We start from the raw sequence: 144179 nt of genomic DNA on the forward strand, positions 1-144179 counted from the left end.
CTCTGACATGAAGAATCAATGAACCACCACAGCAGTAGTTCATTGAGAACTACAAGCTGACAGCAGGAAAGGCTGTCGGGACTTGTGGTTTCCCATTCACAGAATACAGGAATACCCCACTTGTAAGTACACAATGGGGTTTATTTACTAAAGCTGGAAAGTGCAAAATCAGGCTCTGCATAGAAACCAATGAGCTTCTAACCTCGGCTTGTTCAATTAAGCTTTGGTAATAAAACCTGGAAGCGCATTGGTTTCTATGCAGCCTGATTTTGCACTTTCCAGCTTTAGTAAATAAACCCCATTGTGTACTTAAAAGTGGGGTATGCCTGTACTGTGAATGAGTGACGCAGCCGGACAAGCGGAGCCCCGCACACATGATTTTTTTTTTTTTTTAATTCTGACAGCTAGTGGGGGAGAATATCCCTCGCTAGCTGTCAAAACGGGGGATCGGGGGGCGGTCCTTTTGTAACATGCAACATGTTATGAGAGGTGAATGTACCCTTTAAGAATTGGCTTTGATAGGCTACAAAATGTCCTCAACATTACAGAACAAGTCTAGTTGACTGTGACCAACTACTACTAAATCTAGAATACAGATGAGTTTAACTCTTCCAGATTCATTTTTGCTGTCTGTGTGCAATTAAGGAAAATTTCCCTTCTTTCAATGTTCCACAACAGAAAGTCAAAGGAAATCTCCCTTAGGCAGCTGTCCCTGGAACAGGTGCCATTATTGAAAGATTTGCCTTTTTTTCAGTTTTCTCCAAAATGCACCTTGATTTTTCTCTGTGACAATAGCCACTTGTAAAATAGAGGGGTAAATCTCCCCAACTTCAGAGGGTCTAACCCTTCCTCACTCTATGCAAACTAAAAAAAAAAAAGTTTGTGTCCAGTTGAGGGTGTAGAATGGTCCTATCGTATTGAAAACTATTAATATCGGCCTCTCCCTTTACCTATACTGCATTGATGGAAGGAAAGGAAGAAACAGATTTTTTGCATGGAACAATACCTGTTCTTCCTCCACAAATATTACCTCCTGTTTTGTATTCATATGTCAGAAATATGGTGCTGTGCTGGAGGAAAACAAAAGTGGATATATTTTTATTGCAACCAAATTAAAATGTCAGCTTTTATATATTAACCTGTATTAAAAGCCTGAAACCTGATTTGTTGATACAGGCAAAACATCCTCTTTACTCCTGCAGGCTGCAGACTGAGGCTCCAAACACATGGGCAAGCATCAGCAATTCTTGCAGTCGGAGAAGTTAGGTACATGTATGCAGTGTGTGCAGCCGGGCTTGTACCCTTGAACAAATCAATGGGCGGTGCTGCCACTCATCCAGTTACACATCATTAGGGACTCGCACAGTTTGCGTGCAGGGACAGTGCTCCTGGCCATGTACAAACTGGCAGCAGCTAATCATCCAGTTTGAATGCGGCCATAGCATGGTATGTTGCTGCACGCAGAGGTGGTGTTTTGCCTGTGCCTGCTTCTACCCGTCTGAATGAGACCTTAAACAGAACTGGACCCTATCTGGAGTACACTTAATTTGAAATAAGCTGCAAAAGAACATACTGACTGGCCGCTCTTAGTGTTCTGAACATCTACTTTGCACCTTGTGCTGCCTAACTAAATAAGTACAAATATGATGTGCACTAGCTGGACCAAAAGCCGAGCTAGGTGATACACCTCTACTCAGCCACCTTTCTCCTCCCTCCTCCCTAAGGCCAGCCATATATGGCTTGAATCTCAGCCAGTTCAGCAGGAACTGGCCAAGATTTGAATCATTAATGGGCAGGCTGAATGTACCAAGTTGATCAATCAATTTGAGTACAACAAGCCTGCTGAATTCGCTTACGATTTCCGCAAGTGGCTGCAATAGCCGCTAGCGATAATCACGGTCTTCTGCCAACAGGGACGGCTTTCCCCGCCCACCAGCAACGCCCCCCCCCCCCCCCACAGCCAATAGCTCAGAAGCTAGGATTCCCCTGTCAGCACTGTCTGTGCTAATGGGGGAATCATGCAAAATTTATTTTCTGTAACCCATGGCTGCAGGGAGGAAATTTGCCTAAAGCAGACCATAGGCGATGCGATTTTTTTTCCCTGCAACCCATAATTGCTTGATTGCACCATCAAGACAATCAGTGTTGATGGGGGAAGGAATCCCTTCTGCAGAGATATTATATTCTCCTGGCGGGCACGGGAAACTGTCTCTGCTGGGATAACACAGTAATTATTGCCAGCGTGTAAAAATTTGACACACTGGTTGTACCCAAGTCAATTGATGCACCAGCTTGGGTACAATCAGCCTGCCTATAGATGGTTTGAATCTCGGCCGGTTCAGCATCTATGGCTGGCTTACCTCTGCTCATTGTAGAGGGTGTTCACCTTTAATTTTCTTCAGAAAAGGTGAACACTTTAACTAGACAAAAAACACAGATCACCTTTAATACTTGTGTGTAAACCGTTCCATGGCTTTTCTAACCTGGCAGCCATAAACCCGCCTCCTTTTCTGCTATTATTGCTTTTGAGGAAACAAAATAAATTGTTAATATATAAAATCACCAGTGGTTCTGTGTATAAAATCTGTAACAGTTACTAACCAAGTTAGTTTCTGGTTTGTGCGAACAGCATATAACAATCATTAAAAAAATAACCTAACATAAAAAAAATAACATTCCTCTGGTGATCTCTTTAGCCTGGTGCTCCCAGAACTGTCTTGCCCGTTTCCTTGTTGGCACAGGGTTCACCCAGTAACATTCTCTGCAGCACTTATAAAACACACTATGAAGACGGGAACATAATTAAAAATGTGCTTAAGAAAGAAGCAGGAAAAAAAAAAAAAAAAGGTAAAGTGCAGCCCTACCTAATACAGATTTCTGGATGCAAACTTGTGGGCTGAGACACTTCCTGGATTCATAGGTCCATCAGGGACTTTGCAGTGGGGTCCTCCTTCTATAAATCCCAACTCTGCCACATCTGAACCATAACCATGACATATTTTTGCTGAGCAAGGCTCCTCTGTGCACCCTGCTGGTTGATCCTTCGAGATGTGTTTCAGCTGTAGCATGGTCTATCCAGGAACTTAAAAAGATTTAAACCCACAAATTGACACAAAAAAAAATCTGAAATCTGTTCTAGGTGGATTGACGCTTTAAGATGGTCACACATGCAATTATATTTTGGTCAGGATGAAAAAAAAAACAGCCGTCTATCCTGAAAACAATTGCCATAGCAGTCACAGGGCCATGGCCACTTCAGACCATTCTCCTTCTAAATCAGGGGTCTCAAACTGGCGGCTCTCCAGCAGTTGCAAAACTACAAGTCCCATCATGCCTCTGCCTGTGGGAGTCATGCTTGTAACCGTCAGCCTTGCAATGCCTCATGGGACTTGTAGCTTTGCAACAGCTGGAGGGCTGCCAGTTTGAGACCCCCTCTTCTAAATACTTCCTACTGAAGGAACTGATCTATTCCAATGCTCCCAATTTTTGTTAATCAATAGTAACAGAAGCCACATCAACTTTTTTTCGCTTCTTAAATAAGCTTGTTCCACAGAGAACAGTGCGCTGGAAGAGTAGGTTCTGGCGGGCAGCATAATTTGTAATACACAGTTCTTTGCACAATAAATCAGGATTCTTTTTCTTCATTGAGTTTTGGGCAATTTTCACACTTCACATTCATGAAATCGCAGAGCAGCTGGAATGATTCACTGCTCCAGTTGCTCTGCATTGCTGGCTGCACTAGAGGGCAGTGTGGTGCGCAATTCAGCACACTGCACAGTTGCCTTTTTTTTTTTTTTGCACAAACTTTATTTAAAGTGTACACTTCATACACTGCAATGTCAGGCAGTACAGTGCACTGCTCTGCCAGACATTGCAGTGCAATTCAGCCTGCTGTGCTGTGATTAAATGCAGCATGTCTGCATTTTAGCGCAGCGCTAGGCTACATTGCAGTGTGAATGGGACACATAGGAAACAATTGTTTCCTGTGTGTCCCTGTGGCGAGAGAAGTTTTACCATGCTGTGTGACCGCACATAGGGGTTTATTTACGAAAGGCAAATCCACTTTACACTACAAGTACAAACTACAAGTGCAAAGTGCACTTGAAATTGCACTGAAAGTGCACTTGGAAGTAAAGTGGCTGTAGATCCGAGGGGGACATGCAAGAAGAATAAAAAACAGCATTTTAGCTTGCACATGATTGGATCATAAAATCAGCAGAGCTTCCCCTCATTTCAGATTTACCCCTCAGATTTACAACGACTGCACTTCCAAGTACACTTTCAGTGCAATTTCAAGTGTAGTTTGCACTTGTAGTGCAAAATGGATTTGCCTTTCGTAAATAACCCCCATAGTGTAAACTGGCCCTTAGGCTGAACTCACACTGACTTAAACAGTAAAATGCAGGGAAAATGGGTGTCCATCCATTTTATGTGTGTTTTAACACATTGAGTTGCGTTGATCTGCATTTTAGCGCACTTGTAAAATGGCAGCTCAGTGCATAGACACATAAAAAACACAATTGCTTTTTATGTGTCCTGTTCACACTACAACGCTGCATTTGCATTAAAATGCATACACGTTTAAACGCAGCACAACTCAGGTGAACACAGCATTGTAGTGTGAACAGGACACATAAAAATTTTTTTTTTGTAGGGGTCTATATGTTGACCTGCATTTTACAAGTGCGCTAAAACGCAGATTAGCACGTTAAAATGTCCATCCATTTTCCCTGCACTTTACTGCATGTCAGTGTAAATTCAGCCTTATTCTACAGCGAACAGTGCGTTGGAGGGGAAGGGTCTGGCGGTAATTTTATTGCACTGTTTGTAGAATAAAGCTTACTGAAGCAGAGATGCAGCTTCTTTTACTATCAATTTGCACTTCAGAGACTAGGATGGGTCTACTTGCAGCCACTGAACCTGCGACTGGCTGTGGAGTCATGAACCTGACCAGATCGATACCTTTTACTACGGTCTTCCAATTTTTGCTGTTGCATAGGGACCGGTCCTCAAGCTCATAGCTTCCCAGTAATTACAATTAGTGCTACAATTTTGTTCATTGTTTGTGAAAACTGCATGTGTGGCCAACATTAGACAGGCACATATGCGCATAGACAGTAAAAGCAAAAAATACGCATTTAGAAAACAGCTGGCAGATGGGGCTGGACTATCTACTGGCTTTGTATAGAAGCCAAGCACCTGACTGCTGCAAGGGAGAAATGAGAAAAGACATTCGAAAATAAAGTGCACCAAACGGGGGATGTACAATGCCCATTCTGTTGCCTTGATCCTCTTCTGGCAGTCCATACAGAATAAAGTGAAGGATGTCCTGCTGATGACTGTACCGTTAGTGCACAGGAACCATTTGTGGATGGAGACAGCCTGTGCCACAAAATGTACATCAGTATCACGTATTCCACTTTGATAAGGGTCGTCTTGTTGTCATTCCACTATTAATGAGAGGACCGTCATCACGGCAATTCCGCAGCTTATCAGCACCACCTGGATCATAGAATTCCTGGAAACCAGCACAAAAAGGCTTATTAGACAAATGAAATATAAGAGCCAATTTAGGTGGGATTACTGAGCCATTACAGAGCAGGGCTTCTGTGACCTTTATCAAGCCTTTCTCCTTCCCATTTACAAACTATTTGGACAGCGACATACACTCACTGGCCACTTTATTATATACACCTGTTCAATTGCTTGGTAACACAAATTGCTAATTAGCCAATCACATGGTAGCAACTCAATGCATTTAGGCATCTAGATGTGGTGAAGAGGACTTGCTAAAGTTCAAACCGAGCATCAGAATAGGGAAGAAAGAGGATTTAAGGGACTTTGAACGTGGCATGGTTGTTGGTGACAGCTTTTTCACACACAACCATCCAAAAAGAGAAAATATCAAGAGGGCGGTAGTTGTGTGGACAAAAATGCTTTGTTGATGTCAGAGGAGAATGGGCAGACTGGTTTGAGATGATAGAAATACAACAGTAATGCCGCGTACACACGAGGGACTTTACGGCAGACTTTGCCCGGCGGACGGGATTTCGTCGGACAATTCGATCATGTGTGGGCTCCATCGGACTTTGTTTTCTCAAAAGTTGGACGGACTTAGATTTGAAACATGTTTTAAATCTATCCGTCGAACTCGATGGACAAAAAGCCACGCTAGGGCAGCTATTGGCTACTGGCTATGAACTTCCTTGTTTTAGTCCGGTCGTACGTCATCACGTACAAATTCGACGGACTTTGGTGGATTGTGTGTAGGCAAGTCCGTTCATTCGGAAAGTCCGTCATAAAGTCCGTCGAAAAGTCCGCCGAGCAAAGTCTGCCGTAAAGTCCGCTCGTGTGTACGCGGCATTACTCAAATAACCACTCGTTACAACCAAGGTATGCAGAATCTCTGAACACACATCGAACCTTGAAGCATATGGGCTACAGCAGCAGAAGACCACACCGGGTGCCACTCCTGTCAGCTAAGAACAGAAAACTGAGGCTACAATTCGCACAGGGTCACAAAAAAATTAGACAATAGTAGATTGGAAAAATGTTGCCTGATCTGACGAGTCTCCATTTCAACTGCGGCATTTAGATGGTAGGGTCAGAATTTGGTGAAACAACATGAAAGCATGGATCCATCCTGCCTTGTATCAAAAGTTCAGGCTGGTGGTGGTGGTGTAATGGTGAAGAGATTTGTTTTGTAAAAGCCTCCAAATGGTGGCAGTCAATCTAGGTACGACAGTCTCCAGATGGTAAAGGAGAGGACTTAAAGAGGAAGTAAACCCTGATGGATTTACTTCCTCTTTGTTTCCCTGCAAAGGTAAAGCATAATGGGCTACTGTGCATCGCATAGTAGCCCATTATGTCACACTTACCTGACACAGGAGCCTGCGATGTCACCGCTGTCCCCTCTGCTACGGAGCGTCCATCTTCTTTCCGGGTATCGTGGCTCCGGCGCTGTGATTGGCCGGAGCCACGATGACGTCACTCCCGTGCATGTGCACGGGAGCCGCCACTAACGGTATACCGCCGTTAACAGCAGCATTCTCACAGCTCCTGCGCACCACTGTCTACGGCGCATGCCTCTAAAGAAGAAGGTATCCCTTCGAAACATGTCAGCCAGCAGTGGTCCTTAAGTCCTCTTCCTTCACCATCTGGAGACTGTCATACCTAGATTAACTGCTACCACTTGGAGGCTTTTACAAAACGAATAACTTCACATGTTTGCGAGTAGTTTTTAATCTGTTTTTACAAATACATTTACTAAAAGGATAATGCACAAGGCTGATGCACCCTCTTTTCTTTAGTCCCTCTCTTGATTGCTAGGATACCTTTATCCTGGAGGGCAGCAAGGCCTGAGGAATTATCCTTTGAACATTAGATAACCCGGACATCACGCTTATGCGCAAGAGTATTTGTAGCACTCCCTGCATTCACTATATCTGGCCTCCTACAGTACACAGAACATGGAAATGTAATTATTTTAGTAAATATAAACTGTTAAATACCTTTTCTCATCAGCAGTATATAGTAGTCTGGTGACTTCTATCAGTGTCTGGCTAAAGCTTGTAGGAGGAGTTTTCACTCTCCTCTGACTGCCCTATCAGGATGCAGGACCCCTGACCCTCTGTCTGGACCAGTGCTGATCACATACACCCTCCCAAGAAAAAAAAAACTCTTTAGCAATACACACCAAACTGAGCATGTGCAGCCTGACCCCTGGCTCTGCATTATCGGGAAATATATTGGGGACAGTGGAAGTAGGAGAGTATCAGAGAAGACCGTCTCAAACATCCTTTTTACACATAATGCAGTGGATTAACCCCTTAGGGTCCACAGCGTGTATAACAAGCATGCGTTACTGTATATACAGACTGATTTTACTGTTGTGGGTTTAGTAACACTTTAAAATTCAACTAAATTAAGCCTTTCCATAACCAAGTGCTGCAGGGGGAAACACAGAGATGAGCAGGATGAAGTATCTCTGTTATGTGTTTCAATAAAACTTTGTGAAAGAAAAATGTGAGTGAACTGACATCACTTGCCCACTTAAAGAAATTAAGGGTCTATAATTTTTATCATAGATGTATTTTAAATAAGAGACAGAATATTAACCAAACTAGAAAAAACATAAAACAAATGCTATAAATTAGGTTGCAGTTCAGTGAGTAAAATAAGTATTTGATCCCCAAGCATAACATGACTTCGTACTTGGTGGAGAAACCCTTATTGGCAAGCACAGAGGTAAGATATTTTTGTAGTTTGTTACCTGGTTTGCACACATCTCAGGAGGGATTTTGGTCCTCTCTTCACAGATTTTCTCTAAATCTTTAAGGTTTCTTGGCTGTCATGTGGCAGCTCAAAGTTTTAGCTCCCTCCATAAATTTTCTATAGGATTAAGGTCTGGAGACTGACTAGGCCATGTGCTTCTTCTAGAACCACTCCTTAGTTGCCTTGGCGGCATGTTTTGGGTCATTGTCATGCTGGAAGATCCATCCACAACCCATCTTCAGTGTTCTGGCTGAGGGAAGGAGGTTATCATCCAAGATTTGATGGCCCGGAAAATAGAAAAATGCTGACTATGACCCTAAGAACACCATCCCTACAGTCAAGCATGGAGGTGGAAACATTATGCTTTGGGGCTGTTTCTCTTCTAAAGGTACAGGCCGACTTTGTCGCATTGAGGGGCCAATGGATGGGGCCATGTATTGTAAAATCTTGGATGAGAACCTCCTTCCTTCAGCCAGAACACTGAAGATGGGTCGTGGATGGGTCTTTCAGCATGACAATGACCCAAAACATACGGCCAAGGCAACAAAATGTGGCTCAAGAAAAACATTAAGATCATGGAGTGGCCTAGTTCGTCTCCAGACCTTAATTCTATAGAAAATTTATGGAGGGAGCTGAAACTTCAAGTTGCAAAAAGACAGCCAAGAAACCTTAAAGATTTAGAGAAGATCTGTAAAGAAGAGTGGACCAAAATTCCTCCGGAGATGGTCGCCAAGTAAACAGGAGATTCTCACTTTATGTAATCTGACGGTGCTCGTCCTGCCCCCGTCCCTGTCCCCTCCAAGGCAGCTAAAACTGAAGTATTGGCGTATAACACGCACGCACTATTTGCACCCGATTTTCATGGTGAAAAAGTGAGTGTTATACGCCAATAAATACAGTACTTAATTTTACTCACTGAACTGCAACTTAAATTTATAGCATTTGTTTTATGTGTTTTTTTCTGGATTTTTGGTTGATATTCTGTCTCTATCATTTAAAATACACCTATGATAAAAAATTAAAGACCCTCCAATTTCTTTGCAAGTGGGCAAACTTACAAAATATGCAGGGGGTCAAATAATTATTTTCCTCACTGTATGTCTGCACTGAATTTCATCTGCCACTTGCTGGTAAAGCTTTTCTCCTAATCTTTACTTAAATCCCAGTGTGGACAGCATTCATCCTCATCTGACCTCATTATTGGACATTGTTTTCCTGCCGTGTGACGGGAGAAAAAAAATAAAAAGGGATTAATTGTCCTCAATGCTCGCACACACATGGAGCTTACATGGGGGTCCCTGCACTGTCAGCTGTACTGCACATAGAGGGACATGCAAAATTCAAACCCAGCAGCATGAACGGTGCAGAATGTATAAAGAGCCACTAATACCTACTGTACTCTGATATTGGTGGGAGTTTATACAATTATAATATTCAACCAAGAATTTGTATTTTCTTTTATTTTTTTTAAAGGCCTATATTTAAATTTGTTCGCACATTTACAGGCAGGCCAAGCCATCCAGCCAAGCGACCGTGACGAGGACTGGGACAAACTACGAAACTGGGATGTTTGGGCAGCAGTATTCTTTTTTTTTTTTTTTTTTTATTATAAACAAAACAGAACAAAAGGAGACATTATTAGCACAGAGGGCATGTTATCCACTTGCCGACTGCAATACGTATATATACACGTTGTGGCTCTCAAGTGGTTTACCGGGGTTATGGCTGAAGCTATTAGCTATAACCCCGGTATTTTTTTTTTTAGCCAGTGACTGTCTTTCTCATTAAAGCGGTCCGAGCAGCTAATTAGCTAATTAGAAGCAACGGGAGGGAGGGGGTCGATGCAAACAAGCCCCCATTCCCACCCCTGCTTGCCGGTGTTTCTGGGGATTACCGCTTTTACCAGCGAGCCTGGAAAATGATCTTAACAGTTCACGCGGCTGGCCATAGAGGTGAACAGAGACCAGATTGTCTCTGATCCCCTCTATGATCTAGGAGAACCAGAGCGACATCATGACATCACTGCCTGTCTAGGGCGGAATTAAACAAATTTTCTTTTTTAAGCAAAAGATCAAAAACTATTTTTTTCCCCTATCTTTTGCTTTTAACCCTTTTGCCACACGGACCTGACAGCGGGGGGGGTGGGGGTGGGGGGGATTACACACACTCCAGTGGCTGCAGCCTGCCTGTCAGGTGAGAGCATTAGTGCGGCTCCGCTGCCGCCCGATCATTTGCACCCCCTCCATTACCAGCTCTGGCAGCAAAAGGGTTAAAGGTAGAGGAGAGATTTGGGGTCCTATAGAGGACCTGTCATCCCTTATTTCTTTTACAGGGGATGTTTACATTCCTTATAATAGGAAGAAAAGTGATCAAAAAAAAATTTAAACGAACAGCGTAAACATAAAAATATAAATAAAATAGGAATTTTTTTTTTTTTTTTTTTTTTAAGTGCTCCAATCCCTCCGTGGTGGCGTGCAGAAGCGAACGCATATGTTAGTCTCGGATATGTAAACGGTGTTCACACCACACATGTGAAGTAACGCCACGGATGTTAGAGCGAGAGCAACAATTCTAGCACTAGATGTCCTCTGTAACTCTAAACAGATAACCTGTAAAAAACTTTTAAGTGCCGCTTACAAAGATTTTTATGTATCGCAGTTTGTTGCCATTCCATGAGCGTGTGCAATTTTAGAGTATGACATATTATTAGGTATCTATTTATGCGGCGTAACATCATTTTATATGTTACCGAAAAATTGTGTTATATTGTGTTTTTTTGCATTAAAATTCTTTAAAAAGTGTATTTTTTCAAAAAAAAAAATTGAGTTTGAAAAACTGCTGCGCAAATACTGTGACAAACAATTTCAATGATCACCATTTTATTCTCTAGGGTTCTCTTCTTAAAAAAAAAAAAAAATATATACTATTTGGGGGTTCTAAGTAATTTTCTATAAAAAATATAGATTTTTACTTGTAAACAAAAAGTGCCAGAAAATTCTTGGTCTTCAAGTGGTATAGTTTTTCCTAAGCCCTGTCACTCCACAAAATACAATAGATTTTATCAGAGTTGTGCTTTTATTTGTCAAGTGCAGCACCAATACAGAAAGGGCTCACGATCACCATTGATCAACACACAGAAGGTAAAAAACCATCAGGCTTTTTCAACCACAAAACAAAAAAAACAAAAAAAAAGGAAAAAAAAAGAAAATTAGGAAAAAAGCAATTGTCTGTACTTTTTACCAATGTGAAATTTAATTAATGTGCACACCCCAGATATTTAACCCAAAATATAACAGTCAAAGTCAGTTGATTAAAATTATAGCACACAAGTGTGATTATTATGTAACATAGTAAAATAGTAACGCTCAAAGTGAACATATGTATCCTACTAAATGATTGCTTTATTCCCTTATTCCCCTTTGGACATTACATTGTAACACAAAGAAAAAAAAAAAAGATGTGTAAACTGGTAGCGTTAAAATAAGCTCAAGTTAAGTTACTGAGGGCACAAATTAGCATGATGGTGACTTTTTCACAGGTTTCGGTTTGCTAAAAACTCATAAAATATCATGCAGATCACCCAAAATCATTGTTGGAACCTGGGGATTATTCTAGAATGGAAATATTTTTTTCATGAGGGGTTAGGATCTGATCACCGGCATCCCAATTCAGTATCCTTCCAAGCAGCTACAGATCACAATAGCAGTGATGTGTGAGGTGTGACAATTTAATTCCCGGAATGGACTGGTAATCGCCCTAACAAACTCCTCTACATTCTTCAAAAGATCGGATAAGATTTGAAGACGGCGTTCTTTCTGATCTTCTGTCAAGATTCATCTTTGCAGAAGACATATCTTTGCAGAAATCTTTCTCATTTCCAAATCCTCCATTAGAATCTGCTGCACCATTTCCCTGTTCATGCGTACGAGAGTTTGCACTCTACATTTGCATCTGTCCTTTGCGTTTTTGGCTGCCCATTACTTGCATCATCGTGGACATCTTTAACCACTTGAAGACCTGGCCTTTTCTGGAACTTTTTGTTTATATGTAACAATCAGTATTTTTTTTCTAGAAACCCCTCCCCCAACACACATACATTATAATATATATATATATATATTTTTAAACAGAGGCCCTAGAGAATAAATTGGTGGGTTTTTAATTTTTTTATGTCACACAGTATTTGCACAGTGGTTTTTCAAACACAATTTCTTTTTTTAACTACCTCAATACCGGGCACTTTCGCCCCCTTCCTTCCCAGACCAATTTTCAGCTTTCAGCGCTCTCGCACTTTTAATGACAATTACTCAGTCATGCTACGCTGTACCCAAATGAAATTTTTATAATTTTGTTCGCACAAATAGAGCTTTCTTTTGGTGGTATTTATTCACGACTCCATTTTTTTTTTTTTTTTTTGCGATATAAGCGCAAAAAGAGCAGAAATTTGGAAAAACAACAATATTTTCTTCTTTCTGTTTTAAAAGAAATCCAATAAAATCGAATTTTGTCATAAATTTAAGCCAAAATGTATTCTGCTACATGTTTTTGATAAAAAAAATCCCATTAAGTGTATAATAATTGGTTCGTGTGATCATGGACATATGTACGCAAATGATCATGTACAGATGTGCGCAGGTGATCACGGACATATGTGTGCAGATAATCATTGGGATATGTGATTTTAGTGGGACGTATGTGGGGGACAGCTTTTTTTATTATTTGGGGACATGTGTGTTTTACATTGTATGGGGACATGTGTGTTGACACTAAGTTTATGATCAGTGAGTAAAAAGTTGTAAAAAACAGCTCATACTCACTGATCATCAGCCGGCTGCAGCGATCCCCTCTCCTCTCCTCAGGGACAACTTCCGTGTGAGGAGAGGAGAGCTGATCGCCTAGCAACCGGCTGTGTTTACATCACATGACGGCTGTCATTGGACACGGCCGTCATGTGATCAGGAGGGCCAATCACAGAGCCCTCCTGCCGATCGGAGATGCACTGTGTCTGGGTGACACGAGCGCATCGGGATCGCGCCACTGCGCGGGCACGTGCGCGATCCCGCTCCTTCTGAGGGACGTTCCTGAATGTCCACTCAGAAGGAGAGAGCACCCACCCGGCCGTTTATGTACAGTGGCCGGATGGGAAGTAGTTAAAATACACTTTTTTTGAATTGTAATACAAAAAAAACACAAAATACATAACCAATTTTTGGTAAAATATAAAAAAAATTATGTTACACCGAGTAAATAGATACCAAACATGTCACGCATTAAAATTGTGCATGCCCGTGCAACGGCAACAAATGACGTAAATTTTACTATCCATAGTATCTGACTCTTTAAATACTTCAATACAGGGCACTTACACCCCCTTCCTGCCCAAGCAATTTTTCAGATTTCAGCGCTGTCACACTTTGAATGACAATTGCGCAGTCATGCTACACTGTAATCATGTGAAATTTTTATCATTTTCTTCACACAAATAGTGCTTTCTTTTGGTGGTATTTAATCACTTCTAGTTTTTTATTTTTCCCCAAAAAAAAAAAAAAAAAAAAAAAAAAAAAAATGAAAATTTTGAAACAAAAAAGTTTTTCTTAGTTTCTGTCAGTAAATTTTGTAAATAAGTAATTTTTCTCCTTCACTGATGGGCGCTGATGAGGTGGCACTTATGGGCACTGATGAGGTGGCACTTATGGGCACTGATTAGGTGGCACGAATATGCTGCACTTATGGGCACTGATAGGTGGCACTGGTGGGGACAGATAGGCGGCACTGATGGGTGGCATTGATGGGCAGCAGTGATAGGTGTTGATGGGCAGCAGTGGTGGGCAGCAGTGGTGGGCAGCAGCGATAGCCAGCACTGACTGGCATCACTAATGGCTACTGATTGATTATACTTGTGGGCACTCACTGATGGCACACACTGGTGGGAGCTTTATTGTAATCAGTGCCCTGATTACATGCCTAGATGTCCAATTTACCTATATCTCCGTGTTTACATGTGACTGGCTGTGATTGGACACAGCCAATCACATGGTTAAAGAGCCGCAGCTCTTTGCAGAGTTCGGGGTTGCGCCATGTCCTAGCAACACGGTGCGGCCGCGATCGCTGCGCGCCCCAGGGGGGCGCACAAGAGTGGCCGTTCTGGACGCTGTCATAAGACGTCCACGCTATTTTTAGCCCAAAAGCACCTGAAAAACACCTCAGTGTGAAAGGGGTCTTAAAGTAGAAGTCCACCCTAACACTGAATCTCTACATCTACAGGCATCCACAATCTAACACTAACCTACGTAGCCCTGTAAAGAAGAAATCGCTATACAGTACATACCTTTTTTGAAGCCGCTCCGGTATCGGAGCATTATATTGGATACACCGAATCCTGACGCTAAGAATATATCTAACATATCTAAGCAGGGAATCTTGACCATTTTTCTTTTTTTGGTTAAGAACAGGTCAAGAGACCTCCAAGGGGGGGGGGGGGGTGTGACATAAATCGCACACTGCTCCAGAGAGAAGTTTGGTGGATTTTCACCCTTAACACCAGAATTCCGGCAGGAATGAATAGTAGGATGGATGTGAATTTATTTTTGAAATAAATGCATTCTCTCTTGGGATTTCAATTGTTAATATCTCCGTTTTGTGCTCTCTCTTTTTCCTGTGTGTTTTCCTCTCTTTTCCTCCTACTGATCATCTCACCTCATTTGGTCTGTTTCGACTAATCAACTTTATGACTGTCAATTAAGCATTGTACCGCCTCTCTTCCTTTTTCCAAGGGACCTGTTTTATTATAAAAGTTTGATTTTATGCTGTTAGCTTTGGAGCTATGGAGGACGGCTTTGGCCAAAACGCGTTAGCATTCTGTGACTTGTACAATGCGGTTGTGCTTAATAAATTTTGCAAAACAAAGCTCTTGGGTTGCCGGGTATTTCTTTTATTACTAACCCATCTAGCCCTGTCAAGAAGAAATCGCTATACATACCTTTTTTGAAGCCGCTCCGGTCTCCAGCGGCGGAAGCTCTGCAGAGGAGACAGCCGGTAACAGCTGTGAAATTAATGGTAAGTGACATCACTCATAGAGTTACTATGGGGCTTCCATCGTCGGTTCCCTCCTCTGCACACTCCCACAAAGAGAAACCGCTGATGACAGCTCAGCGTGAGACCGGACCGGCTCTAGAAAAGGTATCTATATCGATTTCTTCTTTACAGGGCTAGATAGGTTAGTCTTAGATCGTGGATGCCTGTAGATGTAGAGATTTTAGTGTTAGGGTGAACTTCTACTTTAAATCTAAAGACTGCTGACAGTCAAAACTAGCCCCGCATCCAGTGTAATGTGATGCACAAAAAACAAAGAAAAAAAAAAAAACTTCCATAAGCAAAGAGGATAGCAGGGGCAGTGCTGTCCAGACCAGGAGCTGACTGCCAAGCTACAGGCTAGTGAGTCAGCAGTGATGACGCTGATAGCACATTCTGTTCCCTCCAATGTCTTCTCTGCTACTCGTAGTGCAAGCTGCCATGGCCTGCTGCTCTAAATTCAGGGCAGTGCAGCATCGTTGTCACACCATCACAGGGAAGCTGCAATGAGGTGGATTTCACTGGAAGGCTCAATAAGTATTTGCGTGACTTTGCAGACACATGTATGATTAAAGTGACACTAATCTAATTTTTTTTACATCAATCAATCTAAAATATCAGGTAAGGGTGCAACGGATCAAAAAAAATCACGGATCGGATCGTTCTTCGGATCAGAGTCACGGATCGGATCATTTTTCAGATCAGCAAAAAAAAAAAAAAAAAAAAGACAAGACAAATGTTGTTACACCCACCAGAGTTTTAGATTTCAGTTATTTTCAACACAAAACGGAACTTATATGCTTAAATACAGTATTTGTAAATCTGACGGATTGTTTTAAAATTTTAAAAGCAGCAGCAAACCTGCTGACCTTACATGGTTTCTAATGTGACAGAACACCTCTGATTTTCACATTTAACATTTAACACGGTCAGATTGGAGATCTGCTTTCAGCTGCAGGAGCCAGAAGGACGTGCTTATAGTTACATTTTTATCTATTTATTTTTTTTGGTCCTCATTTACAATACAACACAATATTTTGGTACTTGCAGTTGAAAGATAAATATATTCCTGTTTACATATGGATTTTTTTTTTTTTTTTTAGTACACTGTATGTTATTTTAATATTTCCAAATCCTGTACACTCCTGCACATTTAACATGTGCAGGAGTGTGGGGTGTAGCAAGATGGCGGTGACGAAACGTCACTTTCTGACGAGACAGCGGCCGCCGACGGGTGTACCGAGATGGCCGCCACTCTGGAGCTAGGCTGAAGCCGCGGCCTTTCTTATGGCCGAGGCAGTGGAGTGCTCCGCTGATCGCGTGGTGTGCCGATCCGTACAGGTTGACCCGTTCAGATCACGGATCGGTGATGATCTGTTGCACCCCTAATATCAAGTATGCCACAGATCTGTTTTTTTTTTTTTTTTTTTTTTAAAGTCCCCTACTGTTGTTTTCCAGCTTCTTTTTTGTCCTGCGCATACTCCCTATCCTCCACTGATGCACCTCTTCTACTAGTGTAGAGCGAGCGGTCATTTCTGGTCACATGCTCCACTCTATGGTTACTACAATTTCTATAGATCTGAATGTGTCTGCACCTTGATATGTAGTCCATCTCAGGGGTGAGCAGGAAAGGGTGACTATGTTCCCATGCACAAAGGGGGCATGGAGAACAAAAGGTAGCCACCCTAGAACAGGAGGCCTCAGAACAGCAGAAATAAGCTTGCATCTGAGAGATGTAACAAAGGAAGAGCATTCTACTAATATTCTGACATATTGCATTTATTATTTTAAAAAAGGTGAGTTTCATGTCACTTTAAGTGCTGTAGCTTTTATTTAAATAGTTCTTTAAACATACTGTTCTACTGTTTGCACTTCGGTCATATGTAAACATTCTGTGTGTCTGAGATAAATATCACCAAATATACATTCCAGTAAATTCCTTTTTAACTGCTGTGAGCTGGCACATCCTAAATATACAAATTCCCCTAGAAAACCGGACAACCACAATAATCTGTGATCAGTGCACCACTCCCATTAACCTGCCTTAGAGCAGGAAGGAAACTTTTTGAGAATAACGTTTGTGATGCCCAATTCTACTATGCTAGTTGCATGTGTGTCATGAAAAACATGGAGGAGCCATTGCTGCTCTCTTTACCTGAAAATAGTGGTCACAGTTAGGCTAGGTTCACATTTGTGCAGGTACAGAAATCATTTGAATGAGCTGCTATACCTGTGGAAAACGCAGGAAAAAGTCCCTCACCTCTAAAGATGTGGTTTAATTGATGACACCTAACCCCCCCTCCGCATCTGCAGAAGAGCGGTGCGATTTACCTGTGGGCCGGGGAACGCAGGTGATTAGCACACATCCCCTGAGCCGCATAGGTGTGCACCTAGCCTTGCGCTGATCCTCGTGTCAGCATTTCCAGTTTGCTGACCAGGATGCATTATTGCATTGACCTCACTTGTTTTCCTGCCTTCACTTTGTTTTGGGTAAGTGACTCAATGGGGTTGATTTACTAAAGTAGGAGCACTCAGAATTTGGTGCAGCTGTGCATGGTAGCCAATCAGCTTCTAACTTCAGCTTGTTTAACCACTTCAGCCCCGGAAGATTTGGCTGCTAAATGACCGGGCGTTTTTTTGTGATTCGGGAATGCGCTGCTTTAACTGACAATTGCGCGGTCGTGCGACGCTGCATCCAAACAAAATTGACGTCTTTTTTTTCCCCACAAATAGAGCTTTCTTTTGGTGGTATTTGATCGCCTCGGCAGTTTTAATTTTTTGCGCTATAAACAAAAAAAAGCGCAACAATTTTGAAAAAAAACCCCACAATATTTATTATTATTAAACGTATTATTATTTTGCTATAATAAATATCCCCATTTTTGTTTTTTAAAAAAGCTAATTTTTCTCAGTTTAGGTCGATATGTATTCTTCTACATATTTTTGGTAAAAAAAAAAAAAAAAAAAAAATTGCAATAAGCGTAAATTGATTGGTTTGCGCAAAAGTTAGAGTGTCTACAAAATAGGGGATAGATTTATAGCATTTTTATTATTATTTTTTTTTTTACTAGTAATGGCAGCAATCTGCGATTTTTATCGGGACTGTGACACATGGGACACTTTTGACACATTTTTGGGACCATTGGCATTTATACACCGATCAGTGCTATAAAAATGCACTGATTACTGTAAAAATGTCACTGGCAGGGAAGGGGTTAACACTAGGGGGCGATCAAGGGGTTAACTGTGTTCTCTGCTACATGTTTCTAACTGAAGAGGGAGGGGACTGACTAGAGGAAATGACAGATCGTGGTTCCTAGCGAATAGGAACACACGATCTGTCACTCCTCTCAGAACAGAACAGGGAACTTGTGTGTTTACACACACACACACACCTCCCTGTTCTGCCTCTAGTGCTGGCGATTGCTTGCGGCCGACGGTCGCAAGCATCGGCACCCCCGCAGTGTGCGCGCCCTGCTATCCTGATCCCGCGAACCAACGTATAGCTACGACTGTTCGCAGGATCGTGCCGACCTGCCGCAGTAAAATGACGGCGGCTGGTCGGCGAGTGGTTAATTAAGCTTTGGCAATAAAACCTGTAAGCAGATTGGTTTCTGTGCACAGCTGCACCAGATTTTCCACTCTTCAGTTTTAGTAAATGATCCCCAATGTACTAAAGCCAGAGAGTCAAAGTAAAGGCCCTAACATGTTGCTGCAGATCATATAGTACAGTATACTGGCATATCCATTCATCTAGTGACTGAAGGGGAGAAACACAGTCCATTCAGATGGCATAGGAAGCAGGGGAAGCAAGGTTTTAAATATTTTCATATGACTCAGATGCAAGCAATGACCAGAGGAGGAAAAACAAAAGACTCAAAGAATTGCTGAATTTTTAAATAGGTCAGTGACTGGGGCCATGTAGACTGCCAAAACTGTGCTTTTTTATTCAAAGGAAAATCCTGCTGGTGAAGTTGAATAATTAATTTTGAGATATTGGCAGACAGATTGTTCTTTGGTCATTGAAGCTCAGATGCTCAGAACAAATTTAGCACCCTTGGTTAACTTGTCTGAAAATCTATAATTTATGCATCTGTTTAACAGCGAGGTCCAATTAGAATCGTGCACAGGTGTGTCATCCTAGTGATCTGCTGCCACCTTAATTAACATTCTCATGGAATGGGGCATTGTGCCCGAGGCCCTAAAGCTGCACTCCAGCCTCATCTTCAGTCTTGCACAGTTGTACAGGCTCCTCTCCTGTACTGAAATTGCTTACACTGCACACTGTGAGCTTCTCATAGTGTGCATTAGAAGACCCAGAAAGTCAGATAAAGCCTGCCTAATTTCCTGGTTGGAGAAGATCCAGCATCATCTAGCTTTTTTTTCCTCCTCAGTCTGAGTGTCCCTGGTCCACCCCTTTCACTTATTGGATTTCAGTTCTTTCAATCGTGGAGGCTCAGCATAACAAGAGGGTACTACCTGGAGCAGAGTGAATGCAAATGTAGACTGCCTAGGAATGAACACTCCTCCAGACTGACATCCATCCATTGAGGCATTTTGATATTCGCATAACTCTCCTTAAAGCGGAGTTCCACACAAAATGGAACTTTCGCTTTTCCGGTTCCTCAACCCCTCCAATGTCATATTTGGCACCTTTCAGGGGGGAGGGGGGAGCAGATACCTGTCTAATACAGGCATTTTGCTTCCACTTCCGGGCATAGATACCCGAGCCACCCGCGGGTATCTAAGCCACTCCCCCCCTCGTTGTATTCTGGCTGGGAGACACACGGGTCCCAGAAAACAGCAGGAACCAGTGGGATAGCGCAGCGCGAGTCGCGCATGTGCAGTAAGGAACCAGGAAGTGAAGCCGCAAGGCTTCACGGCCTGATTCCATTACTGAGGATGGCAGCGGCAGCACCCGACAGCCGAAGGATAGATCGGCTTCAAGCGCCGACATTGCGGGCGCCCTGGACAGGTAAGTGGCTATATTTTAAAAGTCAGCAGCTGCATTATTTGTAGCTGCTGACTTAAAAAAAAAAAAAAAAAGGCGGTACTCCACTTTAAGAACCAGGCAAATGTGGCCACCCACCAGCTGTGTTCTGTCTGCATTGCACAGAGAAGCATTTGCTCCCAGTAATGATGTCACAAAGTCTAAGATAAGGTATTAAGTGAAAGAAAAAGTTTAATTGAAAAATGTTAATAGCATGTTGGTGTGGTAGGAAAGTTGTAACCAGGGAAGGCAAAATAAAAGCGGAATAAAACTTTAACTCCAGGTATAGTTTGTATTGCACAGTTATATTGGTCCGGTTTGGTCCATTGCAAGTATACATACTCCATACTTGTGGGACCGCTGAATCACTGTAGAAGCTGCTTAAACAGTAATCAGTCTTCCGAGTCCCGTGCGGCCATTCAGAGAATGACTTGTATTTTTCTCAATCAATGCACAGCATTCCCTGATTGGACAAGGTGGAGAGGCAGGGCAGTGGCGCCATGATCTCCACCTTGTCCATCAGAGAACGCTTTGCATTGAGAAAAATGCAAGGTGATCCCTAAAAGGCGGTCATGCCAAGCAAGTGACCCCCTGTGGTTACTTTGCAGCAGGGCAGCCACTTAAAGAGGTTGTAAACCTCTGGAAAAAAAATTAAAAAGAAAAAAAACCTGCAAGATAAAAAGGCATAATGAGCTAGAATTCATTGCATATTAGCTCATTACGGAATACTTACCTTAGAACAATGCCCTGCAGTGCAACCCGCAATTCGCTCCCACGGCCGACATCCTTCCCGGAGCTACTTCTGGGTTCGCGGGCTCCAGAGCTGTGATTAGCCGGAGCCGCAATGACGTCACTCATTGAGGCACGGGTCCTGAAGAAACGGCACAAGCTAGCTGTTCGAGCTAGCTGTTGCTTCAGTGCACGTGCCCTGATGACATCGGCGGCAGCGTATATGGTAAATATATCTCCTAAACGGTGCAAGCTTAGGAGATATTTACATTACCTACAGGTAAGCCTTACTATATACTTATCTGTAGGTACAATTAAAGAGGAAGACTTTACTTCCTCTTTAACACAGAACCTGGAAGATTACAGTGATCACTGTAGCACTAGCGACTACTACTGCGATTCTCTGCTTCCACAGCACATTACCTTACTCCAAGCTGTACCAATGTAACTATGCAATACAAACCATACTGGAGTTCATCTTTAAACAGATATACAGGAGTCACTAATTTGTCATTGGGTAAAATTCAGACAATTTAATTATAATAACAAACATATAAACACATTACATACCTCATACTTTTTTCTGCTAGAAGATCAGGTAATACATTAACCAATGCAATGTAGAGAAATCCCCCAGACGTAAATGGTAAAATCCAAGCTACTGTTTCCCCTACAGGTAAAACATTAATGAAAATTAAATGTGTGGGATGGTTCAACCTTACAGTCATCAACCACCAATGCATCTTCAATGCATCCACTTACCTGCCCCTTTGGGTGACTGAGCGCAGACAGCAAAGGCCGCCCCCAGGATGCCCCCCATTGCTGTCATCAGCTGCATCCTGGCAGCACTCCAACGATCAAAACCAGCCCGGAGGAGGATGGCAAAATCCCCGACCTGTAAGAGAGAAGGGAAGCTGCAGCAAAATAGGCCAATATGACAAATGGCGAGTATTCAGGATCATTTAACCCTCAGAACTTTAGCAAATAGCTAGCTAAATCCGTAATAAAAATAGGAGTTCCAGATTGTAATATGTACCAATCTAGTCCAGCCAGAAAACCAGATGTACTAAAGTGACCTACATGTCTAAAGTATATCTCTAGCTAAAACATATTTTTATGTTTTTTCAAAAGAGCAGAGAAGAGTTAAAACCCGCATCAATTTTTTGTCTGTCAGTTACTTTTTGGAGGGGATTTCTCCTTGATTTTCTCCAGACACAACAGGACCTGAGATGAGTGAAGGAAATCCCCTCTAAGACAACTGTCACAGGTGTCACCATTAAAAGCCCCCCCCCCCCCAACTGTTGTTCCAGTGACAACTGTAAACATTAGGATTTTCCATCACTTTCTGTCCTCTGATCTTCAGGACAAGAGGGAGCGTGAATCTTCCCAGTGGGGACACAAACAGCAATACCATTGTGACCCGGGTTCCAACACTTCATCATTCCATTTCAAAATTACATATTTTAGCAACAGATTATATTTATTTTATCTCCTTTTGTTCTGGAACAAAACAAATATAATTTTTAATACAGGTTTTTTTTTCCTGATTAAATACTGCATAGGACTATTTCAGATTTACCACTTGCATCCGGCAGTTGGAGAGTCAACAGCACAAAAAAGACCATAATAGCAGAAGATCAGTTTACCTGCATAAACAACTGAATGACCTATTGGAAGGACAAACGTTTCTCCCCTTCTTCTGGAGGAGACCAGAACTTTCTGGATTAGTCAGTTAGACAAAGGCAGCCAACAACCATGTTGGGCAGTGCTGGATTTTGTTACTGGAAAGTAATGCAAGCTCATGGGTGTGTCCAAATGAAATGTTTATTTAGGACATTTGGACATTTTTTAATTAAAAATAATCCCAAAAAAAAATGTATATATTATATATACATACACATACATACACACACTCATATAGATATATATATCTATATCTATCTATCTATCTATCTATCTATCTATCTATCTATTTTTTTTTTTTTTTATTTACAAACTGCAAGGTGCGCAGGGGGTTAACAAGTGTGTATTTCTATGGTCACAGCCTTAGTGCTTTGTATTCTTAAGTACATGGATAGAAGTATTTTTTAATACTAATGCCGATCACAAACACATATTGGAACTATTAAAAAAAAAAACATTTCCTTTAAACTGATCCTTTGCAAATGGAAGGAAATAAAAATAATTGTACCCGGTGAAAGAAGAACTGTTATACTTACCCGTCCAATGGGTGGCAAGTTACATCCTCGCTCTCTTGCAGAGCTCCAGGGGCCAATACTATCCAACACTTGATGTTTCAAACAGTTGGACCCCCATCAGGTGCTGTGGTTACGCTCACTGACTCTTACGTCAATGATGTGTCCTCTGGTGTTGTTGGAGGGGGTGGAGGTATCTCGTTATCCAATACACCCAAAAGTGTTGAATAGCAGTGGTGCCCGGATCTCTGCAAGAGAGCAAAGATTTAACTTTCTGCTTGCAACACATGAAAATATAAAACATCTTCGTCTACATTATTATTATTCCACATTATTTCAAACCAGTATATCCCCTCCTATGTTCACCCCAGCGCCATATCCTAATGATGGATATGAAAACAGGGCTCATACGAAAAGCTATTAAAGAAAAAAGTGTGTGTAGGTCTCAGACATGCGATGAATTCATAATTGTTTTCCAACAGGGTGGACGGGAGGCGATATCCATCACTACTGGAAACACTTCAAGTTCACCCCACTGGAAAAAAAAATGTGAATTATTTCCATGTCTGTTGAGACACACACATATACATATGTTTGTGTGCATTTTGACAGCTTATCTTCTTCCACAGGACAATTTCACTTTTATTTTCTCCCAGTGGCCACAGGGTTGCTTTAAGCATCTAAAACAAATCATCAGAAGTGGGACTGACCTCATGGGGGATCTCATGCAACAAAATGGCTGTTGTTGTGAGTATTCCAACCTGAAAAGCAATAGTAAAAATAACAACATGACAGGCAGTTACAAACCCTGATCTCATCAATGGTCAGAAACTTCAACTTACAAATAAGGATATTTAGCAAAAGGTGTGTAAAACTAGTCGGTCATGCGGAAACAATCCTGCTGTCATAACATTTTTTGTATAAACAGGTATGCTTGTGTAACAAGCCAATTTCATTAAAAGAAGTATGGGGAAAGCTTTTTTTTGCCATATTTTTCTTGTGGGTCACAGGAGTGCACTTACTTTTCCTCTCCTGTAACTCCGAAACAGTCAACAGTGGGCTAAGGTCAGCTGATGTCACAGAGCTGCTCCAGGTTCTTAAAGGATCCTGACCAAACTGGTGGGCAGGGCCAGGACAAGGGGTGGGCGAGAGGGATGCCTGCCCTGGGTGCAATGGTTTATTGTAGGGTTGTGGGTGCCTTCCTTCTGTTACAAGGCTGACAGAAGTAGCGACAGTGATTCTGACAGGTGAGTAACTGCTGGGCGTAGCGTTCCCTAAGCTTGCAGACAATGAATGGGGGGGTGGGGGGACATGCAATTTTGCATCTTTGCCCTGAGCGCTGAATGACCTTGTCCTGGCAATGCTGGTGGGATCCACCCATCTGCTTGACTGACAACAAGCATGGTGTCATCAGGAAGTCCCTGATTGGAGGAATATACAGATATTGCAGGAGAAAGATTGATTACCATATCTGGTCTTAGTGGTGTAATATCAATCTTTCTCCTGCAATATCCATATAAACCTCCAATCATGGACTTCCTGATGGCCATTCCGGTGAAATGCATATAGGCCGGGTCGTTGCCTGCTGTCATGGTTAACAGGAGACTTCACATCTGGGTGATGTGGAATGCATGCCGGGTCATAGAAGACAACGGCGCTGTGGTTATACTTTGTAGCGGATATTGGAGTGAATGGACTGTGGATACATACAGGCTGAATCAAGATGATGCCGGTCTGGGCACTTTTTAATGTATTCGCATTTTATTGGAGATGCTTTTAGGAAATTGTTTTTAATAAACAGTATTGCACGATCATTCTGTTATTTGTTTTTTGGCACTTGATGATAACCATTTGATGGGAGAATATACGCATTGCAGGAATTTACAGATATTTCAGGAGAAAGATGACCATATCTGGTCCTACTGGTGTAATAAAAAGGCTACATTGGGCCTTGTTGCCATAGGGCTCTGGTGAGTGCATTTGGATTAGCACACATGGTGAAGCACTGGTTGTTGGGGAGTAGAAAAACATTTTTCAGGATTCTTTACCCACAGCACAGTGGATGGGATTAAGTGATTGATTGAACTTCGGAGTTTTGGCACATTTATATATGGAGGTTTAATACAATTATAGGATATACCTTTCAGATTTCACCAAATATTTATTTTGGATAAAGGGGAACAGCGCCTTATTTTTTCTTATTTATCATTATTTATTCATTGAATTTTTTTTCTAATCCAAACTCTTTTTTATTAATATCAATGAGCAAAGGAAAGGGTAGAGCAGTACAAAACAATTAGGATTTACAGAAGAATCCAATAATGGAATACCATTTTTAGACATAAGATAATGCATAGTAATTCAAACAGCAGCCTGAGAGGTTTCTTACACACGTCAAAAGCAACAAAAACAAAAACAGAACATCCTAAACAAAAAGGTGGGTACCGAAATCCCATCAACTGGGAATTAGGCATGCTTATAGCTGTAAAAGCCTATCCATCACCAGCTGTGGGGAGCCAGACCAGGGGTATCTAACCAACTCTGCCATATAAGATGGAATTTGCGCATTGCATTTCTATGGTGATAAGCAAGCTGCTCTCTCATTAGGGGGGGGAATGGACATACTCAATCCATTGCTTTTTTGTAGGCAACATCCAGTACCTGGCAATCAACTTTCTGGCTGAGTACAACAGACGGGTTATCAAAATGTAAATACCTGGTTGATACGTTTCAGGATCAAGTGCTCAAAGCAAGCACACTAATGAGCTGTCAGAAATAGGAACTTGAGCAAGTGTAGAAATGACACTTAAGATCACAGTCCAGTAGCATGAAAGCTTCGGGCAGCGCCAAATCATGTGTATAAAGTAGGGATCGACCGATTATCGGTAAGGCCGATTATTGCAGGCCAATATCAGCATTTTCTGAAAAATCAGTATCGTTCGCAAACTAGACTGATATTACCGATATTGCTTCAAGGGGTTTTACTGGGGTGATGCCTGCAGCTGCAGGCATCACCCCAGTACTGTTCTTTAGAGCGGACGGTCGGCTTTATTGTAATAACAACCGTTGCGGCTCGGCTGTTATTACAAACAGCGGAAGGGGACCCCCTCTCCCGTCCCACTGGGAGGCACAAGCAACCAATCGGCACATCCGCCGGCTGGCCGAAGACCCTAACAAAGCCGATGCTTCGTTCAGGTCTTGGATCTAGTATACCAGGAGCAATGTCACGACATCACTTCCCAGATTACTGGCATCTTAAAGGCGCCAGTTTTAAAAAATAGAAGGTATTCAAAAACGCCGATCTTGACGTTTTGAATCCTTTCAAGTGCAGTGGAGGGGTTTGGGGTCCTATAGAGCCCAGATCCCTCCATAAAGAGTACCTGTCACTGCCTATTACTGTCACAAGGGATGTTTACATTCCTTGTGACAGCAATAACAGTGATAAAAATAAAATAATAATAAAAGTGTAAATTTTTTTTTTTTTTTTAAACGTACAGAATATCGTCAGACAATATGGGCTATCGGCCTGAGAGGTTGCCAAAATATCGGTATCATATCGGCAATGAAAAAAACGATATTGGTCGATCCCTAGTATAAAGTCGCCTCTATACATGTTACATTTGGGACAGATGGGTGTATCTCTCCTACTCCAGTCAAATAATGTGGCAGGTGTGCGATAAGCCCTGTGAAGAATGAACAGTTGAAAGAGCTTATGTGAGGCTGACAATGCAGAGATGGGAATCAATTCTAATGCCGCGTACACACGAGTGGACTTTTCGACCAGACTGGTCCGACGGACCGAATCCGGCAGACAATCCGACCGTGTGTGGGCTCCATTGGACCAGCAGCAGACTTTTCCGGTCAAATATCTGATGGACTTTAGATTTGAAACCTGTTTTAAATCTTTCAGACGGACTCAAGTCCGGTTGAAAAATCCGCTCGTCTGTATGCTAATCTGACGGACGAAAACCCACGCTAGGGCAGCTATTGGCTACTGGCTATCAACTTCCTTATTTTAGTCCGGTCGTACGTCATCATGTACAAATCTGTCGGACTTTGGTGTGATCATGTGTAGGCAAGTCCGTTCGTTCAAAAGTCCATCGGAAGTTCGTCAAAAGTCCGTCGGACCAGTCCGGTCGACAAGTCCGCCCGTGTGTACACGGCATTAGGCCATATCCCATTGATCACCGTCTATTTATCCAATATCAGCAACCCAGTGTGTCCTACATTTCAATAAGCCATGATCCTGAATAGAAGATAAAAATACCCCATAGATACTAGATATTAAACCTTTACGGAGCTCAGCATAGATGGCTTCAGTTACCAGTGAAGAGCTAAATGCGGTAAGATGAAGTGTCTGTTTTTGGGCTTCTATTGCCTGTCTAAGTTAGAGATATTGATAGAATTGTCTAGGGGATAGTAGAAACTCAATGCAAATAATTGGGGAACATACCAAATGATATTCTGTTTCCATGCAGAAAATCCCTGCAATTTACAGATTTCCGGGTAGGTAGGGTTGTTCCACAGGGGAGTACATTTTAAGGGACTATTGGTAGACAGTGTCTCAATTGAGGCTCTCCATACTTTAGGAAGAGTAGCTGTAGGGGAGACTCTGTAGATCCATCTCTAAATTACAAATTGCTACCAAATCAGGGTTAGAGATGGTGACCAGTTTAGCAATAGTATCTGTGCTATTTTGATTACCCCAGGTGGCAAACTGTTGTAACTGGGAAGCCAGGAAGTACATTTTGGGATGTGGGGCCACCAGTCCTCCCCTATCCTTTATTCCTCAATCTATAAAGTAATGTGCTGTTACCCAATGACTGAACCATCAATCAAATAAAAACTGGTTTGCCCTCTCGTTGTCCAATGAGGGCTCACCAACTAGCAATAGAAACACTCTGATTGAACTGTGGGTGGCAGGTAGGCAGGATTTAGCCCCCAAGTCAAGCACTGCACAACATATATATTTCAGATGAGGTATGGTTTGCAAGGGAGACGCCTTTCTATTTATGGTGGTGCCATTTAAAAAAAGTTTTAAAGGCTCAAGGTTTTTTACCGTCATGCATTGTATGCATGAAGGTAAAAAAAAAAAAAACCTTCTGTGTCCCTAATACCCACCTTCTCCCTCTCGATCCAGCAATGTGCACGAGAGCTAAGCTTCTCCCAGGTTTCTCATATCTCATTGGCTGAGACAGCAGTGGAAGCCATACTGTCAACCACAGCCAGTGAGCCAATGAGGAGAGAGCGGGGAGCGGGGGCAAGCTGCGGCTCTATATGTCTTAAATGTTTCAGAAGAAATGTAGCCAGCAACTCCAGTAATCCAAATAGAAAGTCTTTATTGCTAATTACAGGTAGGGTACAAAGACAATAAAACCGCTAACGCGTTTTGGCACGAGGGCCTTGATCACATCATGTGTCTTAAAAATGCATACAGTAGGGCTCGGGAGTGAGCACGCACCAGTGCACCCAGAGCAAGAGGCTTGTATTGGGGGCACTGGCTGAAGAGGAGCCAGGAGTGTCCACAGGGGAACCCGAAAAGAAGAGGATCGGGGCTGCTCTGTGCAAAATCACTGCACTGACCATCTAAGTATGACAGGTTTGTTATTTTTAGTTAAATGAGACTTTAATATCACTTTAAAGAGGAACCGCAGTCTGCTCAAATAATTTGTAATAAAAACATCTTTGCCATTCTGAAGCTTCCCTCCAGCCACTTATGCATATTTATTTTATATATTCTGTACTTGCTAAATATGCTGCAGAAATCTCTCTCCAACTAAGTCTGGCTGCAACCTTTTTAACTGTAAGCAGCTGAAGCTGCTGCCTGTTCACTTCCTGGATTTACACAGACACACACCTCCAGCCTTGCAGCTTTCATTGGCCCTCTTAAGACTCAGCCCCCCCTCCCTTCCTGGCAAACTCTCACGAGAGTGAGGGAGAGAGAGCTGTGCATGATGTCCTAAGCCTAGTCTTTTTACCAGACAAGAAACAGGAAGTGGGCTGTATAAGGTATTTACTGGCAGAAAAAAAATGTTTTACTATCCAAAGTTAAAACAACAGAAGATTTAATAGATGGAAAGTTGAAAAAAAAAAAAAAAAAATCACCAAAGGTCCGTTTTTGGACACTGCAATCATCCTCTTCTCAGCCTAAAGTGGCCATGAGTATGACACAAATGGGTGAAAGTTTCAAGGTAACAAATGCCAACACAATATCAGTTATCTATGACAACTGCAAGCTAAAGTCTTTACATACACACATTTCTTTTGTCAGCTTGTTTATACATTGTAACTCATATTTAATCCCTAAAAAACAGAAGAATTGACAGACATCATCACTTACCTTTTTACTGACCAGAAAACTGCCTGCCACCGCCATACCGTGTGTGAAATTATCAATAGTGTTGGCCAGGAGATTGAGATAACCGCAGACCTGTAATAAACAAGTTATCAGACACGTGGAGTGTATAAAGATCCCGCAAACATTACACAATAGATTATATAATCACAGCATCCATGCTAACACTGTAAAAGAATTTAATGGAAGTGGCAGAGGGGGCAGCAGAGATATTTTCATACAGAGTTAACAAGTTGAGGCCTCGTGCACACTGGACGTTTTTACAGCAGCTGTTTTTGGCTTCAGACGTTTTCTCTACAGTCAATAAACTCCCCATCACGTTATTCTATGTGTCCATGCACACATAGGTTGTTATCAGCAGTTTTGGCTGGGACGTTTTTTGTCTTTTAATAAAAAAAAAATAAAAAAAAACTAGTGGGTTCTGAGAGGAGTTTTTTTTCAGCTGTAAAAACGCTCCAACCTCAAAAAACGAGACTCACCGACGTTTGACGTTTTTGATCAATTAAAAAAAAATTTTTTTAAATAAAAAAACGCGAATGTGGAAAAACGATAATATACGCTAAAAAACGATATTGCAAAAACGTTGAAAAAAAATCACTGCAAAGCTACTGTCGTTTTTATAACGTTATTTTAACGTCCAGTGTGCATGAGGCCTAACAGTTATTTTGTTACATCCTTTAGTCTAACATGACAGCTGACAGAGTAAGTGCCTGTGTCAACAGGCTTTTGTTTGCTTCAAAAAGGCCTTTCATTCCCATACTAGTCCATGGCAACGCAAAACCCTCTTGAAACAGGTCAAATGCAGATCAAGGAAGTCAACCACAGGTCAAATATACCTGCCAATTATCTCAGAAGCATCTGAACTGAAATTATTGTTACAAGCCTTATGCCCTGTACACACGGTCGGACTGTTTCCGATGGATGTTGGCTCAAACTTGTCTTGCATACACACGGTCACACAAAGTTGTCAGAAAATCCGATCGTTCTGAACGCAGTGATGTAAAACACGTATGTCGAGACTATAAACAGGGCAGTGGCCAATAGCTTTCATCTATTTATTCTGAGCATGCGTGGCACTTTGTCCGTCGGATTTGTGAACACACGATCGGAATTTCCGACAATAAAATTTTATATCCTGCTCTCAAACTTTGTGTGTCAGAAAATCTGATGAAAAATGTGTGATGGAGCCCACACACAGTCGGAATTTCCGACAACAAGGTCCTATCACACATCTTCCGTCGGAAAATCCGACCGTGTGTACGGGGCATAAGTCTGTCAAGGCCTGCTCAATGTTATAAATAAATTGCAGAACTCAGTGTGTTATTATTAAATTAATATTAGCTGGTAGTAGTTGTTAGTGTCTCCAAAATCTGGTACCCCTTTAAACACAGGTAACTGTATGAGACCTATATGTACCTTGCATGTGACATTGATGCCAATTGATTATTCAGGTTGTAACCATCTGATTTTTTCCCCATGCCTATTATTAAGAATTTTATTAAAAAAAAAAAAAAAAAAAAGAAGAAAAAGGGAAGGACAAAGTAAGGTTCATTTCACATTGAGTGGACCTGGATGGACCCAGAGGTAGGTGGGTGCAAACAGACACCTACCTGTCCATAGAGTCGCATTGAGCTTCCGATCAGGTCAGCTTGAACAATGGACAGGCAGACCTAATGGAAATGCCCATGTGAAAGGGGCCTAAAGAATATGGTTAGGAGACTCTTGCACTTAGGAAATAAACAAAAATGTGTCAAATAGTAAATAGCAATCATCTAAAAGCAAAAAAAGCATCTAGCACATGTAGATTGGCAGTGTAGGGAGGACAGTGGATGTTCAAATGAAGAGCAAAGATCGTACCTGCTAGGTAAAATCCTCTACATGGCTGAGGTTTCCAAGTTTTATTTGTTTAGCTTTAGCTTAGCATATGTCCACCATCATATGTAAAATCCAATCCTGTAGTATTTTTTTTTTTTTTTCAAAAGATCTAAAACGTCAGCACCTGCACTGCTTATGGCCAGCGAGTTGTCGGGTCTGGAAAAGAAAGCTGCACATGTGGAATGATCTTTTGTTTAGAATAGACTGCTTTCTTTTCCAGACCCGACAACTCACTGGCCATAAGCAGTGCAGGTGCTGACATTTTGGATCTTTGAAAAAAACAAAAACAAAACAAAACCCTACTAGATTGGATATTATACATGCAGTGAAAGCTAAACAATTAAAATAGGATCAGCCGCACGAATGACTAATGCTTCGTACACACGGCCAGACTTGCCAACGGGCTAAATTCCGTCGGCATTTCTGACGGAAAGATTTAGAACATGTTCTATATCTGAGTCCATCGGAAATGCTGACAGAAAAAGTCAGATGGGGCATACACACAGTCGGAATGTCTGACCAAAAGCTCCCATCTGACTTTTTCTGTCGGGAAGTCCGGCTGTGTGTATGCGGCATAAGAAACATCAGCCACACAGAGGATTTAAAAGAGATGTATGGGTTTTTTGATTCATACTTACCTAGGTGGATGCTGCATCTGTCCCACGGCACCTCTAACACTGAGAACCGAGCGATTGAACACCGCTGATCGCTCCGTTCTCACAGCTTCCCGAGCAGAGAGCTGCTGCCTCTCAATCAGCAGCTCTTTGCTCTTCTCCCTCCTTGCTCACTGGAGTGCTGGGCTGTAGAGGGAGAGGGGGTGGCTGGCTCAGGATCTCAGCAGCTCGCTGAAAGGCTGAGCCAGATGCCAGTCCAGGAATCTGGCGGATCCCGACTCCATGGCTGTGATGACGCAGAGCCTAGACCGGCTTCTGTGACGTCAGTAGAGAGCAGACTTCAGCCTGCTCTTTGCTGAAAACGGGTCACAGGAGTGCAAAACGAACTGCACTCCTATGAAACTAGCAGGTATCATCTTTGCTTTTCATTTAAACAGTAGCTGTCCTCCATGCAAAGCCAATCTACGTGTGCTGGATACTTTGTTTCACTTTTTAAATACATTTTTAATCACTTCCTATGAAATTTCAGTGAGTGCCAGAGTCTCTTTACATCTCTGTGCCCACAGCCCACTGGCTGTGTAAAGTTACATAAAGTATCTATACCTAAAAACAAAAATGTAATAAATTACAGATTACGAGTCCCTAGATGTGGTGGCTGCACTACAACACTCACCCACTGCACTATATCTATGAAGGAGCAGAACACCTCCCTCTCTCCATATCCAGAACTGAATATCAGAGGCTATCACAGCGATCAGGTGACCCAATATCAGTTTCTGTGTCCCGACCGTTAGAGTTCTGGGTCCCGACCATTAGAACAGGGCCCGGGGCTCTCTGAGACCCTGTTCTCTGTGCTGGGAGTGCACCATGCGGTTCACTCCCAGCACAAAGGGAGATACGCAAGTATGTAGCCCCACGTAAAAAAAAAAAAAAACTAGTCTGGTGGGGCCGCATATTTCTGGCAGTTTTAACATTCCTATAATACAATAAATCTGAAGATCCGGGCAGTCAGTGTGTCCTGAATATGCAAATTGTAACCAAAAATCCAACATTTTACCTGCCTGATCAACCACTTTGAGGGGAATTTTTTTTTTTTACAATGTGTGATTTCTTTATCGTACATCACGGGACACAGAGCACCATAATAATGACTATGTGGGGTTATACGCTTACCTTCAGGTGATTGGATACTGGCAACCAATAGTAAGACGGTTCCTCCCATATAACCCCTCCTATACAGGAAGTGCCTCAGTTTTTTCGCCAGTGTCTTGAAGGTGATGGTCATGGCTGTTGAAGCTCTTCAGTTTCTTCAAAGAATGTCCCATTGAGGACGTTATAATCGGATCCATTCGGATGGCTTACTAAGCTAAAGTGGATGGTACCCGAACCTCGGCTCAAGAACGAGGTATTGCTTGTAATGTGTCCTTTTTAGGCGCTGGACCCTTGTAAAATTGGTATTCCTGGTCAAACTCTGCCCAAGGAAACCACAAAGAGTGCTTTACAGGTCCAGGGGTGTGGACCCCAATATATGGGGGACCCGGTCCCTGAAGGTCCTTAAGAGGCGCTACCCGCCGTGATGGGGGAAGATTGGGCCTGGCAAGACAGGTCCTGCTGCTTGGGATGATGAGTACTCCGCATTGGGGTTCAGTATATATACACATATGTATTTCCCCTGTTTGTTTCAAAGCTACCAGTGAATCTTGATCCGGTGTCCGGGGTTACAGAGGCCGATTGGCGCGCATTTTTAAATTTACAGGCGAGTGCGCGCCGCCGGCGTTTGAGTGCGCCACGGCTGTCCACGTCACAGCACCGCGTGCGTCAGGACGGCGCATGCGCCATGCGGTAGGTCGCCAGCCACTGATGCGCGCACTCGATCCCATGCTAGGATTTATAAGCATGGAGCTCCTGGCGTGCGCGAAACGAATGGTGGGCACGTGAATCTGATGGTCTTGGACAGCGGTGACAGGTTAAGGACTGGTTGTGGTGAGTACTCCTTGGTGTTTCTCGTTTATAAGCAATGTCTTCCAAAAGACGAGCAACAGGGAACAAGGCAAGCCCAGGGGTAAGAGTCCCTCCACAAATAGCAGGAGACCAACCCCATACTCATGCAGCCTCAGTCTCTACTGAAGGACCTGAGGCTTCTGACCTGGCTGAGCCATTGCACTTGTCAGGCATAGTGGCCACTACCAATATACCTGCCTCGGCGTATGTTACTAAGGATGATTTGGCATCTGCCTTAGCAGGCCTTGAGGGCAGGATAGCTGGCATGATTGCCTCTGTAACACAGTGGGGAAAGAAGCGTAATAGGTCTCCTTCCCCTGAACCTGGGCCAAGTGGTGAGTCACTAGAGCCCAAGGACTCTTATAGCCAGATGGGTCCAGGTGACTTGGAACAAGAATGGGCAGATCTGGTCTTAAGGCGGAGGAGTTGGTCTTAAAGGACCAGGACATAGGAGAGGCTGAAGATTCCTCGGCTGAGGACTCTGGCTCTGAAGAACCAATATCAGTCTCCCATTGCCAGAAATTGTTTATCCAATCTCTAATGGAGATGGTACGAATTGGGTTTAAATTACCCCCGGTTCAGGAGTCTGCACTCTCCTGTTCTACTTTGGGATCTTTGCGACCAAAACAAATTTCCCAAGCTTTTCCCTTGTATCCGTTACTGGAGCAGATAATTTATGTGGACTGGGAGCATCCTGACAGGATATACTTACCTCCCAAGAAGTTTTCTGTGTTATACCCTATGGAGGAAAAGTTTAGGAAGAAATGGAGCACACCGTTGGTAGACGCTGCCATATCTTCCGTGAATAAAAACTTAACCTGTCCAGTGGATAATGCCCAGGTTTTCAAGGATCCGGCTGATAAAAAGCTAGAGGCCTTATTTAAGGCCTCCTTCTCGGGTGCCAGTGCAGCGGTTCAGCCTGCTATTGCAGCCATTGGGATTTGTCAATCCCTAAAGGATCACTTTAAGAGGATAGTAAAGAGCATACCTTGCCAGGGGGAATCGGCTGAAGAACTATCATAGATCCCTCATGCCTTGTGTTTTGCGGTAGACGCTTTAAAAGACTCAATTCATGTCTCGTTTTGCATTGTTATCAGTTCATATGCGCCGAGTATTGCGGCTAAAGAACTGGTCTGCTGAGACGCCATGTAAAAGGCTGCTTGCTGCCTTTCTTTTTCATGGAGAGTGCCTGTTTGATGATCTGGATAAGTATATCCAAAAGATCTCAGGAGGGAAGAGCGCTCTGCTTCCTATTAAGAAGAAGGGGAAGCAGCCCTCTTATAAAATTCCTAATCCCCCAGGGCCTGGTGCCTCGTCCCCTAAGCGGTATCGACGGCCTCAGCCGTCTGGGTTTAAAAGACCACAGGGTCAGAAAAAGCCCTGGACCCAAAAGCCACCCAAGCCCAACTCCTTGTCTTCCTTGTGAAGGGGTGCCCCCGCTCTTACAGGTGGGGGGCAGGCTTCGGCGGTTTGGGGAGGCCTGGGAGGAATTGGTTCAAAACAGATGGGTCATTTCCACTGTAAAGAACGGTTACAGAATAGAGTTCCGGGAGGTTCCCCCAAACCGTTTTCTACATTCAAGGGTCCAGGTGGACCCAGAGAAAAGGGGATGCCTATTCCCAGCCTTACACCATCTGCTGATGCAAGGAGTAATTGTACAGGTCCCGCACGAGGAAAGATTCAAGGGGTTTTACTCAAACCTATTCACCGTGCTGAAACCAAATGGGGAAGTAAGGCCCATTTTGGACCTCAAGGCTCTCAACTTCTTTGTGGACGTCCGACCCTTCCACATGGAATCGGTTCGTTCGGTCATAAGGTCCCTGAGAAAGGGAGACTATTTAGCATCCATAGATAAAGGATGCATACCTTCATGTGCCGATCTTCGGCCCACATCAAAGATTCCTACACTTCGCTGTAGAGGGCAGTCATTTCCAGTTTGTGGTATTGCCTTTCGGTCTTGCCACAGCCCCCAGGGTCTTCACGAAAGTTCTGGCCCCAGTGTTGGCTTCCCTAAGATCTCAAGGGGTCTCCATAATAGGATATCTGGACGATCTACTTCTAAGGGAAGGCTCTCGCCCTACACTAGTTCAAAACGTGTCGAGTACAGTGCGGGTCTTACAACGCCTAGGTTGGGTGCTAAATTTGGACAAGTCGGCTCTTTGTCCAACCCAAGCCTTGGTGTATCTGGGACACCATCCAAGAAAGGGTGTTCCTTCCGCCCTTAAAGGTCGCCTCCATAGTGGAACTTGTACAGAAGGTGAAGAAAGAAAGAACACCTTCTGTTCGACTGTGCATGAGGTTATTGGGCAAGATGGTGTCATCTTTCAGCGCAGTGCCATATGCACAGTTCCACTTCAGAGTGTTCCAGAACAGTATCCTGAAAGCCTGGGACAAGTCTGTTCAAACTTTGGATCAACCTATGGTTCTATCTCCACAGGTTCTATGGTACCTCTCTTGGTGGTTAAAAACCAGCAACTTAAAAAGGGGGAAGTCTTTCCCATCAGTAGCCTGGAGAGTGGTAACCATGGACGCCAGTCTTCTCGGCTGGGGAGCAGTCCTAGTGGAAGCATCTGTGCAGGGAGTATGGTCCCAGACAGAAAATACTCTGCCCATCAATCTACTAGAGATTCAGGCAGCTCGTCTAGCCCTGTGATTCTGGACTTCCAGGTTGCGGGGGCTTCCTGTCAGAGTCCAGTCCGACAACTCCACTGTAGTGGCATATATCAACCACGAGGGAGGTACCAGGAGTCGGGCAGCCCAAAGAGAGGTAGATCATATACTGACCTGGGCAGAAAAACATGTGCCTTTTCTGTCAGCAGTGTTTATTCTGGGGGTGGACAACTGGCAGGCGGACTTCCTAAGTCGCCAAAAGTTGTTACCAGGGGAATGGTCTCTGCACACCTTAGTGTTTATACAGATCTGCCAATACTGGGGGACCCCAAATGTGGATCTGCTGGCATCCAGATTCAATGCCAAACTGGACAGGTTTGTATCCAGGACCAAGGATCCGCTTGCTGTCGGGATAGACACATTAGTAGTTCCATGGGATCAGTTTGCTCTGATATATGCCTTCCCTCCAATCCAAATTCTGCCGCACTTACTACGCAGAATACGGAAGGAACGGAAGCCAGTGATCTTAGTGGCCCCAGCGTGGCCCAGGAGATCATGGTAATCAGAAATTGTGAAATTGGCAGTAGGGGACCAGTTGGTCCTTCCCTGCCATCCAGACCTGTTGTCTCCAGGGCCCGTATTCCATCCTTCTTTACGGTCGCTGAATTTGATGGCCTGGCTATTGAGGCCAGACTATTGAAAGACCGTGGTGTTATGGGTTCAGTCTTGTCCACTTTGATAAAATGCCAGAAAGTCAGTTTCTAGAGCTATTTATTATAGAGTATGGAAGTCTTACATTTCTTGGTGTGAGAAAAGGAAGTGGAACCCTCTTAGGTATACGATTGGAAGGGTGCTCGCCTTTCTCCAAACAGGAGTAGACTTGCAGCTCGCTTTAGGGACAATTAAGGGACAGATTTCGGCCTTATCGTTTTTTTTCCAAAGACCAATTGCGTCCCATTCCTTGGTGCGAACCTTTGTTAAGGGAGTAACACACTTGAGGCCACTGCTTAAGCCGCCTTTATGTCCTTGGGACCTACATTTGGTACTGTCAGCCTTACAGAGTCAGCCCTTTGAACCTATTAGGTATATTCCTTTTGTCCTATTGACCAGGAAATTAGCTTTCCTAGTGGCTATTATATCGGCTAGAAGGGTGTCAGAATTAGCCGCCCTTTCTAGCAAGGAACCATTTATGATTCTTCATCAGGACAGAGTGGTCATGCGACCTCGTCCGGATTTCTTACCGAAGGTAGTTTCCAAATTTCATTTGAATCAGGATATCGTTTTACCTTCCTTTTTTCCAAACCCTAAAACTAGGGAGGAAAAGTCGCTTCACTCACTGGATCTGGTGAGAGCGATAAAGGTTTACTTGAAGATGTCAGCTCCCTTTTGAAAAACTGACTACTTTTTTGTCTTGCCTGAGGGTCCTAAAAGAGGACAGCCGGCAACAAGTTCATCTATATCCAGGTGGATTCGCCAGACTATTGTCCAGGCGTATGGATTAAAGCGCAGGGTTCCACCCCGGGATTTAAGAGCACACTCCACTAGAGGGATTAGTGCATCATGGGAAGTACGCCAGCAGGTGTCTATGGCTCAGGTTTGCAAAGCAGCCGTTTGGTCTTCAGTTCATACGTTCACCAGGTTTTACCAGGTGGGTGTGAGATCTCAAAATGAGACTGATTTTGGCAGCAGCGTGTTGCAGGCTGCTTTATAATCTCAGGCCCGTTGGGCTTAGGGATAATGTGTCTCCCCCCCCCCCCCTCAGATGCATTGCTTTAGGACATCCCACATAGTCATTATTATGGTGCTCTGTGTCCCGTGATGTACGATAAAGAAAAATGTATTTTTATAAGACAGCTTACTTGTAAAATCCTTTTCTTGGAGTACATCACAGGACACATAGGTCCCTCCCCTCTTTTTGGGATCGTCATTGCTTGCTACAAAACTGAGGCACTTCCTGTATAGGAGGGGTTATATGGGAGGAACCGTCTTACTATTGGTTGCCAGTATCCAATCACCTGAAGGTAAGCGTATAACCCATATAGTCATTATTATGGTGCTCTGTGTCCAGTGATGTACTCCAAGAAAAGGATTTTTACAGGTAAGCTGTCTTAAAAATCCACTCAACATATACATTCATACGTGAAAAGGGTAAGCCAAGGACAGCAAGTCTATGGAGTAAAGAACGAGATGATGCTGAATGTCCTCCAGCCAAGAAATGAGGCGGCTCTGTCTGACTTACACCAGCATCTAATGCCCATTGGGAGAAGCTTGTCGTTTAACAAAAAAAAAAAAAAGAAACACAAACACTACATTAATAGGATATATTGCAAGCCAAACCTTTATGCAATTTAAGTTTATTAAAATGGCATGTTTTAATGTGTAGAACCCCATTTTGAAATTTCAAGTGTCAGATGTAGGCATAGAACCTAAGGTAAATTTACAGGCTCCAATTGTAATTGATCATATGTTTATAGTAGGCAAACCTCACTTTTTCAGTGTGCTGGCATGATTTTGTAGAATGTTTGTAGCGTATCTGATTGGAGGGGATTGTCTGTTTTCAGAAAAAGATGGAGTTTCATGGAAAAGAACAAAGTATATTTAAACTAATATTACCTTAATATTGCTGCCTACAGAGCTTTGTTCTTTGGCTAAATCCTTCTTGCGCATGTCATGCTTTCCATTCATTAGACTTCCGGAAGCCAGTTTCTGAAACAAGATATTGATAAGTAAGTCTGCTACAAAACAAGAAACGTTTTACATGTAGAGTTCCCTAATACATCTAATCCTCGCACACCCCTGCTATTGTGGTCAAGATTCCTCCGTGTCAAAAAGGGCTGTCAAGGATCAAAACATTGTAATGAAAGATTATAGGTGGATTTAACACGTGTTAGACATGTTATTTACCTGTTAAAGCCTCCCTTGTGCAGCCATCCAAAAGCACTAAGACTGCTGCTGGGTGCTCTCATGTTGTATGTCAGCAGACTCAGAGCAGTCACTCAAGTGACACACTACAGTAATCTCTTTTGTAGGAAAGTTATAGAGTCCACAAAAACACCAGGACAGCACAAATATATCCTGCAAATGACCCCTTTTTGGAAAGTAGACAGTCCAAGGTAATTAGTAAGAGGCATGGCGGGTTTTTTGAAGTTGTAATATTTGTCACAATTTTTTGGAAAATAAAGAAATGAAAAAAAAAAATTACATACTGTCACCAGTGCAGTACAGTCAGCGTCATCATATAATGGGTTTGGCAGTGATCAGGGACATTGACTGGTGACAGTACAAAGAAAAAAAAAAAAATACATACATACATACATACATACATACATACACATATATATATATATATATATATATATATATATTTTCAATTTTTTATTTTTAGATTTTTTTTTAACACGCCTTGACCAGAACAACATAATGTTACCATTATTAAATTATCAGTATTTAAATTTTTTTTTTCAATGAATTTCATTGCTATATGCAAGTACCGTATTGATCGGCGTATAACACGCACCCTAAGTTTAGGAGGAAATTTTAAGGAAAAAAAAAAAAAAACTTACATTTAAATGCCTATCAATGCAGCCTTATCAGTGTCATCTGCAGCCTTGCTCAGTGTCATCTGCAGCCTTGCCCAGTGTCATCTGCAGTTTTTAAATATGGCACCACCGAGAGATACAGAGCCGGTCCTGTGTCTCTCGGCTGCTTTCGGCTCCTCTCACAGTCCTGTGGGCGGAGCCGAGCGCCGCCGATATACATACATAGCCGAGTGTACTCGGCTAGGTTCGGCTAGCTCCGCTCACAGTCACACCCAGTTCCGCCCTATGATGGACATAACACAGGGACTGGGCGTGACTGTAAGCGGAGCTAGCCGAACCTGGCCGAGTACACTCGGCTATGTAGTATGTCGGCGGCGCTCGCTCCTCCGCTCACAGTCAGCGGGGATCAGCGTATAACACGCACCCGCGATTTTCCTCTGATTTTAAGGGGAAAAAAGTGCATGTTATACGCCGACAAATACGGTATTTTACTAAATGAAATCGATTCCTTCAGTTTGTTTTGTTGCAATTAGCTGTGATTGTACCATGTGATCACTGTGACCAATCACAGCTAGCAACACAATTGTATACAATGGATGGCTTGAATGAAAATCATTTATTGTTTACAACTGTCACATGACCTGCTATAATTGGTTACAGCGGTCACATGGTACCAACAGCAGGCTGGTACAGTGATCAGTCATTAGCTGATGACTGATCACGGTCATATGACATCCACCCGGATCGAAGAGAGGTTTGTGAAGGGGTCATGCGCCCATAGGCCGAGCGGGAACAGGTTAAAGTGTAAATCTGTCTTATCCCATCCCCAGTGAGAAATCTGTCAGACAACTTTGCAAAATGTTGCAATTGACAGCACAGGATTCCATACAAAGATTTTACTGAAGGACAGGCAGCCCGATTTTAAACTGAAGCTGGCCATACATGGTTCAGGTTTTTTTTTCGCTCAACCAGCAGGTTGGGAAAAAAAAAAAAAAAACTGACCCAATTTCCTTATCCACTGACTTAATGTGGACGTGGAATCCTCCCCACGGTGTCATTGTATTCTGACAGCGTAGACTCCCCCGCTGTCAGGATACACTGATCAGTGCTGCAGTCTATAGCCTGTAGTGCTGTTCAAGCCAGAAAATACATACAGGGTAGTTGAACAGTAGTTGTATTGGTGGATTTACTTCTGCTCAACCACAGGGAGTCCTTTCTTTACTAATGATGGGCTGTTGGTTCTGGGCACTGCATCATGGGAGGAGGTCACATGCTCCTCAAAATCAGAGGGTATTTTGTGCCAGGAGGGGAGCACAGGAGAGATACAGTGAGGGAAAAAAGTATTTGATCCCCTGCTGATTTTGTACGTTTGTCCACTGACAAAGAAATGGTAGGTCTGTAATTTTAATGGTAGGTTTCTTTTACAATTGAGAGGCAGAATGACAACAAAAAAAAAAAAATCCAGAAAAACGCATTTCAAAAAAGTTACAAATTGATTTGCATTTTAACACATGAAATACGTTTTTGATCCCCTATCAATCAGCAAGATTTCTGGTTCCCAGGTGTCTTCTATACAGGTAACGAGCTCAGATTAAGAGCACTCTCTTAAAGGGAGTGCTACTAATCTCAGCTTGTTACCTGTATAAAAGACACTTGTCCACAGAAGCAAATCAATCAGATTCCAATCTCTCCACCATGGCCAAGACCAAAGAGCTGCCCAAAGATGTCAGGGACAACATTGTAGACATACACAAAGGCTGGAATGGGCTACAAGACCATCGCCAAGCAGCTTGGTGAGAGGGCGACAATAGTTTCTGCGATTATTCACAAATGGAAGGAACACAAAATAATTGTCAATCTCCCCCTTGGTCTGGGGCTCCATGAAAGATCTCACCTCGTGGAGTTTCAATGATCATGAGAACGGTTAGGAATCAGCCCAGAACTACACGGGAGAATCTTGTCAATGATCTCAAGGCAGCTGGGACTATAGTCACCAAGAAAACAATTGATAACACACTACGCCGTGAAGGACTGAAATCCTGCAGTGCCCGAAAGGTCCCTCTGCTCAAGAAAGCACATGTACAGACCCGTCTGAAGTTTGAGAATGAATATCTGAATGATTCAGAGGAGAACTGGGTGAAAGTGTTGTGGTCAGATGAGACCAAAATCGAGCTCTTTGGCATCAACCCAACTCGCCGTGTTTGGAAGAGAAGGAGTTGGTGGTGGAGGAGGAATGCTGCCTATGACCCCAAGAACACCATCTCCACCGTCAAACATGGTGGTGGAAACATTATGCTTTGGGGGTGGTTTTCTGCTAAGAGGACAGGACAATTTCACTGCATCAAAGGGACGATGGACGGGGCCATGTACCCTCAAAGCTTGGGTGAGAACCTCCTTCCCTCAGCCAGGGCATTAAAAATAGGTCGTGAATGGGTATTCCAGCATGACAATGACCCAAAACACATGGCCAAGGCAACAAAGGAGTGGCTCAAGAAGAAGCACATTAAGGCCCTGGAGTGGCCTAGCCAGTCTCCAGACCTTAATCCCATAGAAAATATGTAGAGGGAGCTGAAGGTTTGAGTTACCAAACATCAGCCTAGAAACCGTATTGACTCGGAGAGGATCTGCAAAGAGGAGTGGGACAAAATCGCTCCTGAGATGTGTGCAAACCTGGTGGCCAACTACAACAAATGTCTGACCTCTGATCGCCAAGAAGGGTTTTGCCACCAAGTACTAAGTCATGTTTTGCGAAGGGGTCAAATACTTATTTCACTCATTAAAATGCAAATCAAAATTTATAACTTTTTTGAAATGCTTTTTTTTGGATATTTTTGTTGCTATTCTGTCTCTCACTGTTAAAATAAACCTACCACTAAAATTAAATTGATGACTGATCATTTCTTTGTCCGTGGACAAACGTACAAAATCAGCAGGGGGATAAAATACTTTTTTCCCCTCACTGTATCAGTGGGTTAAAGATTCTTTAATACAAATCACTTACTGGAGTGGTGCTCTTCTCTTGTTCTTCATTTTTCTCATCAGAAAAGGTTTTCTCCAGTAAAAGGAAGGTGAGAAACCCAACGATAACCCAAAGACCGAGGAGCCTTTGCTGCTGGAGAGACTGGGAGTTTCCTGCAGAACACAAAAACAATTACAAATTATAATAAAATATGAAACAATAGAAAATTCCTTGTTCACTCATACTGAGACGATTCTATACAAGCCTGCATCATTTGAGTAATTATAAAAATTCCAGATCCTCAACAAATGTAAATTATAGGAAGTCGCTAAGGAAATCATCCACACAATTACTAGATGGACTGTATATAAACTGAGCTCCTACAGAACAATATTGCAGCTAGAGTCAACCTAAGCTGATAATAACCTCCAGTGCTGTTCATATCAGCCTCAGGAAAGTAGCGGCGCATGCAAAGAAGTTTTATGTTACAGCAAATCTTTTCACCGACCTTTTATATGAGCCCCCTGGTGGTCTGTATGCAGAATGCCCTACCCTGCGTATAGCAATGGCTGGTTGAGGTTGTCCTAGACTTGATCTACTCACCCTATCATCTGTTCTAACATGAATCTCATCAGAACAACATGAATGTCAATAAAATAATTCCTTCCGCTAACTTGCTTTTTCAGGTACAAGTTCTACAGCTATCATGTATAGTCAGTTTTTTCTACCTTGTGAGTCACTAATCTGGAACAAGTGCACCGCCAGTGAAATCTGAAATACAATCCTGCATACCTGTCCCAAGTCAGTGACTCACTAGGTACTAAAGGCAAAGGGATAGGAACTCTGAAACCTTTATCTTTAAAATATAAGGCAGGCCATACATGCATTGGTTGAAGGAAAGAAAATTGCTCGATTCCCCAATCAACAGTCAGTGCTGATGGGGAAATCTCTCCCGCAGTGCTATTGTATTCTGCTGGCAGGAAGACTTCCCCATCGGCAGAATACAATGATCACTGCTGTCAGCTATAGCCACCTGCAGTGATCAGGCAAAAAAAAAAAAGAAAAAAAAAAGCCCAACAGGCTGGTTGTACTGAAGTCAATTGATGTATCTACTTCAGTAAAACCAGCCTGCAAATAGATGGATCGAAATCCAACCTGTTCCTGCTGAACTCGCCAAAATTCAATCTGTCTATGGCTGGCTTTAGTCAGAAATAGCTCCAAGTATTTCTGTATTCAAGGTTCCCTTTAATGTCAACATCATTCACCTGATAAGGAGAGAAGCAAACACTAATAAAAAAAGGAGATAAGAATACCAGTAAACCATGTGGCCAGGTCAATGGAATGGCCCAGAATTGACCTCTCAAAAGGCAAACAGAATAAAGTGGAGTTCTGTTAAAAAAATAAATAATAAGTCAGCAGCTACAAATACTGCAGCAGCTGACTTTTAATAATCGGACACTTACCTGTCCAGGGTCTAGCGATGCAGGGGAGCGAAGCCCCACTCATCTCCCCCTCCACTCTGCGGCGCCAGCATTGTAAGTGTGGGCGCCGAGCTGTGGCTTCACAGCCAGGCACCCACTGCACATGCACGAGCCGGGCGGCGCGCCGTGACTGTACGGGGAATCATCTGGGACCTGTGACGTGTCTCAGATGATTGCCGAGAGGGAGGGGGGGAGAGGTGATCTCCCTTCCGGTGCTGCGGTGCGCCAGGGTGAAGTGGGAGCCGAGACCCTCTAAAAAGAGGGTACCGGCTCCCCCCCCAAAAAAATGACATGCCAAATGTGGCATGTCAGGGAGCCACCTCCCTTAAAGCGGAAGTTCCATTTTTGGGTGGAACTCCGCTTAAGATCTCTACCCCTCTCCCTTCCAAAAAGCCAATATGAACATCCCTGAAATAATCAGCTAAAGCAGTCTGCCTGCTGGGTATTGTGTTCAGCAGCTGGCATGAGCCGCTGTTGTTGAATACCCGAACAGTGACTGCATCTAATTGGGAAGGAAAACGGACTGTTGAGTTAGGATGTGCCGACAGGGCCACGCACTGCTTGAATTTGGGCTGATTTAACAAGAATGATCTGATATCCAAGACGCGTATGACAAGTCTAAGTCTAGCCAAATATGCACAGATTTCACTTGTTCAGCCCATGGGCTCCCCAGCTAGCTATGGTATTCAGACAGCTGCAACACTCGCCGTTACCCAAATATCCAAACAGCGACTGCATCTAAAAATATGCAATCACTTCAGAGGATAATTTCCCACAGGGTTTAGTCAATTGTAAAATCAACTTGTCAAGCTATGTGATGCCAACAGGATCACCCACAGCTCAGATTTTAGCCAATTCAGCAAAAATCTGCTAAAATTCTAGCCCTACATGGCCAGCTTATGCAGCAGCACTTATTAGCTTCATCTACCTGAGCAGCCAATCAGTGCCTTTGGCTCATATAGAACCTGCCCCCACTGGAGGCATCAGAGAAGTAAAAGCGCTTTTTACCCCAACACTTCATATTCCTGATATGCGCTTGCTGTACCATGTACTTGTGTGATAAAGTATCCTGTTCTCTTTGTATTGCTTCCTTTATGTGAACTCCCTGGTGCTCCTGCCAGTCCTCCTGCTTTCCCAGTAAAAACGGACCACACTAAGCAGGAGAACACAGCGTGGTCAGTTCTCTAGCTATGCTGGGAACCTTAGCCTGCTCTCCTTCAATGATCAGACTTGCCCTGATACACTGCACAGCCATTCACTGGGAAGCTCAGTGTGCTGCTGCTTCTCCTCCCCCCCAGCTCTAATCGCAGCTGAGAACAGAGGGAATGCGATCACTTATTAAAAAGGGAAAAAAGGTAATTTATGTTTTTTCCAGCCTTTCTCTTTTTTTTTTTTTTCAAAGTCAGCGAGCCCGCAATGTCATCGGGTGCCGGCGCCGCCATCCTAAGGGAAACAGGCAGTGGAGCCTTACGGTTTCACTGCCCGTTTCCTACTGCGCATGCTCGAGCCACGCGGCGCTTTGTGAATGGCCCTGTTGTTTTCTGGGACACACACATGTCCCAGAATACAATGGGGCAGCTCGCCGAAGAGGAGGAAGTGACAGAACAGCGCCGCGGAATAGGAAGAGGCAGATTAGGAAGACTGCCTAGCAACAGGGGTTTCTGGTAAGTAAAAAAATTTTTTTTTTCAAATTTTTTTTATATATTTTTTGTAGAATTTTAATGTCAATTTTTATTTTAGGGTGGACCTCCGCTTTAATGCAAATGGGGAGGTCTTAATGGGCAGCTGTACCTATTGAATCCTTATCAATGTCAATTGAAAGGATGAGGGAGCCAACACTGATACAAGGGTTCTTCATAAAGTTTCTGAACTTTTTTTTATAATTTTGCAGCCATCTTCATCACAGCGTGACAACTTTTATGCTAAACTGCAAGGTCAGCCGGCTTGCCAGACAGTCTAGTCACATGACACTCTCAGACACGACCAATTTACTACTCCTTCCACCCTCACCGTTTTCAATGAAAATATAAAAGTGCGGAAACTTTTTGAAGACTGCCTTGTACCATGCATGCGGCACCAGCCAGCTTTAACCTGCATCTGCCAGTGAAAGCTGATTTCTGCTAACAGGCAAGCAGATAAGGAGCTCTTAGTTTTTTGGGGGGAAGAAGCAGCAAGGTAGGAAGTGAGGGAGATGGTCTTGTTTTGAGAGTTTATAACATTCAAGTGATTGTAAAGCTTTAATTAAAAAAAAAAAAAAATAAGAAAAAAAACAAAAAAAACAAAGAACACACAGGTCATATTTACCACCTCTATGCAATGGTTTTGCACAGAGCAGCCCAGATCCTCCTCTTCTGGGGTCCCCCAGCTGGTGCTCCTGGCCTCCCCCCCGCCGAGTGCCCCCATAGCAAGTCGCTTGCTATGGGGGCACTCATGTGGGTTTCACTCCCAAACCAGCTCTGTATGTCCACATAACAGGGCTTGCCCCCACTCACCATTCCCTCTGGCTGTGAGTGTCTGAGCCAATCAGGAAGCAGAGACTGGAGAGAGCTGCTGTTCATGTGCACATCATTGGATCGAGATCGGGCTCAGGTTAGTGTAACGGGGAGCTGCGGCTGGGGGCTGGTACATATAGAACTTTTTTTTTACCTTAATGTATAGAATGCATTAAAAGGTAAAAAAAAAAAAAACTTTCTGCATTTAGAACCACTTTAACTTTAAAGTCTACATTGGGTGTTATTATGTCTGCTAGGTCACAAAACATTACAATGGAAACAGACATTCTATGGCCTGAAGTAATTCTACTGCAACCCAACATCTCGCTAGGAACTAGTCAGAGGGTAAAGTGCTTAAAGTAACTGGTTTGTAAGGGCATCGTCTGGTACAGTCATGTCCACAATCTGCTAACAGTCATGTACTGCACGTGCACACATTTCACCTGTCCAACATACCTGCCTCTTCCAGCTGGAACATGTCAAGCACAGACTTGTACATACAAGCCTGTCCGGTATTCATGAAATAGTGTTAAACCGCATGTATGAGATCTAAAAGGAAAACTATAGTCTAGTAAAAGTTTTTTTATTCATTCAAATGTGATTGGCCTAAAGGGTCAGCACTTCCTAAAAATATATTTCAGATTTGGGAGGATGATGGAGAGATAAACCACCTGAAAAGTGTCTCAGCGACTCTCCACACTTTCTGTGTCCATTATGTCCTACTCTTCCTGTTGGACTTTTTTAAAGCCCAACTCTGGGCAAAAAAACATTTTTCCCTGCAGTGGGGGCTGTGCCCGCACTGCACGAGTCAACTGCTCGTTTTTGTCTAGGGCAGGGGTCTCCAAACTTTCTAAAAACAAAAGGGCCAGTTTACTGTCCTTCAGGCTTTAGGGGGGCCAGACTGTGGCCAGTTGGAGTAGAAAATGCTCCTGTGTAAGCGCCACATCATTGGTTTTAATAGGAGGAATTGTGCTCCATTGGTGCTGTCAGTAAGGGGAATGGTGCTCCATCATTGGTGTCAGTTGGTGGAGTAATGCCCAAAGGGCCAGATAAAGGCAAGCAAAGGGCCATATACAGCCCCCAGGGCAACAGTTTGGAGACTACTGGTCTAGGGGATTAGAGAACAAAGATTTATTTACCTAATCCTCTTATCCACCCCACACAAGGCTGGTTCCTGTGGCTCCTGAGCCCCCACCCCCTGCAGTATAGCAGTCTTGCGCCTTGGACTGCTCCTGACACCATCATGCCTATAGTCCTGCTCTGGATGTGAGGACGTCAGGAACAGTCCACTTCTGTATCATGGGGGAGTGCAATCTGCAGGTGGAGCAGAGGATTGGGTGAGTATAAGTTTTCTCCAATCCCCTAGACAAAAATGAGCAGCTGACCCGTGCAGTGCAGGAATAGCCCCACTGCACAGGAAAACTTTTTTTTTGCCTGGAGTTGGGCTTTAACTTTACATTGGGGCTTGTTCACACCATATCTGCTGAGCTGCGGTAATCTGCATAGACCGTCATAGACTTAACTAAGGTACACATAGAAAGCAATTGTTTTCTATGTGCCCTGTTCACAACATAATGCTGCGTTGAGATGTTTGGGGTCCAACATAAAAAGGCAGCGCAATGCTTGGCATTGCATATCACCAAGTTGCAACACAATGCGGTACTAGACTTGAAGAAGTGTCAATTTGGATATGTAAAGTGGTTGTAAACCCTTACAGACCACTTTTACCTACAGGTAAGCCTAGATTAAGGCTTACCTTTAGGTGCAAAAAATATCTCCTAAACCTACTAGGTTTAGGAGATACTTGCAAAAGACAAGCACCAGTGTCTACGGCGCATGCGCCGTAGACAATGGCACGCAGGCGCACTGAGCGTACCGTTTCTAACGGCGATCGTGCCGTTAGTGGCAGCTACCGCGGGCCTGCGTGGGAGTGACGTCATCGCAGCTCCGGCCAATCACAGCACCGGGGCCGCGATACATGGAAAGAAGGACGCTTGCAGGAACAAAGTGGGAATAATGGCAGGGAGGCCTAACTCTTCAATAATGCAAAAAACTAGGGGCTGACCCAGCTCACCAGGCCCCACTAATGACTAAAATAATACATTTTTGTGAACAGATACCCAGTAATGCTCAAATGCAACATTTTTTTTGTTTATTTATTAAAATGCATATGAATTGGAATTGCCATATTTGAGCAGCCTTACAGTAGCATACTGTACTCCCTTGCTTAGTACTACTGCAACATTATGAGTACAAATTTTGTGCAGCCAATCTTCTTATTCAGGCAAACCTACCACCCAGCACTCGTAGGACTGTGACCTCCCTCCAAACAATGGCAGTCAGGTCCAGGGCTAATCTCAGTCTATCATTGGACATTGAAAGAGCAGTAATACAATGCTGGGGTCACCCATGGGCTCTCCTTCATGGAAGCAAGGTCACAGTATTGAGGTGTGTGTCGGCTTTCCTTCACTTCAAACAAGTTTTCCATTCCCATACAAGTCTATGTAAAACCTGCTTGAAGCAGGTCAATGCAGGTCAGAAGAATGAACTTCAGGCCAAATACACCTGTCAGTGAATTCTGAATGATTTCAGAAACATCTCAAACTAATGTCAAAATAATTTCGTAGCCATACGCCCTCAGAGAGATGCATTGCAGGGAGGTGTAGGAGGCCGATTAAAGGACAGGATGAACATAGCCTGCTTTTTTTTCCTTTCTTCTTGACAGTTCAAATTTAAATGCAAACACCATTCAGAAAACAAAATGCTCTTATGTAATATATACTATATTACCAAAGTATTGAGATGCCTGCCTTTACACACACATGAATTTTAATGGCATCCTAGTCACACAGAAAACGAAAGTTGTAGAAGAAATGTAACTCTCCCTGAACAGTACAGAAGGTTTTTTTGTCTCAAACATTTGAATTTAAAAGAAAAGGCAGACACATGTAAATATCTGATAACATTACAGAAGAGAATTTTGTATGAACACTATATTACCAAAGGTATTGGGATGCCTGCCTTTACAAGCATCCCAGCCTTAGTCCGTAGGGTTCAATATTGAGTCGGCCCACCCTTTGCAGCTATAACAGCTTCAACTCTGGGAAGGCTGTCCACAAGGTTTAGGAGTGTGTCTATGGAAATGTTTAAAAAGGGGAAAATAAACTGCGCTAAGAATAACCACAAAAAACAGTAATAGAATCGGATGGACCAGTCCAAAAGCAGCAATTAAATGTGAGATATAGCACAAACGTACTGGAAAGGAGAAAAATTGTGCAAATTATAGTCCTTGAATCAAATTGCAGGGCATGACAGTTCCAATAATTGTATGTGGCTGAAAAACTTCAAAGAAGGACACCCCAGTAGTATAATCACAAAAAAAAAAAAAGTGTACCACCACCTCATAGAAAACACGCTTACCAGATAGTAAGCAAACTTGGGCAGATGGCTTTAACCCAGCCCAGGCCTTTGCTTTCCATGATTTATCAGGATTCTGCATACAAGTTGATACTCAAATAGATACCATAAGATCCGTAGCTCCGTAGAAGATGATTTATCAATCAACCCAAAAAAGAAAAAATAATATAGACCATAGTGTGATACTGCATTGTATACGGAACACCCCAGTGATTTTTAACACAAACAAGTGCACCGCCACCTTACAGAGAGCACGCTTTACCAGATGACAAGCAGAAATAGACATACGGCTTTAACCCAGACCAGGTCTTTGCTCAACAGGGGATCCCAAAGATGATATGATAAATAAGGTTCTCAGGCAAGTACCGTATGCTCCATGGCTCCGTGAACAGTACATCAACAATCAGCCCAAAAAGAGATAAAAGTGGACCATAGCGTGATATTGTCTCTATCCCGATTTATTTAGGTCAATTAAAAAGTTACATTTACATCTATAACGTCTTTAAAAACACATAGGAAAACGAAGCCGGCCGGCTACAATCCAAACTTCCATCCTTCTTAACGAGATGGCATGGTGATGTCAGCACGTTACCTCCTCATACGCTTTTCATCACACATGACATTCTCAATGTTTGACCATTCTTCCAGAAGAGCATTTGTGAGGTCAGGCACTGATGTTGGACAAGAAGGCCTGTTTGCAGTCTTCACTCTAATTCATCCCAAAGGTGTTCTATCAGGTTGAGGTCAGGACTCTGTGCAGGCCAGTCAAGTTCCTCCACCCCAAACTCCCTCATCCATGTCTTTATGGACCTTGCTTTGTGCACTGGTGTGCAGTCATGTTGGAACAGGAAGGGGCCGTCCCCAAACTGTTCCCACAAAGTTGAGAGCATGAAATTGTCCAAAATGTCTTGGTATACTGACGCCTTAAGAGTTCCCTTCACTGGAACTAAGGGGCCGAGCGCAACCCCTGAAAAACAACCTCTCACCATAATCGCTCCTCCACCAAATAATTTGGACCAGTGCACAAAGCAAGGTTCATTAAGACAAAGATGAGTGAGTTTGAGGTGGAGGAACATGTCTGGCTTACACAAAGTCCTGACCTCAACCCAATTGAGAAGACCTTTGAGATGAATTAGCGTGGAGACTGCTAGCCAGGCCTTCTCGTCCAACATCAGTGCCTGACCTCACAAATGTGCTTCTGGAAGAATGGTGAAACATCCCCATAGACACACTCCTAAACCTTGTGGACAGCCTTCCCAGAAGGGATGAAGCTGTTATAGCTGCAAAGGGTGGGCCAACTCAGTATTGAACCCTACGGACTAAGACTGGGATGCTTGTAAAGGCAGGCGTCCCAATACCTTTGGTAATATAGTGTATATACAAAATTCTCTTCTGTAATGTTATCAGATATTTACATGTGTCTGCCTTTTCTTTTAGAATCAAATGTTTGTGGAGACAAAAAAACCTTCTGTACTGTTCAGGGAGAGTTACATTTCTTCTACAACTTCCGTTTTCTGTGTGCTGATCAACAAACAGCAGTCGAACAATATAGGACCACTGTGGCCCACCACCCATGCTCTAATGGAGGGGTCTCCAAACTGCGGCCTCTGGGGCACCATTTCATCGCCTGATACCAACAATGGTGCATAATTTCCTCTACTGACACCAATGGAGGGGCACAAATCCTCACAATGACACCAACAATGGGGCACAATTCCTCCCACTGACACCAACGATGGGGTGCCATTCCTCCCACTAACACCAACGAAGGGGCATGGTTTATTCCCACTGACATCTGGATCTTTTCTACTCCGCTGGCACCCCTAAAGTCTGAAGGACAGTAAACAGGCCCCCTGATGTAATGCTCCAATTATGAACCTATGATATTTCTAGGGACTGATCAGAAACTTTCAGCACCGCAAATAAACAGCTCAGAATAAAAAAAGGAAAAGAAAACTAAATTTTATAAACATTACATTTATTGGCAAATCCTGATTTTTTTTATACCTTGCATGGTCATTCTTTCCTTATATTTGGCTAGAGAAATAATGGTTAGATTCACTGTACTTTTTGTTTTTTTAAGTTCCCATTAGGGAGCTTTTCCTCACTTTCCATCTTTGTAGCAGGTGTAAGAAGGACAGTAAATGAGGATCTGTATCCATGATAAACGGTACCTGTTGTGGCGCTGCAGGTGTATGCCCAAGCCTCCGGCAGAAGATGCACAAACACGTCGCCCAATAATCCACCAATAGCAAAACTCAACAGTTGCTTTAGCCTTTTCGAACTCTCTGTAAAAAGAGCAAACAATGTAAATACACCCATTCCTGGACCTAGAACTATCTGCATTTGACAGCTTATGATTATTCCAGAATTATATTAACAGAATGATAACTATTATTTTTAGCGTATTTGAAGCCCAAACCAAATTGTAATGAATTCAATGCAGATTAGAAGTCCTTAGATAAGGATACTGCTTTAGTTTCCTTTTTCCACCTGATAAATCTGCAAATAGCACTTCCTGTCTGTGTGGCTACACTCACTCCTCCACTGTATCTATGAAGGGAGCCACGGTTGTCACTTTGCCTTTGTTCATCTCCATTACATGAGTACTAGGAAGATAAGCATTTTACAAAAGAAAGAGAATATTGTTTTTGCCTTTTGTATAGCTCACAAGAAGTGACACTGCATTTACGGCATGATCAATGGGTATTTTCTGTACTTGCTGAAATTTGTATTAGCCTGAAAATAAAACTAAAGCAGCCACTGCATCTAAGAAACGGTAAGCTGTAAAATGACATTTTAAATTTTTTGGTTAAATTATCTTTTAACAAGGAAAAGCACAAATACTTTATGTAGCTCCGCTCAAACTGCTGATGCCGCTGCTCTGATGAATCCACCACTAGACAAGGTTGCAGGCGTGAATGTGCTCAAAGACAGAGACACACTGCACACCAACAGCTCTAAGTGTAAAATAATGTGAGAAGCGGCTTCAGCCCATACTCCTCCCAGTAGCCACACCCATTGGCGCATTTCGCCCCACTCATAAGGGCTTAGTCATGACTATGCTGGTGTGCGGTGTTTCTCTATCGAAGGAAAAGCACAAACTTATTAAAGAGGAAGTAAACGCTGCCTCTCTTTTTTTTTTTTTTGCTGACCTGCAAAGTAAAGGCATAACGTGCTAGTATGCATCGCATAATAGCAAATTATGTGAAACTTACATGCAACTGAAGCCCTCGTTGTCACCACTGGAGGCTGCATCCATCTTCTCACGTCTTCCTTCCGAGTCCGCGGACTCCGGCTGTGTGAGTGGCCGGAGCAGCCCAAAGTCACTCCCACACATGCGCGGGGAGCCGCCGGTCACTGCACAGGGCTCCGAAGGAACGGCACGGTGGCTGTTTCTTCAAAGAGCATGCGCCAATGACATCATTGGCGGTGTATACAGTAAATATCTCCCAAACTGTGCATGTTTAGGAGATATTTACAGTACATATATTATAGGCTTGCCTATAGGTACAAACAATACAGGGAAGTTTACTTCCTCTTTAAAGTGGAAGTAAAGTGCCAAGCAAAATTTACAGTTAGGGCCTCCAGAAGCTGTTTGCCATAATGTGCAAGTAAATCACAATATATGCACAATATATGCACACATTATGACAGACTTACTGAAGAAAAACCCCTCCAGCACTGCAATGTCTACGTTCCTCTTCGACACTTTCATCTTTTTCTGGGTTCCGAGTCTATCGCCATTTTGATTGGCCAGGATGATGTAGATCATGTGCGCACGCACAGCAGTGTGCGAACAGAGAACATTGGGCTGCATATGCAAGGCTCAGTGCGCACAAACAAAAAGTGCTGACAGGCATCCATGGCAGATAAGACACACACAGTCTCTTCTGTCATGTCCATCAGCACTTTTTATTAATCTAAATTGACTTCCACTTTAAAGTGAAGGGATGCCATGTGCCCCCTCATACACAGAAATCCTGGATATTCTCAGGCAGCCTGGTGACTTGGATAGCTCAGGAATGCAGAGATAAACATAAAAGTCCATTCTAGAACTATTTGTGGCTTTAGCGCCAAATATCGGGCAGCATCAGCCGTTCCAATAGAAAACGGGCGACATTTGGCCTGTACAGCAGCCGGGTCGGCTTATGTCGAAGGGGCATGACCGGAAAAGGTTTGCCGATTGGCACCCGATCAGCACTCTCAGCCATTGGCTCATAGCACTGACTGGAGTGTTCTGGCCGGTGGAGGGGGGGGGGGGGGTTGGGTGCTGTACTAACATTGGATTGTTAGTACAGCAACTCTTCCTAAACTCTTCTGTTTTTGTTTAGCCTGCTGAGTTGAACGACAGAAAACTACTAGTGGTGTACCAGGCTTTTACCTACACTGGGCAAGGCAGAGGTTTGCTTTCAATTGCGGGAAAATGCATGACTAAATGGCAAGGGTCCACGTAGAAAATTCTGTCCAATTTAAACAGAACCTCCAATATCTAAAGACAGCCAGTCACTCTCAAGTGGTTGATGAAGATTTGCAACTCCAACACCCAAAAAGCTTCATCAATTTTAGGAACCATATACCAATGTACTGTCTTGTGAAAGCGGGGCCTACAATAAAGATACAACTTTTGGTGTATCCCTATTTAAAATATAAATGAGAAAAGTGGCAAAATTCGGATTTTAGTTACTTGCAACAACACAAGGTACATGGACAGCTCCCGGGGCAGAAAGGTGATTGTAACGAACGTTTAGGAACTCCGGTCTGTTGGCTAGGGGTTTCTATACGTGAAAATCAATATAACACCAACAGTGAAGCGCAACATACATATCATACAACATAAATTATTAGCATAAGTCAATATATGAAGAAATTATAAAGATATATAGACGAGTCCGACACCCCAAATGTGTCCACCAATGCCATGGAAAGAAGGTGCACACTTGCCGTTTAGATCTTCATAGCCCACAACTTAGGCTGGCCATACACAGAGCCAATTTCTTTCCTGCAACCATGGGTTGCAGGAAAGAAATTCACTCGATTCCCCCATAAGACAGACAGTGTTGATGCTGGAATACCTCCTGCCGGGCCATTGTTTTCTCCTGGAGGGGAGGGGCAGGGAAAGCAGTCCCCGCTGGGAGAAGACAGTGATTATTGCTATGGCTATAGCAGCTGCTGGCAATAATTGCAGGTAAGACCCGGCATGCTGGTTGCACTCAAGTTGATCGATAGAATCTCGGCCGGTGCAACAGGGAACGGACAAAATTTGAATCATGTATGGGCAAGCCGATTGTACCAAGTTGATTGATCGATCAGCTTGGATACAACCAGCCTGCCAGATTTACTTATGATTATCGCCAGCGACTGCTATAGCCGCTAGCCATAATCACTGTCTTCTCCCGGTGGGGACAGCTTACCCCGCCATGGTTGCAGGAAAGAAATTTGCACTGTCTATGTCCTGCCTTACAAAACTTGTGCTCGCCACCATGTGATAAATGCTATATGCTCACCTCACCAATTTGACCCCTACATCATTCTGAGGTTAAATTAAAGAATGAATCTCTTTAAGCCAAAATTGGATGCGTGTCCCCTTTAAATCATACTTCCAAGCACCGCTCCTTATATGGCTCCAGACTGTGTCATCCAAAAGGAGAATGGCGCCATACAAGACAGAAAGTGACTGATAGTGCTCACTTACAAAAAAGAGCAGCACAACACCATACTTCAATGGTGCTTAATGCATAGCCCACACACAGGTCCAGGTCTCTCAACTCAGCAGCCCCAGTCTGATGACAACATCAGTGTTAGGCTCCGCCCCCCTGCACGCGGTACACCTGGAGGGCCGGGCTTCATCAGCAGGAATCAGCTAACTGCGGGAGTAACCCGGGCAGGAGGCGGAGCCTAATGCAGATGGGATTATATTGATTTGGATGTGTGGAGTGTTGTGGATCCGATCTGACAGTGTTATAGCTGCAACTAAAAAGGGGGGTTGTTTTTATTTAATTTAGCTGTGCAGATTGACCAATTTGTAATGGTCACTATACATGGTTGTGGGCAATCCCTGTAACTACTGCAGTCCCAGCATGGAATGCTAACCAAAATCTAACAGAGTGTGTCGGGATGTAATTCTACAGCTGGAAAGCTGAATTATGCTGTTAACCATCCTTGACAGCTGGAGGAACGCAGATGGCCTGCAGTCTCAATAGGCATGCTGGAGAGGGGGCTATCAAATCTTGGAGCCAGGTCTGAAAATGTCAACCTTCTGGCATCCCTCCCACAATACTTTTATCCATATTCCGACCCTCCCGCAGCTCGATCTTACACTATGGTCTCACAAAAGGTTCAATGCGTTGGCCTTGGCCTGTTCCAAACTAAAGTAGATTTGTTCCTGCCATTGAACTGAAACAAGATGGAATCGTCCAAAAAAATCCATGTAAGTAGGATAATACGGCAACGGAAAATGCTGCACCAGGCCTCTGATGTATTCTGCCACCCAAAGCCCTAGAACTTGCTAGACTCACCGGCCTAGCATCATTACAAGATATTTACAGAAATCGCTTACCTTCAGACCTCAAAGCTGCACCAGCCTCAATGGGAATCACTAAAAGGGGGAAGACTCCGCTCAGTCCCACCAGCAGAGAGGCAAGCAGAGAGTAGATCCAGGCATCCACCGAGGAGACGTTGGTATTGTCACAAGCACGACTTCCTGGGACACAAGCAGAGCTGAGCTGGAAGCCCAGACACACAAAGCACAGCCATGCCGAGATCCTGACCCACATCATCCTGTATGGAGATAGCAAATATAAAAAAGAAGTCAGAAAAAAAAAAGAAAAAAAAAAAAAAAAAAAGGAGTTTTTCCTCCTGGGGGTAAATATGTAAACATACAGTCAGTTCTTGTAAAACGATCTCATTTATAATATTCATCTGTTTTGTTGTTGAAGTGCACCTGTCAAAAGAACTTTTGAGCTACAAATCTAGAACAAGCAGGCTGTATGAGTGTCAGAAAAGGGTCATATTTCTATATGTTCCAGGTCAGAGACTATACATGACAGCCAGGGATATAGCATTCTTAAAAAGAGAGATCAGCAATGTCAGCTTACAGAATTCTATCCCAATGTGTACTTTATTATGATAAGAATTCAAAGTGCATGTTAGCTGCTGGAGAAAGAAAGAATATCACTTGATCCCCCCCCCCCCCATCAATACATTCAGTGTTGATAAAGGAATCCCTCCTGCTGCACTTCTGTGGCCCCCGGACTGCAGTTTGGACACTACTAGTCTATAGTATATGTTTTTAAATACAAAAATCTTTAAAAAATAAATAAAAAATAAGAATGAATATGTACACAAAGCATAGACAAGCAAGAGGGGATAACAATGTCCCCAAGTGATGTTCTGCTTCAATATCTTATACTATAGACTCAAATACATACATAAATATCTTCTATAATAACATATTTATGGTTTGTACAAAGGCTAAGGTGACTGAACCATCTTTGGAGAAAAACACACAGCATATCAGACCTTCAAACCTCATTGGCTCTATGCAGACGAGTGGACACCACTCCAGGTTGGTCTGATGTATGATCTCTCACACTATCCTGAGTCCACCGGGCGCAATGCCCAGCTCGTCAGGTGAAACACAAAGAAACTTTGGATGGCTGTACTCCATAGTACTATTTTATTGATATCCTATCCATATAAAAACACATACGCAGGCAAAGAAGAGCACAGGGGGTAGAAGAGTCAATGAATTTCATAATTCATAAACTAGCATGAAACACGTCGACCCTTCTATGCACCCCCTGTGCTTTTCTTTGTCTATCTATCTATCTATCTATCTATCTATCTATCTATCTATCTATCTATATATACACTACCGTTCAAAAGTTTGGGGTCACCCAAACAATTTTGTGTTTTCCATGAAAAGTCACACTTATTCACCACCATACGTTGTGAAATGAATAGAAAATAGAGTCAAGACATTGACAAGGTTAGAAATAATGATTTGTATTTGAAATAACATTGTTTTTACATCAAACTTTGCTTTCATCAAAGAATCCTCCTTTTGCAGCAATTACAGCATTGCACACCTTTGGCATTCTAGCTGTTAATTTATTGAGGTAAGCTGGAGAAATTGCACCCCACGCTTCTAGAAGCAGCTCCCACAAGTTGGATTGGTTGGATGGGCACTTCTGGCGTACCATACGGTCAAGCTGCTCCCACAACAGCTCAATGGGGTTCAGATCTGGTGACTGTGCTGGCCACTCCATTACCGATAGAATACCAGCTGCCTGCTTCTGCTGTAAATAGTTCTTGCACAATTTGGAGGTGTGTTTAGGGTCATTGTCCTGTTGTAGGATGAAATTGGCTCCAATCAAGCGCTGTCCACTGGGTATGGCATGGCGTTGCAAAATGGAGTGATAGCCTTCCTTATTCAGAATCCCTTTTACCCTGTACAAAGCTCCCACCTTACCAGCACCAAAGCAACCCCAGACCATCACATTACCTCCACCATGCTTAACAGATGGCGTCAGGCATTCTTCCAGCATCTTTTCATTTGTTCTGCGTCTCACAAACGTTCTTCTTTGTGATCCAAACACCTCAAACTTGGATTCATCCGTCCACAACACTTTTTTCCAGTCTTCCTCTGTCCAATGTCTGTGTTCTTTTGCCCATCTTAATCTTTTTCTTTTATTGGCCAGTCTCAGATATGGCTTTTTCTTTGCCACTCTGCCCTGAAGCCCAAAATCCCGCAGCCGCCTCTTCACTGTAGATGTTGACACTGGTGTTTTGCGGGTACTATTTAATGAAGATGCCAGTTGGGGACCTGTGAGGCGTCTGTTTCTCAAACTAGAGACTCTAATGTGCTTATCTTCTTGCTTAGTTGTGCAACGCGGCCTCCCACTTCTTTTTCTACTCTGGTTAGAGCCTGTTTGTGCTGTCCTCTGAAGGGAGTAGTACACACCGTTGTAGGAAATCTTCAATTTCTTTGCAATTTCTCGCATGGAATAGCCTTCATTTCTAAGAACAAGAATAGACTGTCGAGTTTCAGATGAAAGTTCTCTTTTTCTGGCCATTTTGAGCGTTTAATTGACCCCACAAATGTGATGCTCCAGAAACTCAATCTGCTCACAGGAAGGTCAGTTTTGTAGCTTCTGGAAGGAGCTAGACTGTTTTTAGATGTGTGAACATGATTGCACAAGGGTTTGCTAATCATCAATTAGCCTTCTGAGCCAATGAGCAAACACATTGTACCATTAGAACACTGGAGTGATAGTTGCTGGAAATGGGCCTCTATACACCTATGTAGATATTGCACCAAAAACTAGACATTTGCAGTTAGAATAGTCATTTACCACATTAGCAATGTATAGAGTATATTTGTTTAAAGTTAGGACTAGTTTAAAGTTAGCTTCATTTAAAAGTACAGTGCTTTTCCTTCAAAAATAAGGACATTTCAATGTGACCCCAAACTTTTGAACGGTAGTATATATATATATATATATATATATATATACACACTATATTATCAAAAGTATTGGGACGCCTGCCTTTACACGCACATGAACTTTAATGGCATCCCAGTCTTAGCCTGTAGGGTTCAATATTGAGTTGGCCCACCCTTTCAACTCTTCTGGGAAGGCTGTCCACAAGGTTTAGGAGTGTGTCTAGGGCAGTGATCATGAACCTTGGCACCGAAGATGTTTTGGAACTACATTTCCCATGATACTCAGCTACACTGCAGAATGTATGAGCATCATGGAAAATGTAGTTCCAAAACATCTGGGGTGCCAAGGTTCACCATCCTTGGTGGAGGGGGGATAATGGTGTGGGGCTGCTTTTCAGGGGTTGGGCTTGGCCCTTAGTTCCAGTGAGGCTCCTATCACACTTGTGCGACTGGAAAGCCATGCGATTTTTGCGGCGATTATGATCAAACTTGAAGCAATGCCTGTGTAATCTTGAGGTCTATGGACCTCAAGTTGCATCAAAGTCGGACCAAAGTAGTGCAGGGAGTAATTTGAAGTTGCAGATATGAATGGCACTCATTGGAAATCATGTTGTATGACTTGTCATTAGGGATGTCCCGATACCACTTTTTTAAGACCGAGTGCAAGTACCGATACTTTTTTTCAAGTGCTCGCCAATACCGATTACCGATACTTTTATTTTCAATGTCACGTGGCAGTGTTTTTTTTTTTTGGTGTACAATTTTTTATTTTATTCTTTACAATGCTTTCTGTTTTTTTTTTCTTTTTTTGGGAGGGGGGGGGGGGTGTCTGGGTTTTTTTTTATTTAAATTTTTATTATTTTTTTTTATTATTATTTATTGCAATACTTTGTGTGTTTTTTTTTAACCAGCCCTGTTGGGGGGCTTTGGTGAGATATCAGGGGTCTTAACAAACCCCTGATATCTCCCCCTTGAGACAGAGAAAGAGACCGAGGATAGAGATTCCCCAGTTCCTTTCTCTACAGCCTCAGCTGAACTGAAAATGAATGGAGAGAAGACAGCGGCTCCACTCCATTCATAAACTGAGACATCGTAATCACAGGAGATTACAATGTTTCAGTTATGTGAATGGACAGAGTCAGCTGACTCTGTCCATACACAAAGGAAGGAGGAGGGCATGGAGAGGGACAGCGGAATGGAGGGGGCATGGAAGATGCGGTGACAGTCAGCGGTGATCGCGTGTGGGGGAGTTAAAAGCACCGATCACCGCTGTATAGATTTCACTAAAGCAGCTGAAAGCCGCTGGGGGAGAAGCTTGTAACTGCCCCACGCGCCGATCACTGCTGACTCTCAAGGTATCGGGTGAAGCACTGGGAGCATTTGCCCAAGTACTTGGGCAAATGCTCGGTATCTGTGCCGATACCAATACTAGTATCGGGACAACCCTACTTGTTGTCATGCGACTTTGCAGTCCCAAGTTGCAAGCCAAGTCGCACAAGTGTTAAAGGGGCTTGAAGGAAACTCTTAAGGTGCCAGTGTACCAAGACATTTTGGACAATTTCACGCTCCCATCTATGTGGGAACAGTTTGGGGACGGCCCCTTCCTGTTTCAACATGACTGCGCTCCAGTGCACAAAGCAAGGTCCATAAAGACATGGATGATGGAGTTTGGGGTGGAGGAACTTGACTGGCCTGCACAGAGTCCTGACCTCAACATGATAAAACACCTTTGGGATGAATTAGAACGGAGACTGTGAGCCAGGCCTTCTCGTCCAACACCAGTGCCTGACCTCACAAATGCGCTTCTGGAAGAATGGTCAAACATTCCCATAGACACACTCCTAAACCTTGTGGACAGCCTTCCCAGAAGAGTTGAAGACTGGGATGCCATTAAAGTGCATGTAAAGGCAGGTGTCCCAATACTTTTGACAATATGGTGTATGTAATAAATATCAATAAAGTGGTATTCCTACGGAGTGCAGCCGTCCGAAGTTTTTCATGTATACCTCATCGGCTCTACGTTTGTTCCAGATCAGTAGCTCATTGGGGAATAAGAAGACAATGCCGCAGCCTGCAACACAAACAGCAGCTCCCACATCCCTATGATCTGGACCAACCCAAAAAAAAAGAAAAAATCAACTTTTGAAAGATTATCCACTTGCCGACCGCTGCACGACGATATACGTTGGCACAACGGCAGCGGTGGGCAAATGGGTGTACCTGTACATCCCCTTTAATTGGCGGGGTCAGCGGGCTCCCATCGCGTACAGTGTGACCGTGCCCGCAGGACCCGCTGTCCACTGGTGTCCCGGCGATTGTGTCACGGAGCCGCAGAGCGGGGAGATACCTATGTAAACAAGGCATTTCCCCATTCTGCCTAGTGACATGACAGAGATCACTGCTCCCTGTCATGTGAGTGGAAGCCCATCCCCCCCCCCCCCCCCAGTTAGAATCACTCCCTTGGACACACTTAACCCCTTGATCTCCCCCTACTGTTTAACCCCTTCCCTACCAGTGTCATTTACACAGTAATCAGTGCATTTTTATAGCACTGATTGATGTATAAATGACAATGGTCCCAAAATAGTGTCAAAAGTGTCCGATGTGTCCGCCATAATGTCGCAGTCATGATAAAAATCGCAGATCGCCATTACTAATACAAAAAAATAAAAAAAACAAACTATAAAAATGCCATAAAACTATCCCCTATTTTGCAGACGCTATAACTTTTGCGCAAACCAATCAATATACGCTTATTGTGATTTTTTTTACCAAAAATATGTAGAAGAATACATATCGGCCTAAACTGAGGAAAAAATTAGTTTTTTTTATATATATTTTTGGGGACTATTTATTATAGCAAAAAGTAAAAAATATTGTTTTTTTTTTCAAAATTGTCGCTTTTTTTTTTGTTTATAGCGCAAAACATAAAAACCGCAGAGGTGATCAAATACCACCAAAAGAAAGCTCTATTTGTGGGGAAAAAAAAGGACGTCAATTTTGTTTGGGTGCAACGTCATACAACTGCGCAATTGTCAGTGAAAGCGACGCAGTGCCAAATCGCAAAAAGTGCTCTGGTCAGGAAGGGGGTAAAATCTTCCGGGGCTGAAGCGGTTATAAAAACCACTTCTAATTCTAGGGGGATCCAGTAGAGAAATCTCCATGATGTAGCTTGCAGTTCTGCCGTTGGATTCCTCATAACATAAACATGGATTGCATAAAAGCGAATACGTTACTCAGTTAGTCGCACTTGGTGCAAAGTGACAGGACAATAAACTAAAATTCAATAAAAAAAAAATTAAATTGAAAAAAAAAAAAGTAGATTTTCAGGTGCCTGGCAGCTCTGCAGGTTTTTGCGATCCCAGATGTGATATGAATGAAAACTCAAGGGAGGGCACCCCCCCTCCTCCATATAGTGGCTGCAGTGCATATGAGGACCTGGGAATGTGGAGAACTCACCGCAGGAATCCCGAGCAATGAAATGAAGCCAGCAGGTCCAATAACCTGCCGGTATTTACCAAAGACAGAAATGTCAGCCTTGAGGGTGAACTAACTCAATACATAAAAAGTTTGCATTCCTCATAAATGAAAAGTGATTTTTTTTTCCTCTATAGACCACATATTGCTGGACTGACAACCCTGAGCGACAATCACACGCTTACCCAGCGAAGCTCTACGGACTGATTGAGCTGGACTGATGAGCGGTGCCTGCTGTACAGATTAGGAGCTGAGCACACAGATGACAAGGAGAATATTCACAATCCGGCAAAAAAAAAAAAAACCACGAAGGAAAAGGAGCGAAAGGCAAAATGGTGAAAAGGTTCACAAGGATGAATGTGAGCACTTAGCCTCGGGGAAGGGAGATCCCGCAGCCTCTGACTAATACAACCAGAATAATTAATACACCTTTACTAATCCCGCTCAGATCTCATATTAACAAGCCTCCAGGGGATGTTTTTTTCCCCTGAATTATCCTTATGTAACATGTAATCAGTATTTAAATGGCCAACGTTACTGAAGAGCATTCTCTCTATACAGCTGGCTCTAACACACCCAACACCTTTACAGCTTCATGTACACGGAACGTTTTTACAGCCTCTCCTGAACGATTTAACTTCACAGATAGTAACCGACATTTAAAACGTCTGTTTTACCGCAATTACCGTATATACTCAAGTATAAGTTGACCCGTATATAAGCCGAGGCACCTAATTTTACCACAAAAAACTGGTAAAACTTATTGACTCGAGTATAAGCCTAGGGTGAGAAATGCGCAACTACTGTAAGTGGAAAAGAGGGTCAACAATGCCCATTTGCAGCCATAGGTCCCCTGAACTTCAAACTCGGTAGTTAAGGGTTCCTAGATGCCCCCTAGCTGCAGCCAAAATTTGGGGACTCTGGACCCAAGGGGTCCCGAAATGACATTGCTGCAGGTGGACACAGTTGACCGAATTTGGGGCCCCGTCTCTTGGGGCCACTTGGTGCTAGGAACCCCAAATTTGGTGTGAAAACCCAGTGGAGCTAGCACTACAACATATCCAAAGCTGGGGTTCCTAGCACCAAGTGGCCCCGAGATACGGGGCCCCAAAATCTGTTCGGAAAATGTCAAGCACTTTTCTGCAGCAGAGAATAACATTTTCCGAACCGATTTTGGGGCCCCATATCTTGGGGCCACTTGGTGTTAGGAACCCCAGCTTTCTTGGATATGTTGTAGTGCTAGTTCCACTGGGTTTGCACACCAAATATGGGGTCCCTAGCACCAAGTGGCTCTGAGTGATTGACTCGAGTATAAGCCGAGGGAGGCACTTTCAGCACAAAAATATGTGCTGAAAAAACCCGGCTTATACTTAAGTAAATACGGTACATGCAGCGTTTAAATTTTTTTTCTTTAAATAGCCAAAAATGAAAAATGCGAGCTGACGCGTTTGGAGGTTGAAATGCCTCTAAACTCAGCTTCTCAACGCATTTTTGGGGTTCCGAAAAATGCCTCTAAACTCAACTGCCTGTAAACGAACCTGTGTAAGTGGACAGATAAGATAACATAAAGGAGAGTTCAGGGGTAGTTGAAAAAAAAAAAAAAAAAAACGCCCAACTGCTCCTAAACGTCCGTTTACCAGCAGCCGTGTACATGAGGCCTTACACTGGCAGGGATGATGAATTCTGCGGGCACGCTGGGTCAGGCTTCTAAAGGTGAACATCAGGCCAATGCCCAAATGCACAGCTGAAATAAATGTGAACTGCTTTTCCTGACGAAATATTTGTAATTCTGCTCAGTCGGTCTTGTGTTTTACACACTGAACAGCTAAGAAGGTACAAGCTTGTACACATCATACGGATGCGATGGTGTGCAGAAAAATGAAGCTCAATGGACATGGTGTAAATAAGCCCTAGAACCACCATTTCTGTCCGTCTGTCACTTCTTTGCTCACTGGATTACAGAAAAGCTGTGTCCTCTGTCTATAACCCCCCCCCCCCCCATACCCAAACCCGATTGGAGGGAAAGGGCACACCCCTCTTCACACAGGAACAGAGCTGAGGCTGTCAATCACAGGCTGTGTGCTGTACGTCCCTCCCCTGTCACCTTTTTATCGACTGATGTCAGGAAATTTTGTCAGAAGTAATTCATGCGATAGGATGATGGCTATGTCTAAGGCCCACGTCGAAACGCATCAGCTGTTTGCTTTTTAATGCTCATATGTAGCCAATAAATTTTTGTAACAAGGACTTTGGCATTGCCGGCTCTTCTCTATTATATATTGATTCATGCTGATAGCAGAGGAATGAGGCAGCAGACAGAAATGACACTTAGTGCTCTGGATTGAGACAAGCACACACTACAGAGCAGGCATCACTAAATGGTGGACCGAATGACAGTCCCACCTGGACCACTGAAGTCACGCCACTTAGGAGCCTGGACTCTTTTTCTTGCCTGGCCACCCAGTAGGTCCCGCTCCTGTTTCTTTACCCCAGCTGCCGCATGGCGGAGGACAGGAGAGGCAGCAGGCTGGAAGGTCCTAGGGCAGGAGCTGTAAGGGGGTATTTGGTTGCTAGGACACTGGGTGGTCCTAGCAACTAATCACCAGCTTATTAATAAGAAAAGTTTGGCAGCTCCCGCCCTCCATTCAGACCTACCCTGTGTATGGTAGGACTGCGCTCGTGGCTGAAAACGCCGCTGTGAAAGAAAAGGAGTGAGGAAATGGTTATGAATGGGGGTGACGGGACTAGAGGACACTGCTATCAAGGGGGCTGAAGGGGGCCAAGGGCACTGCTACGGAAGGGGGCCAAGGGCACTGCTACGGAAGGGGGCCAAGGGCACTGCTACGGAAGGGGGCCAAGGGCACTGCTACGGAAGGGGGCCAAGGGCACTGCTACGGAAGGGGGCCAAGGGCACTGCTACGGAAGGGGGCCAAGGACACTGCTACGGAAGGGGGCCAAGGACACTGCTACGGAAGGGGGCCAAGGACACTACTACGGAAGGGGGCCAAGGACACTGCTACGGAAGGGGGCCAAGGACACTGCTACGGAAGGGGGCCAAGGACACTGCTACGGAAGGGGGCCAAGGACACTGCTACGGAAGGGGGCCAAGGACACTGCTATGAAGAATCTTTGAGGAATGTTTCCAACACCTTGCTGAATCTATGCCAAGAAGAATTAAGGCAATTCTGAAGGCAAAAGGGGGTCCAACCCAGTACTAGCAAGGTGTACCTAATAAAATGGCCAGTGAGTGTATGGGTGTAACATGCGACCTGATCCAGAAGGTGAACTTATCTATTAAGGTACAGTTGTCCTGTCATAAAAATGGGGTACAACAAGTAAAATCCCCAGTGCGTTTCACGACAGATAGCACCCAATCATAGAGATTGAGCGCCATGTAACACGTTTGAGATCTTACCTACATGTTGTACCCCATTTTTATGAAATAAAACAAAATGCATCTAAAATTGGAGTATCCTTGTTGGTAGTACGATATCAGTGCTGTCAATTTCTTTCTGCGACTACCTGAATCACTTACTACATCCCCCTCTCAAATCTCTAGAACACCCACAACATCCTTTCCTCACCACATCCTGCCCAGAGCTCTACCTGAACCCCCTCTCACAGCTTTCCCCAACCTCACCACTAATTCTGGTTTTATCACTACACCAGGGATGGTTAACCTCTACTTTACCTATTGTGGGGCTCTGAAACCAATAACCACTTGTGTGTGTGTGTAGAAGTTTATAAAAAGTTTGGTACTCACAGTACATATCTGGCCAAATGCAAAATCGTCATAGTGTCCCAGTCCCGCTGATGATAGCAAATTAGGGCCGCTGGAGGTGCTCACAGGGATAGAGGCGATGTAGAGGAGGTCTACCTCCCTAGTTGACATCAATTCCGCCCTATACCCACGGGGTTCTGGAACTTCTCCTCCAGCCTTGTGAGCACCTCCAGCGGCTGTGATTTGCCATCATCAGCGGGACCGGGACAGCTAGGCAGACTTTGCATTTGGCCAGATATGTACTATGAGTTTTTAAACATTTTTAATAAACTGCCTGCTAGATGGCACTTTTCCCTTTCTATACACACACACACACGGGAGCAGTGGGGGAAATTGCATGCGATTCGGACAGGAATTGCACCGCATTCCTGTTCAAATCTCATGCGATTCTTTGCAGTGCGATTTGTGCCAGCTTTTTTGTATTGACGCAAATTGCAAAGTATCAGTACTCTGTATTTAATTGACCGAAAATAATTGGTACTCGTACTCACTGATAAAAAAAAATAAAAAAGGGTCCAATCATCTACTAGAATGTGTAGAGGATCAACCCAACGCCGGGTGTACTGCGTGAAATCTACCTACCGTCACAGTAGCTGCGGTCGGCTTCACATTGCACTGAGCAGAGCATCCAGGGAAACATTCAAACTAAAAAATGGCATCCGCTCAAATCTATTTCAGATGGGAAAGGCGCACATAATAAAATACAAAATCTCCCAGCACTGGGTCCAACCAGTTATTTATAAAAAAAAAATGTTCTCTGCAAATATTCTATCAAGAATTCTTCCCTGTCCAGCATGCCATCTGGATGACATTTACCTTGCTAAAGCTCTATGTATCATAATTAAATATTTTTTTTCTCCGTACAATATTGTTTTCACCTTTTTTCCCCATCTCATAGCTGCTGATCTCCTGCAGCCTCTTTCAGTCGCTTCCCATCTACAAGCACTCATGGTGCCATTGTTGCTCTGGAACGGCTTCCTAATGGAAAACCTTGGTGCAACATGTATCGGCACAGCTGTTTGTAGTCTCCACTAGCGCATATAACAGGATGACAACACAGGAGCACACCTGGGAGACAGTTGACAACCCATAACAGGAAGGACCTTATAAAGGACCTTCATGGCAGGATCACCAGGCATTATTTTAAAGTGTATGTATAGCTAACACTTTTTTTTTTTTAAGTTTTGGATAGAGTAGGGAAGTATTGCTGTCTGTGTCCACACTGAGGAGATGTAACCAATCTTTTGGTCCTGGTGAGCATTGTTACCAGTAGGGTTACACCGATACAACTTATTTAAGACTGAGTAAAAGTACCGATACTTTTTTTCTGGTACTCGCTGATAACGATTGTTTTGTTTTTTTTTCATGTGACTGTGGCACTAATATGCAGCATTGATGGGCACAGACAGGTGGCACTGATGATGCGTGGACTGTGTCAGTAGTTTTTAAATTTTTATTTACATTTTTACAAAGCCTTCTTTTTAGGCGTGGGGTGGGGGGGTGGACAGTGTCAGTGTTTAAAAAAAATATTGTACAACTCTTTATTTATTTATTATCAGCCCTGTTGGGGGGCTTTGGTAAGAGATCAGGGGTCTAAACAGACCCCCGACCGCTCCCCTTCTAGACAGGGAAAGGGACTGAGGACACAGATTCCCCAGTCCCTTTCTTTCGGAGGGGGACCGGAGGGGGAGCACACAGAGGGGGACCGGAGGGGGAGCACACAGAGGGGGACCGGAGGCGGAGCACACAGAGGGGGACCGGAGGCGGAGCACACAGAGGGGGACCGGAGGCGGAGCACACAGAGGGGGACCGGAGGCGGAGCACACAGAGGGGGACCGGAGGCGGAGCACACAGAGGGGGACCGGAGGCGGAGCACACAGAGGGGGACCGGAGGCGGAGCACACAGAGGGGGACCGGAGGCGGAGCACACAGAGGGGGACCGGAGGCGGAGCACACAGAGGGGGACCGGAGGGGAAGCACACGGAGGGGGAGCACACGAAGGGGGAGCAGAGCAGACTCGAGGAGCCCGCAGAGGACGTCGGGATGATTAGTGCTTGTAACTACCCGCACCAATCTCCCTGTATACCTTTTAATAAAGCAGCTGAAAGCCACGGGGGGGGGGGGGGGGGTAGGTGAAGCGGCTGTCAGCTGCTTTATTAAAAGGTATACAGGGAGAAGATTTCATGGCTGACTGCAAGTTTTTTTTTTTTTTGTTTTAACAATGTTAGAGTGAGCCTGTCCCAAGTCTGTCCTCCTTAACATACAACACAAGAAGCCCAGCCCTACACATTTAACCCTTTGTTTGGATAATGTTCTAATGTAATCATATTGATAATGAAGATCTGCCTGCAAAGTACAGATGGGGCTAATTTTGGCAAACATAGCTACCCAACCCCGTGATAAACAAAGAAAACTACCTAGGATTTGTTCTTGCTGGAGGGTCCAGAAGAGAAACTCTAAAAACTGTAAACTGCAATTTTTAATACTTTTTAAGTTATGTTCTGTGAATGGGAAATATCAAACAGCTTTCTCCATGCTGACTACATTGTTGGACATTGTCATGAGGAAGGGGGGTGCCCTGTCCAACCTCATAGCCAGGCTCACAAAGCACGCAGGAACATGGCACAGAGTGCTACATATACCTTGTCCCCTGGGCAACAGAACACAAAGTGATGTCTGCTGCACCAGCAGTGGGATACCCATGTCATGGATCCCAAGAGGCAACGGGGTACTCTGTGGCACATGTACCACTCCACCAAGGGGCTGGCTGTCTACTCGTGGTTTTTACAGCAATCCCCCTAATGATAGGGTGTGCTCCACATGAGCGCCATCATGAGGTCACTCAACAGCCCAGAAGAGACAGCCGGCCCCTCTACTGACATCAGTCACCCCCAGGACAGTCCCCGGTCCCATCTAGTGGTCACCCCCCAGGACAGTCCCCGGTCCCATCTATTTACCACCCAGGACAGTTCCCGGTCCCATCTAGTGGTCACCCCCCAGGACAGTCCCCGGTCCCATCTATTTACCACCCAGGACAGTCCCCGGTCCTCTCTGGTGGCCACCCCTCAGGACAGTCCCCGGTCCTCTCTGGTGGTCACCCCCCAAAACAGTCTCCTCTCCCTTCTAGTGGTCACCCCCCAGGACAGTCCCCCGTCCCTTCTAGTGTTCACCCCCCAGGACAGTCCCTTCTAGTGGTCACCCCAGGGACAGTCCCCAGTCCCTTCTATTGGTCACCCCTCAGGACAGTCCCCCATCCCTTCTAGTGTTCACCCCCCCAGGACAGTCCCTTCTAGTGGTCACCCCCCGGGACAGTCCCCGGTCCTCTCTGGTGGTCACCCCAGGGACATTCCCCGGTCCCTTCTATTGGTCACCCCTCAGGACAGTCTCCGGTCCCATCTAGTCACCCCCCAGGACAGTCCCCCGTCCCTTCTAGTGTTCACCCCCCAGGACAGTCCCTTCTAGTGGTCACCCCAGGGACAGTCCCCGGTCCTCTCTGGTGGTCACCCCAGGGACAGTCCCCGGTCCCTTCTATTGGTCACCCCTCAGGACAGTCCCCGGTCCCTTCTATTGGTCACCCCTCAGGACAGTCCCCGGTCCCATCTAGTCACCCCCCAGGACAGTCCCCGGTCCCTTCTAGTGGTCACCCCCCGGGACAGTCCCCGGTCCTCTCTGGTGGTCACCCCAGGGACAGTCCCCGGTCCCTTCTATTGGTCACCCCTCAGGACAGTTCCCGGTCCTCTCTGGTGGTCACCCCCGGGACAGTCCCCGGTCCCATCTAGTCACCACCCAGGACAGTCCCCGGTCCTCTCTGGTGGTCACCACCCAAAACAGTCTCCTCTCCCTTCTAGTGGTCACCCCAGGGACAGTCCCCCGTCCTCTCTGGTGGTCACCCCAGGGACAGTCCCCGGTCCCTTCTATTGGTCACCCCCCAGGACAGTCCCCGGTCCCATCTAGTCACCCCCCAGGACAGTCCCCCGTCCCTTCTAGTGTTCACCCCCCAGGACAGTCCCTTCTAGTGGTCACCCCCCGGGACAGTCCCCGGTCCTCTCTGGTGGTCACCCCAGGGACAGTCCCCGGTCCCTTCTATTGGTCACCCCTCAGGACAGCTGGGATCTACAATGCACCTCCATGGATGTCAGGGATCCTCCTCTGGATAGGAATGTCAGAAACTATTGTAAACACTCACAGGCTGCCTCCACATTTTCCCTGGAGTCACAGACAGTCCTTATTTCATGTACTGGAGGAGTGAGTGTCCTGGTCCACAGTTGCTGCACAAGTGACAACAGGACACGCTGCGACTATTAGTCCCACAACAACAGGCCTGTACGTACAGCTCCCCCCGGGGCCCATCTCCCCAAATACACAGCGGGGTCCACCCTGTACGCCACAGACACCCCCTTACCGTTCTCGGTGGTCCTCTCAGTCCCAGCCATCCCAGTCCTCCTACGCCCAACTCCCCGCCCCTCTGTCGGAGCCACGTGTCACCTCCCCCCGGAACCTTTACCAGAGGTCCCCGCACCCGGGGGAAGAGTCACCACAGCGTTTCCGCCGGGAGACCAAGGGGGAATGTAAATAAAGGGAGGCACTTCCGGGGCCGCAGTTAAAGTGACACGGGAGTGATTGTTGTGGAATATGAAAGAGAGAGCAGGGCATGTACCGAGAGGGAAGCGCCTAAGTCACTTTGATTTATTAAGGAAGGTGTGAGGGATGTGGGTGACAGTTCAGTATCAGCATTGCAAAGTTATGTGTAGATGGCAGAGACATTGGTGGGTACATTGTGGGGAGATGAGTGACAGAGGGGTGCAATGTCAGAGGTGCAGGGTGAGATGAAAGGGGTGCATTGCAGGGTTACATGGGGATGCTCAGTGAGGGGAGATGAATGATGGGGTATTGCATACCTCCCAACTTTTTGAGATGGGAATGAGGGACACCTATCAGCAAAAGTATGCAGGCATAGGACACACCCCCTGCTACACCCTCTTAAAGGAGAATTGTACAAAAAAAAAAAAAAAATTGGTGAAACCCACAAGTGCTTTTTTACCACTTCAATTCCTTTATACTGGCTTTTGGAATTTAAAAATGCAGCAATTGAGAAATTGGATGAAAGGTTTAGCGCTGGGAAACTCTTTGAAAGATAAAAAGTGCATTTTATATACAACTATATAGATCAGACCAAAATGAGGGACAGAGGGACAATGCTCCAAATCAGGGACAGTCCCTCGAAATCAGGGACAGTTGGGAGCTATGCGTATTGTGTCATTGCTACAGGGTGACCTGTGATGAGGGGGGGGGGGCATGCACTGTCAGCATTACAGAGTGACATGGAAGTGATGGGTGCAGTGGTAGTGCTGCTGGGTGGGGAGTAGGGTTGCCACCTGTATGGGATTCACCCGGACAGTTCGGGTTTGGAATTATGTGTCCGGGTTTCAGACTGAAACCCGGACACATTATTCACACTGGACTATGACTTCTCAGCAGCGTTGCTGGCTGCAGTTGTCTAGCCGGAAGTGTCTGTTACACTCTCTCTCACACTTCCCAGCACTAACACTCCCCCCCCCCCCCACATACAGATGGGAGAGGAGAGAGAGATCGCTCTGCACCTCTTCCTCCTGCCCCTACCCCTCTGTGTCTTCCCACACTCCAATCCCTAGCGCTGTGCCTTAGAAAAGGCGAGTGGAGGCCGAAAATTTGAAGCCCAACAGCCTCAGATACATCTGGATGAGAGGTGCTGACTGCCACGGGGTGCGTGAGCTCACCATCCATCCCTGTCTGTGACTGAAGTCCCCCCCCCCCTTCCCCGTTCTCTCTCCTGCCTCTGAGTGAGTACACTAAGGTAAATCAGGGTTCTCAGAGCATCCCTTACTTCAGAGTTCCTCTTTAAACCAGAGGCTGCATCATTCCCCCTTACATCAGAGTCCTCTCCATACATCAGAGTTCTCAGTGTTCCCCCTTAAATCAGGGTTTCCAGAGCATCCCTTATGTCAGAGTCCCCAGAGTTCTCCCATACATCAGAATCTACAGTGTAAGGGAAATCTACGAGTTCAGATGTAAAAGAGGGACTCTGTGGATTCAGATTAAATGGGGACTTTGTGGACTCTGATGTAAAGGGGGACTCTTGCGATTAACTTCATATGATTAGAAATGTTATTTAATTGAAAAGTATATCTATAGTTTATACTATAAAAAAAATTGCTGTGCTCCGCTAAAGTGTTCGGGTTTGACTTGAAGAAAAGGTGGCAACCCTAGTGGGGAGTTGAAATGCAGGAGGTGCAGGGACCGTCCCACTACAAGGGAAACATTTTCACTGCCCTGGAGTTCAGCTTCAAATCCGAACTCTTGGCATATACATAAAAATAAAAGAATGGTGCTGCGCTAATCCTGGCAAAAACCCAAAATAAACGTAAACAGATCTCCTAGTGAGCTGAATATCATATAAATATTAGGCAATCATAAATAATATCTGATCCCTCCTCTATGGGAGCAAATCACAAAAAATAAGTAAAAGTGCAATGTGCCATCGTGGTCTAAAATAATAACTTTCAGTGAATATTCATAACCATATTGTAACTATAAATTTTGTGCAACAACCAATTATAGGGGTCAATCCTCCCATAAATAGTGCAAATAAATCAATGCAATAATATATTCAATTATGCGATATACATGCAGCAAACATAAGGTGACTTGTGCAATAAAAGTCCACGTGACTTCAAAAGGCTTGAATTCAAACAAGGTGCTTAGGCAAAGAAAACAGCCCTCCTCCAGAAAAAAAAATAAAAAATTTTTTGAATAAAATAAACGGACTCCTCAGCATGCATAGATGACAGTGGAGTGCTCCAATACATCAAAATCGTGCTCCTTTTCGTGTTCACACTCAGATTTTTAAGCAGTGGCCCCTTACCTTAAGTTAATGGGGTAACAGCATATGACCAGTAAGGGGGATACCATCCTTGGAATTTTCTCCTCTATCAACATGGTCCTAGTCCTGGAGGCTGATTCCCTCAGAGGGTACAGGGGCACGTGGATAGAAAAAAATGGAAGGACCCAATAGTGTAGTATTTACAGGCTAGAACTGGCTTTTATTAGAAAAACACATCCCCTGATGAAGTCACGTGATGTGACGTCACGCGTAGGGACGGGACAGGCACCTTACTGACTGAGGCATACGAGCTCGCCGCTCGTCGGATATCAGCCCCGTTTTTTACTGCTATATTGTGAGTACTTATGTGTTTTTCTAATAAAATCCAGTTCTAGCCTGTAAATACTACACTATTGGGTCCTTCCATTTTTTTTCTATCCACGTGCCCCTGTACCCTCTGAGGGAATCAGCCTCCAGGACAAGGACCGTGTTGATAGAGGAGAAAATTCCAAGGATGGTATCCCCCTTACTGGTCATATGCTGTTACCCCATTAACTTAAGGTAAGGGGCCACTGCTTACAAATCTGAGTGTGAACACGATAAGGAGCATGATTTTGATGTATTGGAGCACTTCACTGTCATCTATGCATGCTGAGGAGTCAGTTTATTTTATTCAAATTTTTTTATTTTTTATTTTTTTCTGGAGGAGGACTGTTTTCTTTGCCTTAGCACCTTGTTTGAATTCAAGCCTTTGAAGTCACGTGGACTTTTATTGCACAAGTCACCTTAGGTTTGCTGCATGTATATCACATAATTGAATATATTATTGCATTGATTTATTTGCACTATTTATGGAAGGATTGACCCCTATAATTGGTTGTTGCACAAACTTTATAGTTACAATATGGTTATGAATATTCACTGAAAGTTATTATTTTAGACCACGATGGCACATTGCACTTTTACTTATTTTTTGTGATTTGCTCCCATAGAGGAGGGATCAGATATTATTTATGATTGCCTAATATTTATATGATATTCAGTTCACTAGGAGATCTGTTTACGTTTATTTTGGGTTTTTGCCAGGATTAACGCAGCACCATTCTTTTATTTTTATGTATATGCCAGCAGGGTCCGGTTGTATCCTATTCGGTGCAGGCAGCTTTTCCCAATAGTTTCACATTTACACACATGATAGCGCAGGAATAATTATACACATAAAATCTAAACTCTTGTTGAAAAAAAATATTTAAAGCAGTAGTAAACTGCGACTAAAATAAAAATAAAACCCCTGCAGGGTTAGGTCATAATATACTAGTATGCACTGCATATTATCACAGACTTTACCTCCCGTGCAGCGATGTTACGGATCACTGGCACTGCCATCTTCACCCAGCCTTCCAGGTTCAAAGGCTCCGGCTGTATGAATGGCTGGGGCTGCCATGACGTCACTCCTGCAGCTATTGCACAGAGCTCTGAAGGTACAGCACAGGTAGGCCGCCCCTTCAGAGCGCATGAGGGGGTGAAGTCACTGGCAGCATCGCTTGTGAATATCTCCTAAACAGTGTAAGTTTAGGAGATATTCACTGTACCTACAGGTAAGCCTTATTATAGACTTACCTTTAGGTACACGTTCAAAAGTAGAGTTTACCTCCATGCAAAAAAGATGAAAGGCTGGTGCTATGAAAGTCAGCTAAAACATTGTTTTATTATTGAACAGCAGTCAAAAAGAAAGCCAACGCATTTTTGCCATCAGAAAAAAAAAAATGAAAAAAAAAAAAAAAAAAACAACCCTGTAAGGCAAAGGCATAATGACATAATGAGCTAGTATGCACCGCATACTAGCTCATTATGAAATACTTACCTTAGAACGAGGTCCCCGTATCGCAGGCTGGTCCACGCCAGGGGAGCTGACATTTTGCCCTCGGCGTGTCTTCCGGGTTTGCAGCTCCAGCGCTGTGAGTGGCTGGAGCCGCAAAGTCCAGCAGCGTCTGCCGGACCATCAGCCAGGCATTCACAGCGCATGCGCCACTGACATCAGTGGTTGCATGCAAAGTGAATATCTCCTAAAGCGTACAGGTTTAGGAGATATTAATTTTACCTACAGGTAAGCCTTATTATAGGCTTACCTGTAGGTACAAATTAAAAAAGTGGGTATACAACCACTTTAATCATGGCTTAATCATCAGCCATGATTAAGGCCTGACAGCCGAAACACGTTGGCTTTCTTTTTGACTGCTGTTCACATGCAATAATAAAACCATGTTTTAGCTGACTTTCATAGCACCAGCCTTTCTCCCTTTTTGCATGGACTATATGGAGGTTTACAGAGACTTCATAGGCTGAGTGCTTTGTTCTTGAGGCTCACCAGGTATTGATCAGGAGGTTGTAGCTCTGATACACATGTTCCACAGTTTACCTCCACTTTAAAAGCATTTCACAAAAAGATTGAAATCCTCTTTGTGTAGACCAAAAGTTTTTACAAACCCAGTTATTACCCTGTAAAAAGTAGCAGTGACATCATCACTGTGCTGTACATAGCCTGTGCAGAGAACAGAGCTGGGGGAGAGACATAGCAAACCACAAACACTACATGCTGCCTGCAGAAAACTACAGGGGGGGGGGGGGGGGACAAGACCAGTCACCCTGAACAAGGAGAGAGAGTAGCAGTGAGCGATCTTTATTACAGGAAGTTCCTGCAAAGAGGGAACGTTTTACACTAAATTATTGCACAGATGTGGGATAATATAAAGCACACCAAAATTTAAGGAGGAATACACATGACTCTTGTATTTAGACAGCTGACGGAACGCAGTGCTAAATAGCAAAAAATGGCCTAGTCATGAAGGGGTAAAATCTTCCAGAGATCAACTGGTTAACTTTAAAGTGGACATTGACCCTTACATAGATATGATATTCGTCTACCTCTTGCCCCTCCCTCTATCACAATTGGATATCATTTTTTATTTCTTACAATTATTTTTGCGCTTTCTAGATTCCCGTCTAGGCAGGAAAAGTATGTGCTTGCTCATGCACAGATGTGCTGCAGGGTTTTGGGTGCTGAGTGAGCCTTGCAGCACATCTACACACACAGGTTCCTTTGAATATCTGCGCATGTGTAGGTTTCTCCTGCACATGCGTAAAGACAGCAATTTTGGAAGTCTTAAATGTAACCGTCTTTTGTGCATGCATGGGAAATATCCTGCGCATAAGCAGATGTGTCATGGGGCTCTGCTAGGACCTGAAGGCCAGGCAGAGCCCTTTTGCACATCTGCACATGTGCCATAAGGGCCGCACTGGAGGGGGAGGTGGAGCAAATGCACAGGGGAAATAGTTGTATACAGGATAATGTAAATAGCTAGTCACAATTTTTAGCCTGTAAAATGAAGTGCAGCAACCCAACAGCTCTTGCAGAGAAAATAATGATAAAAAAACGATTACACTGTAGATGCATTTGGCATAAAATATTTGGGAAACATATTTTGACACTGACCACCATGCTGAGTATTGCAGTTATGGCTGCTGATGTGTTGAATGTTTTTGTAGATGGTGGAGGTTAATACGCTAAGGGGCTTTCATCAAGAAAGCTCAACTAGACCCGCTATTTCCTGGCAGATCCGCCATTTATAAAGCCGTACTACAACTTACATGAATGACACAGGATCTATGAGTGAATGGGGCAGAACTGTCAATCATCTACCCGTTCCCCATTCAGGGATCTTGTGTCGTTCATAGAAGCTGTAGTATGGCTTTATGAATGGCAGATGTGCCAGGAAACGGCAAGCATAGTCGAACTCTCTTGACAAGAGCTCCTGTCAGCCCCTTAGTTGTATTAAACTCAACCAGGCTACAGCGATGGGGTAGAGCAGGGATATGCAATTAGCGGACCTCCAGCTGTTCCAGAACTACAAGTCCCATGAGGCATAGCAAGACTCTGACAGCCACAAGCATGACACCCAGAGGCATAGGCATGATGGGACTTGTAGTTTTGCAACAGCTGGAGGTCCGCTAATTGCATATCCCTGGGGTAGAGGGTTGGACAGATGAAAATTTCCTCTAAAACACAAAGCATCAGCACAAGGGATAAACCATAAGTCCAAGTTATGTGCCTTGTGCCAATTTTTCTGTTTTTAATTTGGTCAAAATTTATGCCGCGTACACACGATCGGATTTTCCGACAACAAATGTTGAATGTGAGCTTGTTGGCGGAAAGTCCGACTGTGTGTATGTTCCATCGAACATGTGATTGTTTGACTTTTCGCCAACAAATGTTGGCTAGCAGGTTCTCAAATTTTCCGCCAACATATTTTTGTTGTCGGACTTTCCGATCGTGTGTACACAAGTCCGTCGCACAAAAGTCCACGCATGCTCGGAATCAAGTACGAGCCGGAAGCGCTCGGTCTTGTAAAACTAGCGTTGGTAATGGAGATATCACATTCACAGTCTATTGAACTTTCTTTTTATTGGCTCGCCGTACGTCTTGTACGTCACTACGTTCGTAATTGTTGGCCAACATTTGTTGTGACCGTGTGTATGCAAGACAAGTTGGAGCCAACACCCTTCGAACAAAATTCCACGGTTTTGTTGTCGAAAAGTCAGATTGTGTGTACGGGGCATTAGGCTTTAAGTTTATGGATTGTATGTTCCCATATAAGTAAATGATATTTTTTCCTCTATTACAGCTATCGTTGAACTCATAGCATCAAGTACCGATGAGAACAGAAGCAACAGAAAGGTAGAGTTCAAAAGACAATATCTGTATTTTTTTTTTATATAGAACAAAGAACTATTGAAGCTGGTCAGCATTTTGTAGTTTATGTACATTTATATAATATACACATGTAGCGAAAGAAACACATAGGCTGCCATTGCTGACCTGGTAAAAAGTGTTTTAAGCCTCTGACCCTGCAATGAATCCAAGCATTCAGTAATGAAACACAGGACAAGACAGTACAGTTACATTGTAACTCACCCACTCTTATGAATACATAGTATTTTTATTTTCTGTACACACCAGTTTGTTTTAATAAACGTTTTAAAAGTACTCATGCATCAGACCACGCGCCTTCTCTCTCTTCTTCTTGTTTAGCATTCTGGACTTTCCCCGGTCGGCCAAGGCAGCGGGGCATGCATACACGATTGATTATATATCAATATCTATATGAAAATACTACCAGTTTTACCAAGACCTATCCGCACAAGTGCAGGAGAAACATAATTTTCTCTGTTTACACTTTTACCTGATCCTATTGAACGCCTAACACTTAGGAGGAAGAGAGAGGAGACGCATGGCAGCTTGCCCGGAAGAAGCTGGAGGCTGGAGGAGAGGACACTGAAGCCACTGCTCGCCACCTAGATTGGGTCCGCCTTGCTCGAGGACATCGGAGCAGCTGCCTGCAGCTCGCCATCCGCCACCTATATGGGGTAAGTACGGGACCGACCAGCAGACAGCGGGTGGAGGGTAGTGCCGCCCGGGGGGGGTGGTGGTTGTTTGCTGCCCCCCCTCAAATAAAAAAAAAGAAACACCAGCTGCCACTGGACCAAAGGATGTTAACTCCCACAGTGCCAAATTTCAGTGGCAGGAAGAGGACAGAGCAGCCTTGCAATGAAGATTTCTACAAAATCCAGCAGCCTGCACATCATGGGACATAATTCATTACAGGTAAGTGTAACTAGAGAAAACGTATTTTAATTAAACTGCAGCTTTCAATTTTACACCAATAGCTGGAAGGAAGTACCTGTCTTGCCACTCAGGTGATGCCATGTTATCAAAATGATAAGCTCCTCCATTCCATGCATACTATCCCACTACAATACAACAGTTGTAAGATTTCCCTCAAAGCCATGTTTTTCAACATGAGCAAATAAAAACCTTTATCGAAGCAAATAAAAGTCCCAGGGTATCTCTAGAGATCCCTAGTTCTCTAACCTGTCTGTTTTTTACTATTCTCCCTTATCCAATTTCCTATCCTGGCATCCTGGCTATATCAAAACCTAAGGGATGTGTTTGAGCTTGGATAGAAAGGTTATATGGAAAAGGGGGGGGGGGGGGTTGGAGTGTATTTTTTATTTTTATTTTAATTCTTTTTTTTCTTTCACTAGTGTGTAGGAATTCACTAGGAAGCAGTGCAACTGAGGAAATATATGGAAAAGGGTTATGTGAACTGGGTTGATAGCCCACCTTAGTATTCACTCTTAATTTAATCACAATTACAATTATTTCACTTTTGAGGGAAGGGAAATGGAAGAAGAGGGGAAGAAAAGGGAAGGGGAAATTTTTAATTAAAAATCTTATTTCAATTTTTTTTTTTTTATTATTATTATTTATTTATTTATTTATTTATTTTTTTATTTTCCTTGGAGAGAGAGAGAGAAGATGAAGAATAACTATATATTAAAGGATATTTTAAAGATTTTTGTAGTAAGTCTACTCTAGTAATGTTATATGTTATATGTAGTCGGGGATTTAGAAATGTTATTGTAGATGTGTTGTAATGTTAAATATTTCAATGAAAATTAATAAAAAGGATTTAAAATAAAACCTAAGGGATGTGAAAAAAGGGGATTTCATGCAACCCTTCAAAGGTTGTCAAAAAATGGTAAATATAGCCCTGCCAATCTCCAATAGAAGCTTTGAGGAGTATGCAAACTGGTTGGGCCCACCTCAGTAAGGTGGCGGTGGGGAAGATTGGGCATTTCCTATACCTCTCAAATCCCCCCCTACAGGCTGGATACACTCTTGTCCCAATTTTACCACTCAACAACCCAATCTCACACGTTTATTATGGCATTGCCCTATTTTTAAAACTTTTGGAAGACATGAACAAGCTCTTAGGTTATATGAGAATCTTCAACATCCTAAATTGCTTATTCCACAATGCAGAAAATAAGGAGGGACATAAGCCTAAAAGCCTCTCTGAATGAAAACACCTTTGCCTCTTGGAAATCAAAAGATCTATTCTTAAATAATTACAACCTCAACTCCCAAATACAACCAATCCAAAACACTTCTTCAAATGATTGCTTATGGACAAAATAAATGCAGCAAGACACAAAACTAGTTTTTTTTTTAGGCATGGTCTAGTTCTTTAGTGATGGAACTCCCATCCAACCAACTAAAAGAAGTCTTGACTATATCTTGATACACCACCTGGAACCACAAAGAAAACTGAAGGGTACTCTAGGTGGTTTAGATATACTATAATATAGCGACACTTAAAAAAGTGCTACCCCTCACTCTTCACAATAGATCTTTCAAAATACCAATTAGAAACATGAAACTGCCTAACAAAAAGTTAAAAAGTTAAAGTGTAAAAACTTCTGTCTGTTTTTCTTATTACTGTTTGTGACTCTACTGGGGAAATTTCCCCCCACATTTTGTCCCTGTGACACGCTGTGTTCCCCCACATTTTGTCCCTGTGACACGCTGTGTTCCCCCATATTTTGTCCCTGTGACAACAAATGGCAAAAAAACCTTCCTAGAGTTTTTACCTGTTTCCACTGTGGTAGTGAAAGTATTTTGAATGGGGATATTGTGGATATATCCCATTGCTTCGTGTCCCCTGTAACACTCTTTCACAAAACTGGAAGTGAGTGAACTGAACTCATGTTGACTCACAACATAGTTAGTCAGGTTGAAAAAAGACACAAGTCCATCTAGTTTAACCAATAAAAAAAAAAAATCATACAATCCCATATACACAATCCTATACCCACAGTTGATCCAGAGGAAGGCAAAAAACCTCAGCAAAGCATAATCCAATTTGCTACAGCAGGGGGAAAAGTGATACCCCGAGAGGCAATCGAATATTCCCTGGATCAACTTTACCTATAAACGTTAGTATCCAGTTATATTATGTACATTTAGGAAAGAATCCAGGTCTTTTTAATCCAATGCACCAAGCTGGCCAGAACCAGCTCTTGAGGGAGTCTATTCCACATTTTCACAGCTCTTACTGCGAAGAAACCTTTCCGTATTTGGAGATGAAATCTCTTTTCCTCTAGACAAAAAAAGTTCCCCCTTGTCTTCTGGGATGACCTTAAAGTGAATATCCCTACACCAAGTTCACTATATGGACCACTTATGTATTTATACATGTTGATCATATCCCCCTTAAATCTCCTCTTCTCAAGAGAGAATAAATTCAGTTCCTTTAGTCTTTCCTCATAGCTGAGCTCCTCCATTCCGCTTATCAGTTTGATTGCCCTTCTCTGCACTTTTTCCAGTTCCCCGATATCCTTAATGAGAACTGGTGCCCAAAACTGAATTGCATATTCCAGATGAGGTCTGACTAATATACTGTCTCCCCCCACTGTGGTCCGTGGTTCCTTCAGCTGACCTCTGTATCCTTACAGGGCCTAGCACTGTGCAATCTTGCACATGCACAGTGGGGAGCTGGTTTCGATTCATCAGGAAGACACAGCTGGCTCCCAAATTCAAGATGGCGGCACTGGGGATCTGCAGCGGTGAGAAGAAGAGAAGAATCAACTTAGATAGACAGCCCTGGAAATGTATGGACTGGTAAGTACCTGATTTATAAACTTTAGCTGTTAGGCCTCGTTCACACAGGCATACAATAGTGTACGCCAGGGTGAGGGCTATGTTTGCCTGCACAAGAATGCACAGGTATTCCATCCATCTCCATGCATGCAGTCCCATTGATTTTGTTTGGGATGTAGTGGCTGTGCGGGGCAGGTGCACGGCCCCGTACACACATTGCTTCCATGCAGCCAGTTGAAATAAATGAGATTGCTGCATGAGAATGCACAAAGCATCTGTGCGTCCCTGTGCAGGCACACATGGCCCTCACACAGGTATACGCTATAGTACGCCTGTGTGAACAAGGCCTTTGACATCCATGCACGTGCGGGTGCACGACCATGAACACAGACAGTGTGGTACATACCGCGGCATGGCTGGATACCCGCTAACAACATACGACCGAGGAACCGTGGTTGACTGCAACATGCTGGGAGCAGCTAAGTATCACACCTCCCCCGAACAGGACTACCTCCTGTCCCATGTTGACTCACGGTACTACTCACTATCCATCCCTAGATCTTTCCTCTCTGCTCTAATCCACTATTACCCCAATGGGTTGTTCAATGTCCTTTGTTGCAAAGCCTACCGGCCATAGGTGTACGCAGCCTATTGCACTAGGGTGTGCACCCCAAAGCTCAAAAACACACTACCAATCCCTCACGATGTTCATTCAGAAAGGGAAGGGTCCGGTAAAGTACATATTCACCAGCCCCTTCTCCCACTCATCTTGAAACATCCCCTCAGCAACAGCCAGTGGGAGGGGAAAGGAGGGAAGCCTGCGGTGCTGCAGGGGGAAGGGGGAAGGGAACCAGGGCAGTAGGGGGGATCTGTGCTGCACCGGGTGATTAGGGTGTGCCTGGGCACACGTCTATGCTACCGCCCACTCCTCCTGTCTGAGGAGCTCCAGCGGCAATCACCGATTTTGTTTTTCCCTCTTTTTATTGACTGTGCTACCGTCTGGAACCTGCTTCTCCTACCTAAGAGCTTCCACAAGTGTTGAAATACAACACTGAATTGTTGCTAATTAAAGTTTAAGGGTTTACTGTTTTTGAGTTTTACGTATAGGCCCGATCTGATCACTCCCCATTTTTTAGGGATGTCATAAGATGAGGGCAGGTTTGACACCTCGGCGTCATCATGGGTATTGTTTATTAGTTATGTATACATTCATGTTCGTTCTATTTTGTCTTTCATGGGTCATAATTCCACCTGGTGCAGGTTCCCTGGGTCCTTGCTGCTCCTGAGATGTGCACGCGCACCTGCTTCACTCCTCCTTTCTTTCCCCATCAGACCTCCGCACAATGACAGGACGTGATGCCCCCTCCTTCAGTGCACTGTCCTGGAATGTCCGGGGGCTCAATTATAAATTTAAGAGAGCGGTGCTCTTTAAATACCTCAAATTGCATTCCCTGCATATGGTAATATTACAGGAAACGCACCTTATGGGCAGCAAACTACTGGCGCTGAAAAAGCCATGGATCCAGAGAGCCTTCCACGCCTCCTATTCCACTTATGCCAGAGGGGTCACAATCTTGATCAGTAAATCCTTCCCATGTGTGATGGAACATGTTCACACTGACCCCCAGGGTAAATATGTACTAATAATGTTCACTGTCTGGGGTGTCCGATATATTGTGGTAGGTGTATACATCCCCCCTCCCTTCTCCTCCTCCATCTTATACACCATTCTAGAGAAAATCACTCCATGCTGCCCTGCCAGACTATTACTCATGGGCGATTTCAACGCCATTCTGGCCCCGGACATGGACAGGCCTACCCCCCCCAAACAGTTCTCTACTGACTTGCGTTCATGGGCAGAGGCGCTAGGTGTCTCTGAAGTGTGGAGATGGAAACATCCCACGACCAGAGCATACTCCTGTTTCTCCAATACACATAAAACTTCATCCCACTTCGATCTCGCCTTTGCCAACCCGACTATGCTGACAGATGTGTTAGACGCCTCATACTTGCCTAGCGGACTCTCAGATCACTGCCCCCTGCTCCTTACCGTTCGCTCCCCGTCCTCCTGTTCCTTGTCCCTTTGGCGCCTGGGGACCCATTGGATCTCCCATGCTGACCTGGCAGATACCATTCCACCACGCCTAGCGGAATATTGGAATCTTAATACGGGGTCCTCCTCCACAGCGGTGACCTGGGATGCCTTTAAGGCTTTTAACAGAGGGCAATACATCTCTTCTATTGCTGGGATCCGGAGAGAGCAGGCAGCTACCACTACTGCCTTACAGACCGCTGCACAATCCCAATCAGACATCTATGCAGCCAACCCCACTGACACACACTTTGACTCCCTCAATGCGGCGAAACGTGATTTACACCTCCACCTCACCGAGGTTACTAGACTTGACCTGTACTGAAACAAACAACGGTTCTTTGAACAAGGAGACCGCAACGTTTGCCTTCTAGCAATGCTGGCACAACATGACAAACCCCTGACGGTGATCCCTAGTGTGGTGTCCCCTTCGGGAGAATCGGCCTCTTCCCTGCCAGACATACTGGAGGCCTTCCGCCAGTACTACAGCTCTCTCTATACCTCAGTGCTACACTCGGACTTCCGGTCACGGGACCTCGCACCCTGGCTGGACCCCTTGGCACTTGGCTGGTTGTCTGATGGGGAGAGAGAATCCCTAGTGAGGCCGATTACCCCGGAGGAGGTACTGAAGGCGATTAGGTCCTTCCCCGTGGGAAAGTCTCCGGGCCCAGATTGATTACCCATTGAGTTTTACAAGACTCATGGAGGCCTACTGGCCCCCAAATTGGCCCAGCTTTATTCCCAATGTTTGGCTGATGGTGCCCTCCCGGCTTCCATGAGTCATGCCCATGTCATTCTCATCCATAAAGCGTCTAAAGACCCCACATCCTGCGCCTCCTACAGGCCAATCGCTCTACTTAATACAGACTTCAAGATCCTCACCAAATTACTAACTACGAGACTACAGCTCCTACTACCATCTATCATTGAGACTGACCAGACTGGTTTCATGGCCATTAAGCAGGGAGGGGGCCTGTCATGATCCTTCCATCTGTCCAGGGGCACATGGCAGGGCTGCCTTCTCTCTCCAGCCTTATTTGCCATCGTGATGGAGCCACTTGCGGAGGCCCTTCGCACCTCTCCTCACGTTAGGGGGCTGCGGGTTGGTTGGCTGGAGGAGAGGGTCGCCCTGTACACGGATGACCTCCTACTCTTCCTCAATGACGTGGGTCCATCACTCAAGGGAGCCCTACAGGTCCTCAACTTCTTTTCCTCTGTCACGGGCCTCAGAATTAACTGGACAAAATCTCTCATGTTCCCCATCGACCCTGTGGCCCGTGACACAGCTCCCACTGACACCACTCTACAATGGGTTGAGAATTTTAAATACCTTGGGGTGGTGGTCTCCAGACGGGCCTCTGACTACTTACCCCTAAATTTGTCCCCGGTACTTTAGGAGACTCAGCAACGGCTGAACGCATGGGAATCGTTGCCTCTTTCACTGTTGGGACGCATTCATTTGTTTAAAATGAAAATACTCCCCAAATTCACATACTTATTTCGGCACTCGCCTCAGTGGATTCCCAAATCTTTTTTCATACGTCTACATCGCCTCCTCACCTCTTTCATATGGGGATCCCAATCCCCCAGATACAGCTGGACCACACTGATACGCCCGACCTCCCAAGGTGGCTTGGCGTGTTCAGATCTATACAAATACTATCTAGCCGCCCAGCTAGTAACGGCTGCTTGGTGGCTTAATCCAGACATCTCCAACCCAGCTCCCCAGGTCGAGACGGCAGTGCTGGGATCCCTAGAGGCGCTCAAATATTTGCTCTTTTGAGGCCCTTGAGCCCCCTATTCACTGACACCCTCCATGCGCACCACATTGCGTGCATGGGGGGCAGGTCTCAAAATTGAAAAATACCCTCAACAGGCAATCTCACCCAATGCTCCCCTTTGGCTAAACCCAACCCTGGAGCACATCTATAAACTGCTCGAGCCCCATACCTGGACCAAATTTAACTTAAAAAACGGTGACACAGATTGTCTCTGGTCAATCCCTAGTCCCGCTCTCCAAACTGAGCTCTGATTTTAACATACCGCAGTCCTATTTTTTCCGATTCTTTCAACTTTCCCATGCCTTCGGCTGCCAATTCTCCAACGCCCCTCCTCCACTAGTCCAATCTTTACTAGAGGACCTTCTTAGGTCAGATTGTGCGAAAAAACCCACTTCTCAATTATATTCACACCTGATTATCACCTCCCTCCCGACTCTGGAAAAGGTAAGATCTAAATGGTCCCATGACATCCCCGATCTTGACAACGATGACTGGGATGACATATGGGATTTCCCGTTTATCTCCCTTGTCTCTCTGAGAGATCGCCTGATCCAATTTAAGATAGTCCATCGGGCATATTTCACCCCTCATCGACTACACAAAATGAACCCCGACTCCCCTCCCGGATGTTGGAGATGTGGTGGGACTCCTGGGGACTTCACCCACATCTTCTGGACCTGTCCGGCAATTGTCAGATACTGGAGAGAGATTTTAGATTTTATCACACAAATCACCTCTGTGCCACTACAACCATCAATGTCAATCTGTATACTAGAACTGCTAGAACAACTAATTCCTACAGTGGTGGGACGCACACTGGTGGGATTGCTCCTGTTTTAGGCCATAGCCCTTAGTTGGCGCAAACCAACCCCCCCCTCCTCTCTCCCTCTGGAAACAATTAATTAACAATAGCTTACCTCTGTATAAAGACACATATGACAACAGAGGCTGCCCCAACAAATACGGTAAAGTCTGGTCTAAATGTCTAGCAGATCCCTCCACTGCTTCAGAGACCTCTTAGTAGATCCCGTTCACGAAATAGCTCCCAAGCAGGTGCCAAGGGTACACAATGAACCTATAATATATTACTATACCATGTACAACTATGCATAGCACCACCTCGTGACCCAGTGAACTGTGCCGCTATAACCACTATCATAATATGTTTTCCATACCTGATGTTTCTGTATGATAAGATGATAGCGTGATTTCTGCAAGGATCACATTGACACCATGTAAGATCAATGTATCTTTAAGTGTTTGTCCTCTTTTTGGTTTGTCTTTTTGAAAATCAGTAAAAAGACTATTAAAAAAAACAGCTAATTTGCATGTTTGTTGTCAAAAAGTCTGATTGTGTGTATGGGCCTTCACAATGTTTGTAGCCGCTGACTTATTTTTAAAAATCTTAGTGAAGTTCCTCTTTGAGCAATATAAGTCACTTTGAACTACTAAATTACTGAATTGGTTATTTTCCAATCCCAGGATAAAGGAAAAGTAGTAGGGGGAAAATAAAACAGTGGATTAGTCTTTTTGTGCATTAGCTCATCATGGTCTTCATGTGGGAGAGTTTGGCAGGAGCTCTGAATTTGTTTGTATGGGAAGGTATCTCTCTTTCTCATTGTAGAAGGTTGGCAGGAATATAAGTGTACTGGAAAAAAATGTGCCTTTATGTGATTTATTTCACTGCTGGAAGAAGTCATGTACAGCAGATGTTAAAATGAACTGAGTTACATAAATATTATTATATAATAACCACTGCAAAATTGCCAGCTCAGTCCTTGGGTTCCAGAAATGATTCCACCTATGTTCCTGTTCAGGAGATTTTAAATGCTTCCTGTGTCCTCATATAGTAAGTTCCTCTTCTCTCCCTGTTTTGTCTGACATGTCTCCCAGACAGGAAGTGAGGCGAAATCTCCCCCCCATGGGGGCACAGCATTCAAATTTAGACAATTGGACATTGAAGGACACTGCTGCAACTACGAGCCAAGCCTTTGACTTTGACTGTGCCCCATGGATCTCAATAGGTAAATTTGACAGTTAATGCCACCTGTCAAACTCTGCAGCCTGCGTTCAAATTTCCGTGACCGTGAAGCAAACTATTGTGGCCTTGGCACGTGTACAGCCTTGTCAGGCTGTAATATTAGTATTCACATGGGCAGCTGTGGGACAGTAAAACCACAGCACAGTCAATTCCAGAGACTGGTGAACAGTTATGTAAAAAAAAAGCCATTTCTACTAAGCGGGCATTACCAACTTTTCAGGTCAAGGGTACACTTACTTTTTCCACAGTACACAATTACATCTATTGATATTTGTGTTGTATAAATGATTGAAAAGGCAAATTTTCCTTGCGTTTTTCTTTTGAGTTAAAATTATGTTGAAAAAGTCACAATTTCAATGGGGCTTACTTTTGTCTTTCTCACAAGACTGTGTGTATGTATAAATATAGTGTATATATATTTATATATCTCTCTATCTATCTATCTATCTATCTATCTATCTATCTATCTATATACAGTATCTCACAAAAGTGAGTACACCCCTCACATTTCTGTAAATATTTTATTATATCTTTTCATGTGACAACACTGAAGAAATGACACTTTGCTACAATGTAAAGTAGTGAGTGTACAGCTTGTATAACAGTATAAATTTGTTGTCCCCTCAAAAAACTCAAAACACAGCCATTAAAATCTAAACTGCTGGCAACAAAAGTGAGTACACCCCTAAGTAAAAATGTTCAAATTGGGCCCAAAGTGTCAATATTTTGTGTGGCCACCATTATTTTCCAGCACTGTCTTAACTGTCTTGGGCATGGAGTTCACCAGAGCTTCACAGCTTGCCACTGGAGTCCTCTTCCACTCCTCCATGACGACATCACGGAGCTGGTAGATGTTAGAGACCTTGCGCTCCTCCACCTTCCATTTGAGGATGCCCCACAGATGCTCAATAGGGTTTAGGTCTGGAGACATGCTTGGCCAGTCCATCACCTTTACCCTCAGCTTCTTTAGCAAGGCAGTGGTCGTCTTGGAGGTGTGTTTGTGGTTGTTATCATGTTGGAATACACATAGTGTAATACCACCAAACAATTTATTTAAAACAATAGACAAGTACTTACAGAGGTATAAGAAAATACAGCATGTACTGATGCCTCACCGCTGGCCACACCGTGAGCGCGCTGATGCAAGTTATGCCTCAGCCAACATGTTTCGCTATCAAACAGCATCATCAGGGGAACAGGAGCAAACAAAAAAAAATACATACACTTTATTTACACATACAATTAGTGCGCATCCATACAAAAAAAAGTCCAGAGACATCAAGTGAAAACATCAGTGATGTGCGAAGCTTCTAAAAAACAGTAATGCCCCCGTACACACGGTCAGATTTTCCGACGGAAAATGTGCAATCGGAGCGTGTTGTCGGAAATTCCAACCGTGTGTGGGCTCCATTGGACATTTTCCATCGGATTTTCTGACACACAAAGTTTGAGAGCAGGCTATAAAATTTTCCGACAACAAAATCCGATCGTGTCAATTCCGACCGTGTGTGGACAATTCCGACGCACAAAGTGCCACGCATGCTCAGAAGAAATTCCGAGACGGAACAGCTCGGTCTGGTAAAATTAGCGTTCGGAATGGATACAGCACTTTCGTCACGCTGCAATGTTTTAAATTGTTTAATACAGCGCACTCTCTTCTTCTTTATAATGTGAGAAGAATGAAGTAGTTTTGCTGCTCATATTCACACAGACTTCTCACAAACTTCTTTCTTTATTATTTATCGGGATTCCCTCAATATATTTTGATTTGTCACATCTGACCAAATTTCTTTTTTGTTGTTTTATTTTTGTTTTTTTCAAGGCTGTTTTTTTTTTTTTTGGGGTTTGTATTTTTTTTTAAGGCTGATCTTTGTTTTATTTTATTTTTAGTTTTACTCCATAATATTTTTGTGTGTGTTTTGTGTGTCAAGTTACCACAACACCATTGGTATCTTGTATTATTTAATCTCAAGGAGATTGCTTGGTGTTGGTGTCCCTTCACATTGTATTTTTGAAATGTACCTGAATCCTCACAAACTGTCCTTTTTGAAGGAAAACACACATAGGTGAGTATAATTGAACCACAAATTCCTTTATTAAGGGCTCAGAACCAAACAAAGAGGGAGGTAACGCTGGAGAAACATCATAAATTGGCGAAGCCTTGGACCCCCAGGGCACATATCAATTCTTTTACTGCAAAATTGGTGGCCTGAGGAGTCCATATCTAAGGGAGTGCAATCTGGTCCCAGAGATCATGAAAGCAGCAGATGACAGCTATGTCCCCAGGCTGTGGTACTGCAAGAGCCAGTATCTTTTGCCAGACCCGACTGGACCCAGGGTCATCACTCTCTGGTCTTCTTTCCACGCTTCCTTCCCGGCTGTGGCTCTGGTGTTGGAAATGTGGCAGCAGGAGGAGTAGGACCTGGAGGAGGAGTAGTAGGACCTGGAGGAGGAGGACTATGTGTGAGGTTACAAATGTGGGTAGCACATGTTATTTGGCCCCTCAACCCCTTATTGAGAGCTTCCAAAATTAAGGACTCACACAGGAGTCGTTGGTCCTCCTCCATCTGCATCATTTTGCAGGCAGTTATGCCAGCAAAGTCCTCCTCCACACTGTGGGGGCTTCTCAGGGCCTCTGTAGCCTTCCAAAAGAGGCCTATGGCAGCCTCCTCCAGGTTACTCCTCTTCCTGCCACTTTGTCTTTGAAGGTGGAGGGGAGGGACCTGGATATCAGGCAGCCTGCTTGGCCCGGCCACCTCCTGGCTGAGACTTCCCTGTGTATGAAAAAGGGACATGGTTTTAGTTTTTGCATCATCAATCACAATCATAAATTAGTACTCCAAACTAACATCTAGTTAACATAATTGATTGGACAACCATGAAGATTTAGAGGAATGCTATACCTGGCTCAAGCTGGGCTCCTCCATATGTTGCTGCCTGGAAGGCCCAGGTTGGGCTTCAGAAGCCTCAGCTAGGGGGGAAGGAAGCCTGGAAGGAAGATTGGAGAGTGCTGGCCTCGGTTCAGTCTGACCTGCCAGAAAATGCAGTCTGTCATAGTACCACAGCCTGGGGACATAAATGTCATCTGCAGCTCCTGATCTCTGGGAATCCTGGACCTTCTTGTGCTCCTTTAGATAAGTGACACTCTTTTTTTCGCTCTCCTCTGGCCCTTCCCGGGGTGTGTCTGACCTTAGCTGTTGCCCGGCACGGAAAGCCGCCCAGGTATCCCATCTGGGCAGCATTATAGGAGGTAACCAGGGTGACGCAACATCCACGCCCATTGCCTCCATATTGCCACTCCGGCGGACATGCATGGTCCGCCGGCGAGGCATTCCGTGTCGGTGGGGCGGGTATGCGCGACGTCGCTCCAATGTAACTGCGCTCGCGCATGCACGGTAGGGGCGGCGCCGCGCACCCTCGGCTCAGGGGGCGTATGTTGAGGTTTCCCATCTGACGAACTCCAATACTCAGCTGAGCGCAATTATTGCACCAGCTGATTGGAGTTCACCCCATATATATGCCAGATCCACTCATTCCCAGCCCAAGCGTTGTACTTGCTGGATGCTGGGATGCGTGGCTGGCTTACTGAAAATATATGCTAACAAAGGTATTTCTTTATCTTTATGCCCATTCAGATTATTTATCTGGTTACCAAATTGTTCATTTGAAAATATCCTCCTGGTCCTCTGTTCCTGATGTCGGAGCGCTATCTTTGCTTGGAACCAGGATTCACATGTACTGTTAGTTAAGTATCAGGACAATCCCTGGAGGATGTTTAACCCTTTTACTTACTTTTTAACTCTAATTTACCCAATGTCCTTTTCACAGCAACAAAGCTATGGCATTGTTACTATACTTATATTGTCAGTATTAATAGCTATTAATGGATGTTGTAATGCTGCATAAGTTTTTACATATAACTTCCATACACTTTACATACATTTATACGGACTATATTCCCTCTTTTAATAAAATAGTAACGATGTCCATAAAAACAGATGTGTTTATTTTATAATAGAATACGTCGTATAATCACAATTGGCAGCTATACGCCCTAAATGAATTATTTTTCCCCCAACATCAATACCCAATAAGGATTTATTACCTATGTAAACTTATCTGAGCTCCTTTTTTACTTGTAGGGTTTCCTCTTTTTGCCCCAGTATACCGCTCTGGCCTGCATGCATCCGGGAAGGACGAGGGTAGGTGAAACTACATACATCCCTAATGGGAATCACTGCTAAACAATACTACCCAGTGAGAACCATGGTATCTAAGGAACAGCATTTGCACCAGTATTAAACACCCAATGCTATTCTATTTTTGAGCTTTTTCTGCTTCTCTGTGTGTTTTTAAAAAAAAAAAACAACGAAACATACCAGGTAGGTGATCAGTTGATCATTTAACCTAAAATGGATATTTGCTTACATATCTATATGGCAACTTATCTATCACCTTACATTTCAATTACTCTAGATGAATCTCTCTTTTCTGTTACACCCCTGAAGAAGGACTGAAACACTATTTATCCCGAAACACGTTGGGTTTGAAAAGAGTTCCACTACGTAACGTTACCATTTAGTAACCAACTACAAATATGTTGAATATGTAATATGTTTCGTTGATTGTAATGTCCATAATGTTTTTAACATATGATATCTTTAAATAAATAAAAAAAAAACTTTTTTTACTATTCATATGCTGTTGTACTCCTCTACTGTTTACAACCCCTTTTTAAGTGCCAGTAAAATCCATTTAGGGGAACCTTTCTCTTTATATATATGTCCCTTAGATAAGTGCTCCTCAGGCCACCAATTAGGATCTTCAAATAGGTGATGTCTGCCGTGGGGATCACCGTCTTCACAAATTCCAACAAGTTATCCAGCGCTGCCTTCCTCTTTGTTTGGTTCTTATATTCAGGGTGGTTTATCTCCCATAGACAGGGCAGCTCCCTGAACATATCAATGAAGATTGGCATAAAGTCCTTATCTTTCAAGATATCCATTTTTACTGCAAGACACAACACAAGACAAACCCTAATGTCAGCCTAAAGTCTTCTAAACGTGTGCAGATACAGGCCTCAATCTAGAAGCAGTATAGGCCCAATGTTAAATCTTACCTTCGCAATCATGATCAGCGCCTCCGTTACGCCTTACTCCGCTCACAGATTGTACGTATAGACACTGCGCATGCGTGAAACTCCGTCCGCCCCTGGCGTTCTTTCTAGTCTATTCCCCGCCCCTTCTCATTCGTCGCAGTGGGGAAGAGCACATGTCGGAGTCAGAGCAGGTGTCTGATAATTACACCAACGAGGAGGAGGAGGAGGAAAGCCCGGAGGCAGAAACGTCCTGATCCAGAAGGAGACAATTTAAGGCATCGAATACGTCCTTTGGGGAGATGTTGGAGATGGTCAAGATCCTGAAGAAGGCCGACTATGACGGGAAGTATGGACCTTACCCCAACCCCAACGTCCAAAAGGCCAAGATCATGGCGAAAGTGGTCAAAAGTCTGCACCGGAATTTCGGGGTACGACGATCGAAAGATCAGCTCAGGAAACGGTGGTCGGACCTGAAATTAAGAGAGCACGAGCAGTACAGAAAGACCCGGAGAGTGCTGCAAAAAAGTAAGTAGTTGTGCTGTGTTCCTATTCTTTTTATGTTTATTACATTCGTTCTGCTCCATGTGCTTTTCTCAACTGTTATCCAGTTTAAAATGTCAACTTTCATGTTCATGGGCACATTATTCATTCGTATCAAACATTTGTCTTTCGGCCTATAAAACACCATTGTTTTGGCCATATGCATTTGCCCACATTTTTTAGGGCCTACTTGTGTGAAACTAATTTGGTTGTGTAGATGGGTTTGTTACTAGAATGAAATGCAAACTAGATTCTGTGTAAGAAGAGGACACTCAGCAGCTGTTTACACATCTGGACGCTGGAGCACTAGTGTGGGACACAAGAACACCCTTTTTATTGGGGGGCCCAGACAGGTGCTCCAGTGTATACTATAGGGGTGTCTCCATCTGTGAAGCTTGTACAAAACAGGTAAGTATTGAAGCTTTACAAAGGACAAGAAAAATGCAACATCTTGGAACTCTGCCAAAACAGACAATTGTACCCCACTTCCAAGCAATATTTCATATTTATAGTTCTGCCATCAAATATCTGTGTGCTAAGTAGACCTATTTTACATAGGGGAGAAAAGACTCGGAGGACACCCCTCATCCGAGGAGACCAGAGACCCCCCACCTCTGGAAGAAGGGGAAATCCACCCAGAACAAGCAGAGCAGGAGGAGGAAGACGTGGTGGAAATTGGCACCACAACAGGTGAGTGTCTGCGACCACAGGTTTAGGTAAGAGATGGATGCCGGCATATTTATAATACATGGTGTTTTTTGGTTTCTATCTTTTTAGGTGATCGTGATGTTGTGGATCCAGATCCTTTCACCTCGGAAAGTGCACAGATCCTGATCGGGGAGATCATGGGGTGTAATAGGGACTTGGAAAACATCAAGAAAAACATCAATGATGTTCTTCAAAAAATGAAGAACATCATTGATGTTTTAGGGAGAGTTCAAAACCCCTCCAAATCCCTTTGTTTTTTTGTGTGCTAAAAAATTTTGACATTTTTTGACAAATTTGAGAAAAGCCAAATTTTGAAGATGCACACAGTGTGTCAACATGTGCTATCTGCCATCACGGGAGATCAATGGACGCGTTTTAGGGGTGCAACCCCTTCCTCAATAATAAAGTAGCTGTGAGGAAGGGGTTGCACCCCCAAAACACGTCCCTTGATCCCCTGAGATGGCAGGTAGCACATGTTGACATTCGTAAATTTGTGTGCATCTTCAAAATTTGGCTTTTCCTGGGGTGACTTCACCCCATCTGAACGCAATATCAAACACAGTTTGTAAATACTCATGTCTGATATTGCCTTCAAGTTCTACCAAATGTGAACTTTGTAAGTTCAAGATTTGTGTCTTTCTTGTTGGTTTTAAACATGCCTGTTTTATCTTAAATGGACATTTCTACTTTTTCTAATGTGACCCCAAAAATTGTTATACAACAAACATGTTGGTTTGTTTTAAAAACCTTTTCTAAATGCACATGTGATTGTGCTGGTATTAAAAAGATTGATAATCAAGAATGTGTGGATTATTGTTTCAACGCTACTACACTTTTGTGGTGCTCTAATTGGTGTTTTCTGTGACAATGGGTGTTATTTCCTCAGGGCAAATTCACTTTGCACTACAAGTGCAGTCTCAAGTGCACTTGTAGTGCAAAGTGTCTTTTCCTTTAGTAAATAATACCCACCAGTGCTTTGTAAGGTTACACAATCACGCCATTTTCAGGACTCATCACATTTCTATCAGGGTCAGCTAAAACAAACACAAGCAGTAAATGTCACCAAAGATTTGAGTAGTTATTTGTTTTTTTTTTATTTAAAAAAGGTTTCAGACATTGTCTGTCATATTGATAGTCCCCCTACCCGCAAAGAATTCAAGGTATCTTAGCCAGACATCACGGCCACTCAGGGGGGGCAAGCCAGGACGGCCACATTCAAGCACCGTCAGGGTTGTTTCATTTTGAAGTCCAGCCTCAGGCCCAACTGAGCCAGCATAGTTGGCAGAATGTTGCCGTAAAAAGTTGTGTAGAACACAGCACGCCAGGATAATATGATTCAGTTTGTACTCCGCCATGTGTATGGGTGTAAGAAATAGGCGGAACCGGCTGGCCATGATTCAAAACGTGTTCTCCACCACTCTTCTGGCTCTGGCCAGCCGGTAATTAAAAACCCTCTGGTCCGGGGTGAGGGTCCTCATCGGGAATGGCCGCATAAGATGGTCCCCCAGTGCAAATGCTTCATCCGCAACGAAGACAAATGGGAGTACTTCCACATTGTCTTCTGGAGGTGGCAAGTCCAAGCTGCCATTCTGGAGACGCCTGTAGAACTCTGCCTGGGCGATGACTCCACCATCGGACATCCGGCCATTCTTCCCCACGTCCACATACAGGAACTCATAAGTAGCCAACACCATCGCCAACATCACAATACTATTGAACCCCTTATAATTATAATAGTACAACCCCGAGTTGGGGGGTGGGACGATGTGGACGTGTTTCCCATCAATTGCCCCTCCGCAGTTAGGAAAATCCCACTGCTGGGCAAAGTGGGAGGCCATAGTCTGCCATTCCTGTGGCGTGGAAGGAAACTGTGGAGTCAAACAAAAAAAAAATGTTGTCATTTTTTGCACATAAACAGGGAAAGCTGATTAGACACAAACATTCTTGGCCAACATCAAGATAACATTTATTTGAGGGAGTTTTTAAAGACCAAAGTATAAGGTACACCTATCATATCCCCCCCCCCCATTGGGCGATTTCTAACATTATAGGGGGGGGGAGCTCTTGGACAGGTGACCCTCTCCACTTCATTGAGAGATGAATGCCTAAATAATGGGTATTATTTTGAACAGCCCCTCCTTAGTTACACTATTGGCAGCCCACTGGACGGGTAAGAAGTGTCATAATACAAAGATATACAGTAAATACACATTGTACACATTTGGACATTCTGCTAATACCTGTCAAGATAATAATAGTATACAGAAACTTGAAACAGTACCATTTGAAAGTATACAGGCAGGCCCTTGCACTACATGCTTTGGGGAATTCATCCATACATCTGACCACAAAAGAGATGGGTATAGTGTGTATGGGTTTGGCAAAGTCAGCAGATAGATGATTGAGGATAGATAGAGAATTGGTATCAGCTGACTTAGCAGTTGGGGAGAGGGAGGGTTAAAAATGATTTGGGGACCCCCCAAAAAAAGCCTCTGGTACTCTGCATGAATTTAAACCACAAATCACATTTATAAACATTTTAGGGGGTGTTTGGGGTAAAGCACTACTATGGAGCTGATAAAATACATTGTTAAGTGACTACATGAGGAAAATATAGGACCAGGAGAGCATGCTGGGGAGTTAAGTGAAGGCAAACATGTATGAAGGACAAAAAAAAAAATTACCTAAAAATCCAGCATGCATGAGAACAAAAGGGACATTCACAGCATATTACAATCATGGTAATTAGGGAATGAGGAAAGAAATACAATATATTATCAAACATTAAATACAATAAAATGTGATGTTAAAGGATAAAAATCTTACCTTCATATACTCCTTCTGCAGGACCTGGATGATGGCAGAACAGGTCTCTGGGATAATGATACCCAGAGCCTGGGAGGAGATGCCTGTTGAGAACTTCAAGTCCTGCAGACTTCTCCCCATCGCCAAGTACCGCAGGGTGGCGACGAGCCTCTGCTCCGGAGTGATGGCTTGCCTCATGCAGGTATCCTGCCTGCTAATATAAGGGGTCAGCAAAGCCAACAAACGGTGAAATACGGGGTCCGTCATCCGGAGAAAGTTCCTGAAATCATCAGGATTATTCTCACGGATCTCACGGAGCAAAGGCATATGAGAGAACTGGTCACGCTGAAGCAACCAATTCTTAGTCCATGAACTCCTCCCCACCCTGTTCATGGACTGGACTTGTGTCAAGGTAAGGACCCCAACACCAAGCCCCCACACAGCACGAACTCTACAAGGAGTACGTATATACTCAACATGGCCAGAAAACGGTCGGCTGCTCAGAACGAAGTAACAGAACGCACTGAAGAACAGCAAGGCCTGTGAAGAGCGACCTGAAAAACAGTAACGAACAAACAAGAACAGATTGACAAGAGTCACGCGTCACTTGCTGCACGCACTGAAGAGCAGATACAAACCCACAAGCACAAACTGAACAGCAGAAAACGATCTGAAAACCACGAGTCTTAAAAAGTGCGAATCGTCTCTTACCAAACTTTTACTAACAAGAGATTAGCAAAAAGGAGCCCAAAGGGTGCCGCGCTTGGTTCTGAAATGGCCTTTTCTAGTCTCGTCGTACATGGTGTACGTCACTGCATTCTTGGCGATCGGAAATTCCGACAACTTTGTGCGACCGTGTATACGCAAAACAAGTTTGAGCCAACATCCGTCGGAAAAAAATCCATGGATTTTGTTGTCGGAATGTCCGATCAATGTCCGATTGTGTGTACGGGGCATAAAGTCCAGGAACAGATGAAAACATTCAACTATCCACGACCCCGAAAATGTATCTTGAAGAGATGACCAAGACACTCGCGCCCTTCACCACTAATAAGGCTGGCCACTTACCAAATGTAAAAGAACCACACCACAGAGATCAGCCAGGCATGTAATTAACAGACCTCCAGACATTTTCAGTGATTTCAAAGATCAGCATGTCAGATCAGGCTGCATCCGCACTCATGAAGGAGAACAGAGGCCAAACTATTTATTTAAAACAATAGACAAGTACTTACAGAGGTAAGAGAAAATACAGCATGTACTCATGCCTCACAGCTGGCCACATGGTGAGCGCACTGACATCATAAGTTAAGCCCCGGCCTACATGTTTCTCCATCAAACAGCATCATCGGGGGAACAGGAGCAAAAAAAAAAAATACATACACTTTATATACACATAGAATGAGTGCGCATCCATACAAATAAAAGTCCACAGACATAAAGTGAAAACATCAGTGATGTGCAATTCTTCTAAAAAACAGTAAAGTCCAGGAACAAATTAAAACATTCAACTATCCACCGACCCTGAAAATGTATGTTGAAGAGACAGCCAAGACACTCGCACCCTTCACCGCAAATAAGGCTGGCCTCTTACCAAATGTTAAAGATCCCCGCCACAGTGATCAGCCACACATAATTACCAGAACTCCAGACATACAGCAATGGCAATAGCAGAACACCAACCTCCGGTTTCAGTGATTCCAAGGATCAACGTTTCAGATCAGGCTGCATCCACACTTATGGGAGTACAGAGGCCACGCATAGAGTAATAACGCCAAACAATTTTTTTAAAACAATAGACAAGTACTTAGAGAGGTAAAAGAAAATACAGCATGTCCCAGCATGTACTAATGCCTCGTTGCTGGCCACACAGTGAGCACACTGACGTCACAAGTTAAGCCCCGGCCAAAACGTTTCACTGTCAAACAGCGTCATCAGGGTAACAGGAGCAAAAAAAAAAATACATACACTTTGGGCAAAGGAAAATCCATGACATACCACAGGTTTCACACACTACTATTCTGTGAATGGGCTGTAAATGCAGGCTGTGGCATTGAGTAACCTTGCAGTGTATTGCGAAGAGTGGATAGTGATATCCGCTCCCCCCTAAAATTGGGCCCCTATGTTTTTATTTTATCCACTTGCTGACCACCCCATAGCAAATCTACTGCTACAGGCCGCGCTGTAGCATATATATATATATATATACACGTGATTCTGCACTTCTGGGTAGGGGGTGCGCCACTTCTGCTGTGATTTGTCAAAGCAGAAGCCAATCGGCGGGTGCCGGCCAATGGATGTCTGTTGGAATCTGTCAATTGTGTGGAAGGGACACAGGATAGAGCTCTGCCCAGTTAGAGTGTGGGACTTTAAAGGCAACTTACAACTAGTTCACAAAATTACATAAAAGGATGAATTTTATTACATCATTTAAAAAATATAACTAGTACAGATTTAAAATTCTGATAAAAGAGTGAATATTAGGTATGCAAATGTGTACAATATTGGACAATATCTCCTCTTCGTCCCGATGCATTTCAGGAAGAGTTCAATCTTTTCACCAGGGGTAATGCAGAAGAGGGAGGATACTATTGTTTCTATAATATAATATAAAATGTATCAAAGTTGGCAACATTATGATGACACAAGTTGAGCTGCCACATATATCAGAGATTGCATACCATCTGCAATGCAAACGATTTGATACAGCTATTTGCAAAATAATAATAAGCCAAGTTCGCCTATAGTAAAAAAAGAATACCAGGGTTATGGTAGCTAGCTACTGCCATAACCCCGGTATTTAACATCAAACAAATTACGTGATTTTACTATAGGCCAGTCCCACACCCTGTTTGGGTGTTTCCTTTTCTTTACTTAGTACAGTGACAGTGTATAGTTTTTAGCACTGATCACTGTATTAGTGTCACTGCTTCCCACAAAGTGTCAAAAGTGTCAGTTGGTGTCACAATGTCTGCTGCAATATTGAAGTCCTGCTATAAGTCGCTGATCGCTGCCATTACTAGTATAAAAAAAAAAATTAAAAACAAAATTCCGGTACAGTAATACCTTGGTTTATGAGTAATTCGGTATGTGAGCGTTAAGAAAGACAAGAAACATTAAAAAAAAAAATTGTCTTGATATACGAGCACTGTTTATATATATATATATATACACAGTAGTTTTACTGTAAAAACAAAAGAATTGCACTCACAATGTTAAGGAGTCTGGTGTTCATCCATGTAAAGCCGCTGTGTATATGTACAGTAAAGCTGTCAGACACCCAGAGACACTACCTGCTGGGTGGGGCGGGTGTAACGTGCGTTCGGAGCACCCGGAAGTGATGTCAGCAGTTCCCGAGTGTCTCCAGGAAGCGATGGGAGCCACCATCGCCCCCGAACCTCTGGCCACATATAGCGCTGTATACTGCACACTGTACACCAGCGGCTTTACTGTAATATACACAGCAACTTTACATGGATGAGCTCCAGACTCCTTAAAGCGGTAGTAAACCCGTAGATTTTTTTTTTGTTTAAACCTGTAAGGAAAAAGGCATGATGAGCTAGTATGCACCGCATACTAGCTCATTATGAAATACTTACCTTAGAACGAGGCATCGGCAGGTGATCTCGGTCCACACCGAGGGAGCAAACATTTCCCCTCGGCGTGTCTTCCGGGTATCGCAGCCCTGGCGCTGTGAGTGGCCGGAGCCATGATGTCGTCACTCATGAGCATGCGCGCGGGAGACTTCTTTCCGGCAAGGTCCGGCGTCTGCCGGACCTTTCAGCCGGGAAACTCAGAGCGCATGCGCCACTGAAGTCAGCGGCTGCATGCAAGGGGAATATCTCCTAAACCGTACAGGTTTAGGAGATATTCTTTTTACCTACAGGTAAGTCTTATTATAGGCTTACCTGTAGGTCAAAGTGAAAAAAAGGATATACAACCGCTTTAACATTATGAGTGTAATTCTTTTTTTTTTTACATTAAAACTGTGATTCTTCTTGCTCATATTTTGATCATTTTTATATGAATAAATGGTTGTGGAACAAATTATTTGAGTTTCCATTATTTCTTATGGGAAAATTTGCTTTGATATAAGAGTGCTTTGGATTACAAGCATGTTTCTGGAACGAATTATGCTCGCAAACCAAAGTTTTACTGTATATATATCCCATAGTTTGTAGACACTATAACTTTTGCGCAAACCAATCAATATACGCTTATTGGGATTTTTTTTTTTTTACCAAAAATATGTAGCATAATACTATACATATTGGCCTAAATTTATGAAGAAATTATTTTTTTAATTGGATATGTTTTATAACAGAGTAAAAAGTATTGGGTTTTTTTTTTTTTTTTAGGGCTGGGAGAATTAAAGATTAATTCCTTGATTAATCGTTCATTTTTTTGATCGATCAAAATTCTTTTGATCGATAATCACCTCTCCGCTGGCTCCGGGTCTTCAGGGAGTTCCATCGGAGATCCGGTGACGTCACGGACATCGATGTCACCGGACTCCTACCCCCTTCCCCAAGTCCGGTGACGTCGATGGCCGTGGAATCATAAATTGAGGAAGACAGATCCTAACGATTTGATTGATCTCACTGGTCAAAGTATTCAGATAAACATCTATGTAAATCCTGGACTTGGCTATGAAAATCAACATACCTGAGGGCTTTCCTGGCTGTAAGTCAGTTTGACAATGAACTGACATTGATTGGTTATCCAGCAATCAAGAAACATTTATGATGAGGGCACTTTTTTTCCAAAGAGCTGACACTTTGCTCTCAGCAGGTGATGGATGTCTCTGGCTCTCCATCGGTCCCCCTGATGCACAACCATTTTCTGTACTCCAGTTTACCATACTACATTCCCACCACAGGGCGACATTAACAACTCTAGTCATACAATACATATATTTATGCATCTCATTATGGTATTTCATGTCATTTAGGACTCATGGGTTACTTGGGAGATTGTGTCATTCACCATCCCAATATATTTATACACATTTATATATGCTTTGACATGGAGTATGCCCTGCTAGGTTCATGGGTAATACTTGGGTTCACCAATTTCCCACCACTTCTCTGTCTTCGCTCGTTTTTCTGTTTCCTCTTGCTCTGCTGAACACCCTGTATTCTTCATATTCCAGTATACTATTGTCAGTTTCCTTAGATATGGTTACCGCCATTACCTTAGATACATATACATTTTGCCATTTATTTCATTATAGTGAATACACTTTGCAACCATCTTGGGTGACAGTCGGGTTCATCCCTCTCTTCCTTTCAACTGCCGTGCCGGCCCTTTGCCTGATCCTGGACGTCCATTTGGTGGTCTCCTCCCCCTCAGCTCCCGGGGGAGATGTATCCCCGCTGCCCCCCACTTGGGGTCCGCCCCCTCGGGGTTCCACGCCTGACAAGTGGGTATTGGATTACTTACTCTGGCTTCATGTTGTTGTCCTACCATAACCTATACTCCAATATACTCTTTATCTGTTCATTACAGACATCAGATATACACATCAGCCCCTGATGATGCGAGGAGAGCTCGCGAAACGCGTCGGGTTAGAGATGTAGCATGTATATCTGTACTATTCATACTTTTATATTTTGATGTTATGTCATGATGGCTATGTTTTTAGGACCAATTTATCATGCTGCTGCTTTTTATGTATGTGTCACCGATGTTCATGACTTGTACTGGATGTTATATTATTATAATAAATTTTGTCATCTTTATACTCTTGTTATTTTTCTGTGATCACCATGGACACTTCATTTAAAGTCCCACGGGCCAATTTTTGTATGTTTGCGCAATATAGGGATGGAGGTGTCTCATGTTAGGGAGCAGCTCTCAGACTTTTCTGTTTCTGTCCCTGATGCACAACGGTGCTATTTAAATAGACTGTAGGGTGACGCCGTAGCCCCGCCCCGCTGAGGAAGTTCTGAGGAAGTTCTGATTGAACGTAACGCGTATGGGGGAGGAGCTACGCATGACGTCAGTTAAAAGTAGTTGGATCTGTATGTGCGTTATAATTAATCGAAATTCATCGATTAATCAATTAAAAAAAAAAAATCGATTAATCGAACATGAAAATTTGAATCAGTAACAGCCCTAGTTTTTTTTCAAAATTGTCGTTTTTTTTTTTTTTTTTTTATAGCGCAAAAAATAAAAACATAGCGGTGATCAAATACCACCAAAAGAAAGCCCCATTTGGGGGACATAAATTTTATTTGGGTAAGTTAAAGTTAAAGTAACGCAGTGCTGTATTGCAAAAAATGGCCTGGTCATGAAGGGGTGGTAAATTTTCTGGAGGTTAAGTGGTTATTTTTGTCAAAGGAAAACATTCTCCTCTTGTATATTAGGCAGTATTTATATACACTAGAAGAACTGAAACAATATATTTCATCTCTACTTGTGTCAGAAAGCAATATATTATTGCAAAAACAAATGCTAGTTAAAAATGCTAGTTGATGAGCATGTTTATATAAAAATCTGCACGTACCAAGCGCAATGAGGTTCCAAGGGGAAATGTAGATAACCACAGTAAGGGCAGCTGCAACTACTCATCTGACCAGCAATCAGACATGAGCACAAAACAACAATTAATGGTGCGCGATCCGAAATTCCACCAGCAAAACTCAGATGAGAGCTTTTTGATGGAAAATGCGACCGTGTGTATGCTCCATCGGTCTTTTGTTGGCGGAATTCTAGCTAGCAAAAGATTTAGAGCATGTTCTCTATTTTTCAGTTGGGAAAAGTTCCTATCCGAAAATGCGATCGTCTGTACAAATTCCTACGCATGCTCGGAAGCATTGAACTTAATTTTCTCGGCTCGTCGTAGTGTTGTATGCCACCGCGTTCTTGACGGTCGAAAGTTCACAGAACTTTTGTGTGACCGTGTGTATACAAGGCAAGCTTGAGCGGAATTCAGTCGGAAAAACCATCCAAGTTTTTTCCGACGGAAAATCTGCTCCTGTGTACGGGGCACAAGCTCATTCCTGGGCTTGTGGCTCTATTAACTTCCACAGGGCTGAGCGCGCTCTTTTATTTGTTATTTTGTTATATAAAAATTTGTTGTTATAATATGTCTAAACTGACATAAGGACTCAAAAGTACCTAAAGTAGCAACTCTCTCCTTACTATTCTACAGTCAGGTCCATAAATATTGGGTCATCGACACAATTCTAATCTTTTTGGCTCTATACACCACCACAATGGATTTGAAATGAAACAAACAAGATGTGCTTTAACTGCAGACTTTCAGCTTTAATTTGAGGGTATTTACATCCAAATCAGGTGAACGGTGTAGGAATTACAACAGTTTGTATATGTGCCTCCCACTTTTTAAAGGGACCAAAAGTAATGGGACAATTGGCTGCTCAGCTGTTCAATGGCCAGGTGTGTGTTATGCCCTCATTATCCCATTTACAAGGAGCAGATAAAAGGTCCAGAGTTAATTTCAAGTGTGCTATTTGCGTTTGGAATCTGTTGCTGTCAACTCTCAATATGAGATCCAAAGAGCTGTCACTATCAGTGAAGCAAGCCATCATTAGGCTTAAAAAACAAAACAAACCCATCAGAGAGATAGTAAAAACAATAGGTGTGGCCAAATCCACTGTTTGGAACATCCTTAAAAAGAGAGAACGCATCGGTGAGCTCAGTAACACCAAAAGACCCGGAAGACCATGGAAAACAACTGTGGTGGATGACCTAAGAATTCTTTCCCTGGTGAAGAAAACACCCTTCACAACAGTTGGCCAGATCAAGAACACTCTCCAGGAGGTAGGTGTATGTGTGTCAAAGTCAACAATCAAAAGAAGACTTCACCAGAGTGAATACAGAGGGTTCACCATAAGATGTAAACCATTGGTGAGCCTCAAAAACAGGAAGGCCATATTAGAGTTTGCCAAACAACATCTAAAAAAGCCTTCACAGTTCTGGAACAACATCCTATGGACAGATGAGACCAAGATCAACTTGTACCAGAGTGATGGGAAGAGAAGAGTATGGAGAAGGAAAGGAGCTGCTCATGATCCAAAGCATACCACCTCATCAGTAAAGCATGGTGGTGGTAGTGTCATGGCGTGGGCATGTATGGCTGCCAATGGAACGGGTTCTCTTGTATTTATTGATGATGTGACTGCTGACAAAAGCAGCAGGATGAATTCTGAAGTGTTTCGGGCAATATTATCTGCTCATATTCAGCAAAATGCTTCAGAACTCATTGGACGGCGTTTCACAGTGCAGATGGACAATGACCCGGAGCATACTGCGAAAGCAACCAAAGAGTTTTTTTAGGGAAAGAAGTGGAATGTTATGCAATGGCCAAGTCAATCACCTGACCTGAATCCGATTGAGCATGCATTTCACTTGCTGAAGACAAAACTGAAGGGAAAATGCCCCAAGAACAAGCAGGAACTGAAGGCAGTTGCAGTAGAGGACTGGCAGAGCATCACCAGGGATGAAACCCAGCGTCTGGTGATGTCTATGCGTTCCATACTTCAGGCTGTAATTGACTGCAAAGGATTTGCAACCAAGTATTAAAAAGTGAAAGTTTGATGGGTGATTGTTAATCTGTCCCATTACTTTTGGTCCCTTAAAAAGTGGGAGGCACATATACAAACTGTTGTAATTCCTACACCGTTCACCTGATTTGGATGTAAATCCCTTCAAATTAAAGCTGAAAAATCTCCAGTTAAAGCACATCTTGTTCGTTTCATTTCAAATCCATTGTGGTGGTGTATAGAGCCAAAAAGATTAGAATTGCATTGATGTCCCAATATTTATGGACCTGACTGTATGTGTAAGCACTGACCACACCAGGGTCCCTGATATCAGGACATTTAAATAGTCACTTTATCTACAAAGCCAGAGCTTTGGACCACCTTTTCCTACCCCGCCCCCCTTCTTCCAAATCTAAAGCCTCATACACACGATCGGATTTTCCGCAGACAAAACTGCTGACTTGTCTTGCATACAAACGGCACACAACTGTCAGCCAACAAACACAAACATAGTGACGTACTATGTGATTTTTCAGCTCTTTAGCGCCATCCTTTGGGCTCCTTCTGCTAATTTCGTGTTAGTAGAAGTTTGGTGAGTGTTGATTCGCGCTTTTCATTTTGCGCTTTTCAGTTAGTTTCTCAATGACCGTTCGTCATCCAGACATGTTGCTGAATCGGAGGAGATAACGTGTTATTTATTATTGGCCTTGGAGTTATTGCTTTGACCCAAGTCCAGTCCAGGAACAGGAGGAGGAGGATTTCTTGGACCAAAAATTGGTTGCTTTATTAATTGTGACCAATTATGTCATATGCCTTTGCTGCGGGAGCTCCAGGAGAATAATCCGATGATTTTCAGAATTATCTCCGGATGACGGACGCCTACTTTCACCAACTCTTGGCATTGTTGACCCCCTATATTAAGAAGCAGGACACATGCATGGGGCTTTTATTTTTTGGTTGAATAATGATTTGATTTGGTATATTTCCTAGAATGCACTTTTTGGTTAAGTTCTATTGGCAGATAGCATGTCTAATTTTATTTGTTTTCTTTTTTTAATGCAATAAATTGTACAATTGTGTAGAATAATTCTTGGCTATGTGTTTTACTTCAAATGACAGTTTGGGAGTCGGCAGTTATATTTTAAAAAATACAATGTAAAATTGACAAGGGACACCAACATAGTTGTATCTTTGATCTTAAAAACTACGTGATAACGGTGTTGTGGTAACTTGCCCCCCCAAAAAAATAACAAGCATAATAACATTATTCTTGATATCACTAGAAAAAAAAAAGCCTTTGAAAATTCGATTTGCAATAACTCCATCAGTATCACCAGCAAAGCAGCTTCATTATTATCCAAATAAATAAAGAAGAGAATTGTGCGCTGCATTTCGAGATTTTATAATTTACCGCGTCACAAATTCTCCATTACGAACGCTAGTTTACAAGACCGACCGCTTCTGGCTTGTCCTTGCTTCCGAGCATGCGTGTTTGTACTTTGGACTTTTGTCCGACGGACTTGTGTACACACGCTCAGAAAATCCGACAACAGACCATTGTCCGCGGAAAATTTTAAAGCCTGCCATCCAACATTTGTCTGTGGAAAATCCGACAATTGTCCGATGGAGCGTACAAACGGTCAGATTTTCCACCAACAGCCTGTAACACATCTCACAATTGTTTGCACTGCAGCCCCATTCAATTGATGTGAGTCATGTTCAGCAGGCGGCAGTGCCCCTAAAATGGGACAAGGGATCATTTTTGCTGCACCTAAATGCAAAGCATCACAGCAACCGTATCTATACACCCCCATCCGCTGCCTTTGCAGCTTAGACCAGAACCCCAAACATTTTTTTTTTCTTTAGGATGCAGAGGAGCTGTGCCCACACTGTATGGGTTAACTAATCCTGCGATCCTTCCAGCGCAACACCAGTCCCTTCAGCTTTGGTCCCTGTGGTCTTGTGCAGTAGACTGTTCCTGGAGTCATCACGCACATAGACCGGTTCTGGACCTGAAAATATGAGGAGAAGTCCACCGCTGGACACGGGGGAGCACCGTTTTCTGGAGGATCAAAGGATCAAGTGAGTATAGGCACTTCGTTCACCCCTAGAGAAAACAAGCAGTTAACCCATGCAGTGCGGGCATGGCCCCCCTCGCATGGGGAAAAAAAAAAAAAAGATAATTTTGCCCAGAGTTGGGCTTAAAGGGGAGTGGTAGTGGGTAATAAAAACACAACTGAACTGCATGTTTTTACAGTCCCTCAACCACAAGTGTAAACTAATCCTACGGGATACCTGGGTGGAGAAAGGCTGTAGCCATGTAGCCTTGAGTTGCGCTTAAAGCACGTTTCCAGTTTGTCTAGAGCTAATTGTAAAATACACTAAAATGAAGGCAACAGAACAATATTAACATGCTTAAAAGAGATGTATGATTTTTTAAGATTTATACTTACTTAGGTGGATGCAGGATCGGTCCGATGCTGCATCTGTCCCCCGGCGTCTCTAACACTGAGCACCGGGCGATCAATCTGTTCTCACAGCTCCATTAGCAGAGAGTTTGTGACTGTCAGTCACGGCTGTCTGCTCTGCCCCCCCCCTCCACTCATTGGTGCGCTGGGCTGTAGAGGGGGCAGGAGTGGTTGGCTCAGGCTCGCAGTGGCTTGCTGAGAAGCTGAGCTAGGTGCCGTTCCAGGCATATGGGCAGATCCCAACTTCATTGTCGTTATCTTGCCCGAGCATGGACCAGCTCTGTGACATCAGCCGACAGCGGGTTTCAGCCCGCTCTCTGCTGAAAACGGGTCACAGGAGTGCAGAACGAACTGCACTCCTGTGATCCATAGGAGAAGTACAGCCAAACGAGCTTTGGCTGTACTTCTCCTTTAAGGCTTGATTTAGGGCACTTTCACACCGAGGCACTAAAGTGCCGATATTTTTAGTGGCATTATGCCGCTGTTTTAATGCCGCTTTTTGGCCGCTAGCGGGGCGCTTTTAACCCTTGCGAGCGGCCGAAAAAAGGATTAAAGCGCAGGGCAGAGCGCCGCTACGGTGGCACTTTGCCAGCACTGCCAATTCATTTCAATGGGCAGGGGCGCTTTACGAGCAGTGCACACACCGCTCCTAAAGCACCTCAAAGATGCTGCTTGCAAGACTTTTTTTAGCGTCCTGCCAGCGCACCGCTCCAGTGTGAAAGCTCTCGGGCTTTCAGACTGGAGTGACAGGAGAGGCGCTTTGCAGGCGCTACTTTTAGCGGTATAGCACCTGTAAAGTGTCTCAGTGTGAAAGTAGCCATAGACCTACCGCTCTTTTCTGTGCGTGTCGGGAAAGCATGCAAATTTGCACACATTCCTGACATTTATTGATGTGAACCTAGCCTCAGAGTTTTATTGCAGACCAAGATGATTTTGTACTATAAGATCCATAAAATTTTCTAAACATAAAATTATGGTTTTGGTATTTTTTGTTTTATAAGTAAGTATAGAAACACTAATCTATTAGTCCTTCATCTGTGAGATCTCATTAGCACAATGGGAAAATGATATCAGTATATTGATCAAGGCATCATCAGTAGTTTTTGGATCAGTTCTAACGTCAGCAGTTAGGCCTTGTTCAGACAGGCAACAGCTCTTACCACCCCTCTGAAAAGCGATTTGCAGTGGATCACTAAGAGAGCAGGTGGCAGGCAGCTGGGAGGCGATATGTCACCTCCTCACCACCTAGATTTGTATCTAGTGAACTTAGAACCTGGTAGAGAAGATGGCAGTAGACATCACCAAGAGGGACAGCACCGAATGGCTAGCACTGAAAGAGGGCAATCACAGAAGCAAATCTTCCATAGTGTGTCTGCATGCCATGCATACTTACACATTATGGCAAGAAAGCCCTCGCTAGATGGTAGTTTAGTTCCACTGTAATACTCATTTGTCTCTTTCGATCTTCGTTTTTATGAAGGCTGTTCAGCATCTGACACTTCTGAGTGTGTCAGGTACCTGGTCCCCTGCTGTGTGCTTTTGTACCCATGGTTGGTTCCTACGTCACTACAGGACACTCTGAAGTGTCAGATGCTGAAGAATTGGGAGCTCTGTAGATATACAATTATAACATTTAAACAAGGTTATTCTAATACCCTGTACACACGGTCGGATTTTCCGACGGAAAATGTGTGATAGGACCTTGTTGTCGGAAATTCCGACCGTGTATGGGCTCCATCACACATTTTCCATCGGAATTTCCGACACACAAAGTTTGAGAGCAGGCTATAAAATTTTCCGACAACAAAATCTGTTGTCGGAATTTCCGATCGTGTGTACACAAATCCGACGGACAAAGTGCCACGCATGCTTAGAATAAATTAAGAGATGAAAGCTATTGGCCACTGCCCCGTTTATAGTCCCGACGTACGTGTTGTACGTCACCGCGTTTAGAACGATCGGATTTTCCAACAACTTTGTGTGACCGTGTGTATGCAAGACAAGTTTGAGCCAACATCCGTCGGAAAAAATCCCAGGATTTTGTTGTCAGAATGTCCGATCAATGTCCGACCGTGTGTACGGGGCATAACAGTGAAGGTTATTCACATCAATCAGACATATTCTACAAAAGCTTATACTTTAAGTGATACATTAAAGCGGAGCTCCACCCAAAAGGGGAAGTTCTGCTTGTCTGCCGGCTCTCCCCCTCCGCTGTTACATTTGGCACTTTTTTGGGGGGGGGGGGGGGGGGAGCGGGTACCTGGTTTTGATAGGTACCCGCTCACACTTCCAGCTTAGTTCGTCAAAGTTTGGCTCCCCTCCTTCCCCTGCAGCCTTCTGGGATACTTCACAGGTCCCAGAAGACTGTGGCCCATTCACAAAGTGCAGCGTGCTTCGTGTATGCACAGTAGGTAACCGGCTGTGAAGCTGCAATTGATGGATTTAGGGTTAAATGCGGGACAGTCCTGCACAATCCTGGACTGTTGGTACGTATTGCTAAAACTTGTACATCGCATCCTTTCCTTAAAGGGTAAGTTCACCTTTACAGAAAAGGTCCCCATCCTCCCCCCCCCCCCCCCCAGTCCTGCTGACCTGTACTGCCGCAATCTCCGGTCTAAGCCCTGGCATATCTGCATCAGGAGCCCGGGGGTTAGGAATCCTCTGAGCTGAATGTCCAAAACGTCCCTCCTCAGGGGGACGTTTTGGGGCATTCTGACTGGTCAGCGACCAATCAGCAACCGCATAACCCGTACTGTCAGCTATGCAGGAGACGCGAGGATGGAGAGAGGATTTCTATGCCCCGGGCTCCTGACTCAGATATACTGGGGCTTAGAACCGGAGATTGTGCTGGTCCAGGTCAGCGGGACCGGGGGGGGGGCGTGGAAGGTGGACCTGTGTAAGTTCACCTTACAGATTTTTATGTAAGGGTGAACTTTCACATTAAAGGAGAAAAATGGCCAAAACTTTTGGCCATACTTTTACTATGGATCACAGGAGTGCAGTTCGTTTTGCACTCCTGTGACCTGTTTTCAGCCGGCTGTCAGCTGACGTCACTCAGATGGTTCAGGCTTGGGAAAGATCATGACCATATGGTCGGTATCTGCCTATAAGCCTTGACCAGTACCTGGCTTACCCTCTCAGCAATCAACCAGCCCCTCCCGCACCCTCCACAGCTTAGCGCTCCAGTGAGCACTGGAGGGGAGAGCAGAGAGCTGGTGACTGACTGTCACTGCTCTCTGCCTAGAGCGGAGGGGGAGAACTGAGCGATCAGTGGTGTTTGATCGCTCAGTTCTCAATGCAGAGCCGGCGGAGGACAGATACAGCATTGGCTCGCTGCTGCATCCACCTAGGTGAGTACAAAATGTTTCTTTTTTTAAAATCGTGAACTTCTCTTTTAATGCATGTCAACACAAGTCATTTTTTTAAAAAGGTACTAGTTCAGATCTGTGTGATGCATTGACGTTGGTTGTTTATTTTTTGATATTACCACTACTAATTTCAATTTTAAAACCAACTCCACCAATAAACATATAGGGGTCTATGTATAAAATGTTTATTCTACAGATGTGATAAACATTAGCAAATCAGCTTAAAAATTGCTGTACTTTCTCTATGATGTGTGATTCCTTTAGTGTCAGCGCCACCTCATGGCCACATTTTTTTTCCTGATGGTAGTATTATTGTTATTATTATTATACACGATTTATATAGCGGCAAAAGTTTACGCAGCGCTTTACAATGTAGAGGGGGGACAGCACAATTACAGTACAGATCAATACAGAAGGGACAGGAGGGCCCTGTTCATAGAGCTTACATTCTAAAGGGAGGGGGTGGTGATACAAAAGATAATAGATGCAGGGAATGATTTTATGGGGGGGTGGCTCGGGGACGGTTGTTAGGTGGGTGTGGGATAGGCTTCCCTGAAAAAGTGAGTTTTCAGGGATCTCCTAAAGGTGGACAGGTTGGGGGCTGATCGGATATACCGGGGCAGGGAGTTCCAGAGGTTGGGAGAGGCTCTGGAGAAGTCCTGAAGGCGAATTGCTGTATATTATTGCTGTAAAAAAGGAGAATTATGGCCACTAGGTGGTGCTGACAGTATAGGAATAACACGTAATAGAGGAAATATAGCAATTTTTGCCTTGATTGTGCAAATGTTTGTCACATTTAAACAATGAACATATTATACATAGACCTCGTAATGTGTGTCTTAACCCAAAAACTTCAACATCAAACAGCAAAATAAAGTGTATTACAAAATTACTCAAATCTAGAGTGGAAATTGTATGTTTGTTATTCTGGCCTCATTCTCACGGATGCTGATGCTGTTTGTTTATACTGCTGGATCTGCCAGGTGCTGCATGTAGGCTTATGTAGGCAACCTATATGGATGCAGTGGCTGCATGGACACAGCTGAATTTGATGGCCTGTCCAAGCCTGCCCCTGCAGCTGATTTACATGGGCTGCCTGCACACAGCACTTGGAGGCTCCAGCCACATAAAAATTTGGCCAGTTCATGGTGCATAACCCTCAGCACCTATGTGAATGGGGCCTATATCCTATAAAACACACCTAAATCTACATAAAACCTACACCCCCAGGAACCATTGCAGGACACAACAGCTGAACAAATTAATTTTACATATGTCAAACTACCTCACAATTTGGTATTTCTGTATGATGTACTCATGAGACTTGACAATACTGCATAGTGTACAAAATCCATACACCATTGTAATCAATATAATATCATAAAATATAACCCCAAATAATTGTGCGCAAACACCTTGGTGTGAAGGATGACAGGTGACTGCATATGTATGAACACCCGCCGCATGAACAGAGTGTTCAATCATAAACTGAGCAACAGAACACGGTTGTATACAAATGCATAATGACCAGCTTTGATGTCCATTGTAATAGATAAACTTTCCAGATCCACGTTAGATCCACTTCTTATGCCGTGTACACGCGGTCGGACTTTTCGACAACAAAGGTCCGACGGTCTTTCCGACGGACTTTCTACGGACTTTCTACAACAGACTTTCTAATGACCAGACTTGCCTACACACTATCACACCAAAGTCCGACGGATTCGTATGTGATGACGTACACCGGACTAAAATAAGTAAGTTGATAGCCAGTAGCCAATAGCTGCCCTAGCGTCGGTTTTTGTCCATCGGACTAGCATACAGACGAGCGGATTTTTTGACCGAACTCGAGTCCGTCGGAAAGATTTGAAGCATGTTCCAAATCTAAAGTCTGTCAAATTTTCAACCGAAAAAGTCCGCTGCAGGTCCGATGAAGCCCACACGTGGTCGAATTGTCCGCCGGACTCGGTCCATCGGACCAGTCTGGTCGAAAAGTCCGCTCGTGTGTACATGGCATTAGGATTCTGCGATCTGCCAAGATAGAAAAAAAAATGCCCTTAATTTATCCACTGCTATATACTGTCTGCTCCAACTTGGAGACTCTCAAAAATATAGTTAGGACCACAGTATACAGAGAAGCCTTGACATAGGCACTGCGGCTTTCACATACTGTATATTTGCAAATATGTCCTCTGTTTTTAATGGGAAGTGTTAGACCGGGTTGATTGGGTTTGTTTGCAGGCTAGGTGGTAGATGTGCTGGGAAATTTTTGTTTGTTTGTGATAGAAAAGTAATGTCTTTTATTTTGTAAATGTGCTGTGATCAAGGCTATATGCCGAAAAAGCGTTAGCCCATTTTAACTGACTATAATGTAGCAACAGGGTTGGTGCCACCATAAGGCAACCCAGGCAGCTGCTTGAGGGCGCCAGGATGTGGGGGGGGGTGGTAAATCCCATACCTCTGAGACTAGGCAGGACCATGATTGACAGTGAATCCTGCTGGAGCAGTGAATTGCCGGCAGGGGCGCTAGTGTGGGCACCCCCGCCCCGCAGCTTATGCTGGGTATTTGGTGTCTCATGCTCTGCAATCTTAGCTCTGTATGGCAGCCGGCAATTCTCCCCGCTGGCTGTCTTTCACACTGACACATGGCAGAGCGGACTGAAGCCACAGCCTCTTCCTCCGATGTCTTCCTGTACACAGATAGGAGGAGGAGCCAGGAATGAGGAGAGACACCGCTGTGCATGTGCTGCTCTGATCTGAGGTCTGTGATTATTATGCACTGGTGGTGGGGGGGGGGTGGGGAAGTGGGGTGGTGTAAGCTGACAAAAAGGTATACTTGCCGTGATGGGGGGATAAGTTGACAAAAAGGAGTACTTGCAGTGATTTGGGGTGGGGGGGCAGCAAGTTGACAAAAAGGAGTACTTGCAGTGATTTGGGGTGGGGGGGCAAGTTGACAAAGAGGAGTACCTGCAGTGATTTGGGGGAGGGTGGGTAAGAGGATACTGTATGTGCTAGGGGGGTGTTTTGGGAGGAGAGAGGACTTGTGCTAAGAAGGGGGTTGGATATGAAATTTTACCACTCCTCCTCAGCACAAGTCCTCTCTCCTCCCAAAGCGCCCTATATCACATACAGTTTCCTCTTACCCTTCCTCCCCCACCCCCAAATCAAAGAGAAGCTGGCTGGCCAGGCAAGTTACGGGAGACAGGTGGCAGAACTTTTTGCAGCACTGGGCCCCTGTGCGATTCACATGCGTTCCAGGTGCAGTGCAACTTTAGCCCATTTATCTGAATGAGCTGAAATTGTGTCGGGGCGCACCAAGAGTTGTAATACACACAGGAATTGGATCACATGGTATTACTGTACCATACGATCCAATGCAGGTAAACGCATTACATTTGCGACCTGCATTCGTGGTGTCATTAAGTTAACATTGACACCCACTGCAGAACGCAACTGCAGTGCATTTTGAATGCAGTGTGAGAAATGCACACAGAACGCGGGTTTTCCGCACTCGGGCAGTTGTGAACTGGCCCTTAGTTCGGATTAGCGGGATTTTGTTCTCCTCTCAGGAAGGTCTCACAGTTGGGAAGTATTGTTGATTGATTTGTATAAGCAGCACAGATGATTTGTGTTTTTTGGGGGGGGGAGAATTTGGGTGGCAGAAGAGGATTTATTCTGAGAAGGGTATTGGGGGGGAGGATTTGTGCTGGGAGGGGAAGAGAATTTGTGTTAGGAGGGGGAACTGAGGGGGTGTGGGGTTACGTGGAGTGGATTGTGACGGGACTGGGGATTTGGGGAGGGTGGAGGAGGACTTTTGCTGAGGAAGGTGGAAGAAGATTTGTGTTAGGAGGGGGAATTTGTTCTGGGAGGGAGAGAGAGGATTTGTACTGGGAGGGAGGAAGCGTACAAATCAGTGCTGGATTTCTTTTATTCTGGAGGGTTACTGTTAGGGAGGGGGGATTTTGCAGTCGCCTTACCTTCTACACTGTGAGTTACACACTCCTGTCCCCTGCATTCTGTGTGTCATGTATTCATAAACCTGGCACTCACTACAGCCCTAGATGGCCCTGTGTGGCCTATTGTGTGAAATGATAGTAGTCTCAGCTGATGCTGTGTAGCTAACAGTATTCTGGCAACCAGTGACTGCAGCCAGTTGCCAGGATGCTGTTGGTTACACAACGTCACTAGTTGCTAGGATGTTGTCAGCGACACAGCCGTCAGCATCCTAGCAACCAGTGATGCTGTTTAGCCGACAATGTCTTAGCAACCAGTGACAGGTGGGGGGTAGGGGGTGGTGCATGTAAAGATGTATTAACACTGCAACCCCACTCTAAGCACTGTGGCCTGTCTCTGTATGTCAACATTGAGTTGGTCTTATTTACAAACGGGAGGTAAATCTGTTTGGATTTGTCGTAGCAATAGCAACCCACTGTGAAAGTGACACAAATAGGAATTTCCTGAAACTGTTGCAAGTTTTCATCTTTCGCAAGGTTTTCATTAACTTGGTGCAGGACTTTTTAAACAGACCATACCCCCCAAAAAGTGTCACCAAAGTTTTCTTGAATTGCCCCCTTCATTTTAGTAGCTTGATTGAGCCTGTATAGCTTGAGCCTAGATTAGGGCTTTATTTTCTTACTGTCCTTTTAAAATGTAGGATTTAGCGATCTTCTTTATTGAATTTCACACGATAACATTGATATAAAAGAGACAGATAAATCCCAGCCGCTGTAAACTGCATTTTAAACCCACAAAATTTGACACCCTTTATGTTGAGGGTCAAATGCAGCCAACCTAAATTTAAAGGTCAGAATTGGTTCTACACATTCCAGTTCTAAATACGGTAATGTCCTCTGCTCATCTGAACCGACCGTAGTGGCAGATGGTCACCACTTGGGGGCCCTGATGTCTAAGAATTCTATTTATGACATTTAATGCCTTGTGTTTTTCCAGTTTGGGTCTGTCGTACTTAAAGCGAGCATTCATTTCTCCATAGAAGGTCTATAATCTGGAATATACGCAAGTTTGTATTTAAAGTAATGAAAATTACCTCTCTTTTTTCTTATGTGTTTTTTTAATTTAACATTCTTAACTTACACTTCCTTTTTTGTTGGATTGGATAAGAATATAGTGTTTGGTTTCAGTTCCTATATGTGAAAGAAATCTTGAGCCCTTGATTTGACCTGGCCTGCACTAATTCTAGGGTACTTTTCAAGCAGCGACCTCAGAAAGTCAACAAGCCTTTAATTTTTCAGCTTTGTAATTTGACATGGTGGAGGTTTTCTTGTGGTCTCAATGGGTGGGTAGAGGAAGAACAGACAGACAGATGCAAGTGAGTTTCCAAATCTGTCCGGTTTGGAGGTCTTTGAGATGTACACAGATGCACAGAGCTCTGACGTGGAGGGATAATAAAAGACTTGTGTTTGCTGGCTTGTGTGTCATAAATAAATTCACTCTGTTGCCACTTTTATTCTATGTAGCTTCAGCTCACTAAGGCCAGGTTCACATTTGTGTATTGCCATAGGGAGAGCAATATCGCATGCGTTCCTGCAATGCACAAAGAAAGTGCATCCTTTTTACAGGCCTACGCGATGCTATTAATTCTTAATGGCACCCCAATGCACCTTGCTGACCTGCTCACTGAAACACAAGGTAACACAGTACCAAGCATTTTGGTTTGGCGGGATTTACAAAAGAGGATCATGCACTTCTGTAGCACTTCCGTCCTAGGGATTGCGGTGTCTGAACTTCCCTGGGCCTCCCCCTGATTTTCTTACTACCAGTTGCTAGGTGTTTTCACACGATCAACTGTACTCTCGTTATCCAATAATCAATCCAAGGATGTTTGGTTTTTTTGTTTTATTTGGAGAACTTGAATAGGAGAAGAGAATAGTGGGAACCTCCAACTGGAACTACTTACAGATGAGGACAACTCTCACTTGGCCTTACTAGGTTGAATGTGGTAGCAGACTCTCTGCCATATCATACAACACTTGTATGGGAGAAATAAGTCCTTTGCTTGCTCTGGCAGCAGACTTGATGAAACTGTTTTATCTTCAGGGCACTGAAGGGATGGCCCTCACAGGACAGGTTCCAGAACACAGATCAGTGGTGGCTTGTGTCCCCCCCCCATCTGCCAGGTGAGCCGGCACTTACCCCATCTAGGCATCGGGCAGCAGGCATGGAGCAGCGGGCAGCAGGCAGCGGGCAACGGACAGAAGGCATTGAGTGCAGGCATCAAAGGCATCGGGCAGAAGGCATGGAGCAGCGGGCAGGGAGCATCCGGCAGCGGCTCCTGTGTCCCTTTCCTCCATCAGGGGCTGTGGGTCTCCTCCCCTCACCCTAGGCGTCCAATAGGATCACCTATCCTTTCAGCCAATCGGGTGACGGGTCTCAGACCTGCTTCCTGATTGGTCAGGAGGAGGATCAGTGTTATGCCGTGTACACAGATGGGACTTTCTGCCAACAAAACCGTGGATTTTTGTTCGAAGGTTGTTGGCTCAAACTTGTCTTGCATACACACGGTCACACAAATAGTTACATAGTTAGTCAGGTTGAAAAAAGACACAAGTCCATCCAGTTCAACCTTAAAAACAATAAATAAAATAAAAAATATCGCACAATCCAATATACCCAATTTTATACCCTCAGTTGATCCAGAGGAAGGCAAAAAAACCCAGCAGAGCATGCTCCAATTTGCTACAGCAGGGGAAAAAATTCCTTCCTGATCCCCCAAGAGGCAATCGGATTTTCCCTGGATCAACTTTACCTATAAATGTATAGTTACATAGTTAAACAAATGTTGGCCAACAATTACGAACGTGGGAACGCGGTGACGTACAAGACGTACGACATGCCGAGAAAAAGGAAGTTCAATAGCCAGTGTGGCTCCTTCTGCCTGATTCCGAGCATGTGTGAACTTTTGTGCGACGGACTTGTGTACACACGATCGGAAATTCCGACAACAAAGTTTTGTTGGTGGAAAATTTGAGAACCTGCTAGCAAACATTTGTTGGCCGAAATTCCGACAGCAAATGTTCGATGGAGCATACACACGGTCGGACTTTCCGACAACAAGCTCACATCCAACATTTCCTGTCGGAAAATCCGACCGTGTGTACGCGGCATTAGTATAGCAAATATTCATTTGCTATTCTATAACATCTGGGTGGCTGTGAGCGCATTCTCTGCGCCCTGAGTCCATCCTATTTTTAAGCGTATTAGAGCCTTTGGCTCTAATCAGCGTCCTGCAAGGGGCCGGAAACATGGATGGGGGGGCAGAATGGACGGGGGGGCGGCACCCGTGCGCCCTTAATGGACGAGCTGCCCCTGACACAGATCTGTACTCGCAGTGTGCAGAAACAGATCCCTCTAGTAGCGTCTCCCTTCCATCAGCTCTTCAGGATGTCTGAGTTGCAGCTTTACTTGGATTTAGGCCCTCAGGTCAACCACCTGAGGCCACATGGCAGCCTGTGCCGAGGAGTGGCAGCAGCCCCCTCCCTCCGGGACCCCGCTCTCCAGCCAAAGACCCCGAGCACATGTGTCCTTGACATATATAGTCACCCAGCATGCACTGAGGCACTGTCCTCTGCCAATGGCCAGTGCTGTAACTATGCCTGTGCTCTCATTTGTCAGGTTTCCTCCCACTGTCCAATATGCCCTGTCCTATTGGACCAGTGTGAAACATTCAGACAACATGAGCAGCACCTGAGCACCATGAGCAGACCCTATCAATGGATCCCTGCTCCCTGGTAGGCAGAGAATATTCAAATTTACCTGGAAGCCTTCCTGGTAAGCAGAAAGACCCAAAAACTATATTCTCTTCTATCACCTACCTAGGAGGGTGCTACACTTCTTTTGTGTGAATTTCATTTTAATTTTGATGTATGGGCCTGCCCTAAAAAAAAAAATGCACAAAATCGCACAAAAATGCGTTTGCATCATTACACCTGCAAAGGTGTCACCATAGCCTAAACAACAATGCATATGGTAATCTTGCCACTGTGTGGGATCTGGCAAATTTATTTAAGTGGTAGTAAACTCAGTTTTTTAACTTGTACCTACAGGTAAGCCTATAATAAGGCTTACCTGTAGGTACAGTGCAAGTTTAGGAGATATTCACGCTGCATGCATCACCAGGGCATGCGCTCTGAAGGTCCGGCATACGGTGCCAGACCTTCAGAGCTCTGTGCCATAGCCGAGGGCTCCCACGTGTATGTGCGAGAGTGACCTATGTAGCTGGAGGCCACGAACCTGGAAGGAAGACCGGGTGAAGATGGAAGCTCTATCAGTGGAGGACTTCGTTTCAAGGTAAGTCTCACATTATGTGCTAATATGTGATGCATGCTAGCACATTATGACATTGCCTAACAGGGTTTTTTTTTTTTAACCTGCGGTTTATACTTTGGGTATTGCATGTATCCATCCCGCTCATTCGATCATATTTTTGTGGCATTTGTATGTAAAACTGGCCGCACATGTTACAGCTTGTACAATCTCTGTTACATAGCTCCCAACTGCCCCCATTTTGAAGCTAAGTCCCTCTTTTCTCCTTGGATGTCCCTTATTATAGATTGATGTATGGATTTATATTTAAAGGGTAACTCCACTTTCATTGGAAAAAAAATAGCAAATAAAAGAAAAATGTATATAGCATTTACCATTGTGACACACGTCATATTGAAATTGAATGTTATTAGGAAATATCTTTCCTTTTCAATGTGCAGCTCTGTAATTTTCTGTAAAGTGCAATGCAATATGGCTACCTGGAGGGGATCTGTAGACTGTGTACAGAACGCCCCCCAGAAACATAATTTCCTGCTTGTGAGATTGGCTCACCCAGAAGTCTGCACTAAGATACAAGTGAGATTTTTGGCATCCCCTGCAACAAGAATGTCATTTATGGTAAGATACTCCCAATTAGAAATAACGTCTAAAGGGATGCAGACCCTGCAATTTTCCTCATTAGAGCCCTGCAGCTGCAACAGCTGGTTCATAATTGTGAAACCACTCCCATTAGACTCACTCAGTACAGGGGCACAGTGGAGCAAACAGTGTTTTCTTCAGAATAACAAATTGTAGCAATCTGCAACAAAGTTTGTTAAAATTCTTGCAATGTAGATCACCGGGAGGGGAATGGGTTTTTTTTGTAACAAAAGTGGAGTTACGCTTTAAAAATGTATTGCTTAAAAGTGGTTGTAAAGGTATGAACTTTTTTACCTTGAAGGTCAAAAACCTTCTGTGTGCAGTCCCCCCACCCCGCAGAGCTCTCCTCTCTCCCTCCTCACAGGGCGGATTGATAGCAGTGGGAGGCATTGGCTTCTGCTGCTGTCAATCAAATCCTGTGACAAAGGCGTGTGGGCAGGGCCGAGCTGTCTATAAACGTAGACAGCACTGCTTGGGGTTGAGCCTTCAGGTGTGTCATAATAGGTATTGGCATGCCAAGAAGATGAGAAGCCAAGAGCGTCAGGGGGGGCCCCAGAAGGGGAGGACCAGGGCCGCTCTGTGCAATACCATTGCACAGAGCAGGTAAGTATAACATGTTTGTTATTTTAAAAGAAAAAACATTTTGACTTTACAATCACTTGAAAGCTGAATTCCAGGCATGGTATATTTTTACATAGTTACATTGGTCCATCCTGGACACCTGGTATACCAGGGGCCTCCAAACTTTCTAAACAAAGGGCCAGTTTATTTTCCTTCTGATTTTAGGGGGGCCGGACAGTGGCCAGCAGGAGTAGAAAGTAGTAGGAGTAGTGGTGTCCACTTTAGTCATTTTCAGCTTCTGGGGACATCGGCCAGGTATGGTATATACAAAGTTACACTGATCCAAGCTGGACAAATGTAACTGTATAAAATATCCATACCTGCAATTCATCTTTAAAAAAATTGCCAGTGTGGATTTGGCACTCCTCTGGTAATACCATTGCCCTCTTTCTATTGGCTGCTGAGTTGACCCATTGGATGGTAGGATGGCAAAGGTCATGTCAACAGGGAAGTTGCGACCTGCTTGTTCGTTATTATGGTCAGGCTCAGGCGGGCCAGAGCTCCACAAAGATTTCTACACAATGTAAGGTAAAGGGTAACAGAAAGCCTAATTATAACCTTGTGCTGTCTGCAATCTCTGTTAGAAAAATGTTTTTGTTTTGTTCCTTGTAGTGCCATTCTGCAATATTTGTTAAGGCTGTCGAGGATTCTGATTGTGCGACATCTTTTATTAAGGAGGCCTAAACGAGGGGCGCCCGACCTTTTGAAGAGCAAGGGCCATTTTAGCGACTTGGTAACCGGTCGCAGGCCACAATGAGCAGAGCGGGCAGATGACAGGTCTGTGTCCACTCTGCATATGCAGGTGAAATCCTTTCTTACTGTGTTTTTCTGCCTTTTTGTAATGAGAGCTCCTTAACATCTCATTTTCCCCTCTCACTCCTGTTTGTTTGCACAGCTCTATGCACACTAGCATGCCTATAGTCCAGGGGTCTCTAAACCTTCAAAACAAAGGGCTACTTTACTGTCCTTCAGACATTAGGGGGTCGGACTGTAGCCAGTGGAAGTAGAAAATTTCCTGGCATAGTTGGGAGTAAATGGCATTGGCATTGGTGGTCAGTGGAAGTAAAAAAATTACATCATTGGTGTCAGTGGGTGAATTAATGCTTCATCATTGGTGTCAGTGGGAGAATTACTGCTTCATCATTGGTGTCAGTGGGAGAATTAGTGCCTCATCCTTGGTGTCAGTGGGAGAATTAGTACCTCATCATTGGTGTCAGTGGGAGAATTAATGCTTCATCATTGGTGTCAGTGGGAGAATTAGTGCCTCATCATTGGTGTTAGTGGGAGAATTAGTGCCTCATCATTGGTGTCAGTGGGAGAATTAGTGCCTCATCATTGGTGTCAGTGGGAGAATTAGTACCTCATCATTGGTGTCAGTGGGAGAATTAGTGCCTCATCATTGGTGTCAGTGGGAGAATTAGTGCCTCATCATTGGTGTCAGTGGGAGAATTAATGCTTCATCATTGGTGTCAGTGGGAGAATTAGTGCCTCATCATTGGTGTCAGTGGGAGAATTAGTGCCTCATCATTGGTGTCAGTGGGAGAATTAGTACCTCATCATTGGTGTCAGTGGGAGAATTAGTGCCTCATCATTGGTGTCAGTGAGCTAATTAATGCCTCATCATTGGTGTCAGTGGGAGAATTAGTGCCTCATCATTAGTGTCAGTGGGAGAATTAGTGCCTCATCAATGGTGTCGGTGGGAGAATTAGTTTTCCACCTCTCTAGTGTCAGTGAGAGGAATGGTTCCTCATTGTTGGTGTCAGTGGGAGGAATAATACCCCGTCTTTGGTGTCAGTGGAAGGAATAATGCCTTGTATCAGTGGAAAAAATAGTGCCCAAGGGCCAGATGAAGGCATGCAATGAGCCACGTCCAGCCTGTGGGATGCAGTTTGGATACTACTGCTATAGTGCTTAGTCCCTAGTCCACTTCGATTGAAAGCAAGTGAGGGAGGCTAAGTTCCTACATAGAGTGACCACATGGAAAATGAACATATCCATCCTCTTACAGGAAGTTGAATCACAGCAGCAAAAAAAAAAAAAAAAAGAAATTGAAGAGCTGGAGGAGGCTGAAAGCAACAGAAGGGACTTTTTGAGACAAGAATACATATGTATGTCAATTGAATTCATTATTTTTTTAAGCCAAGGATTAGTGTCCCTTTAAGCAATGTAAAGATGTACATATATGGAAGGAGCCCCAGAGCAAATAAATAAAGAGTTCAAATGTTGTGTTAAAAGACAGCCAATGCGTTTCGGGGGGTCAAAGTAACTCCCTTCCACAACATCAATAAATTAATTTGGACTCTTATTTTTTTGGCCTGGGGCTCCTTCCATATATGCACGTCTTTACATTGCTTAAAGGGACACTAATCTTTGCCTTAAAAAAAAAAAAAAATTCAATTGACATACATATGTATTCTTGGTTTCCTGGTAACCTGCGGGCCCGACACACGTGTTCGCCTTTGCACACAAGCATGCGGGGACATGCTTTTTTTTTTTTTTTTTTTTTTTACACTTTTTGCTTTAATTTTTTTTGGATCACTTTTATTGCTGTCACAAGGAATGTAAACACCAATAGGCATGTGACAGGTACTTTTTATGGATAGACCTGGGGATCTGGGGACCCCAAATCCCTCCTCTACCCATAAAAGCATTAAAAACACCAAGATCAGTGTTTTCAATGCTTTTAACTTTTTTAAAATGGCACCGGAAGTGAGGTCAGGTCATCACTTTCTGGTGATCCGGGCTTTGCTCGACTCTCCGACGAGCCGGTTGACATGCTGGCTGGTCACTCGTGTGGGAGAGGAGAGCCCGAGAAAGCTGTGGAAGGCGGAGGGTCCCCTCCAGCTGCTTGTTAAAACAATCCAGCGACTAGTTAGCTGCTGGGATTGCTTTTACAAGAGAGCCAATCGCTGGCAAAAACTGTACCAGGATGATGCCTGCAGCAGGCATCATCCCAGTATAACCACCCGAAGTCCAGTGACCGGAAGCGGTTAAAAAGGGTCAGGGATTTATTTTGCCTGTTTTTCGCGCACAGGGCACTTATAGTTTGTGACGATGCTTGGTGCTGGAAAGAGGCCAATGGAAAGCAGACAAATGTAATAAAATGTATGTCTAGCCATTAAAAAATAAATATTTGGATAGAATGGGAAATTATTAGAACCTCTGTTAGTTTTTACTTCTATTATCCTGGTCTGAGTGACATCAGATCCACCAGACTGGAAGTGAGGGAAAATCTGCAACAGGGACACCAACAGCAGTAAAAATCATCAGGGGTTTTATCCTCCTCTTACTAAAACATTGTTATTTCTGTCTGTGTGGCTGTTGTAAGGGGTTACAGGGGTTCTACTCCATTCTCACTCTATTCAAAACACTTAAAAAAGTTCTGGCTTAAAGCATATGTAAACCCTCACCTTGTAAAATAACCCATTCAGTTTAAAATAAAAAGACAAAACATTTGTGTATACATATAAAAAACATTGTAAATATTTTTTCCTTCTTTTTTTAATAAGTGATCACATACCCTTTGTTCTCAGCTGCATAAGGAGCTCCGAGATCTAATGGAGGAGAAACAGCAGCACACTGTTCTGTTCTTCCCAGTGAATGACTGTGCGGGAAAAGGGGCGGGGGCATGTCAGGACAAGTGTCAAAACTGATCATTGTAGGAAAGCAGACTTCCAAGGAGAGGAGTTCCAAGCACAGCTAGAAAACTGATCATGGTGTGCTCTCATGTCTAGTGTGGTCAGTTTTTAATAGGAAAGCAGAGGGACTGGACAAAGAGAACTGGATACTTTTTCATACGAGTATGTGGTACAGCAGGCACATATCAGGAATATGAAATGTTGGGTTTACATGTATGTGGGTGCCAGACTGTGTGTAAATCACATGCTTACCCGGACCCTCATCAAAAATACGCTGCTGTTAGCAGATGCACAGGGGGGCCATTAATTCTTAAAGGCATCCTCATGCATTGGAAACCGCAGTGCATGCTTCCCATGCTGGGAAACGGATAGCACTATTAGCGGCTGTATTTTATAAAAGGTGCAGTGACCTTTTCTGTGCATTTCCTGCAAGTACAGCAGCCTATTCAAATGAATGGGATGGTGTGCCTGTGCAAACGTGGATGCATAGAAACCGCATGTGAACTAGCCTAAGCCCAAATAAACTTTTAGTTTAAAGCTTTTCTTACTCCAGCATTTCAAATTCCTGATATGTGGCTGCTGTATGATGTACTTTTATGAGAAAGCGTCCTGTTCTCTTTGTATTGCTTCCTTTGCGTGAAATCCCTGGAGTTCCTGACAGTCCCCTTGCTTTCCTGTTAAAAACTGACCACACTAAGCAGGAGAGCTCACCGTGGTCAGTTCCCTAGCTGTGCTGGGAACTCAGGCTGCTCTCCTTCAATGAGTGTCCTGACACCCCCTCGCACAGCCTTTCACTGGGAAGATTAGTGTACTGTTGCTTCTCCTCCCCCAGCTCTTATACAGTTGAGAACGGAGGGTATGTGATCATATTTCTAAAAAAGGAAAAGGAAGTCATTTATAATGTTTTTTTTAATATCTATATACAAATCTTTTGCCTTTCATTTCAGTTTTAAACTGAATGGGTTGTTTTACAAGGTGGTTGTTTACAATCACTTTAAATGATGTAGACCCTTGCTCTCTACGTGGAAGCAGTGGTCTCTCTGCAGAAGTTTGCCACATCCCCTGCTATGTCAGATCTAGAGCTTTCCTATAAGTAGGGAGCACAAATTTAGCTGATTGCTAAGCTCTAGATCTGACTAAGCAGGGGACATGTTACACCTCTGTAGAGAGACCACCACTTCACACAGGAAGGGTCCCACTCTGCAGCACGCTGATAGGGGAAAAAATGTTCTACTTCGGCTGTGGCTGATTTCTAAAGAAAACTTAGACTGCTTTCACACTGATCCACTGCAAAAACGCAATTTTGCTGCGATTTTCCCACGTTTGCAGTGCAATTTTTAAAGGACTCAAAAACCGCACCAAAAACAAATCCATTTTTGCTGCGTTTTTACTGAGTTTTGCCCCTGTTTCCGATTGCTTTTAGTGGGAAGGTGTGTTTTTGGTGCAGTTTTTTTTTAACTCTCCAAACTTGCCCCAAAAATTCTGCAAGCTTTTCAGGTGCTTTTTGTAAAGCAAAAGCACTCGATAAACTCCTCAGTGTGAAAGCAGCCTTACTGAAGGACTTTGCACAGCTTTTGTTTTGCTATAACTGGAAAGTAATTTTGCTGATTTAAACTTAATTTGATTAATTGTAGTGATTTTCAACAATTTATTCTGTTTTATTGAGTTTGTCCCGTGGAACTACTCTTTGAAAGACAGCATGCCTAGAACATACTGTGGTGGGGGGGGGGGGGGGTTATGAAACCACAAGCCTATCGCATGATGTTTGCAAACAGAAGGGGCCTGCGACACTCGCACCCCCATTATTCCCCTCGGAATGCGTGATGTTTGGTCAGTGCTGAAATATGCAGGCTATGCAATCTAACCTAGTCTTTGAGTAAAGTCAGCTTGTGAAACATGGACTCACTCAAAAGCTGCTTCCTGTTTAGCAATGGCTTAACGGCCTGCTCTCAAGACAAGAGAAGACCAAGCTACATCGTTTTTTTATCCTCTATTCACATAATGAGAGCCAAAAAGATGATTTGCCTTCATTGTATTACATGATTATTGCATTGCTTTAATCTATGTATAGGTATCTGTTTAATGTGTCCTTTTTTTTTTGCAAATTATTATTTTTAGTAAATTTTACATAGGAATTAACACATCATTCACATAATCTTATAAGAGCAAGTCCCTCAATTTTCCTTTTACAGTTAGTTCAATTAGGCATTAAAATCATGCAGGGACTGTCTTAATACTTATAATCCTCATATATTTTCAGAGTTTTAAAACACTTACCCAAAAAATAAACACAGAAATGAGAAAGGAAAAAAGAAAAAAAAAAAAAAAAAAAGGAAAAAAAAAAAGCATATAAGATATAATTCTTTACTCTCCCCCCCACCCCCTACCACCTGCCCCAACCCCTCATCCCCCACCAAGGAGCACAGACCCCTCCATGTCCCCTAATCCGCTTTGCTTTTTTTTGCAAAATATCCCACCTCAGTCAATTCTCTCATCTTCAAGGATGCGCAGAAAGATATCCACAGGGACCACACTGCAAAAATTTTCTCATATTTACCGCTTAACATTGCAGTCAATTGCTCCATTCTCCACCGATATTACATTTTCTCTATCCATTTTACTATTTTTGGCGAGTCAGAAGATTTACCAAAATTTTGGTATGATAGCCTTTGCGGCCCATAAGAAAAACGTAAGAGACCCTCCTTGATCTCCCTAACAGAACCTGGAATAATGGACAGCAATACCATCTGCAGATTGGAAGCAATTTCTGTATTCGATATAGCTTTGTATGCTTCAAGTACAGCTGACCAAAAGGTGCAATCCTGGGACATGACCAACCACCAAAGGTGGAGTAATTTGCCCAGGTGTGTTTTACATCACCAACATTTATTTGACTTTTGGGGGAGTATTCTGTGCAGCTTTACCGGGTATTGGTACCATCTTACTAATAATTAAAAATGATTTTCTTGTACTCTGCTAGCCGTAGACATTTTATAAGTCCACATAAACGCTTTGGTAACATCTTCTTGTGATATTATACTTTCCAATTCATTTTCCCACTCTGCTATATAATATGGGACTGTAGGGGTAATAGAAGACAACAACATAGCATAAATGGTTGAATTTGGACGGATCAGGGCATGTGTCCCTAAGCATAGTTTTTCAAAAGCTGTAAAGGGTCGATGTATGGGACCCTTCTTTAAAAGGTTTGTATATAAATTCCTAAGCTGAAAGTACAACAGCCTGATCAGTTCCCTTAAGGGTTTTATGTTAATGTGTCCCTTTTACAAAGAAACTGAAATAGTTTTTGGTCACTTTTATTTCAGTTAATCTTATTTTCCATTTATACACTTTTAAATTCTTGTTTCGTATCTGCTTTTTGCTATATATTCAATACTTATTTTGCAAATTACCATTTAACAATTGACAAAGGATCCCCAGAGTACCACAAGTTAGCTAAAGATGAAACATCACAAAAGTTCTGTCAGGGTTGTTTTAATTTTTTAAAATATATATTTGTCAAGTCTTTGAAATTAATTGTCTACTGTCGCTTAAACTTTTTTTTTTCCATTGTTTGTTTTTACTTATGAGGGGCCATTTATTTGGTCGAAGAACAGGTTCTGTATAGTTACAAAGAATTTCTGTAACCCTCAGGAGCCAAAAAAACACCAATTCCCCATCAAAGCCTTTTGCCAAAATGTCCAGATTTCAATTATATCTACAAATTTTCAGGGAAAATACAATTTTCAGCATCCACACATATGGGATATAGGTGATAAGTCACTGGGATGAGTCATTAAAGAGGTTGTAAACCTCTATTTGTAGGTTGTTACCTATAGGTAAGCCTAGAATAAGGCTTACCTATAGGTACTGTAAATATCTCCTAAACATGCGGCATTTAGGAGATATTTGCTGTACGCTGCACCGATGATGTCATCGGCGCATGCACTGTGAAGCGGCGGCTGTCCATGCCACTTCTTCAACAGCAAAAGCCGTGACCGGCGGCTCCTGAGCGAGTGCACGGGAGTGACGTCACGCGACTCCGGCCAGTCACACAGCTGGAGTCAGCAGCCCCGGAAGGAAGAGGGGCAAACATGGATGTGGCCTGCAGTGGGGACAGCAGGGGCCTCATTTGCAGGTAAGTGTCACATAATGTGCTAGTATGCATTGCTTTTACTTTGCAGGGGGAAAAAAGGAAGTAAAACCCATCAGGGTTTACTTCCTCTTTAAGCTGTGCAAACAAAAGGTTCCTTACATCAAATATGCAAACGGAGAGCCTTTAAAACAAAATAATACATAAAGATCCATCTGTTGGCTCAAAACCAGGAAGCAATATATATATAAATTGTCTAAATTGGCCCTAGTATGTATGAATGTAAGTTAGGGACCTAAGATTGTAAACTTCTTAAGGGCAGGGACTGATATGAATGTATAATATGTAGGTAAAGCGCTGTGTAAATTGACAATTGAGGTATACAAGTACCTGTAATAAATTAATATATATATATATATATATATATATAAATATACCGTACATTGTACCTGTGAAGGTGCGGCTGATGTTTGGGTCCCCTGACTCATGATGTCAATGAACTTCCCAGCAATGACACACCTTCTGACACACAATGCCTGACTTGTGCTGTCTGGGCTGGTATCTGGCAATCCCAACTGAACTAGATAAGCCTTAACATTGTTAGTCAATTGTATATTAGCCCCTTGGAAGCAGGCTGGGATTCTTCTCCCCCACTCCAACAGTAAGTAGGTGTGGGAGTTTGCCTGGTCCACTTTATGGTCAAATACAGACACCTAGTGTCCTAAAACTAAGGCCATCACTGCTTAACAAATCTGTTATTCTTCTCTGGAGACATCGAGAAACAAGTTCAAGATCTGCTTGGATATTTTCCTCTCTGCACCACTGGGCAGACGTGGCGGGGTCCATGGTGGCTCCTGGATGTATGGTAGCCGTCCTTCTTCACTGATGGAACAGGAAATCCCGGACTTGAGCCCCAATTTTTAGAGCTTACCCCAAAGGCACCAGTCCCCTAACTCCAGCTGCCAATGACCTTCCCGGCAATTCCGCACCCTCTGACAATCTAAAGCTAAAGGGATATATTTATTTGGGCAAAATACATTAAAGCAATTACCAAAAGACGGAAAACCAGTAATAAGCACTTAACAAATATACAGAAACAGCTACAAAATAATGAGTGACTGAGTAAATCTGTTTCAACTGCAGTAAGCCAGTGGTATGGGGTGTTGCGCATCACTTCATTCATGTCACCGCATAGCCAGCCATATGGCACATTGTGCAGTTGTCCTGTGACATGCGCTGCCATCCAGTGAGATGCGATAAAATGCAGCATGTTTGCATTTTATTGCATTGCATTGCACCTGTGGGCGGAATTTTAGTGAGGGACAAATGTTTTCTATGTGCCCTAGCAGTGAATGGTGTTCTTCCAGTGCAAAAAAACGCCAGTCACAGCACTAGTCCCTTAAACAGTTGTCGCTGGAACAGGTTTCTCCACTGAAAGACTTACCACAACCAAGGCCGTCTTTAATATTGATTGGACCCTGGGCAAAACTTTTCATGGGCCCCCCCCCATGCAGTTTCTCTTTCCACCTGCTCTGAGACATACAATAAATAGCTGCTGGACTCAAAATCAGTTTACTGAATCAGACCAGGCAGCGATTGCGATTGGTTGCCAGAGGTTACAGTGTATCATTACCACTCACTGACTGGTTGCTAGAGGTTACAGCACACATTACGGCTCACTGATTAGTTGCTAGAGGTTACAGCACATGATTTCTGCTTGTTGATTTGCTGCTAGAGATTACTGTGGATATGACCTAAGGGGTCATGATATACATATCAATGCCGCCGGCCGCCGCTATTTACATATTAATGCCACCGCTATTTACATATGAATGCCGATAATTTACATGTAAACACAGGGTCTGCAGGTGAGTTATCTGTACACAACAAAAGGGCAGAGCTGGGCAGCATTAGTAGCAGCACTTCACACTGAGATATTAGGACACAGCACGGGACTAAAACCTCAAGTAACAAGGGAATTTAAAGCAGCATAGTTGGAAAGTATGAGGCAGTTGCTTTGGGCCCCACAACAATGACAGGGCCCTGGGCAGTTGCCCCTTTTGCCCTGCCTTTAAAACGGCCCTGACCACAACCTCTTGCTTTAGTAAAAAAAATACATTTTGGCCTTCCCCTATGTTCTGTATTGGTGACAATGGCCACTAGGACAAATAAAATGAATCTCCTCAGTGGGATTGCTGACAGCAATAAAAACTTGGCAGAGGTCTAAGCCTTGCGCAATACCCAAAATTACAAACAAAATTAGCCTTTTCATATACAGTCCATCATGCCTGAGTTTACTTGTCTGCACAGTTTTACAACGGCTATTTCTAAACATAAGGATAGTAGTACTCTTGTTTCCAGACTAAACATTCACAAAACTAAAATTGCAAAAATACAGGAAGACAAGGCAAGAATATTCCCACTTTCACCTTGTTATGTACACAGAATAGATCTTTACAGAAAAGATGACTCTCATACATGTCTCATACTGTACATACCACTTACAGGGCAGAAAGTCCCAGTACACCACAACACTTCACCCTGCAAACCATTTTTTGGGAAGGGATGTTAATAGAGATTGAAAGGGAAAGGAAAAAAAAATGTCAGATATTCTCTATTTGGGTTAGATATTACCAATGCTATTTAACCACTTTCATCCCCTTCCTGCCCAGGCCAATTTTCAGCTTTCAGCGCTGTCACAAATTGAATGACAATTGCGCGGTCATGCAGCACTGTACCTAGCTGAAATTTATATCATTTTTTTTAAGACAGCCAGAGCTTCCTTTTGGTGCTATTTAATAACCACTGGGTTTTTTATTTTTTGCTATACAAATGAAAAAAGACTGAAAATTTTGAAAAAAAAACAAAAACCTTTTTCTTCATTTCTATTATAACATTTTGCAAATAAGTATTTTTTCTGCTTCACTGATGTGTGCTGATAAGACTGCACTGATGGGCACTGATGAGGCTGCATTGATGAGTACTGATGAGGCTGCACTGATGGCCACTGATAATCTGCACTGATGAGTCTGCACTGATGGACACTGATATGCTGCACTAATGGACACCAATTGGCACTAATGGGGTTGCACTGTTAATCAGGGCACTGATGATCAGTGCCCTGATTATGAGTGTAAATGACCCCTGTCACAGTAAAGCCAGTTACCATCTTCCCTTTCCTCAGACAGTGACAGCCTGGAGGAAATACCGATAACCGGCATTTATTTACGTGTGATCAGCTGTGATTGGACACAGCTGATCATAGGGTAAAGTGTCAACATCATTGGCTCTTTACCCTGTCCAAGGGACACAGCACACCAATAATCGCCGTGTTACACACCAAGAATTGGAGGATGTCCTATGACGTCCTCCCAGAACAAGAGCGGTCCCACCCAGTCGTCATTGTACAATAGGCCGGACAGGAGCTGGTTAAGTGGTGTGAACTAGTTCTTAAAGTGGTTCTCAAGGCAGAAGGCTTTTAACATTCATGCATTCTCTGCATGAAGGTAAAAAACCTTCTGTGTGCAGTTACCCCCCCAGCCCCCCCTTATACTTACTTGAGCCCAATCTTGATCCAGCGATGTGCACAAGAGCAGCTGCTCTCACGGCTCTCTCCCTCCTCATTGGCTCAGATACAGCATCAAGAGCCTTTGCTGTATGTGTTGCATTAGGAGGGACATGCAGAGCTTATGCCCGCTCCACAGTCAGCATACCTCTGCTACCTTACTCCCGGTAACAGAATGGGGTCCCACCAAGCACATAGCGTGGACCTTAGACACGCTCAACTTAAAGTGGTTCTAAAGGCAGAAGGTTTTTCATCTTAATGCATTGTATGCTCCCTCCTGATTGGCTGAGACACAACAGCGGGCACCATTGGCTCCTGCTGCTGTTCAACAAAATCAGTGAGCCAATGAGGAGAGAGAGGGGGCGGGGGCCGAGCCGCGGCTCAGTGTGTCAGAGAGGTTACCTGGTTGGGTGCCGGGGCGCGCCGGGGCGTGTTGGCGCTCGCGTTCCTGTCCGTGCTGGGGCGCGTGTCCCTGTGGGCACCGGTGTGTCTGGGCTGGCCGACCGTGGCGTGCGGGGTGGCGTCCGGGCGTTCGTGCGTACGCGCGTTCGCGCTAGCGCGCGTTCGCGTTAGCGCGCGTCCGCCTGTGGGCGCTGCTTGTGACGCGACCCGGTTCGGTGGGCGTGCACGCCGGTGTCGGGGGCGCGCTCGGGCGCGTGCGGGGGCGCGGCGCGCTTTGGCGAATCGGCGCGCGCACGTGCGCGGCGTTTTGGCGCCAATCGGCCTATTTAAGGCTTGCCTCTATGCTGACCCAGTGCTGCCTGATCAAACAGCTCTGTACCTTGTCCGTGATCATCCTGAGTTCCTGTTTCCCTGTTGTGCTTATCCGTTGTGACCCGGCTACCCCTTGGACTATCCTTGATTGCTGCCTGAACCCGACCCCGGCTTGTCTGACCTTGTTTTTGCCTCACCCTCTTGTACCGCTGCTGCCAGCCCGTTGCCGACCTCTGCCTGTGTGTGACCAGCCTGATCAGTTCCTGCCCAGCATCTGCTCTACCCAGTCTGAAGACCTACCGGTTGCTTGCCAGACCATTGTGCTCCAGGATCCTACTACAGGCCCTCATACCACTCCGCATTCGTGGCCTCCTGTCTACTCTATCAGGGGCCCCGAATCGGATACGTAAGGGAGCCTACCCTCTGCCCAAGCGGACTCACCTGTCTGGTAAGTGTGGGACCTGATAGTATCAGGCAGCCATGACTGAGTCCGGGCAGGGGGCCTCCCCCATGGATGAACTGTGCAGGCACCTAGCGGGCCTCACTCAAGCCGTTAAAAGTCTGCAAGAAGGCTACACTAGATTGGAAGGGCAGGTCCAGGCCCTCTCAGCCTCTCCTTCAGGAGCAGCGTCCAATTCGGCTTCGGCACCCTCTGTAGTGATGCTTCCACCAGAGCCCAGAGTACCTCCACCCGAGAAGTTTTCAGGAGATCGCAGTAAGTTCCAAGCGTTCCGCAACGCTTGCGAACTGTATTTTGCCCTGCAACCCCGCACATTCTCCCTGGAAGTTACTAAAGTGGGGTTCATCATATCCTTGCTGACTGGTGAACCTCAAACCTGGGCCCACAATCTGCTGAAACAAAAGGCTCGATCCCTTGATTCCGTGAGTGACTTCTTCCTAGCCATGTCCCAACTGTACGAGGACCCTCAGCTAACGGCAACGGCTGAAGCCACTTTGCACTCCCTCCAACAAGGTCGCAGAGCGGCTGAAGATTACGCCGTGGAGTTTAGGCGTTGGAGTGCCGACACGGAGTGGAATGACGCTGCCTTGCGTCACCAATTTCGGCTGGGATTATCTGACCCTCTAAAGGACGAGCTGGCACGAGTGGGGGTTCCCCAGACACTAGAGGAACTCATCAATTTATCTATCCAAATTGACCGTCGCCTCAGGGAAAGACGCTCTGAAAGATCAGTTGGTCATCCACGTCTTACCTGGATGTTGCCCAGGGCCCCTAGTGCCCCGCACCAAGCTCCATTGGTCTCATCCACTTCCGCCCAGGAAGGCTCGGAGCCTATGCAGTTGGGACTGCTCCGTCCCTCTCTGACCCCAGAAGAGAAGACCCGAAGACGCACACTCAACCTGTGCTTGTACTGTGGAGAGCCCGGTCATTTTGCAAGAGCATGCCCCAATAAGAGGCGTAAGTGTCTACCGTCTTCCTCATTGTGTGCACCTGTCCTACCTAGTACCGGTAGCCATTTAACTCTCTCCATTGTCTTGCAGTTACCTGGAAGGAGCATCCCAGTACCGGTCATCGTTGATTCAGGAGCATGCAGTGGATTCATTGACCGGACCTTTGCTGAAACCCACCATATCCCCACTCAAACTAAAGCCCAAGGACTGGCAGTCTTTCTAGCAGACGGTTCCACCCTCCGTTCCGGACCCGTCACCCAAGAAACGGTTCCTCTTTTGGCCACCATTGGCCCGGAACATCAGGAACTATTACGCCTAGATGTCATCTCCTCTCCTCTCTTTCCAATTATCCTAGGGATACCTTGGCTACAGGCCCACAATCCTAGCATCAACTGGGCTACGGGCAAGGTTCAGTTTTCCTCCGAATATTGTAGACAAAACTGCTTACGGGGAACCCCACCAACCTCTTCCCAATGTCTGTGCATGGACTCTGAAACTAAACTCTACCAAGATCTTCCTGAACCCTACCGGGATTTCCTAGACGTGTTCAGTAAGAAGGGGGCAGAAACCCTTCCAGCACATAGACCCTATGACTGCCCAATAGAACTTCTACCGGGTACCGAAGTCCCCTTTGGTAGAATCTTTCCCTTGACTGAGCAGGAGCTGGGCACCTTGAAGACTTACATTGACGAAAACCTGAAGAAAGGGTTCATTCGTCCTTCTACGTCTCCAGCTGGGGCAGGCATCTTCTTCGTAGAAAAAAAAGATCATTCCCTACGTCCCTGCATTGACTACCGGGAGCTTAACAAAATTACCATAAAAAACAGATACCCGCTACCTTTGGTTCCTGAGCTGTTTCAGAGGTTAGGATCTGCTACCGTGTTTACTAAACTAGACCTCCGTGGAGCCTATAACCTGATCCGTATAAGAGAAGGAGACGAGTGGAAGACAGCTTTTCGTACCCGATTTGGTCATTATGAGTACCTTGTCATGCCTTTTGGTCTGTGCAACGCACCGGCAACATTTCAGCACTTTGTTAATGATGTCTTTCATGATTTACTGGATTTATACGACATCGTTTATCTAGATGATATCCTGGTCTTCTCCGCCTCTCTGATGGAGCACCGCAGACATGTACGAACTGTACTCTCCCGGCTAAGACAGCATGGGCTCTACGCCAAACTCGAGAAGTGCGAATTTGAGCTCCAATCCATCCAATTCTTGGGTTTAATCATCTCTCCTGATGGCATTAAAATGGATCCTCAGAAAGTATCCGCCATTCTGGAGTGGCCTGCACCGACTGACAAGAAAGGGGTACAACGTTTTATTGGCTTCGCCAATTTCTACAGAAAGTTCATCAGGGGATTTTCTTCAATCATAGCTCCCATTACGGAACTTATTAAACAAGGGTGCCGGTTCCACTGGACCCCTAAAGCACAAGAGGCCTTTGGAAAACTCAAAGCGTTGTTTACCTCAGCCACTATTCTTAAACATCCCAATCCTGCCTTGCCTTTCGTCCTGGAGGTGGATGCCTCCGAAGTTGCGGTCGGAGCTGTACTGTCTCAGAGACAGGGTGCCAAAGCACTCCTGTATCCAGTGGGATTCTTCTCACGTAAGCTCTCTCCGTCCGAGAAGAACTATGATGTGGGTGATCGGGAACTTCTGGCCATTAAAGCAGCTCTGGAAGAATGGCGTTATCTCCTGGAAGGTGCAGCACATCCCATCTTGGTCTACACAGACCATAAGAACTTAGAGTACCTAAGAACGGCCAAGAGATTAAAACCCCGGCAGGCCAGATGGGCACTTTTTTTTTCGCGATTTATTTTCCACATCACGTACAGACCTGGATCCAAGAATGTCAAATCCGACGCCCTTTCCCGGATGTTCCTTGACTCGGAAAGAACCCTGTCCCCAGACACCATTCTTCCTTCTGGAAATTTTCTCGTTCTACAGGAAGACATAATTTCTCAAATCAGGCGAGCTTCCTCGAGAATGCCCCCACTTGCTGAAGCCTGTGCCAAGGATGGACTGCTCTGGTTCAAGAATAGGATTGTGGTTCCTGAGGAGCTGAAAGCACGGGTACTAAGCTTGTGCCATGACCACAAACTTGCGGGTCACTTCGGCACACGGAAAACAATTGACCTTGTCCAACGCTCCTTCTGGTGGCCTCATCTTACCAGGGATTGTAAGGCATATGTGGAGTCCTGTGATACGTGTGCCAGAAATAAGACTAGCCGGTCAAGAGCATGGGGCCTACTGAAGCCATTACCAGTTCCAGAGAGACCTTGGGCCATGATCTCTATGGATTTTATCGTGGAGCTTCCACCATCAGAGGGTTTTTCATCCATTTTTGTTGTAGTGGACAGGTTGTCTAAAATGGCCCATTTCCTCCCCATGAAGGGCACCCCCTCAGCCATGGAGACCGCCGCTATCTTCATCAAAGAGATCGTCAGACTACATGGAGTCCCGACCAATATAGTCTCGGACAGAGGCGTCCAGTTCACCTCCAGATTCTGGAGATCCCTTTGTGGTGCCCTTGAGATCGAGTTGTCCTTTTCCTCGGCCTACCACCCTCAGTCCAATGGACAAACTGAGAGGACGAACCAAACCTTGGAGCAATACATCCGCTGTTTTTCAGCTTTTTCCCAAGATGACTGGGCCTCCCTGCTTCCCATCGCAGAATTTTCTTATAATAACTCTTTACATTCAGCGACTAATCAGTCTCCGTTCTACGCCAACTACGGTTTCCACCCATCCTTCTTACCTGGAGCATTTTCTGAATGCCCTGTTCCTGCAGTTTCCGAGACCTTGAATTTTTTCGCCAATAACAATAAATTGCTACAGGAAACCATGACCAAGGCTCAGGAAGACTATAAGAGGATTTTCGACAGAAAGAGGCGAGGAGAACTTATGCTAGAACCTGGCAATTCTGTCTGGCTGTCCACCGCAAACCTCAAGCTAGCTTGTCCATCCAGGAAACTGGGTCCCAAATACCTGGGTCCTTTCTTGATCAAAAGGAAGATCAACAATGTGGCATTTGAATTGGACCTCCCCAATTCCCTGAAAATTCATCCAGTATTCCACGTTTCTCTCCTAAAACCGGTCACGCCTAATTTCTTTCCTGGTCGTTGCATTGGTCCACCCAAACCAATCAAGGTTGATGGCGAAGAGGAGTTTGAAGTGGAAGCAATTCTTGATTGCAGAAGAAGGCGCAATCAGGTACAATATCTGGTGAAGTGGAGGGGCTACGGTCCCGAAGACAATTCGTGGGAACCAGAAAACAATTTGCACGCTAACGATCTCCTTCAATCCTTCAAAACCTCTCATCCCGCAAAGATGGCCCAGCTGGGCATCCGGAGTCTGCCCTTGAGGAGGGGGCACTGTCAGAGAGGTTACCTGGTTGGGCGCCGGGGCGCGCCGGGGCGTGTTGGCGCTCGCGTTCCTGTCCGTGCTGGGGCGCGTGTCCCTGTGGGCACCGGTGTGTCTGGGCTGGCCGACCGTGGCGTGCGGGGTGGCGTCCGGGCGTTCGTGCGTACGCGCGTTCGCGCTAGCGCGCGTTCGCGTTAGCGCGCGTCCGCCTGTGGGCGCTGCTTGTGACGCGACCCGGTTCGGTGGGCGTGCACGCCGGTGTCGGGGGCGCGCTCGGGCGCGTGCGGGGGCGCGGCGCGCTTTGGCGAATCGGCGCGCGCACGTGCGCGGCGTTTTGGCGCCAATCGGCCTATTTAAGGCTTGCCTCTATGCTGACCCAGTGCTGCCTGATCAAACAGCTCTGTACCTTGTCCGTGATCATCCTGAGTTCCTGTTTCCCTGTTGTGCTTATCCGTTGTGACCCGGCTACCCCTTGGACTATCCTTGATTGCTGCCTGAACCCGACCCCGGCTTGTCTGACCTTGTTTTTGCCTCACCCTCTTGTACCGCTGCTGCCAGCCCGTTGCCGACCTCTGCCTGTGTGTGACCAGCCTGATCAGTTCCTGCCCAGCATCTGCTCTACCCAGTCTGAAGACCTACCGGTTGCTTGCCAGACCATTGTGCTCCAGGATCCTACTACAGGCCCTCATACCACTCCGCATTCGTGGCCTCCTGTCTACTCTATCAGGGGCCCCGAATCGGATACGTAAGGGAGCCTACCCTCTGCCCAAGCGGACTCACCTGTCTGGTAAGTGTGGGACCTGATACAGTGTCTGAATGGACACATGGAGCAATGGCTTGGCTCGGATGCCCCCATAGCAATTTGCTTGCTGTGGGGACACTCGGCAGGAGAGATTGGCCAGGAGTGGAAGCGAGGGACACGAGTAAAGGAGGATCTGGGCTGCTCTGTGCAAAACCATCATATAACATGTTTGTTATTTTTAAAAAGAAAAACAATTGCCTTTAATATCACTTTAACTCTTGCATCATCTAGTGATCAGGCCGTTGATCTCCGTAACATTAATCCACTCCTAGAGACAGACGGAGATGGAGACGAACCGCTAGTGAGGGAGCCGTAAATCCGGACCCACTCGCTACCGGACCCACTGTCAACTAACAAGGTACCACCCCAACGACTGGTTGCAGTTCTGCTTGCTGTTTACTCATGATATCTCCTTTCTGCCCTTAGTGTTACAGCTTAACCTTATATTATTGTAATGTTACAAGATCCCTAGTGTGCTATTGTAGACTCAGACCCTTTAAGAAGCGCCAGGACCTCACATGAACCCCTTGAGTAACTTCAGACCAGGCTTTGTACGGTTAAACAAGTTTTACTGAAAGTTCAGCATTGCATACATACCATGGCAAACCATCCTTTCCCTAACAAATTTTAACAGTTGATGCCCCAGCATACCTGCACAGGTAAAGGCCTTATGGGTGAAGTCCATAACTGGCACAACTCAAATGGAGAAGTCCATGGTTTGGATGTGTTCCGAGATTCCAGTGTTCCATAGATGAACTAAAAGTCTCAACAAGTCCTGCAAGGTTCCTGTTCTTAGCCCGCTACCTTGTGCTGACTTGGGACCCAAACCTCCACTTTTTATATATCACTAGACAGGAGGCCGGACCCCAAAAAAGCCTGGAAATGTGAGCAGGAAACACAAAGCAGTATTAACACCTTCCCCCTAGCCTGGGCAGCCACACAAGCCTAGCTAAAATGAACACAGTAGGCAACCTGCCTATAGGCTGGTTTCCTCTCTTTAATGCAGTCTATCCAGATTCAGTTCTGGCTATGACCTGTGTGAAGATTTGGTATTAAGGGTAGAATCTTAAGGACACAGACCACTCGGCAAACTTGCAGTTAACTGAAAAAGATTCTGTACAGCAGTAATCACACTCAAAGTAAAATACATTCTCCTGGTTCTAAAGCAGCACAACTTGGGCTACACTGGTCCTCAGTCTAAAAAAATTAGGCCTCTCAGGCCAGAACAGGACAGTGTCCACACACGCCACATGCAGCAACTTCAAGGTGTTAGCCTGGTCGGTGCAGACAGACATACCCCTAGTCTGTCCATGCACCCTGACGGCACAACAGTCTCCTCGGGAGGGTGAAGCCCTGACACCGTATTCTGCTCTTATACCATTAAGCCTGTGCACATCTGCACCATCAGCAAGGGCTGGTCATCATCAAAACATGTACCCAGGGTTGAAACATTGATCCCACCCAATACTCTACAAAGCCTCCAGGAACCAGGGCTCAATCCAGAATTGACGAATTAATGGAGAAAATTGAAAGACCGGTTTTCTTCTAAAGAGACACACATCCTAGAGTCCCTCAACTAGCATGGGTTAGAGCCCTTGGTGACACCAAATCCTCTCTACACCATGACACTTTTCACATCGAGACAGTCAGAAGTCCTTATGTGCATGCTTGTTTCAGGGTGTTGACTCAAAAGGTTGAAGCTAAAGATTCGGAATGCTAAAGAGATGCATGTGGTCATATATGGAGCTCATTTCTAAAATGTTTATGGCAATCCCCAGGTCAGGGTATGATATGACCAAAGCAATAAAGGAAGCATAGAGAACAATGTGTAGTTTGTGGACAGAAGTGAGTCATGTAAAAGACCACCAAAAATATATTCTGAAATGGGATTGGGTTGCTTTCAGGTTTCACATTGACACACTGCACTGTTCTCTCTTAAAAAAAAATCCTAAAAAACTTTAGTTTTTGCAAGCATTCTTCTCTCTCCTTACAATCATCCTTCAGCAACACAGAGGATGACATTTCACTTTGAAGTGGGTATTTCTATGTGGCATTAAAGTTTATTTTTTTCTCGACTAGGCATAAGTCATAGGAGCCACCGCCATGTCAACTCAACCTAAAACTAAAGGAGTCACTTGGTCGTTTACCCCTCTCATTCTCTCTCTCCGCATGATGTACAAATTTCTCCCATTCACCAAAGACTTCACCCTGCTCTCTCTCCTGCATGGTTGCGTACTGTCCTATGTTTTGCAAGACAATCCTGACATGTTGAAATGTGTCATTTACAGTAAATGTGAATATTGCTCTTACTGGGGGTCATTTACTATAGCGCCGATAAATTATCCTGCAGTCCCGTAAAATAGCGCCCAATTAAGGCCAATTAAGACTTCAACTCTCAGAAACTGGGTGCTAATGCAAATGGAAAGCAGCGCTATTGCCGGTAAACATGCCTGTCAGATCACATAGAATAGTGGAAGTCAATGTGATCGAACCTGCAAAATCCAAAGTTCTCACTGAAGGCTTATATGCAAGTTTTTTGCCATAAAAAGTGTATGGGGACCCTTGTCCTGCTCCAGGGGACATGTATCAATTGGAAAAAATGTTTTTAAAACGGCCGTTTTTTCAGGAGCAATGATTTTAATAATGCTTAAAGTGAAACAATAAAAATTTAAAATTCCTTTAAACATCGTGCCTGGGGGGAGGGGGTGTCCTTAGTATTCCTGTAAAGTAGTGTATCTTTCCCGTGTTTATTACTGTACCACAGCAAAATGACATTTCTAAACGAAAAAATCTCATTTAAAATTGCTTGTGGCTGTAATAAATTGCTGGTTCCCGGCAATATAGAGTAAAGATCTAAGAAAAAAATGGTGTAGGGTCCCCCCACCAGTCCATACCAGGTCCTTTGAGTCTGGTATGGTTATTAAGGGGAACTCCACGGCAAAATGAATCCTGGCAGATCAGGAAAGGGGGGGGGGGGGATGAGCGAGCACCCCCCCTGAACTATATAAGGCTACATGCCCTCAACATGGGCAGATGGGGAGGGTATTTTTGGGGGTTGATGGGGACAAGGGCCTCATCCCTACAACCCTTGCCCAGTGGTTGTGGCATTCTGCGGGCGGGGGGCTTATCGGAATCTGGAAGCCCCCTTCGACAAGGGGGCCCCCGGCCCCCCCCCATGGGTATGGGGTAAAAGCAGGGGCGGACTGATAACTCATGGGGCCCCCGGGCAATAGGAGATTATGGGGCCCCCAGGCAATCAGAGATTATGGGGCCACACAGTATACACACACACAGTATACAATCACACAGTATACACAGACAGATGTAAAAAAAAAAAAAAAAAAAAAAAAACACAGATTTATACATACTGTCCCTGGTTTTACTAAGGCTGGCAACCCTGATGGGGCCCCTATTGGCCCAGGGCCCTCGGGCAGTGCCCGAGTGGCTCAATGGTCAGTCCGCCCCTGGGTAAAAGTAGAGAAATGTGACAAAAGACAATAGCCGTTTTTTGACAATTCCTTTATTAAAAATGTCTTCTTCTTTCCCCGACTTCTTCCCCCATCTTCCTCTGGTCTTCTCCATCTTCCTCCGACTTCTTCTTCCCCCTGTTTCAACCTCCGGTCTTTCTCCTCCGCCGCTCCCGCCGCTGTTCCCGCTAAACATTCAAAAAACGGACCCCTTCCGATGCTGCGATGGGGCACATGGCGTCACTCCGAGACCCCGCTCCTTGTGACTTCACCGCCTGGGGTACGATGGGTCAGTGATGTCACAAGGGGGTGGGGTCTCCTGCTGACGTCATCTGACAGCCACGCCACATAGTTATATATGAAATGTGCGCTATGCAAGCGGACAGATCGACTGGCCGCAGTGTCGGAGGAGGGTCGTTGTTTTCATGTTCAGCCGGTCAGTGGTGGGAGCGGCGGAGGAGAAAGACCGGAGATCAAAGCAGGGGAAGAAGAAGCCGGAGGAAGGTGGAGAAGACCGGAGGAAGAAGCGGAGGGAGACGGAGGAAGAAGCAGTTGGAGGAAGAAGGAGAAAACCGAAAGAAGACCGGAGGAAGAAGCGGGGGAAAGAAGAAGACATTTTTAATAAAAGGAGTTGTCAAAAACCAGCTATTATCTTTTGTCACATTTCACTGCTTTTTTAGGTGAATGGGTAGGGGTACAATGTACCTGATACCCATTCACATAGGGGGGGTTGGGATCTGGGGGCCCCCTTGGCAAAGGGGGCTTCCAGATTCCGATAAGCTCCCCGCCCGCAGACCCCCACAACCATCAGGCAAGGGTTGTGGGGATGAGGCCCTTGTCCCCATCAACATGTGGACAAGGTGCTTTGGGGGGGACAAAATTTTGTGTGAACACCGTTAAAGTCTATGGGACACGAACATGAAAAATCAAAAGTGCTCATTTTAAAGGCTTATATGCAAGTTATTGCTATAAAAAGTGCATGGGGACCCGGGTCCTGCTCCAGGGGACATGTATCAATGCAATAAAAAGATTTAAAAACAGATGTTTTTTCAGGAGCAGTGATTTTAATAATGCTTAAAGTGGAACAATTTTTTGTCACATTTCACTGCTTTTTTTGGTGAATGGGTAGGGGTACAATACCCATTAACATAGGGGGATGTGGAACCTTGCGAATCCAGTGCGGGTTCCCGCATCGCATACAACTCGCAGGCAGTTATGCCATATGCGAACTGCTGGGAGTGTCAGTAGAAAGCTAATGACACCCCCAAATCAGTTTGCATATCGCAGAGCGAACTGCAAATTCAGACAACACTCATGCAATTTGATTCTGCTGCAGACCAAAAAAGGGTCCTGTGCAAGTTTGGTTTGAATGTGATGCAAATTCAACCATACAATCTCTATCGCTGAGTTTGCATCACACAGACGAAGAAAATATTACAGCGCACACATGCAAAAAAGACATTTACCTCAAGCAAGGCTAGTTTAAAACACCTAAGCATT

General features: G+C 44.3%; 1 protein-coding gene across 1 annotated transcript; it reads right to left on the reverse strand.

Annotated features, from left to right (window-relative positions):
• Window positions 1–292: 292 nt before the first annotated feature.
• SLC39A13 (solute carrier family 39 member 13) lies at window positions 293–71813 on the reverse strand. Its single transcript, XM_073604356.1, has 10 exons — window positions 71711–71813; window positions 57162–57382; window positions 52777–52890; window positions 43255–43385; window positions 39328–39420; window positions 29600–29689; window positions 23970–24020; window positions 21827–21959; window positions 21635–21734; window positions 293–5518 (listed from the first exon to the last, which is right to left on the reverse strand). Exons 2-10 carry the CDS (start codon window positions 57379–57381, stop codon window positions 5443–5445), a joined length of 1008 nt encoding a protein of 335 aa, XP_073460457.1. The 5' UTR covers window position 57382; window positions 71711–71813; the 3' UTR covers window positions 293–5442.
• Between the last annotated feature and the right edge of the window lie 72366 nt (window positions 71814–144179).

Source organism: Aquarana catesbeiana, linkage group LG11, assembly GCF_042186555.1.
Source record: "Aquarana catesbeiana isolate 2022-GZ linkage group LG11, ASM4218655v1, whole genome shotgun sequence".
NCBI classification, from domain to species: Eukaryota; Metazoa; Chordata; class Amphibia; order Anura; family Ranidae; genus Aquarana; species Aquarana catesbeiana.

What these genes read in the sequence shown, in the direction of transcription:
- SLC39A13 (XM_073604356.1), bottom strand. Translation starts at nt 57,381, where the DNA reads ATGATGTGGGTCAGGATCTCGGCATGGCTGTGCTTTGTGTGTCTGGGC. An exon ending in CACCTGCAGCGCCACAACAG is followed by an intron (nt 43,386 to 52,776) that starts GTACCGTTTATC and finishes TGTGTTCTGCAG; the next exon opens with GAAACTCCCAGTCTCTCCAG. An exon ending in CTAGCAGAAAAAAGTATGAG is followed by an intron (nt 5,519 to 21,634) that starts GTATGTAATGTG and finishes GCTGGTTTCCAG; the next exon opens with GAATTCTATGATCCAGGTGG.